Here is a 141814-nt window from a genome sequence, read left to right as displayed (position 1 = left end):
ACTCATCCACAAATATGTACATGTGTACCTGTAAAAGCCTATACTACTCCAGTTAAGGAATCACCAAGCCACATTCACACACGCATGAGCACACACACAGTGCACACACGGACACTGTATATGTCATTAAACTAGGCTCTGTCTTTCTTGGAGGTTACTGAGAAGAACCTATAACCCACCCTCAAGGGTGCAAGGCTAGAGCCCAGCAAGAGGGGCTAAGGAAGCAGGGATGAGATGTCTTGGAGAAACACTTCCCTGTACTTGGCTGACGGGGTACCCCAACATGCCTTGGTCTGGGCCCCAAAAGGAGAAGGCCAGGAACAGAGGAAACAGTTCTCAACAGGACAATGCTGGTGCCTCAGGGCAATCAGATAGCTGCAGGCTGTCCTGCCGAGGCCGAGCTAGAGATCTAGGGAGACTGCAGCCTCAGTAGAAAGTCTAGGTAATAGAGAAAATCAAGGGAGGGGCAGGCAGATCTCTATGAGTTCGAGGCCAGCCTGGTCTCCAAAGCCAGTTCCGGGACAATTAGGGCTGTAACACAGAGAAACCCTGTCTCAAAACAAAACAAACAAAAAAGTTGGGAGCCAATGAAGTTAGAAGCAAGCCCAGGAGTCTCTGGATCAGGGAGGGGACTGGAGGACAAGGACACAGACAGGACCCCATCCTCCAGAAGGCAAGAGGATTCTTCTGACCTCCAGGGAAGAAACATCCATCAGAAACAAGCCTATGGGAAAATTGCTATGAATCCATGTAGGAACATGTTCTGAAGCATAGGCTGGGGCTGAGAGTCGGGTTCCCACTCTTCCAGTCTTTCAGAATCTAATGTGAGAGCATGCCCATCCCCTAGTCCCGAACAAGGACACCAGAGCTGTGGAATGTTGTGATTTATCACCATGCTGTCCCTCAAGTGTTGCATGTCTTCTCCATCCTCATCTAAATTAATAAACCCATCCGGTACAAATCCTAGGAAATGTCACAGCTCCACTGAGTACCTGATTTAGAAGTCAACTATGGCCGACAGACAGGCTTCCTTGGCCATTCCTCCAAAGCCGCATGATCCCACCCCCAGTGTAAGTGCCTTGGGAGACCCTTGAGGAGAGAGAGGGCTTTTGGTTTGCAGCAGGAAACAGGAAACATCTGGGGAACCACACAGGACCCACCTCCCTCCAATCCTGATTCATCCCTGTCTGTTAAAAAATAATAATAAAATAAATCAACCACACACAGTTATCTGGACACTTTTTGGTTTTATTGTTTTGTTTTTTAAAAAAAAGAGAGAGAAAAAAAAATGAATGAAAAGACATCACAGCCAACAAGCAGGTCTCTAAATCTATCCAGGCAAGCCAGAAAATGCCCAGGAGGGTAGAGTGGGTGGGACAGGAGGTGTGAGGGGAGGGGAATATGGGGAGGGAGGCAGAGTCACAGGCAGTGGGCAGCTGGAAAGATAGGGTCATCCTGGTGACATCATGACCAGCAACCACAATTAGGAGCCAGAACAGGACCTCATTAGGTCCTCCTCTCCATCAGACACACACAACCCAATCCTGCATCCTTTCTTCTTGCCTGACTCCCTACCCCCATTCTTCAGGTCTTCTGACACCGTTCCTCTCCCACAGCAGAGCTCCATCTGCAAGGTGACCCCATACCCACCCCAAAGATGGGCCCCATCCCTCAATCTCTTCCTCCCCCAAGGATTTAAGGAATGAGAATAGGGGACCCCGACAAAGCTTAGCTTGAGAGCGGGGTAGGTCTCATGAGCCTTAAGCTCTCTTCTACTCCACACGGACCCACACTGACTAGGTGGAGGAGAGGGAGAATGGTCCATGTTCACAACTTTCTTTCTCTCTGACTCCGAGAATGAGGTTTCTCTGCTACAAGCCTCTGGTGACCTTACAGGAATACCTTGCATGCCACAATCAGAGGAAATGAGAATGAGGCCTCCCAGGGCTGAAAACTAAAGCTGGCATGTAGTATGTTGTCAATACATGTTTTCAGATGGCTGAATGAATGAGTGAACGAATTCAAGACTGATTTGAAAACATACTGGGGCTTCCTGTTGCTACACTCAGACCTCTTGGGCTTGCTTATCTAAGCCCACAGTGGGTACTCAGGCTTACCCCATGGGCCACACTTGTGCCCATAAACACACACACACACACACACACACACACACACACACTCCCACACACATACATCAAGGGAAACTTTGGGCAGGGCCAGAGGCAGAGAGCCAGGACTCAAACCAAAACTCCATGCCAAGTCAACTCTACAGCCCCCAGAGCACAGGGGCCTAGTAGGGAGCACTGAGGGCCCCACCTGCTGGCAGGCCTCACTCTTGGAAGCTGTCAGCCAGTTGGTGGCAGTCCAGCTCCCCCTTGGGTTCCAAGCCCCCTGGAAGCTTCACCCCCGTCTTCCGATCCACACACCAGCACTTGCCACGCTGTCCATCCAGGGCGGGGTGACACTACCAAGACCAGGATATGAGAGGTCAGCTCCCAGGACGGCCAAAGAGCCCAGACCACCTCCAGACCAGCCCCCAGATCACAGTTACTCTTCCAAAATGAGTAACTCTTCGAGGCCCAGTCCCCAGAGCTTACTACAGTAGGGAGACTTGTCCAAGGACAGTTCTAGACAGCTTCTAGCCAGGGACCTAAGAAGACCCTTAGACTTAAAGGTATTGATGAATTGTAAAGGCTGGGTTCATTGAAGATGTTTCAGGTGTGTCGTGACTGGGCTGGGACTTGAAGCGTGGGATTATAGCTGGGAACGGGATCCAAATCAGGGTGAAGGTAGTAGCTGAGGTGAAGGATCACAGCTGAGTTAGAGATTATGGTTAAAACGCTAAAACCCAAGTCGGGTAAAGTGGGGAGCCCAAGTCAGAAGCAGATGGGCTGGATGTGGTGGTACAGTGCCTGTGTCCCCAGCACTTAGGAAGCAGAGGCAGGAGGACTGTTGCAAGAAACTTACATCAGAGTAAGTCAAGGTCAGAAGATCTGAGGTCAGGCTAAATTTCAGGTCAGAATTAGACCGGGGTGGGGATGGAGACATACAAGTATATTTCAAAGCCAAACTCAAAGTTGGAATGAAGATTGGCTCAAGATTCGGAATTGGTATGGAGATAAAAGGTCACAGCTTCTTGTCGCAATAAAACTTAGATGTGAAAGTATGTGTGGCATTGTATAACATGAAAAACAAGTCCCAGTGTAACTCTGGTATGTTGGACTTCAGTTAATACTTTATCAATTCCATCAAACACACCCCACTACTATTCGGTATGAGTGATAGAATCAGGTATGAGGAAGGCATAGCGTGAAATAATTCTGTAACTGGACGGTGGCGGGGCACCTCTTTAATCCCAGCACTCTGGAGGCAGAGGCAGGCTGATCTCTGTAAGTTCGAGGCCAGCCTGGTCTTCCAGGACAGCCAGGCTATTATACAGAGAAACCCTGTCTCAAAGAGAAAAAGATAATCCTATACTTTCTTCTTGTTTTTCCACAAACCCCCAAAACTGTTTTTTTTTTTCTTTTTTTTTCAAAACTGGTTTTTAAAAAGTCAAATGTTTTTCTTTGTTTAATGAAGGGGGGGGTGCTACTAAGAATTGGGACAGGAATTTGTGTTGGGATGAAGGCTGAAGAAAGGCCAGGCACTGGCTCTGAGGAAACTTCTCTGGCCTGTCACTCGTTACACACAACGCCGTGTTGGGTACAGACCCAGGACAGTAGTGTTATCCTCCTAGTGAGGTCTCTCCTGGTTGAGTAGCAGCCCGTACTGGGGGTTCTTCCTTAGTGGGAGGGTAACATGTGCACCTATATTCACACAGCCTGGAGGAAAACCAAGCCAAGGCTCCCTAGACCACACTCAGCACCAGGCATTCCGGTTTCCTACCCAGATATGCCACCCTCCTGATGCACCAGGGATGTGATGGAGCGGGCTGCTTGTGCTGTACATGCGTGCTAGCATGCCAGCCTTCTGAAGGAGTGAGTGAATGTGACGCTACCACCTTCTGCCTTCTCTCCTGACCTCTTTCTTCGGCTCCCACTTCGGCCACCAGACCTGGCTCTACCTCCATGTTTACTGCACTCGGGAATCTGAGCTCAGCTTCACAAGTGTGAGTGCTTTCCTCCATGACTTCTCATAAACTTGGGATCTATGCCTAAGCCCGGATGAAGCTTCAGACATTAGAGACAAGGAGCACTACTTGGAGGGAAGGAGGAGGAGTTCTGGGAACAGGGTTTACATCACAGATGGGGAATTCTGAGGAGCTGCAAACAGCCCTGGAAGGGAGGCGAGTTCTGCTGTGAACTCGGTCCATGCTGTGGGCTGGCTGGCCAGGGTCTGTCTCCTCCTTTCTGAGTGTGTCTCTCCTCTTCAAATGAACGAGGTGGACAATATGTTGAAGGTCTTAGGCTATAGTAGGGCTCAGGGAGACCCAAATAGTTGGGTTGGATTTGGGGAGCTTCCCTAAGATCTCCCGTTGTGAGCCCCCTGCAGAGAGCCAGGAGTTCCTCAAGATGAGGCCAGGACCTCAGAGCAGGAAGGGAGACCCACCTGTTTGGGGTGGAAGTTGCCATTGCGGTCACAGTTGGGAATGGGAATGATGAAGAGGTCTTCGTGGGTACGGCTCTGAGAGGCAGCCAGCCGCTCCAGGGCCCGGTGCAACTCGCTCTGGCAGGAACCCTGGGGCTGGGGAATGAAGAACAAAACTGCTTAGCAGAAAAGAAAAGCGGGAAAACCAAACTGGGGTTGTGAGCGTAAAGGGGCTAATTGCTAGGCTACTGCCTGGGTACTAAGCAGGGGGACAGGAAGTGAAATCAGAGTCTCAGACTCAGCTACCAATGGTGGACACTAAAGCATGCCTAGCAAAGCAACCGTGGTGGCCCACGCATGCAATCTCAGTACCCTGGAAGCAGAGGCAGGAGGATTATTGCAAATTCAAGACTAGCCTGGTACACATAGAAGTTCTAGGCCAGCCTGGGCTACAAAGTGAGACACTGTCTCACAAGAAATAATCGGTGGGAGGTGGGGTGGGGCTTTAAAAGGGAGTGGTAAGGAAAGAACCCTTACAGAACGTATAGGCCTAAGTAAAAGGAATAAACAAAGTGACACTCAGGCTTGAGTCCACCGGAACAATGAGCCAGACCCTAGAGTAGGATTCCAAATCCTCTTCCCGTGGCCAGTTTATTTTCAACCCTGTTGTTTCTAAGACTTGGACAAAGAATCCAAGAAAAGGGACCAAGAGCTAGGCTGGCGGTAGTGGCGCATGCCTTTAATCTCAGTACTCGGAGGCAGAGGCAGGCAGATCTCCAGGTTCAAGGCCAACCTGGTCTACACAGTGAGTGCCAGGACAGCCAGAGTAACACAGAGAAACTGTCTCGGAAAACCAGAAGAAAAAAGAAGAAGAAAGGATCAAGAGACACTAGGGAGCCTGGACCAGGCCCGCTTTCACCAATCACCTCAGCTATGCCATGTTTAGAAAAGGAATCACAAAGAAAGTAAGGGTTCTCCCTGGGCTCTCATCAGAGACACCTTGCACACACAGGAGGCTTTGGTGCTTACTGGGCAGACACAGCCCGGATCTACTAATGGAATTTCTACAAGCACACACATCAGAGGTCAGAGGTGCTCACCACAGGACGGGGTTCCTCCCGAGGTGTCCCCACGACCTTCATCTTGCTCCGATCTCGCATTTTGGCCATGTGCTTCTGCAGGCACCTATGATCATGAGCACTGCAGGGGTTGAAGCTGTTGTTGGGATGGTCGCTCTCATCTTTGTCTGAAAGGCAGAGGTCAGCATCAGAAAGAACAGAGGTTTACACTCCTCCAACCTCCCACCTGCTTCCACCCCCACTGGGAGATACACAGCGCCAGCGAGTCTGTTGGATGGAAATATGAGCAGCCCCCATCTCCACCCCACTCCTCTGGATGTCTTTGGAAGAATATTCCTCTTGAAGTCCTTGATTTGCTCCTCACCCCACCCAGTTCAGGATTCAGATAAGTCACCAGCTGCAGCCACCCAGATGGCAGAGGACATCCCTTGGGCCCTGCAGGGAGGTCTGAGGCAGGCAGAGGGAGGGGGGACTACTGGATCATCTACCCACTCTGTTCAGCTCCTCCCACCATCCCCCTCTCCATCTGCTCACTCTTCCTGTCTCCTTTCCTGCTCTTTCAGCATCTGGCTGAGCCTGCCAGGGATCCCCAGGGCCAAAAATCATATTTTCCATGAGCGGGGAGTCTGGCCCCAAAGGTTTTCCCACTGTCTGGGTCTGTTAGTGTGTGTGTGTGTGTGTGTGTGTGTGTGCGCGCGCGCACGCGCGTGCATGCATAATGGGGGGAGAGGGGGAGAAAGAGAGAGAGAGAGAGACTGTGCCCCAGAACAAAGAAAACAGTCACACACATTTCTCCAACCTCTACCATTAGGTTCCACATCTTTAAACTTGAGACCCATTCAGTGCCCATGAGAGTCACCCAGAAACAGGCAAAGGGCTGCCTGGAGATGCGAATCATGAGGCTGGACCTGTGTCCACAGTCCCTCCTGAAGGCTCTATGTGAACTGCCCCATCCAGAAGGCCCTGCATTGTGACCAGGCTGCTTCCTCCTGGCAGCCAGGGCCGGAATGCAAGGCTGAGCAGGGGAAGGAGGTTGGAAAGACTTCTCAGCACATCAGAGCCACCTCTGAAATGCTCAGACTTGGCAGCTCAATGCAGGCCCAAGTGCAGAGCTCCTGCCAGCATTCCAGATGTTGGCAGGCCGACAGGAGGTTACATCTGGTTTGCGTCAGGACTTTTTTTTTTTCCCGAGAGTTAGCAGGTTCCTCCATACATGGCAACAGGCCCAGAGCTGCCTCTGGGTCAAATGGTATTTTTCTGCCTAGCCAAAGCTGGGGAGTTGGTCTTTGTTTTAGTCTTCTGGTTTGGGGGACAAGGGAAGGGAAGCATATTGATGAAGGGACACCAGGCAAGGAGGGATCTATACCATCAAAAACAAAACAAAACAAAAACCAAAAAACTAACAGTTAAGATTCCATACCAAAATAAAAGTGACTCCCCAGGGGTAGGAGAGTTTTGTCTTGAGGGAAGTGCTAGTGTGGACTTAAAGGACAGAAGTGGGGGGAGCAGACAGATAGAGCCATCCTTCTGCCTATGTGGCAAAAGGATGAGGGAGTCAGCTGAAGAGGATGGAGGGTATCCCTGGGACTCACAGGGCACAACCCCAGCCTGTCTATTCTCCCTGATTCCCTGTCTTTACACAGTCAGAGTGGCTTTGCACAGTCTCTGCTTCTTTTTGCTAAACACAAAATGTTTTTAGGCTCAGAGTTCAGAATACAGAAGAATTTGAGGCGTGTGTGTGTGTGTGTGTGTGTGTGTGTGTGTGTGTGTGTGTTGTAGAGGGGGACAGGCAAGCTAAGTTACAATGCTGTGGGATGTCTTTCTGTATGCTGTGAATGTCTTATTGCCACCCCCCAGCCCTATCTCTTTTCTCTTCTTTTTCTTTTGTTTAGAGACAGGATCTCATGTAGACCAGACAGGCCTCAAACTTGCTATGTAGCTGAGGCTGGCCTTGAATTCCCCCTCCTCCTAGCTTTACTGCCCAAGTATTGGATTATAGGCAGGTGCCACTATAACCTGGCTCCAGGCCTCATATTACTTTACAGTTGCCTCAGGAGATGGAGAGTATGCCCACTTTCCAGTCCTAGAGCTTTGAATGATGAGTCCCCAAGAGTCAGAAAAAGGCCAAGAGACCTGATGACAATTCTGCTTCCCAATGTGGTGTGTCTGGGAGTAGAAGCCAGCAATGAGGGGTCCTTGGGGGTTTCCGAGGGTATTTGAGATGTTCACCATTAACAACTGAATAGCTTGTTGAAACCTACAGCCACATATGCCTAGAAGCATAGCTTATGCTGATGTCAAAGTTGAATGGCCCCCTATCACAGAGGGCCTTAAGGGTGCACAGCTGGCAGGACACTGAATGTGGTTGTCTCTGTGGCCTATCCCAGGGACCCCTGGTTCGAATCTACACTTAGAGTAAAACCCACCACTTTAGGGCAATAGTTTCTAATTGGTCTTGGGGCACAACACAGATTAAGTCCACATCCCCCCACGGATACAGAACCACGGATGTTTACATGTCCAAACACATGTTCGTCCAGGTGCGCACATCTACACCCACTCAAGTACTCTGACCCTACCCTGGTCAAAAACACAGACCAAGTCAGGACAACATCCCAGTCTCTCTGGTCATGCTTTGTTGACTCTCCATTTAATCTGTAACTTTTCCTTGTCCATCCAGGCTTACCTGGAGAATCCACCTCTAGATACTGAGCTGGGGGGTGGGGTGTAGTGTTGAGCCTCTCAAAAACATTAACTTCCTAGTGCTATCAGCTTCTAATGTCCTCTACGGAAGTCCCGATGCTCCAGAGCAGGAGCTGGAGGCAGACCCCTCCTCTTGTTAGATCTCCAAGAAGCTTGTCTAGAAAGTGGAGCAGGTCTTCCCCTTTAGCTCCTATGGAGCTGGGCAGACTGCCATTGGGCCATGACAGAAGTCTTGCTCTTTTGGCCACAGCAGAGCAGGGCAAGGAGCCAGCCCCCAGGGAGAAGCAGTATACACCCCTGGCCCCAGTAGAGGCAAAAGTTCCCACTGCCTGGTTTCACCCATGATTTCTCCTCAGGACCAGCCCCTGGCCCCTCCAAGACACCCAAGGCTAAGAACTGAGTGGATCCTGCTACCCAGACTCAGACATTTCAGCCATGTTCTGGAGAGTCACCCACCTGCCCACCAAAAATGCCTTCCTCTTCCTTCATCCCCAAACCCTTGGCTGGAGAATCCAAGACCACCCATGACAGACACCAGGTTGTTTCTCTGAGATTTTGGTAGGGAGAAGCCCCTTAACTGTTGCTCCCCAATGCTGGCCTCTAAGGAGACAAGAGACCCTGCAAAACCTACCAACCCCTCTCTGTCCCGTGACTCTCCCTTACCCTATGGTCTGCCAATTCCCTTAGCTTCTTCATCTCCACCCTCCCTTAGCTTCATCACTCCAATCTATTGACCTTATACTCTGTGCCAAAAACTTCAAAACAGTGAGGCATTCCAGCTAGGAGGAAACTGAGGTAGAGATGAGGAAGGGAGATTTGTCTTTGGCCACTTGAAGCATCAATAATTTAAGCTTCATCGGTATTAAAGGAAACACTAGGCAGCCATGTTCTTCCTCCCCTCTCCCCTAAAGCACAGAAACTGGCAAGGCCCAGTTTCCATGACATGACTAGATTCCCAGTACCGAAGTAGGGACAATATTTGCTGTGTTGACTAAAAATTAACCCAGGCTGCCTGTTCCCTAGCCCTGTCCCAGAGGGACCTAGAGCCTGGTTTAGGAACTCCCTGTCCCAAGTTTGACCTCCCCACTGAACATTTAGATTTCAAGAGTCGAGGGTCAGTACCACAATGTGAAATTGTAGACTTATGACACATGCACCTGTTCCCTACTCTGGTGGCCTTGGTAGTGCCAATCTCCAATCTGTCAGAAAGGAGAGCAGGGCAGGCTAGAAATGGAAGGGACAACCTGCCCCTAGAAAAATAAAGAGAGCATGTGTCAAAGAACCACTTACTTAAATGATGAACTGAAGCTCAGCCCCAAGAGCAAAGAGCAGAAAGAATAGACTAACGCCCTTCACCAAAGTATTTCCAGGGCATGGGTCCCAAAAAGGGGCAATGGCCTACTGATAGTGTAAGGTGTGAGACAGGGGCTGAGCCTTGATCAGTATTTCATCAGACACCCTGCAAAGCTGGTGTACAGTTCTGTGGGTACTCCTCCCATGATGCAAAGGTGCCAGGCCATGACAAGGAAGTCCTGTGATGACTAGAAAGCACTGGCCATAGCTTGCCAATCGAGTGTCTAATATTAGCCAGGTGTGCATGCCTTTAATCCCAGCACTGAGGAGGTAGATGCAGGTGGATCTCTGTGAGTTTGATGCCAGCCTGGTTGACACAGAGAGAGAGTTTTAGGACAGAGCTATAGAGAGAAACTTTGTCTTGGAAAAAAAAAGTCTATCTCCAGGGTCCTTCTGGTTTCTGGTCCATGGTGTGGGTAGAAGACAAGGTCAGGAAGCGGGAGGAGAATTAGTGACTTGATCTCTGAATTCCAAAAGATACCTGCAGGCACTCCATTCCTGGACTCCTCTAGAAATTGATTTGCCTCACACCCACAGAACAATCAGAAACTGGGCCAGGTCCTCCTAACCCACCGGGGGTTGGATTTTTCCTCCACAATGTAGGGATGCTTCTATTCAACCAAAGAGCAGGCTCTTGCAGACCTCTTCTGGCTCGTGCTCAAGTTGGGAAGAGAGGAGACTACCAGCCATCCTCACCTGCTGCTAGATGCCCACTAGCTGACAGAGACCAAAGACTCAACGTGAGCATCCTAAAAATGCAGCCTTTTCTCCTGGTTCCACTGCCCCAAGATCAAGGAATCGCTCTTCTCCCAGGACCCTCCTCCCCACTCAGCAATGCTGGGTGCCAGTCTGGCATTTCTCCCAGAATATTTCTGCTGAGCCATCTCTCCTTGCCCAGGCAGGGGCAGGAAGGGCAGAGAGGCACCCCCTGGGGTCCACCTCCTTCCTGTTTTCCCTGCATCCTGCTTTCCTCACACTAATAAACTGCTGAGGATTGAGGAAGTGGATGGGTCTGGGACCCAGAGCAGGAAGCTCGGGCCTGAAGTCCCAGCATCCGGACTGCAACAATGGAAGGGTCAAGCACCACGAAAAGAGAGAAGCACAGACTGGGGCTCAGAGAGAGTAAGGCTGTCCAAGAAGGGACAATAACCAGAGTCGGGGATACGGAGAGGCAGAGCTCCCAAAAAGCAGCAGATACGCAGAAGGAATCATCAGAAGAGCAACAGAGTCTGAGATTAAAGTGAGAGGACAGCAGAAAAACAAACTAAGGCAGAACAAGGGAAGGGAACTAATAAAGCTCGGGAGAGCGAGAAAAAAAAAAAAAAGAGAGAACTCGGACTGGTCAAACTAGAAGCTGAGAGACACAGCGGGAAATAACAAAAGGACAAGAGCAAGACTCTAAGAAACTGAAAAAGAAAATACAAGATCAGAGCAAGGGACATTCTGAAAATCTATCTACTTGTCCATCTGTCCCTCCTCTCCTCTCAGTCCCATACACCCAAGGTTTCTGAAACCCTGGGCTGACAGCCGGAACTTCCCTCCAGGGCCCCTCAGATGGCACCTGCCAGGAGGAAGGAACAAGAAACCTGGATGTACCAGCCTGGCAGAGAAAGCCCTGCCTTCCACTGCTTTTTGGCTCTTCGGGGAAGCACAGATCTCGTTCATGACTATTGAAATCCTTCTGATTTGTATTTCCCACTTCACCATGCGGTGATGATGACTCAAACGTCCAGGCCCTGGTTCCTCACACCTTTGAGTTTCATCTGAAACTGGGTTTGGATCAAGCCCTGAATCAGGAACAGAAAGGGACTGTCCCAACACACACACACACACACACACCACCCTTATCAGTTTTCTGGCTTTCTTTTACAGCTGAATCAGGTCATTTAACTTACCACTGTCGCCTCTTACCACTGAGGCCGAGGCCCCTCTTCCCAAAGAAACACCTGGGAGGTTTGAGATGAAGGGATGGGACCAGCTTCCCCTTGACCAGTGGCAACTGGCACTGGGATTCAGTGCCAGTTATCTTGGCTGTGACTGTCAGGCTCTGCCACGTACCTCCCTTCGTCTTCAGCTCCCTGAGGGCTTTTCTGGACCTTCCAGGACAACCCGAATGGGAGCCAAGTTGCAAGGAGGAGGGCTATTGGGAAAGGTGGCAAAGGAAAGGTAGGTATGTCTTACCAGAGGACTGCAGGCTTTCCTGGATGGCCTCGATCTCCGACAGCTCCGTGCACACGCCCTGCCCGTGCATCAGCGTGCGTAGAGGCTTTTCCACTCCCCGGGGAGGGTAGCAGCGCATGCCAGAGCCACAGCGTGGGGTGTACACCCCGCAGGGCATCCCCAAGCCCAGGGCACAAGTGGCGCAACAACCGCAGCCAGGCTCCCGCACCAGCTCCTCGCAACCCACAGGGGGGCGGCAGCGCGCCAGCTTCTCCTCGGAGCAGGGGGGGCAGTGGATAGCTTCGTCGCCCAGGCTCGGCCGAGGCCCTGCGGCCAGCAGCAGGACGGCCACGAGGCCGAAGGGCAGCATGGTGAGAACGAAGATGGGGCACAGAAGGGGAGCGCGAGCTCGCGAGAGGGCTACAAGGGACCCGGAGGCAGCGCCCAGTGCGCTTCGAGGACCAGACCCGGAGGGCGCGGGGACACGGGGCGGTCCCGGCAGGCAGGGAAGGAGCTGGGGAAGTTAGCAAGCACGCTGGAGCGGAGCGAGCCTGGCCACCGAGGCGCTGCGCTGCATCCTCGGCCCAGCCCAGCAGGCGGCGGGGGCAGGGGGCTGAGCGGCTGCCCGGGACCGGCTCCAGGGACTTTATACCGGTCCCCTGGCCACACCCCCAGCGCCGTCCCCCGAGGTGGGAGAGCAGGGGCGGGCGAGGGGGAATTGGAGTGGGAGAGGAGGCCGTTAGGGGGAGGGGACGCTAGCCTGAGTCGCAGCCACCGCTACAATATCTCAAAGTCCTTTGCTCCGTGGGGGGGGGGGGGGGGGCGCAGTTTGGAAGCGGTGGCCGACTTGCAGAGTGCCTCTGAACCTCTGAACCAGAGCCCTCGGGGCGGGGAGTGGAGGGGGGCAGGACGAGGGGCAGGGAAGGGGATGCTGCTTGGACCCCTTCCCTCGACCTCGAAGAATTCTGCCCCAGACACCTAGGCGACCCTCGTTCTGCCACTGAGAACCTGACTTCTTAGAGGACTCAAGGTCCTCGCGTTCAGTCCCCTCGGCACCCTACCCCACTCCTGGTACGTCCAGTCTCGAGCTCTGGAGACCGCACTGTGTGAAGTGCATTCTACAAGGAGTTTAAGAGGGCCCCGGGCTTGAGGCACTGGTAGGCAGTCTTCATACTTGCCCCCCTGAACGCCCGCAGCTTGATCCCTCGCCCCAGGTTCCATTTGAGCCTTGCTGCACTCTGCTTCCAGAACTCCAAGACAAAGTGCCGGGCCTCTTCCTCCTTCTTAGATGTTCCCCCTTCTACTGTCTCGCCTAGATTCTGGAAAGAGACTGGCCTGGGAGACTGACATTCGCCATGTACAAGATGTGCGTTGAACAACTCCAGGGGGCTCCACTCTTTGTACTCATTGTGTATTTGTATAGTTATTGTGACCGTTTTCCAGTAGGTGGCAGTCAAAGATTTCCAGAAAAGAAAGCCTCTTCTTAATTTTCCCGACGCCACTTCGCCCTGGGTGACAACCTATTGATAAGCGTATTTATCCCTTAGTCTCGCAGCAGTCCTGTTGGAAGTGGGAGTAGCTCTAGAATCCCACCTCCTACCTTCCTTCTCATTTCTCCCTACGCCTCTCTTCATGTCCCCAACCAAAGAATTTCTGTCTGTCTGGGCACAGTCGGAGGCCCGATGGATTTTGGGGGTAGATGGGGTCTGGAGGGTCTGACCTAAACATACACGGAGAAATCAAGCTAAAGTGCAGCTCCTAGATCTCTACCAGTTCTTTGTCCTGGGCAGGGGGTCTTTCAACCCGGGGATTAAGCCACCTCCCACTTCCAGCAAAAGCAGAATGTTGGCGCGGTTGGAGGAAGAAAGGCGCCAAGAGCCGGACCCAGAGGATAGACCAAAAAGTTGCGAACTGACGGCACCTACTGGCAGCCCTTAAGACTGCAGGAGAGCTGACGTGTTAGGGCCAGAGAGGAGTACTTTCAGTCCCATCTCAAGGATAAAGTTGGGTACCTCCCGTCCCATCTACTTTGGAGAAAGGTAAACAGAACAGGTTCTTCAAGTTCCTGGGAGGAAGCCAGCGTTTTTCTGATTCAAATGCCAGTCACTGCCCCCATTCTCTTCCTTAAATTCAGTCGGCTTTCTACTTAATGGATGTACTGATTATCATCCCCTATCCCACCTCTTGGAGCTCCTGTGGGCAGTTTTGAACCCAGTGCCACCAGGCAGCAGACCCCAGATGGGTGGAAACCCTGGGATGACGCCAGCCTGGGATGCAGTATGAGTGCTGGTGAAGGCAGCCTTTCTGTCCAGGTTTCTAGATGAGACAGATGCCTCCACTGCTAGACCCCAGCACCTCCTGTGCCCCCCCCCCAGCCCGGCCTCTGGTGTCCTCACCATCACTGACTAGACTCAGAGACCAAGCACCTGATATGTCCACTAATTACCTGTTGCTTCAGGACTTCATCCTGAGAATATAAAGAGGTGGTCAAAACCACTCTACCTCAAGGAAAGAGAAGATAAGTGCGTAGTGAAAATAAGTTTTCTAAGACATGTACAGGTGCCCTGGGAGATATTTATATGGGACAAAAGGGGGCCTAGAGACTCAAGCTCTCATGTCCTGGGGCATGAGAAATGTTCACTGAAGAGGTGACCTGAGACCAAGTCTTCTGTGTTTAAGAATAAAATAAAGCCAGTATCAGCATGGTCAGACTACATTATCAGTACAGCATTGCCACTTGGTCCCTGAAAGCTCAGAGCTTGTCTAGCAAAGGGGACTCTGCAATAAGACACAAGCCCCTGTGGGAAGTGCCTGGAATGAAACAGATACCACACATTTTGAATATTGTCCTTCTTAGACCTCCCCTGCTAGAAACCATTCCAGAATCTCTCCTGATGGCAGGACTTGAGTCTTCCCCCACTGAACTGGAGACTTTCAGGGTTTAGTGTGCCCCCTCAGCCAGTGGAATTTGCTCAGGGAATAGGGGAGGAGCCAGGGCACCTCAGTGTAAGATGTAGCAGTTAACATTATGTGATCTTGGATTTGCCACTTAATGTCTTTCTAGAAAGGCCAGAAAGGAAAGAAGGAAGGTGGTGGCACATGCCTCCCAGCCCTCAGGAGGCATAGGCAAGTGGATCTCTGTGAGTTCCAGGCCAGCCTGGTCTACACAATGAGTTCCAGAACAGCCACGGCTACACAAAGAAACCCTGTCTCTAAAAAACCAAAACTAGAAAAAGATTCATTGGTATTTACCTATTTATTTTGAGACGGGAGTCTCATTATGTAGCCTTTGCTGGCTTGAAAGTTACTGCATTGACCAGGCTAGCTTCAAACTCATAGAACCTGAGTGCCAGCTAGCATTGGAGGCATGTGCCCCCAAGTCCAGCTACTTTTTATTTTTAATTGTGGTGTGTGTGTGTGTGTGTGCAGATACCCACAAAGGCAGAGGCCAGAGGTGACAGATATCTTAGAGCTGGAGTTGTAGGTGTCGTAAGCCACCTGAGAATTGGTTCTGGGACCTGAACTGTAGTTCCCTGGAAGCTGAGCCATTCTTTCCAGGTCCCCACTTAACATTTAAATGGGTAATTTTCATCACTGAAGAAATGAAGAGAGAGAGAGTTAGGAAGGAAGAGAGAGAGAGAGAGAGACAGAGACAAGGGGGAGGGCAAAATACTTGGGCTCAGCCACAGAGAATGGTTAGAAAACCTGTAGTTTAGTGATTGGGAGTGTCCCAGTATGCATGAGGTTCAGGGTTCAGCCAGGTAGGATTGCTCATGCTGGTTATTCCCAGCACCTAGGATAGGCCAGCCCGGGCTACACAGTAAGACTCCGACCATCTGACCATCACCACCCTCGAGAAGAAAAAGAGGAGCCTGAAATGCAGGCAGAGTTAGGCTCAGGCCCTTATTGCTAGTCCGTCCACCTGACTGCTGCCTGCTGGCACTGGATGCTCCGTGATGAGCCTGCAGCCTCTGGGAAGCAAAACTCAAGCCTCTCTTCCTGCTGCCTCTCTGAACACAGAGCTTGCATAGCCTTATCAGTCCCTGCTTCCTGAGAGCTGGGAACGAACTCCACCAGGCACACAGGTGAGGAGACTCCTCCTCCACCTTTAAGCCCCTCCCACCCCGTTCTCTCACTGGCTTGTCGATCAGAGGCCTAATTAGCTGCCTTACTGGGACAATCCCAGACTTCTCTGCCGACCCAGAATACACTTCTTAAAGAACAGATGGGATTGGGGGTGGATCTCAACTCCAATAAAGACAGAATTCTGACTGGCAATAGTGGCGCACGCCTTTGGTCCCGGCATGCAGGAGGCAGAGCCAGGAGATTCTCTGTGAGTTTGAGTGAATGCCAGGGCAATATAGTGAGACCCTGTCTCAAAAATAAAAACAAAACAAAACAAAAAAATTCTGTTCTCTGGGAACACCTAATTTGATAAGCTTGCCCTAGGGGCCATCTTGTCTGATGGAGTGGACAAGATATATAATTATGAGAATTTGCCTTTAACTATCACTGACCATAAAAACTTAACGGAGGAGGCATTATTAGTGTCGTCTTTTTGTTTTGTTGAGATAGGGTCTCTCTGTGTAGCTCCTTTTGTCCTGGAACTCGCTCTGTAGACCAGGCTGGCCTTGAACTCATGAAGATACACCTGCCTCTGCCTCCTGAGCGCTGGGACCAAAGGCATGTGCCACCACCGCCCCGCTCAGTGTTGTCTTTTTTAAGACAGGAAAATCGAGGCATACATGGATTATGTAATTTACTCAAAGTCACATAGCAAGGAGAGGGACAAAGATGTGAACCTGAGCTGTTGTGCTCCAGTCTGCACAATTAACTCCTATAGTTCACTGCTGCCTCAATCAGCTGTCAGAAATATTCTACATGAGCATCAAGGGCAGAAAACGATGACACAGAGTTCAACCTGAGCATGGGGCTCAGGTAGAGGTGGCACTGGTGTGGCATTATGCTCTAGGCCTCCTTATAACTTTGCTTTCAAGCCCTCTCCTGACTTCCCTGGAGTTTACAGCATCTACACTACTCCCTTCATACCCACTGACATCTAAGTACTGACGTGGCAGCTCCATAGTTACCCCATATGTGGACCAAGCCTTAGTATATCAGGACAGCCTTCTTCCTGCCCACCAGGGCTCCATACTTGCAGAGTTAATCAGGAGAGCCAGGCTCTTCAGAGAGGCCTCACAATACAAAGAGAACTCTTGTCCAGCCATTCTCCAGAACCTAGGCTCTTCCCTCGGGATCCAGGCAGGGAAGGACGGGGGAAGAGGGCAGTTCATATGCACTTTGGATGGCTAGCATCCAGTTTCCTAATTCCAGACCAGCCAGCCAGCCGGCTTCGTGACCCCTTCCCTTTCCTCACTGAAGTTTTACCGTTTGTGCAGTGGGTTGGAAGAACACATTGCATTGTAAAGCCCTGTCCACCTCTGACAACCTCAGAATACTAAAATTCTGGAGTATGTGTTTGGTTTGGTTTTTTGAGACAGGATTTTTCTGTGTAGTCCTGGCTGTACTCTATACCAGGCTGCCCTAGAACTCAGATATTCACCCACTTTTACCACCACCTGGCCAAAGCACCCTTCTGACATGGCTCCCAACCCTCCAGAGTCTGCATTGTCTCCAGGCTAATAAGCACCGATGAAACCTTCCTCTCATTGGCTGAAGCCTATACACAACAGTGTTGGACTCTGTGAGAACTCTGTCACCACCCACAGAAATGACAAGGCTCATCATCCAAGGGCCTACAGGTAGCAGATGACCCAGCAAGGTCTGTGCATAATATATCAACTTCCTGTGCACACTCCTGCCTCTGTGCCAGCCCCGTCACCACAGGTTCAAGTCTCAGGTGAGGTGAGAGGGTGAGAAGAAACTGCAACCTAGAAGATTCTACACAGAGACTCTAGGCAGACAGAGAGGGTGGTAGTGTAGAGAAAGCACTTGCCTTGTCTTCCCTGATACCTGTTGTGTCAGGAGAAAGGTATCCACTTGCCAGAAATGTCAGAAGCCCAGAATCAGATTAGAAATCCTGCTCTTTCTCCTCCACACAACTAAAGGGCTTCCAGGCCCTGCCTCCTAACCTCCTAACTCTAGGGAACAAAGTGCTACCTACCCACCAAAGAATCCTACCAAGGAAACTTTGAGCCAAGAGAGAACCACAAAGGGGCTCCAAGCTTAGAGAGACTCCATGAGGACCTTTGGACTCAGCAAACCCCAGAAAGTAGGGTTGAGATGCAGAGAGACCCAACAACACCTGCCTATCCACACCCATAATTCTTTTCCCACAGCTGTGTACTTCTCTTTCCCACCAGCATCAGGAGTTTGTGCATGACCTTCTGCTTACTTCCAGACCTCTTCAATGGAGCCATCAGTCTGTGTCAAGAGCTACACATCCACCAAAGTGGTAAAAACTGTAAATACTGGCAGTACCAGGTTGTAGAGTAAAGGGTTTCTCATATTGCCAATAAAAGGACAAATGTGTACAACTACCTGGAATCAACCTATAATTCCACCCATATATGTCCATTCCCAAAACAAATGTGTGTGTTCTAAAAATGTAGTGTTCAAGTGTGTTCTTAAGGCACTGTTTCACATAATCCCTATTGGTACTAGAGGGGTGATTCAGGTTAAGAACACTGGCTGCTCTTCCCGAGGTCCTGGTCTCAGTTTCTAGGTCCCATATGGTAGCTCAAAACTGTTAGTAACTCCACTAGGAGATCCAACATCCTCTTCTGGTTTCCAGGGAGCCAGGCACACATGTGGCTCACAGACATGCATGTAGGCAAAATGCTCATACATTTAAAGCTTTAAAAATCACTAGTGAGTTGATGAGATACCTCAGCAGGTAGGGGCACATGCCATGCAATCTTGGCAACCTGAACTTGAACCCTAGAACCCACAGTGGAAGGAGAAAATGAACTCCCAAAATGTATCCTCGGACACCACAAACCTATGTACAGGCAAAACACTCATACATGTGAAATTAAATGTAAAAAAAAAATATTTATTTTCAGAGACAGGGTTTCTGCGTAGCTTTGTGGCCCAGGGCTGGTCTTGAACTCACAGAGATCCACCTGTCTCTGCCGTAAAATTTTTTTTACACTTTTAATGTTGATAAGAAAAAAATTACCTTCAAGAAGAATAATGAAGACAAACCTATGGAATGTGAGTAATAATTATTACTTATTTATCTGGTATATACACCCATCATGTGAGTATTTGCTGAGCTAAACATTTTTCATTTCTTCACTTCTCTGTATATATGCTATGTTGGATTGTGGTCAAAAGAATGACACATGGTGAACAATGCTTTGGGGAACTATGAGAGAGGCTCCGGTAAAAAAGGCAGAGGGCCTTTCACCTCAAGTGTGTTATGTTCTCTGGATTGTTCTTGGATGTGATTTCATGCCTCCTGGGACAAACATTTGCACTAAATTTACGAGACATGTTTGTTCTTGTTGAATGTCACAACATAACTATAGAACCCAGTCTGGTGAAAGGGTATACTGAGTGCTGTCCTCAGTACACCCTGAATCTGGACATGGCTCTCTGCCTTGCTTTCATGCTTTCCCAGATACAATCTATAGTACATGCCAGCCAATTATGCTAAGCTGGTCTGTCCTGAGAAAGTATTGGGAAAGGACTGCTCTGCTAACATTTAGTATGTGTTTATTGGCATTTATTTACATGTTTTTCTCATCATGTTTTTCTGAACTCAGCCTCCTTTGGATCGCTGCTGTCTTTGTTGCAGTCATGTGTAAATATACACGGAAACTAAAGACAAATTGTCTACAGAATTAGACTGTTATCTGCCCACTCTTTAAGGTCCTCAAATCCCAGGTCCCACAGACATAGATCTGCATAAATCAACAATGCTGTACTTTAATGTTTTGGTGTATATAGGGTATAGTATATATGTGTTTGTTTGTTTTATTTTTGCATATTTGTGTTTGTGATTCCAATTGTGTGCATCACACACACAGACACACACACAGACACAGACACTTGTGCACTTAACATTCGGCTAGGAAGGTGTGTGCTGCATGTGAGAGCAGAGGCGGACATCAGACGTCTTCTGCCATCACTCCCCATCCTATCTTTTAAGACAGGGTCTTTCAATGAACCCAGTGTTCACTGATGGCTAAACTGGCTGACCAGTGTAGTCTGGGGATCAGTTTGCCTGCCCCACCATCCACCCCACCTAAGGTTAGAGAAGCAGGTGACCACACCCAACTTTTACGTGGGTGCTGGAGTATCCTAACTTGCATCCTCATGCCTGTGCTTCAGATACTTCCCTCACTGAGCCATCTGCCCAAACCCTAAACTTCATTTTTAAAAAGGATGGGGGAGGCTAATGAGACAGCTCAACTGGTAAAAGGGGTTTGCTGCCAATCGTGAGGACCTGAGTTCGATACCTAAAACCCAAACCACCTGGGAAAATGAAGAAAACAGACTCCTGAAAGTTGTTCTCTGACATCCAACACACACACACACACACACACACACACACACACACACACGCACACACGCACACACACGCACACACACGCACACACACGCACACACACACACGCACACACCTAAATAAAGTGTTTTGGAAAATTAAATCTTCAAGGCAGGCTATCTCTGTGTAGTTCTGGAATTCAGTCTGTAGATCAGGCTAGCCTCAAACTCACAGAGATCTGTCTGCCTTTGCCTCCCAAGTGCAGAAATTAAAGGCGTGTGCCACCACCCAGCAGTAGTGCTGACTTTTAAGTCAGCCTGCCTGGGGTGTATTCCTGTCAACAAAGTCCAGATGTTAGCCTGTTCCTCAGCATCCTCATCCTTCATAGGAAGTGAATGTTGCAAAGGATGGCTATGATGATTAAGTTAAAATAATATAAAATGCTCAGAATGGTACCCAACACATAGTATTTGTCCAGTGAGGAGTATTAACCATGACTGGCAAGTGAGTTGAAAGCCAAATTACCTAAAGTGATTCCTGGATTTGCTATTAACTAGCTCTGAGATTTGGCAAAGTGTTATCTTCTCTCTGTCCTTAAATGCCCTTAGTGGTAACTGAGGGGTAACGTCAGCCCTGCCTGAGAGGACTGGACAAAGCTGCAGGGATTATGCTCACTTTACTCTATGGCAGGGTTAATGTCAGTACATTAGCCATTGTGATCACTAGTTACCATGGTAACCCTATAAACCCATGATATAGATAGAGTTCCAGGCAATTAAAAGATTGACCTAAGGTCATATTTAACTAAATGTGATTTAAAACTACTTGTGATACAACTTGGCCTTCAACACACACTGGCATATGTACACACATACACACACACACACACACACACACAGAGACATGTACACACATACATACACATGTGCACAGAGATTCTACAGCTTTAGGTTTTCCTCAAACCTAGCACCATCTCTTCCCATCACTGGGCAATACCACTAGTGCTAAGCCTCTGCCCCTCTAGCTGCAGTGGCCAACGTTCCTGTGTTCAAGGCTGATGTGTCTTTCCCAAGAGCCAGATGTAGAGCCAACCTGACAGTCTGGCATTCTCAGTCAGGGTGCTGGAGCTACAGCCCTGGAACTAAGATCTAACCCCAGCCGTGGGAAGACCCAGGGGCTTCCCCACTTCCCACTCCAGGAATCTCTTCTACTATGATCTTGTCCTTGGCCTAACAGAAGGAGGAATACTCTGAAAGATGACTTCCTGGTAGGGACTGGAGAGTTAAGGACTATGCGGTCCCAGAGACAAGGCTATAGGACCTTAACTCCTAATCACATAGCTCCCATCTTCACTCCTGAAGCCTGGCCTCACACCCTCAGCCTATCATGTTTCCAGAGGCTTGATACTTGGGGATAGCAAACCTTTAGGTAGTTTCAGTCAGATTCTTATCCTAGTCATGGTGGTGTAGGAGCATCAAAAGACAAAACAAAACAAAAAAACAGCCAAACAAACAAAAAAAATGGACCCTAGGCTATGGGAATCCAGTAGGTCAACAATGGAGATCTCTGTTCCCAGATTTGTAGGCACCAACTGAGAGATTTACTCAAAGATTTGATGATGGTATTGAGTAAAAGGACAGAAGAAGGGAAGAGAATATTAGCAAGGGAGAGGCTGAGGGGCACAGAGTTTAAATGGGCTGCAGAGATGACTCAGTAGGTAGGCATTATTGCTCTGAAGCGTGAGGACCTGAGTTCAAATCAACACCCAGTAAAAAGCAGAACATAACTGCTTATGCCTATAATCCCAATACTGAAGGGCAGAGAGAGCTCAATGGCAAGCCACCATAACCAAAATGATAAGCTTCCCATTCAGTGAGAGACTTCTGTCAAGTCAGAGAGTAATAAGGAAGACACCGCATGCCCTGTTCACCCTTCCATGTATGAACACACAGGTACATGTATATCATCTGCACACTCACGTGAATATACCACAAATGCAACACATGAAAAAAAAACAAAAAACAAACAAACAAAACCCACAGAATATCACAGAGAGATAAGAAGGCACAGAAAAATGGAGAGACATCTCAAAGGAAAAACTTGAAAAGATGGAAGACAGGATATGAAGACAAAGATCCCAATCAAAGCTCCTCCATTCATTCATTCATCAGAGGATGGAACGAGGTAATAACTATAGAACTGAGGCAGCTCTCAAAACCATACCTAGGGCTCCTCCCAACCATACCTTCTGAGGGCAACCAACCACGGGATAGGACTGTTGTACAATTGCCTTTAGCCTTATCTTAACTTTATATTTAACTTTATGTTATATTATTGACTGATGTTAATCTTGATACAAAAGTTTTCCTCATGTAACATTGTCTTGTGATGTCCTCCACAAAGTTGTGCAGTGATTACCTCCTGACTTGCACTCTGGATTTTAACCAAGTGTTAGGTTTTACCTTGGTCCCTTGAATGGACCCTGTTCTGAGGCACTCTTAATTGCTGCTTCCCTCATTGCCCTTTTGTCAGCTTTGAAGAAGTCACTGAGAAACTGATGCCCCCAAATCCCTGGAATATTCCTTTATGCTGTGTGCCCACGTCATACCATCACCAAGAGTCCTAGTACCTGTGCCAAAGCAAAGAGCCTTTACTGCAAGCTCCATCTTGTGCTCTCCATCCATCCTGACACAGCGGTTGAATCAGGGACAGCACTGAGCTCGGCTGTGCCAGGGTTTTTAAGGAGTAAAGGATGGGGGGGGGGGTGTTCCAGAGTCACACGGGGGTTGAACTCCTGACTGGGCAGGAGTGGGGCAACAGGAGTCTTGCCAAACAGGGATTGGTACTGGCGTTGCTGCAAGGAAATTGGCAACCTCTGTTCAAGTTAGGTAAGCTATCCTTAGTGTTCTGGAGCATCTAGTATTTGTCTCAATTCTGATTGGTCCCCCGATGGGTAGAGTTTGTTGTTTTTCCTGGTTATTGTAAAGGCGAGGCCTAGTCCCAGTATTGTTAGTCTGTAGCTTGTTGTGGCTGCACTGATGTTAAGTTAGACCTCCTCAGTGTCACTGTAATTGGTTTAATAAAAAGCTAAGTGGCCAATAGCTAGGCAGGAGGTATAGGAGGGATTACTGGACAGAGAAAGCTCTGGGAAGAGTGGCTAGCCAGAGAGGAAGCAGGGAGGGGTAAATGTAGATGAGGGAACAATTGTGTGGAAGACTGGATTTTTCAAAGATCTATTTGTTTATTGTACGCATATATGAGTGCTCCATCTGCATGTACACCAGCAGAGGGCATCAGATCTCATTACACATGGTTGTGAGCCACCATGTAGTGGCTGGGAATTGAACTCGACTTCTGGAAGAGGAAGGAGCCAGTGTTCTTAACCTCTGAGCCATCTCTCCAGCCCTGGAAGAATGTAGATTTAAAAATATGGCTTAATATAAGTTATAAGAGCTACTTAGAAACAAGCCTAAGCTGAGGCCAAGATTTCATAATTAATAACTCTGTGTCTTTTTCTTTTCTTTTCTTTTCTTTTTTTTTTTTTTTTGTGAGCTGGCAGCCCAAAAAGAAATATCTGTCTACAGAAAGCAATTCAAGTGACCTCCAAAAGGGAGGCTAATGAGCTAGGTACTATCAACTCATCCCAGCCTCCTCTTGCCACTCTGGACATTGTTTTCTGGAGACTCAGAACTAAAACAGCTGGGCAGAAGCCTTCTTTGCATCAATTCACTGAAGGTGGATTTTTCCTGTCCCTGCTTCCTGTTCCCAAATAACCAGCAGCCGCTTCCCAAATAACTGACTATGAGACTTAATATAAATTATAAATCCTCAGCCAATATCTCAGGCTTGTTACTAGCTACCTCTTACCCTTTAATTAACCCTGTGAGGGAAGATTAATAACTAAAAAATACGGGACTCATGGCAAGAAGGGAAAACCAGAAAGAAACAGGTGCTTCTGCCAATAGATATAGATAACTCTCTGACTGGAGAGTACATTCTCCCTGCCCCCCCCCCCATTATCTTAAGGACAAGGCCACTGAGCCCGCCAGTCCTAGAGAAAGAAAACCCCCTAACCTTGCAGGTTCGCCAAACAATCCCTCCTTGTAAAAACTTTGTACTCTGTGAAATCTCTGTAACCTTGGAAACCTTATGGGCTGAGACTAGCAGTCTCTTTCCCTTTAAAAACGCTTCTCAATTGTAAGCGGGCACCTTACTCTTCTGATAGAGTGAGGTCCCAGCCGGTTAGGTTCTTAGCAATAAAACCCTTTTGCTTTTGCAGTCACTTCCTTGGAGGGTGAGGAAACCCGGTAGGCACAACAACCCAAATTTCTTATCTACTCTGACACATGGTGGTACTGCCTTCCACTTCTCTACAACCATTTTACTAATCTAACACAAACAAAAAACTGTGCACCTCAGCACCACTGTGGCATTTCATTCATAATTCCTAGGCATTTAATTGTTGAGTGTAGATACTGCCAAAGGGAACTTCTCAGTGGAGTTGAGGGTGAATGGTCCTGAGTCACTTCCCTGGAATGTCCTTTACTCTCCTCCCAGGTATGTGGTCCTCCATCTCCCTTTGCCGAAGGCCACTCAAGGGCTGAGCGCAGTGGGAGACCTGGGGATTTCCAGGTCTACTCCAACAGAATACTTGGCTGGTATTCTCAGTAAAGGGGAAAAGGGCGGATACTCAGAGAAAGACAAAGAGAAAGTGACATCCAAATCTCCCACTCAATTAGCCCGCTACAGGGAAGAAATGCAGCTCTCTCTCCAGGAGGCTTCAGGACTCCTAACCTCATGAAGTCTAGGAGAAAACAGCCAGATGCTTTATTAGAGAAGTGCACATGCATATGCAAATACACTCTAAGACAATTTAGCTTGCATTTTAGAAGGCCAGCAGAGAGGACTCCTTAGAGACAGGAATGTTATAGTTTTTTAGGAGAAGGGTCTTGTAAACTCTATAGGGAAACCAGTCCTGAAAAGGAGGAGAAGGGAGCCCTGTGAGCAATTGGTCTTTTCTAGGTCATGCAGGGAACATTTTAACTGTGATTTTTCACTTAAAAAAAAAAAGAAAGAAAGAAAGAAAGAAAGAAAGAAAGAAAGAAAGAAGGAAGGAAAAAAACAAAAAACAGGGTTTCTCTATGTAACAGCCCTGGCTGTTCTGGAACTCGCTTTGTAGACCAGGCTGACCTTGAACTCATAGAGATCCACCTTTCTCTGCCTCCTTAGTGCTGAAATTAAAGGTGTGCACCATCACACATGGCTGGAGGAGCTCTCATTAGCACTGTTTTAGATAAGCAAGGTCCAGTGACTCAGTCGCATCTCTATAGGTGAGGTAGGTCTGGGCCTAAAGAATGGAACCCAGTTTGGGCCCCTGCAGAGTCAGGAGGCAAGGATAAGGATGGATGCCTCCGCTCCCCCATCACACTGTGCCTTGCATCTGAGTCCCAACTCTTGGCCTCCAAGAATTAACATCTAGCAGATACCTGGAATTCTCTTTGTGTGCAATGCCTTCAGTTCTGTCATTCACAGATGCTCTCTCGCCCTGAATAAACAGGTTCCAACCAAGGTCATACCAAGCCTCTCTTTCTTCCAGCTTTCTGTCTCTCTATAGCTGCCTTAAAAAAAAAAAAAAAAAAAAAAAAAACTAACACTAAAGGCAGCACACACCTTTTAGTCCCAGCACTAGGGAAGCAGAGATAGGCAGATCTCTGTGAGTTAGAGGCCAGCCTGGTTTGCAGATCAAGTTCCAGGACAGTCAGGGCTACTCTTCCAGGGGACCCTGGTTCAATTCCCAGCACGCAAGTGGCAGTTCACAACTGTCTGTAGTTCCAGTTCCAAGGGATCCAATATCCTCACAACATAACAACAAAACCCACTAATGCACATAAAATACGAATAAATAAGTCATTAAAGGAGGCCCAAAACACTGAGAGAGTCAGAGATAGGCCCAAGCCCAAGGGAGCTTCAGAGAGAGGCACAGGCTGCCAGGAGCAGGAAGTGACACCCCACCCCACCCCCTCACCCTCCCCAACCCCTAACCCCCTCACCCCACCCTCACCTCTGGGAGCAGAAATGGTTTCTAGCAGTTGGGCTTCTAGCAGTTACTTCAAGGGCTACCAATAAGAAGTTCCTCTGGGAGAGAACACCTGTGTCCCAGCCAGCATCCACTGACATTTCTTGGTAAGAGATACCCTGCTGCTGCCGCGACCACCAGAATCTCAGCCCCACATCTACCTAGAGGAACGATTGATTACCAGAAGCCCTGAGCCTGCCTCCACCAGGAGGAGCAATTTGTAAGATGGAAATTTTTCAGTTGCCCTAGGTCCCAGAATAGCTTGAGAGCATGCACTCCTGACCAGGAAGAACCCCCCGGGGATGGGCTTCCAAACATTTTCTAGAAACACAGATGCAGGTGCCAGATAAGAAGCATGAGCCCGGCCAATAATTGGCCACCTGGGCCCAACCAATCAGGAGCTTTCTAGTCCCTAACCCCAGACCCCCTCCCTTGCTTACGGTTTTTGTCTTTATAAGCTCATGTAAAATTGGGCTCTGGGCTCCCTCTCTCTCTCTTTGCGTGGTACGAGTTGAGCCCCAGCCCTCTGGAATAAAATGTCGGCTGTTTTACATCAAGTGCCAATTTCCGTGGTTTGTGGAACAGTCTTTGCATCCTGGGATTCAAGTGGGTGTCTCCCCAGTGCGGGAATCGAACATAGTCAGCAGAGCTGTGGTCCCACCTGCACTTCCAGGTGCAAACATCTGAGCCTGGGACCTGCTTCCACCTTGAGGAGCAATCACAGGAGCCACAGCCCCCAACTACATCAATTGGAGGAAAAGGGACACCCTGCAGCACAGGCTTCACATATACTGATTGAAGGAAGAGATGGTTAGACAACAAGGTAAAAGTACACTCAACAACATAAAGATCAACAAAGCACTACCCAGAAACTAGTGGTGCTACAACAGCAAGCCCTGAACGTCTCAATGCAAATGAAGCAGAAGGAAACCAGCTTAAAAATGACTTTATGAAGATGTTTGAGACCCTTAAAGAAGAAATGAAAAATTCTCTTAAAGAACTGGAGGAAAAGACAAAGAATTGGAAGAAATCAATAAATCCAAGAAAACCAAAGGAAGAAAAAAAAAAAAAAAAAAAAAGAAAGAAAACCAAAAAAAAAAAAAAAAAAAAACAAGTCCAAGACTTGAAAATTGAAATAGAGGCAATAAAGAAAACACAAAATGAGGGAATTCTGGAAATGGGAAAATTGAGCAAACAATCAAGAAACACAAATGCAAGCATAAACAAAAAAATACAAGAGATGGAAGAGAGAACCTCAGGTGTTGAAGATATGATAGAGGAAAACATTAAACACAACAAATGCTTAACACAAAATATCCAGGAAATCTGGGACACCATGAAAAGATCTAACCTGAGAATAATAGGGATAGAAGAAGGAGAAGTCCAACTCAAAGACACATAAAATATATTTGACAATCAAATGGTCCTAAGAAACAAGTGGGTGTAGCTATCCTAACATCTGACAAAACAAACTTCAAGCCAAAATCAACCAAAAGAGATAAAGAAGGTCATTTCACATTCATCACAGGAAAAATCCAGAAATAGGAAATCTCACTTCTGAACATCTATGCTCCAAATACAGAGGCTCCCACATTTGTAAACAAAATAATACTAAAGCTTAAATCATACATCAAGCTCCACACACTAATTATGGGAGACTTCAACACCTGACTCTTCACCATTGGACAGGTCTGCCAGAAGGAAACTTAATAGAGAAATAAGGGAACTAACAGATGGTTTGACTCAAATGGACGTAACAAACATTTATAGAACATTCCACACAAACACAAAACAATATACCTTCTTCTCAGCACCTCATGGAACCTTCTCAAAAACTGACCACATATTTGGTAATGAAGCAAACCTGAACAGATAAAAAAAATTGGAATAACCCCATAACCCCATGTATCTTATCAGATCACCATGGCTTAAAGTTAGAATTCAACAACAACATTAATTTTAGAAAACCTACAAACACATGAAAATTGAACAATACTCACCACTGGGTCAAGGAAGAAATAAAGAAAATAAAGACTTCCTAAAATTCAACGAAAATGACTGTACAACCTATCCAAGCTTATGGGACACAATGAATGCAGTGCTAAGAGGAAAGTTCATAGCACTAAAATGCCCACATAAAGAAGCTGAAAAAAATCCCACACTAATAAATTAACAGAACAACTGAAAGCTCTAGAAGAAAAAGAAGCAAAGTCACCCAGGAGGAATAGACAGCTAGAAATAATCAATTTGAGGGCTGAACTCAATAGAAATAGTAAGAAAGAAAACAATACCAAAAAAAAAAAAAAAAAAAATCAATGAGACAAAGAGTTGGTTCTTCAGCAAAATCAGCAAGATAGACAACATTTATACAAACTAACCAAAGGCAGAGAGAGAATATCTGAATTAACAAAATCAGAAATGAAAAGGGAGGCATAACAACAGACACATAGGAAAACCAGAGAATCATCAGGACATATTTCAAAAACCTATTCTCTGAAAAATTGGAAAATTTAAAGGAAATGGACAACTTTCTGGATAAGCACCACATACGAAATTAAATCAAGACCAGATAAAAAAATTAAATACATAACCCCTCAACAATCATCAAAAGGCTCCCCCCCCCAAAAAAAAAAAGCCCAGGACCAGATGGTTTCAGCACAGAATTCTACCAGAATTTCAAAGAAGAGCTAATACCAATACTTCTCAAATCGTTCCACACAATACAAACAGAAGGAATATTGCCAAACTTTTTATGAGGCTACAGTTACCCCTAATACCCAAACCACACAGACATAACTAAAAAAGAGAATTACAGACCAATCTTCCTCATGAACATTATATGCAAAAATAGTCAATAAAATACTGGCAAACCAAATCCAAGTACACATCAGAAGCATCACCCACCATGATCAAGTAGGCTTCATCCCAGAGATGCAGGGATGGTTCAACATATGAAAATCTGTCAATGTAATCTAATCTGTCATATAAACAAACTGAAAGAAAAGAAGAAAAACCACATAGTCATCTCATTAAATGCTGAAAAAGCCTTCAACAAAATCCAACATCCCTTCATGATAAAGGTTTTGGAGAGATCAAGGATACCATTCTAAGGTTAAGGACCATCCTTAAAACATAATAAAGGCAATATACAGCAAGCCAGCAGCCAACATCAAACTAAATGGAGAAAAACTCAAAACAATTCCACTAAAATGAGGAACAAGACAAGGCTATCCACTCTCTCCATATCTAGTCAATATAGTACTTGTAGTCCTAGCTAGAGCAATAAGACAACAAAAGGAGATCAAGGGAATACAAATTGGAAAGGAAGAAGGTAAAATTTCACTATTTGTGTGTGATATGATAGTATATATAAGTTACCTCAAAAATTCTACCAGGGAACTCCTACAGCTGATAAATACTTTCAGTAATGTAGTAGGATACAAGATTAATGCAAAAAATTAGTAGCTCGCCTATACACAAGTGACAAACAGTCAAGAAATCAGAGAAACATTACTCTTCACAATAGCCACAAACAACATACAACATCCTGGGGTAACTCTAACCAAACAAATGAAAGACTTGCATAACAAGAACTTTAAGTCTTTGAAGAATGAAATTGAAGAGGATATCAGAAAATGGAACGATCTCCCATGCTTATTGATGGGTAGGATTAACATAGTAAAAAATGGCAATCCTACCAAAAGTAATCTACATATTCAATGCATTACCCATCAAAATCTCAGCACAATTCATCACAAACCTCAAAAGAACAATACTAAATTTCATATGGATGAACAAAAAACCCAGGATAGCGAAATAACCCTGTATAATAAAGGAACATTCAGGGACATCACCATCCCTGACTTCAAGCTCTATTATTGAGACACAGTAGTAAAAACAGCTTGGTATTGGCATAAAAACAGATAAGTGGACCAATGGAATAGAATTGAAGACCCTGCTATTAACCCACATATTTACAAACACCTGATTTTTTACAAAGAAGCTAAAAATATAAAATGGAAAAAGAAAGCATCTTTAACAAATGGTGCTAATATAACTGGATGTTGCATGTAGAAGACTACAGATAGATCCATATCTATTACTATGCACAAAACTCAAGTCCAAATAGATCAAAGACCTCAACATAAATCCATCTACACTGAACCATATAGTAGAGAAAGTGGGAAGTACATTTGAATGCATAGGCACAGGAGACCACTTCCTAAATAGAACGTCAGTAGCACAGACTCTGAAAGCAACAATGAATAAATGGGACCTCCTGAAACTGAGAAGCTTCTTAAAGCAAACGACATGGTCAACAAGACAAAATGGCAGCCTACAAAATAGGAAAAAGTCTTCATCAACCCCCACATCTGACAGAGGGCTGATCTTCAAAATATACAAAGAACTCAAGAAATTAGATACCAAACTACCAAATAGTCCAATTTAAAAAATGGGATACAGACCAGAGAATTCTTAACAGAAGAATCTCAAATGGCCAAAAAACACTTAAGGAAATGCTCAACATCCTCAGTCATCAGGGAAATGCAAATCAAAACCACTCTGAGATACCATTTTATACTGCTCAGAATGGCTGAAATAGAAAATATTAATGACAGCTTATTCTGGAGAAGATGTTGAGTAAGAAGAAAAATCCTCCATTGCTGGTGGGAGTGCAAACTTGTATAGCCACTGTGGAAATCAGTATGGTAATTTCTCAGAAAACTAGGAGTCAATCTACCTCAAGACACTGCAATACCACTTTTGGGCATACCCAAAGGAGGCACACTCACGTCACAAGAACATTTGCTCAACTATGTTCATAGCAGCATTATTTGTAATAGCCAGAAATTGGAAACAACCTAGATGCCTCTCAACTGAAGAATAGATAAAAGAAAATATGGTACATGTACACAATGGAGTACTACTCAGCAGAAACAAACAATGGCGTCTTTAAATTTGCAAGCAAATGGACAGAACTAGAAAAAAAAAATCCTGAATGTGGTAACCCAGATCTAGAAAGACAAACACAGTATGTACTCAGAAAGAAAACAAAGTATAACTAGCCTACAGTTCACAATCCCAGAGAAGCTAGATTTCTTTTCCAGAAACAGATGGAAGCAGATGCAGAGATCTATAACTAACCACTGGACTGACCTCCCAGAGTACAACTGAAGTCAGGGAGGAACGACAAAATGGACAAAAGATTCAAGACCATGATGAGAAAACCCAGAGAATCAGCTGACCAGAGCTAGTAAGAAACCACTGACTCCACACTGTCAACTGGGGGACTGGACTGGCATAGGACTGAACTAGGACCCTGAATATAGGTGCCAGTGGTGGGGTTTGAGTAGTATATGAAACCACTGGCAGTGGGACTAAGATCTAACTATAATGCATAGACTGACTTTGTGGAGCCCATTCACTCTTGCTTGACCTAGACATGGGGTGGGGGGTTGCCTTGGTCCTGCCTCAATTAGGTGATAGGACAGACTTAGTTGACATCCTAGGGGAGGTTTTACCCTCTCTGAGGAGTGGATGGGAGGGATTGGGGGAAGGAGGAGAGAACAGGAGGGGAGGAGGGAGGGGGAACAGGGATTGGAATGTAAAACATAAATTAAATAAAATAAATGGAAAAAATATAAGTCACTACAAATGTTTAAAAAGAGCTAGGTGGTAGCAGCACACACCTTTAATCCCAGCACTCAGGAAGCTGGGGCAGGCAGATCTCTGTGAATTTGAGGCCAGCCTGGTCTACATAGCAAGTTTCAGGATAGCCAGGGCTGCTACACAAAAGAAACCCTGCCTCAAAAAAAAAAAAAAAAAAAAAAAAAAAAAAGATGTTTAAGAAGTAGACAAGACAGAGTCATGAACAAACTGAACTTCAGAGAAGACTCTAGAGCTGAGTTCCAGAAATCAGGGCTGGAGCTGATTGGTTAACTCCTGCTACAGTGTGTATCTCCAGGTGAAGCTTTATAGACTCCAAGCTGATCAACTCAAGGATGGAGGACAGATGTGGAAAAGGCTGAAATCCCATCCTTGGGAAGCATACCCAGCCAGTTTCTGTGCTGGGGAGAAGGCAGCAAGGCTGGCTTCTCACCGTCAAGGAAAAACGCAGACAGTGACCCCCTCACTCTGGAGCCCACAGCCTAATCAGTCTTTGGACTGGGTAGAAGTCATAACTACTACATCCCTAAGTGGCCCTAAGTGGTGAAGTCACCCTTCTTCATCAATGCACAGTGACCAGTGGCCAGAATTAGATTGAAGACACTGAGAACAATGGCTTTCCCATTGCCCTAGCCTCTGCTCTTTCTGTCACATCACATTTCTTCATTGTCCCTCTCTTTCCCTTTGCCAGCGGGGTAGTCATTGGGCATGTAGGGTTATTTAACAGTCTCAAGCTTCTTTTGGAGGGGAAAAATACTTAAGTATCAATTCCTTGATGATGATAGCCTACTATTTTTAAATTTATTTTTACTTTCATTTATTTATTATTTTGTTTTGTTTTTCTTTTTTTGGGTTTGTTTAATTTTGTTTTGTTTTTTGAGACAGGGTTTGTCTGTGTAGCTTTGGAGCCTGTCCTGGACCTTGTTTTGTCAACCAGGATGGCCTCAAACTCACAGAGATCTACCTGCCTCTGATGTGATAAAAGGCATGCTCCATCACTGCCCAACTATTGTTTTGTTTCTTCAGGCAGGGTTTCTCTTTGTGGCCCTGGCTATCCTGGAACTTGCTCTGTAGACCAGGCTGGCCTCAAATTCAGAGATCCAACTGCCTCTGCCTACCGAGTGCTGGGATTACACACACAACCAGCTTGTTATTATTTCTGGGTCTTTTGTTTTTTTGCACAGGAAAATGAAGACACTTTCTCCATCAAGGTGACACAACCAACAAGCTGTGTTTAAAATGGAAACAAACAAGCAGCAAATGGAAGGAACTGTTTCAGACAGAATTAGTCGTTATCCAAATTACTCTGCTATGTTTGTCTAGCATCTTGTAACATGTGAATGGAATGGAAAATACATATGCAGTCAAAATTTATTCGCCAAGGTGGTGGTGCATTCCTGAGGTCCTTGTACTTGGCAGAGGCAGGAGGATTGCCAGAATTTCAAGGCCAGCCTGGTCTACGCAGCAAGTTTCAGACTAGCCAGGAGTACCCAGAAAGATCTCAATTAAAAAACAAAATAGTATTAATTTATACATGACTGTAATAAAAAATTCGACCTAGTACTTTCATGTCTTTTTTTTTTTTTTTTTTTTTTATTTAATTAACGGTGGTGGCAGTTAGGGTTTCAACTATGGAACTCATGGTAATCTGTCTGCCTCAGCCTCCTAAGTGGTGAGGTTACAAGCATGAGCCACCAAGTCCAACCTCCCACGTCAAATGCTCCGGACTGCACAGGACTTGGAGGGGGGGCAGAAAGAATGGCACTTGTGGGTTCTATCACTGGCTGACTGAGAGGTTCGGGTCTCATGACGGCCCCTCACCCCCCTGAAGAAGGAATCTTCTATCAGTCATGATCCTACCGTCTTCCACAAGGGGATGTTAACGCTCCTGGAGATTATTATGCATGGCATCTCTACCCTCACAGCGGAAGGACTTTCTTTTCATTGAAAATAAATTGGGCCGGCAGGTGGGGCACACGCTGTGAGTTCGAGGCCAGCCTAGTCTAGAGCGAGTTCCAGGACAGCCAGGGCTGTGAACACTGAGTAACCCTGTCTCGAACAGCACCCTCCCCTCCCCAAAAATAAATAGGAGAGGGGAGGTGGACTGCTACTAGAACCTTAACCCAGTAGTCCCCAGCCTAATGCTGCGACCCTTTAATATAGCTTCTTATGTGTGGTGATCTCCCAACCATAAAACTATTGCGTTGCTACTTCGTAATTGTAATTTTGGTACTGTTATGAATCGTAACGTAAATATCTGATATGCTACCCACAGATTGAGAACTGCAGCCTTAACCAAACTGACCCAGAGCTCGTGCTGTTTTCTCGAGGGAAAAAAAAAAAAAATCCCATTCCTCTCGCTGCCTACATAAGGATTAAGGGAGAATTTCTGTAATTTTAACGAATCTGAGATAAAGAATGAACATCCGTTTCTACATCATTTTATTCAGGCGGAGAGCTGAGGAAAGCTTTGCGCTTGCAAAACGCCTTTTCTCTTCAGAGTTTCCGGAGCACATGGGCCTTTTTTATTGGTCAGATTTCCTGTACGTCTCTGCTACAGGAATAGACTATTGGTCTATCGTGAAGATTCTCCCGCCTCCCTTACCTAATTGGTTCATTCGAACAGGCCGCTGGTATGAATAAAAGACCGTCTCCGATTGGTTGCTCTAAACAGAGCTAATAAGAGCGACTCGGTGATTGGTTCCTCTGGTTTGGGCGGGCTCGGAGAAGGTTCAAATGAAACTAGGGAAGCCATCCTAACCGACGTGCGTCTGTGGAGGAGCGCTCTGGTCGCGGGTCGCCTCGCGTTTGCCACTGATTTAGTCGCTTTCGGGATTCACGAGCCCCTTCAGGACCGTCACCATGGAGTTGTCGCCGCTGCAGGTACAGCTCGCGGATGGGCCCGGGCGGTAGAGCCTTTACGTGGCCTCTGCACCCCTGGCAGGCGGTGAGGGTTGAGGCTCCTGGCCTGAGGGCTGGCTGGCATCGCGTCAGCCCCATCTCCTAGGCCCTGGGGGGGGGGCGTGGACAGGGTGAAGTTCCTTACCAAATGATATCGTCCAAACCGACTTCTTGAGTATCGTTGGTTTTTATTGTTTGTAGGGGCAGGGGCCACTCGTACTGCGATGGCTCCGTATTCTAATGGCTCTGGTTTCTTGTCTGCCCTCGTGTTGATTTGAATGACTCTCGTCGCGAAAGGTGCAGAGTATGACAGTTATCCTTGAGGAGCTGACCGATCTAGTGGCCCCAAAACCGTCCTGCTGCAGGGTGTGAATGTGGCTAAGGGTTTGCATTGCCAGCATCCCAACAGCTTCAGCAAAATAACACCTTGTGTTACCTATCTGCCCGAGACTTACGTGGGCACTCATTAAGTATTTGCCCATTTGATGAAAGAAATTGAGGGTAGCTTATTTATGACATGAAAATAGTGTTTAAAGGCAGATATTTCAATATATCTGGTATATCAAGTATACCAGACCTAGTGGGACATACCAGCTGCTCCGCAGACTGAAGCAGAAGGATGGCTTAAGCTAGTTAGCTGGGACCCTGTGTTAAAGACAACAACAGGGAAAAACAAATGGAAAAGGTCTGGGAATTTTCCTCAGCAGTCAGAACATTTGCCTGGCATGTACAGGGCCATGGGTTCCATCCCCAGTACCACACACATACCCCTTAGAACCTAGTTACAAATATTTTAATGGAATTGTTTGTTCAAAGCTATGTAAACTCTACCAGTACCTACAAACAGATGACAAATTGTCATTGAGTTTATCATTATTGTAGATATTTAGTTATTGTTTTTGATCACGTTATAGTTAAAAATCAGTTTTCTTTTTCTCCCCCTAATGACTAACTAGCCTGTAAATGAAAATATGCAAATTAACAAAAAGAAAAATGAAGATGCCAAGAAAAGACTATCTGTTGAAAGAATCTATCAGAAGAAAACACAATTGGAACATATATTGCTCCGCCCAGATACCTACATTGGCTCTGTGGAATTGGTTACCCAGGTAAAACCAAGCTGTTGTTAAGTGACATGTTCTTTTCAGGCTAATGTTTTGTACTTCACTTACTGAGTGTCACTGGAACTGACCTATTATTCGTGCATGTACAGAAACACACACATAGATTTCAACCTTTATTGAAGACTTTACTCTTGGGTGTGTTGCTACATGCCTTTAATCTCAGCACTCAGGAAGCAGCAGCAGGTGGATCTCTTGAGTTTGAGGCCAGCCTGGTCTGTGTAGCCAGTTTTTGGCTATCCAGTGCTACATAGTAAGATACCTATCTTAAAAAGAAAAAGAAAAGAAAGACTAGACTATTAATGACAAAACAATAAATACATAAATAAAAATAACTCTTTGCTTTTTTTTTTTTTTTAAAGCAAATGTGGGTTTACGATGAAGATGTTGGCATTAACTATAGAGAAGTAACTTTTGTTCCTGGTTTGTATAAAATCTTTGATGAGATTCTAGGTAAGTAAATATTTGTATATAAAGATCTACTAGTCAAGTTCTTAAGTATCATTCATACTAAACCCTCTGTACACATAGCTCCTCTTATTTTAATTAGTTGTCAAAAGTGACATGTATGCCTGCTGGATGTGGCAGCTCATGGCTTTAAAGTAGAGGTGAGCAGATCTCTGAGTTTGAGATGAACTGGTCTATATAATGTGTTCTATGACAACTAGACCCTGCCTCAAAAAAAAAAAAAGAAGCAGTCTTACAAAGTCCAGAAAAAATTGCTATAATAGGGCTGAAGAGATAGCTTAATGCTTAAGAGCACTGACTGCTCTTCCAGAGGACCCAGGTTCAGTTCCCAGCACCCACATTGCAGCTCGCAACTGCCTGTAACTATAAAGATCTGATACCCTCACACAGACATACATGCAGTCAAAACAACAATGCAGGTTAAATAACAATGAATAATTTTTTTAAATCGCTATAGTAAAAGAGCAGGGTGGTAATTCTAGCACTGGGGAGGTAGATGCAGTAAAATCAAAAGTTCAAGGCTATTAACTACATAGCAAGTTCAAAGTCAGCATGAAATACCTGTGGTTCTGTCTCAAGAAAAATTGCTGTAAACTAACACCTTGTTAATGTTAATCCTTTGTTACTTGTGAATTTATTTTTCTATATTGTAGAGCTGATGTGTTTTAAAGTACTTTAATGTCTTCTAAGAGTGTATTTCATTTTCTTACAGTTAATGCTGCAGACAACAAACAAAGGGACCCAAAAATGTCTTGTATTAGAGTCACAATTGATCCGTAAGTGTTAGCCTTTTGTTTGCTAAGGCTCATATTATTTGTTGTATTTGCTTTAAGATAGCCTTTTTTTTTTTTTTATTAAGGTTCCTGCTAGGAATAGTGGCTTATTATACCCTAGTCCTAGTACTTTGGGTATTCAGAGGTAGAGTTTAAGAGTAACCTGGCCTACAAAGTGAGTTCCAGGTGCTACACAGAGAAATACTGTCTCGAGAAAATAAAATAAGGTTTGCAAAAGTACAGAAAGACAGGTTTCTAAAATGAACAGCCTATGGGTACCCAACATTAAAACTAACAATTATCAGTAGTTTTGTTTTGTGTTGGTTTTTGTTTGTAGACAGGGTCTCACTGTGTAGCTCTGGCTAAGATGGAACTTGCTATATAACTTCAGTGTGCTGGCCAAACTCAAAGATCTATCTGCTTCTGCCTCCCAAGTGCTGGGATTAAAGGTGAGCAGCACTATACTGATAGTCCAACAGTTTTCCAGCTGGGCCTTGTGGTATAGGCCTGTAATTCTAGCTCTTTTGGAGGCTGAGGCATATACTGAGACCATGTCCCAAAATAAAAGTTTTAAATTAAAAAAAGAGCTGAGAACAGCTTGGTGGTAGCACATGTACAGTCTATGGTTTGAGCCCCAGTATACAGAAAAACAAAACAAAAAACTTGCCAGATGATAGCATACACCCTTCATCCTAGCATCCAGAGGAAGAGTCAGATAGATCTGTAAGTTCTGAGCCAATTAGAATTTCATGGTGACTCACTGTCTCAAAACAAAAACAATGTCTGTATTTACTCTGAACCATTACGGAATAATTTATAAACGTGATGCTTAATCCCTAAATAGTATAGTAGTTCAGCTAGCATTTGCAATAATTGGTCATTTTGTTTCTTTGATGATGCTATTGTAACAGCAAACCAGCAGGTGGTAGTAGAGAATAATTTGGGTTTACATTTCTGTTTTTAAATGCTCATGTTTCCTTGTTTGGTGGCCAGGATGCTGGTTTCACATTTTTATTAGCCTGATCAGTGGTGACATGAACTGCTCTTAAAGCTCTTGTGGGTTGTATGTAAATGATGACTACATACTTGATTGTACTTAAATACTTGATAACAATCTTTTAAAGATGTTGAGCTAGTTTTAACTGATCTTTTTTTTTTAACAGGTAATATTAAACAAGTATTATTTTTATCATTTGTGTCCCATTTTAGCTCTCATGTATGTATGTATGTATGTATGTATTTCTGAGAATTAACCCAAAATAACTAAGATAAAAGTCCTAGTAACTGAGCTGGAGAGATGAATTAGCAGTTTAGAGAACTTGACACTCTTGCACAGGACCTGATTTTGGTTGCCAGTATGTGGACACTTGCACTCATGTGCAAATAAGCATACATGCACATATACATAATTTAAAATAAGAATCTTTTTTGACTTGTTTGAGTGACTTTAACATTTTGTAAACAGGCAGGGCAGCTTGTTTATTGTCAGTAATGTTTTTCCTTTCTAATGTTTTTCAGTGTGTTTTATTGGGTGGGAAAACTAAAATATACTGATGATCCTCTTGGAAGTGGTATCATTATTTCCTGATTTTTGTCCTTTTAATTGAGTACAATTCATTTTCTTTTGTTTATCCTATGTAACGAGTATGGGTTTTCTGCCTGCGGCCTGGTCTTGTCCTGCCGCTGCGCCAGCCCCAATTAACACACAGACTCTGTATTTGATATTATACTGTTGGCCAGTTACTACTTTCTTATCGGCTAGCTCTGTCTTAAGTGTTAACCCATTTGTGTTAATCTATGTATTTCCATGTGGTCTTCTTACCCGGAGCCAGCTGCTGCATACTGCTCTCTCCAGACTCTCCATCTTGGCTCCTCCTTCCTACTTCCTATTTCCTCCTTGTCTCATAGTCCCTCCTATCTTCCTTTCCTATTGGCCAACAGTGCTTTATTCATTAACCAGTATGAAAAACATATACAGAATGACATCTCCCATCAATCCTAATATTTTTAAATTTCATATTTTTTTCAGCATTATCAGTGTCTACCCAGGTGTTGGAAAAGGTTTCTGTTTCCTACCCCTGGATGCTATTTCAGGAACATTAGGAACTATATACATGGTGGAAAAGGGTATACATGTAGAAAGTCAGAATGAAATTGAAACTTGTAGATGTATGTATTTTATTTTCAGATGTTAAGCACAGTTTAAAGTTTGTTGTATAATAAAATTTTCTATCTTTTCTTAGAGAAAATAATTTAATTAGTATATGGAATAATGGAAAAGGAATTCCTGTTGTTGAACACAAAGTTGAGAAAATGTATGTCCCAGCTCTCATATTTGGACAGCTCTTAACCTCTAGTAACTATGATGATGATGAAAAGAAAGTAACAGGTAGAGTATCAATAGAAAATAATGTTTGTTGCTGAAAAAAAAAACATTTCTTTTAAATATCTGTCTGTGGTGTGAGGATTAAAAATATGGCATCAGGGGACTGAAGAGATGGTACAGTGATTAAGAGAATTGGCTACTCTTGCATAAGACCCAGGTTCAGTTGTGAGCATGTACATCTTGTAACTACAGTTCCAGGGGATCTGATGCTCTCTTCTAACATCTGTGGTTCCAAGCATGCATATGGTGCAATGGCAGGCATACATGTAGGGAAAGCAGTCAAACACATGAAATGTAATAAAAGTTTTAGAGTTCGAGGCCAGCCTGGTCTACTGGATGAGTTCCAGGACAGCAAGGGCTACATAGAAAAACCCTGTCTCAAAACCAAAGGGAGAGAGAGATGGGAGGAAATTGATTAGTAGATAAAATAAGCCATATTTAATAGTTTTGCAGCAATTAGGAAAGCTGGGGCACTTGGAATAATGGCTTTACGGTTAAGAGTTTACTGGTCTTCAAAGGACCTGGGATCAATTCCCACACCCAGATGGTAGTTCACAACTATGTGTGATTCCAGTGCTAGGCAATCAGACACCCTTTTCTGGGCTCTGTTGGTATTTCATGCACATGCAGGCAAAACCCCCATATAAGAAGAAATAAAAGCTCAAAGCTAAAGAAAGCAGAGTTACAGATTGCCTGGCATGGCCAAGGCTGGGTTCTATTCTAGTACTCATAAAGTAAATAAAACATAAGAAAAGAATCTTAATTGGATAATTAAGTAGTGTTATATATTTGCTTGATCAGGTGGTCGAAATGGCTATGGAGCCAAGCTGTGTAACATATTCAGTACCAAATTTACTGTGGAAACAGCCAGTAGAGAATACAAGAAAATGTTCAAACAGGTAAGTAAATCTGTATCTTGTAACATGTCTTTAAACTGTAATACAGTTATTTATAATGACATTAATGTTTTGGCTAAATTTAACAATTTTAAGCTACATAAAATTATTTTCCAGAACTTATACACTTAAATTATTTGCTTCTAGTTTGTGAAATTAATTGACTTTTTCATCTTTCCTGTTCTTTACTGCCATAGACATGGATGGATAACATGGGGAGAGCTGGTGACATGGAACTCAAGCCCTTTAATGGAGAAGATTATACGTGTATTACCTTCCAGCCTGATTTATCTAAGTTTAAGATGCAGAGCCTGGACAAAGATATTGTTGCACTGATGGTTAGAAGGGCATATGATATTGCTGGTTCCACTAAAGATGTCAAAGTTTTCCTTAATGGAAATAAGCTGCCAGTGAGTATTTTTCTGTAATAAGGTGGCAAAGGAATTTGTGATCATTGTCAAGTGCACAGTTTGTTTTCCACCCACTATTTTTTACAACTTTTCAGATAAGTTCCTGATAAAAGACTTGACTAGCATGATTTTATTTATTACTTAACATTTATTTTTTGTTTTTTGAGACCAGATTTCTCTGTGTAGCCCTGGTATTTCAGAACTAGCTCTATAAGCCAGGCTGGCCTTGAATTCACAGAAATCCACTTGCCTCTGCCTCCCAAGCATTGGGAGTAAAGGAAGTGCTGCCACACTCATCCATCCCTGGCAAATCATCCCATTTTAAACTCAGTAAAGGAAACTTTTTGTTTTTGAGACAAGATCTCATTGTATAGACTTGGCTGGCCTAAAATTTTACTATATAGACCAGGCTGGCCTTGTACTCACAGAGATGTTCCTGCCTCTGCCTCCTAAGTGCTAAAATTAAAGGCATGTGCCACCACACTTTTTTTTTGTTTTTTGAGACAGGTTTTCTCTGTCTAGCCCTGGCCGTCCTGGAACTCACTCTGTAACCAGGCTGGCCTCAAACTCACAGAGATCTCCCTGCCTCTGCTGCCCAAGTACTAGGATTAAAGACAAGAGCCACCATACCTGGTTTGAATTTTTTTTTTAAACCCCAAAAGGTGGCCCAAGAGGTAAAGGTATTATTGGCCAGGCAAGCCTGACAACCTGCTTTCCATTCTCTGGAACCCATATTGATAGGAGTTAACTGACTCCTGAAAGTTCTTCATACCAAAGTCCTACATACCATGGCATGTCCATACCCTATTCTTTCCCTACTTTGCCCCTTTCTCATATACACATAAGCTAAAGTTTTAAAATAAAGTTTCAGTCCTCACAGTCTAACATTAAATGTATTTATTTATGTGTGAATATTTAGCTTGCACACATGTATGTACCTCCTATGTATGCCTAGTGCCCAAGGTCAGAGGAGGTCATCAGATCCCTTGGAACTGGAGTTAAAGATTAGTTGTGAGCCTCTGTATGGATGCTGAGCTCTGAATGCTGATCCTCTGCAAGAGCAGCAAGTACTATTAATCGCTGAACCATCTCTCTCCAGTAGTCTCATAGTCTGTTATTGGTTCCATTTTTCCATTGTTGTTTGTTTGCTGGGATTTCCCATCGTTTTAATGCTAGTCTCTTTAATCCCTATACAGGTAAAAGGGTTCCGCAGCTATGTGGATATGTATTTGAAGGATAAGTTAGATGAAACTGGGAATGCACTGAAAGTAGTACATGAACAAGTAAACCCAAGGTGGGAAGTGTGCTTAACAATGAGTGAAAAAGGCTTTCAACAAATCAGCTTTGTCAACAGCATTGCTACTTCTAAGGTGATTCTTCAGGATTCTTAATTTTTTTAACTATATAATGTAAAATGGATTTAAATGTCTAAATTATGTTTACAATTAATGTTTTAATTCTGAGGCCTTTTAAAATGCTATTTTCTCATTAGGGTGGCAGACATGTTGATTATGTAACTGATCAGATCGTGAGTAAACTTGTCGATGTGGTGAAGAAGAAGAACAAGGGTGGTGTTGCCGTGAAAGCACACCAGGTACGGACGGCATTCTGTGTGCTTCCTTCTCCTGAAGTGAAGAAAGACAGGGTTGGGTGTGGCGGGGGGGGGGGGGTTTAAAACACTGGCTTTACTTGCACTAAGATGGGGTGGAGCATAAAGACATTTTGGTGATTTTTATCAACTTTGATTACAGGTGAAAAACCACATGTGGATTTTCGTAAATTCCTTGATTGAAAACCCAACCTTTGACTCTCAGACAAAAGAAAACATGACTTTACAGGCCAAGAGCTTTGGATCGACATGTCAATTAAGTGAAAAATTCATCAAAGCTGTGAGTGCTTACATGGAAATGAAAATAGAAATGTCTTACATATTTCTCATTGTCCTCAGCTCTGCATAAACTGTCTGCTGCAGATCATCCTGCTTGTACCCTGTTAGTGTTAGTGCTAGAATTAAACAGTACATCACCATGCCTGGCCCTGATCTGACAGGGTCATCAGTCTTAACTAGGTGCTATTTTATCAGTTTGCCTGTATTTACCAAAACCATACAAATTAAACTAGTTACCGATACTCTCCCAATATGAGAAACTCTACCTTGCATCACACAAAACTGTTGGTTAAAAAACACCAACCAACCAGAGTGAATAAAAAATAAAAGTAGGAGCTGCCTCTTTATTTCCTCTCTTCTAACCAGTAAGGAACATTTGTTAGATAATTCATTAGCCTCCCACTATTATCTCTTCAGACTACTATAACAGATTCTTAACCTTCCTGTTGCTTCCTGTCTTCTCCTCCATAGTGCTCTTGAATGACATTTCTGGTTTCACTTGAAATCCTTTATTATCAAATACAAGTTCTCTTGCCTGTTGAAAGCTTTTTTTGTTGTTGAAACAGAGTAGCTTTTTAAAGCCTGTCCTGGAACTCACACTGCAGATCAGGCCAGTCTCCATAGAGATCCTTTGCCTCTGCCTCCCAAGTGCTGGGATTAAAGGTGTGTGCTGCTGCCACCCAGCCACTCTTGTAATTTTTTTTTTCTTTTTGTGCATTGTTGTTTTGCCTGCATGTATGTCTGTCTGTATGAGGGTGTTGGATCCCCTAGTTACAGACAGTTGTGAGCTGCCATGTGAGTGTTGGGAATTGAACCTGGATCCTCTGGAAGAACAGCCAGTACTTTTAACCATTGAACAATCTCTGCAGCCCCCACTTGTAATTTTTTTATTTCTAGCTAATATGTTATACCTTCCACTACATGAGGGCACAGATATGCCTTGTTCAGTTTCTTTTTCTTTTCTATTGTGTGTGTGGTATGCATATTTTGTTTGTACAGGCATGTGTGTGAGGGATATGCATGGATGTGGAGCCTGAGGTTGATCTCAGGAGTCATCCTGGATCCCTCTTCCACTTTAATGGATGAGGCAGGGTCTTTCAATCAAACTTACAGCTGGGCGATATGGCTAGTCCCACTAGCCAGTTTGCTCTAGAGATCCCCTGTCTCCTCCCCCAAGGCTGGAATTAGAAGTAGGCTGCCATAACTATCTAGCATTTACTTGGGTAATGCATAGCAATCGTCTGTAATCACTGAGCCATCTCCCTAGTCCTAACTTATTTTAACAACTGTATCTCCAACGAGTAACTCAGTGCCTGGCACAGTGTAAGTCCATGAATGAGCCCAGAGGCCCCTTCTTCCTCATGGGTGATAACCTAACATGCAAAGATCCAGGGGTTACTATGTTACACACACACAGCCCAGTCTAGAAATGTTGCAGTGTTTTGAGTTTTGTTTTGCTTTGTGTTTTTGGTTGATTTTTGAGATAGGATCTCACTAGGTAGTGTGGCTGTTCTTAAACTCCTAGAAGTCCACCTGCCTCTGCCTCCCAAGTGCTAGGATCAAAGGTTTATGCCACCACACCCAGCTTTTTTGAGTTATTTTATTTATGTACAATATAATATATTCCTATATTCTGTATTTGACCGAATCTTTCTTAATGTGAATTTTTTTTTTTGTTTTGAAGGCAATTAGCTGTGGTATTGTCGAAAGCATACTAAACTGGGTGAAGTTTAAGGCCCAAATCCAGTTAAACAAGAAGTGTTCAGCTGTGAAACATAACAGAATCAAGGGAATCCCCAAACTTGATGATGCCAACGATGCAGGTACACATTTAATGTTTACATCAATAATAGCGGCATACTGTGGATATGTTTCTCTTAACACTTAATGTTCAGCAAAAATGCTTTCTTTAAAAAATAAAGTTTCATGCCAGGCAATAGTGGCCCAAGCCTTTAATCCCAGTACTTGGGAGGCAAAGGCAAGCCTATCTGTGATTTCAAGTCCAGTCTGGTGTACAAAATGAGTTCCAGGATAGCCAAAACTGTTAAAAGAAAAATCGTGTCTTGGAAAACAAAAACCAACCAATTTCTTATTGGATATATAGGTTATTTCAAATATGGGACATTTTAAATAGAACTGAGATGATTTTAAAAAGGATACAGTGATCTACTTAACAAGCATTTGCAATATAATATCAAAAGACTATCCAACAGCCTCATAACATTTATGAGGCATTAAGAGATTAAGATATTAGGCCCAGCATTAGTGTCACATGCCTTTAATCCCCCACACTCAGAAGACAGAGACGGGTGGATATCTGTGAGTTTGAGGCTAGTCTGGTCTACAGAGGGTGAGTTCTAGTACAGCCAGGGCTACACAATAAAACTGTTATCTTCAGGGGATATATTCCTAGACCCTTGGTGAGTGCTAAAAACCATGGCTAATACCAAACCCTATTATGCTATGTTTCTTTTATACTTATATACCTAGGATAAAAACACATTGAGATTAGCTAGTAGAGCAGTTAAAGTGATGTGTACTATAATAACTGTCTTATTGTACCAAACTCACCCTATGAAGGTTCTGGGGAATGTTATGTTATAAAAGATATTAATAAATTCAGACATGCTTTTATCTCTAGCACAGGCAGGCAAATATGTGCATGGCCTATATAGTGAGTTCTAGACCAGCCATAGCTGTATAATGAGAGAAGTGAGTAATATAAGCATTATGTTACATTTGTTTACTACATAATGAGTATTTAAATTTTCATTCAAGACAAATGATCTGATAACAGAGAAAGCTACTAAATGACTAACATAAAATTATGTATGAGCACTTTGAACAAGTAGGATTGCATGGAGTTTAGAAACATGAGACAAAACTAATTGATTTGTTTATTTTTTGAACCTTAAAAGAAAGTTATATATTTATTTATTTTAATTTGTGTGTGTGTGCTACATGTGTGGAGGTCAGAAGATAACTTACAAAAACTGTTTCTCTTTCTACCATGTGGGTCCCAAATTAGAGACTTAATTGTGTTTGTTATATAACCCAGGCTGGTCTTGAACTCATAATTGTCTTATCTCATTCTCTAAAGTGCTGGGATTGTAAACATGTGCTTTCATAATTGGGCTTGAATTTTCTACTTAGTGTTTGAAAGTGTGGAAAGTAAAATCATGGAGAGTTGGTTCAGCAGTAAAAGCCCCTGTATTGCTCTTGTAAAGAACCCAGATTAGGTTCCTAGTGCTCATGTTGGATGGCTCACAACTGCCTGTAACTCCAGCTCCAGGGCAATCCAATGCCTCTGGCTTCTAGAAGTACCTGTACTCATATACACATAAACCCCTATAGACAACATAATTCAAAATAAAAAACTTTTTTTTTCAAGTGAAACCATAGATAAGATAGACTGACTACTTATTGGATTAATAAATTATGACCCTTAACTGGAAAAAAAAATGTGTATGGGGGGGCGGTGTTGGAGAGTTTGTTCATTAATTAAGAAGAACGCTTGTTACTCTTGCAGAAGACGTAGGTTCAGGTTCCTAGAACCCATCAGGTGGCTCGTAGTTGTCCAAACTCCAGTTCCAGGACTCCAACACCCTCTTTGTGTTGCACATACATATGTACAGGCATAACATTCATACATATATACACATATATAACTCTTGGGTCCACTTTACTCTTAAGATAATTTGTTATAGATTATTTTGCTTTATTGCAGGCTGTTGATAATATGTCTTAAGTATATATGAGATTGAGTTAAATGTACTAAAAGTAATTTGTATATTTTTATTTTAGGGAGTCGAAACTCCACTGAATGTACACTTATCCTGACTGAGGGAGACTCAGCCAAAACTCTGGCAGTTTCAGGCCTTGGTGTAGTTGGAAGAGATAAATATGGGGTATTTCCTCTTAGAGGAAAAATACTCAATGTGCGAGAAGCTTCTCATAAACAGGTAAGCTGTAATACTATTTTTGGAATGTGACTCTAGGGCCGATAGAGTGTAACTCAGTAGTGGAGTACTTGTCTGGTATGTATAAGGCCCTGTATTTAATCCCCAGCACTGTAAAAGTGCTGTGGGGGAGGGAATGGAATATAAATCCATGCTTATATTTCATACTCTTACTCACTAGTCATCTTAAAATATATCTTAGACTGTTATTCAAATAAATTGAGTATGTTTGGCTTGTACATAGCCCTGATCTCAGTCTCTAGTGACAGACACACATACTCACAGAGAGAATGAGAAATGAGAGCTTGTATACATTGAAATTTTGTCTTAACACACCTGATTAATCAAAGTGTAAGTAATAATTCAAAGTACTGAGGCTCAAAAACACTTAAGAAACATAGATGATTATATCTTTGTTCTTTTTCAATGTGTTTCAGATCATGGAAAATGCTGAAATTAACAATATCATCAAGATTGTGGGTCTTCAGTATAAGAAAAACTATGAAGATGAAGATTCATTGAAAACTCTTCGTTATGGGAAGATAATGATTATGACAGATCAGGTCATATTTTTTAGATTTTTAAACTGATAGCAAATGTATGGACTCAGCTATCCACGTTCCGTAACCCATTGAGTGGTTGGAACTACAAGTACATAAGCAGGTCTTACTGTTACATTACTTCCCTGCCATAAAAAGATCTTTTCTTGGGGGCTGGGGGAAAAAATCTTTGCTCGTTATCTCTAACAAACATCCAATCAGATATGCTGACATCATAATAAATCATGTGTACAAAATAAGTTAATTTACTTTTGAATGGGCTGCTTTTTATTTGCATAGAATTTTTGAGAACTTGCTAAAAACAGTTATAATTTTATTTCTAAACAGTCCTTTGTGCTTTGGCTTTTCAAATATTTATAGGATCAAGACGGTTCCCATATCAAAGGCTTGCTGATCAATTTTATCCATCACAATTGGCCCTCTCTTCTGCGACATCGTTTTCTAGAGGAATTTATTACTCCCATTGTAAAGGTATACACAATCAGGGATGCAAAAAGACTCTAAGGCCCATGCTCAATACTGGGTGTACCTGTAACTCTGGCTATGTAATGTTACATAGGGAGTCTACAGTGTGCAAAGCTGTAAAGATGTGTTCTTTACCGTAGGTGTCTAAAAATAAAGAAGAAATAGCATTCTATAGTCTTCCTGAGTTTGAAGAATGGAAGAGTTCTACTCCAAATCATAAAAAATGGAAAGTCAAATATTACAAAGGTTTGTGATAAAATGCACATGGAAATTTTCAGTTTTCTCTTGTGTTATATATAAGGCTATATGGTGTAACTTACCTGTTTTGTTCACCTCTATAGGTTTGGGCACCAGCACATCAAAGGAAGCTAAGGAATATTTTGCAGATATGAAAAGACATCGTATTCAGTTCAAATACTCTGGACCTGAAGATGATGCTGCAATCAGCCTGGTGAGTTTGACTCATACTGTACATGTACATTCTGCTTTTAGAAGTCACTACTAAGCTGGTCAGTTACAGCTGTTAAATTTCCATAGAAGGGTGTTTTATGAAACGAAGTATTTCTGATTAGCATATAACTAGGTATTTTAACAACTAGGACTTTTTGGCTGGAGAGATGTCTAGGAGGTTGAGAGCACTGCTGCTCTTCCAGAGGTCCTGAGTTCAATTCCCGGCAACCTCATGATGGCTCACAATCATCTATAATGATATTTGGTGCCCTCCTTGGCATGCAGGCAGAACACAGTATACATAATAAATTTTAAAACCTTTAGAAAAAGTAACAAGTCTCTTGATGTTTCTTTGTATAGAAAAGATATTTGGAAGTAGTAAGTACCAGTAACATCTTTCCCACCTTCTAATCCTGTAGGCCTTTAGTAAGAAACAGGTTGATGATCGAAAGGAATGGTTGACTCATTTCATGGAAGATAGACGGCAGCGGAAGTTACTTGGCCTTCCTGAGGTAAGAATTTTAAATCTAATCCACAAAATATGCTATTTAACTGACTTTAGAATTGATGTTTACCAAATTAAGTTACTAAAGAGTACTTTCAGTAAAAAGTTTTATGTTATAACTATAGTATACAACAGTGGTCTTATAAGATTATGAAGGCACTGAAAAAAATTCTTAACCTTGTAATACGGTCTTTTGGGGGGGTGGATTTTGAGACAGGGTTTCTCCTAGTATTCCTGGCTGTCCTGGAACTTACTCTGTAGACCAGGCTGACCTTGAACTCATAACTTCTTCTTAGTGCTGGGATTAAAGGCTTGCACCACTAGCACCCAGCAATATAGTTAAAGTTATGTGGCAAGGCATTTTTTACGTTTATGCTAATGCTGCCGTAAACAGTTACTATGCAATCAGTCATCTACAAGTATGTGCCATTGTGTATAGTATGAAGTAAAGGACAAGTGGCCAGGCTGGGCTAGACAATGAGTTTCAAACACACACATACTCACACACACACACACACACACACACACACACACACACACTTTAAGAGCTGGAACAACAGCTGAAATCCTGTGTTTGTCGAAAGTTTAATTGTCAGTACTACTCCCCCCCCCAACAAAAGGTTAATATTTTATATACTGCAATGTTGTTCAAGCAACAACCTCATACACCTCTTGTTTTTCTTTTTTGATTTTTTATTTTTCAAGAGATGTGGTTTCTCTGAATGACCCTACCTGTCCTGCAACTTGATCTGTAGACCAGGCTTAATCTCACACAGAGATCTGCCTGCCTCTGCCTCCAAAGTGCTGGGTGGGTTTAAAGGCGAGTGCCACCACTTCCTGGCTCAATTATCGTTATTTCAAGGACCGAAAAATTACTAGAGAAGTGATAGCTCTGTTTTTATTTTTGTATTAAGTATCGTGAAGATCAGTACTTTGTTTTCAACCATATCATCTAATACTGTTTTGATTCTTTAGGATTATTTGTATGGACAAACCACTTCTTACCTGACCTATAATGACTTCATAAACAAGGAACTTATCCTGTTCTCAAATTCTGATAATGAAAGATCTATCCCATCTATGGTTGATGGTAAGCACCAATGTTTTAGTCTTTAGTTTTTATCATAAAATGATGACTTGTGCTCGGAAATTGCTAAATTGAAAATGCTAATGATTGTCCTTTCATTTTAAAGGTTTGAAACCAGGTCAGAGAAAGGTTTTGTTTACTTGTTTCAAACGGAATGACAAGCGAGAAGTGAAGGTTGCCCAGTTAGCTGGTTCAGTGGCAGAAATGTCCTCTTACCACCATGGTGAGGTAAACCCACAATCTTTAACATGTCCACACAATGTTTTTTTTTTTGTTTGTTTGTTTGTTTGTTTGTTTGGTTTTTTTTTTTGGTTTTTTGAGACAGGGTTTCTCTGTATTGCTTTGGAGCTAGTCCTGGAACTAGCTCTGTAGACCAGGCTGGCCTTGAACTCACAGAGATCCACCTGCCTCTGCCTCCCGAGTGCTGGGACTAAAGGCATGCGCCACCAACGCCCAGCTCAGAATATCTTAAAGTAGAAATAATTGAAAGTTATTCTCTAAACACATTTTGTGCAAGTGTGAGCTGTTATATTCATAGTAGAGACCAACTTGTTAAATATTTCAGAACTATAAAATATGATTATCCTTTTGACTAATAGATCTATTTCTAGATATAATATTCCTATTAGGATACTTGACTGTAAAGTTATGTTTATAGATTTTTAAGTAAGATTTATTATTACTGTATGATATCAAAATTTAGAAACTTAGAAAGCTAAATCTTTTATTTGGTACTGCTTCTGCCATCTATTTATTTTGAAAACATCACTGTGAACATAGAAACCTCAAAATTTACAAGATTATTGTGTGACTTAGTTGTAATAGTGAAAACACACAAGCATACATTTATTTTCACCTTTGGATCAGATTAATGATTTTTCTTTTCCCTCTGCAGATGTCACTGATGATGACCATTATCAATTTGGCTCAGAATTTTGTGGGTAGTAATAATTTGAACCTTTTACAACCCATTGGTCAGTTTGGTACCAGGCTGCATGGTGGCAAGGATTCAGCTAGTCCTCGATACATCTTTACTATGCTCAGGTGAGTTTGCTTTTAGTGACTTGACATTGCCAGTTTTGAAGCAATATGAAACCAAAGAATTACATGTTCAATGTTATGAATGCTCATTTTTCCAGCCTCAGCTTCACCTTTGCAACAGCACTCAACAGTTATTAACCATTGCCTTGGAAATGCCTAGGAGATGCCTAGGACATCTATGCTGATTCTCTCCTTGTTCACCTTCTTTGTTCTTGTCCTCTTTCCCACCCTAAAACACTGTCCTACCCAAAGAAAGGCTCCTTCAGCAGACACTCTGCTACCTACACTCATTTCTCAAATAATCAAACAAACTCTGATCTTTTATGTCTGACTATTCTCTTACTAGTGTCCTAATCAATTCCAGCTGGGCATAGTGCTACAAGCCTTTAGTCCCTGCACTCAGGAGGAGAGAGGAGCTTCATGAGTTTACTGCCAGTCTTATTTTACAGAATGAACCTCTCTCAGAAGAGACACTTAAAACCAAATCGTGGACTGAGTGCTTGCTGGACAAACATGTAGATCTGAGTTCAATCCCAGAACCCTAACCCTAACCTGTACATATAAAATTATTATTTTTTATTAAAAGGGGAGATGTAATGGCACATATTTATTATTCCAGCACTGGAAGAGTGAAGACAAGCAGGTTCCTGGGGGTTTACTAGCCAATCAGCCTAGCCTAATTATGGAGCTTCAAATTAGCTGTTTCAAAACCAGAAACTTGTGGGTGACTCCTGAGGAATGGCACCCAAAGTTGACCTGACCTTTACATGCATACATACACATACATATATATCTATGTACAAAAGACAATAAAAAAGCAATAGTTTGTTTTTTTATTTATTCATATTTTTTGAGACCAAATCTCACTATGTAGCTCTAGCTATCCTGCAACTCACTCTGTAGGCCAGGCTAACCTCAAACTCAGAGCTCCACCAGCCTCTACCTCCTGAGTGCCCACCAATTAATTTTTAACAATAGGTCACTGGTTCAGAGCCTTCTACTTGCCCTGAGTAAATTTAGCTAACTAGACCTTGTGAGATCTCTGCCCTGGGTCTCCCTATATCTTTTGGTCCTTTTTTTTATACCATCTCTATAAATAAAATGCTTGCTACATATATATGAGGTCCTGAGTTTGAATCCCAAAACCCATTTAAAGTTGGGTGCAGCAGCACCTGTATGTCTATAATCCTGGTTCTCTAATGGTGTTGGAAGGGGAGGCAGGAGAATCCTTGAAAGCTGGGGATATGGGGATAACATCAAAAAGCTAACTTGGCATACACACTAACACACAACAAAAGAGATCCTTCCTCAAAAAGGTGGAAGGCAAAGATTGTCCTCATACCTCCACATATGTCCATATTAACACTCACCACACATATACATATTACACACAGACACAAAGGAGAGAAAACAGATAGCTAAATCCTGGCCTGAAGTAATCTCATATCAGCTTTCCACGGGCACATGTCTCATTCCTCACATCTTAACACTCTTTCTGTTGCTATTTTGTAACACCCTACCCACTTTAGTGTTCTTTTGTGTGTGTGTGTGTTTGTGTGTGTGTGTGTGTGTGTGTGTGCGCATATGTAGAGAAACTCAGGTCCTTGGGCTAACATATGAATTGAGCTGTCTGCCCAGCCCAGCACTCTTATTTTCTTTGGTGTAGTTTTGACTTGGGTTTTTTGAACCAGTCTTAACATATATAAGGTAAGCCTCAAACTCAAAATCCTCTCACTGCATCTTCAGGTACCAGGTTTATAGATGTGTTACTATAGCACACATTTCTTTGTGCCCAAAGTATTCACTGTATTAATTTTCCTTTTTAGCATTCTGCCCTAAGAATACATACTCATTATTTGTCTACCTGTACTAAATCATGAATTTGACAGGTTTTTGTTTGGTTTTAGATTTGGAGCAATATCTCACTATGTTCCTTGGTGGGCCTGGTGCTCATACACCTACCCAATTGTCTCTGCCCTCTGTCCCCCATCCCCCATCATCCCCCCCACCTCATGCAGGCTTGTGCCATCATGCCCAACTAAATGTAAGAAGTATCAAGGCCATTTTGCTAAATGATATATTCTTTGCTTTCTTTAGCCCTTTGACTCGGTTGTTATTTCCACCAAAAGATGATCACACATTAAAGTTTTTATATGATGACAACCAGCGTGTTGAGCCTGAATGGTACATTCCTATTATTCCCATGGTACTGATAAATGGCGCTGAGGGAATTGGTACTGGGTGGTCCTGCAAAATCCCCAACTTTGATGTCCGTGAAGTCGTAAATAATATCCGACGACTATTGGATGGAGAAGAACCTCTGCCCATGGTAAGCATTCTAGGTTAGGAACTTTGTTTTTCCTCAGGCAAGTTGAGTGAATTCTACAGTAAAGAGTGTACAAATAAGAGATTTATTTCATACTTTAGATTTGTTTGTTGAACATATTTGTGATTTAACATTTAGAAAATTTTTTTGTTGTTAATTTAGCTCCCAAGTTACAAGAATTTCAAAGGTACTATTGAAGAACTGGCTTCAAATCAGTATGTGATTAATGGAGAAGTAGCTATTCTGAATTCCACGACCATTGAAATCTCAGAGCTTCCCATCAGAATGTGGACCCAGGTAAGAACTTGATTTCTTGGTTTTTCAAGTGGAAGATGTTATTGTTGCTGTTGACTATTGAAGAGACTCCTTACAAAAGGATTACTGTGTTTTGTTTTTGTTTTCTAGACTTACAAAGAACAGGTTCTAGAACCCATGTTGAATGGCACTGAGAAGACACCCCCTCTTATAACAGACTATAAGGAATACCACACAGACACCACTGTCAAGTTTGTCATAAAGATGACTGAAGAAAAATTAGCAGAGGCAGAGAGAGTGGGACTACACAAAGTCTTCAAACTGCAGACTAGTCTCACTTGCAACTCTATGGTATGTCTTATTTTGTAAGAGATACATCTTTAAAAACTGATATTGTTGTGCATGTTGGACCCCCTCTAGTAATCCTAGCAATCTGAAGACAGAGACAAGAGGATCACCATCACTATGAATCCCAAAACTCCTGTGCTATATAGTCAGACCCTGTCTCAAAAGGAAAAGCTGGAGAGATGGCTCAGCAGTTAAGAGCACTTAGTGCCTGCTTGTTTACTGCATCTGGGTTCAGTTCTCAGCACCCACATGGCAGACAGTTCACAACTGTGTAACTCAGTTCTAAATGATTCAAGGACCTCTTCTGGCCTCCATGGGATAGTGCTCTAAGCACATGTTGCAAAACAAAGATGCAGACAAACATCCATTGATGTAAAATCTTTTTTTTAATTAATAATTGATATGTAAAAGGCCTATCTGATAACTTTTATAAAGGTTACACAATTTACTGATTTATAGCTTAAGTCTTCTCTTTTCCAGGTGCTTTTTGACCATGTAGGTTGCTTAAAGAAATATGACACCGTGTTGGATATTCTGAAAGACTTCTTTGAGCTCAGGCTTAAATATTATGGATTAAGAAAAGAATGGCTTCTAGGAATGCTTGGTGCAGAATCTGCTAAACTGAATAATCAAGCTCGTTTTATATTAGAGAAAATAGATGGCAAAATAATCATTGGTATGTAAAGTGTGGGATAACTTTTCCTAGATTATTTATTGCTGTTTTAGTGTTTCAGTGGTACTAAGGCTCAAATCCAGGGCCTTGTACTTGCTAAGCATGTACTCTGTATTAGCCTCACCCCTCTAGACTGAGCATCTAAAGAAATCAAGACTGAATGTTTAGATAGGAAGAGAGTAGAGAACTAAAAGACCTTGTGTGGGGATAGGGGTCTAGCTCAGAGTGGTAAAATGCCTCCAACATCCACAGGGTCCTAGGTTCAACCCCAACAACTGTATCAACTTCCTGTGGTGGTGCACATCTGTTATCCCAGCGCTGGAGACGGGAAGTAGGAGGATCAAGGCTGTCCTTGGCTACATAGTGGATTTTAGACCAGCCCCAAGTACATGGGATCTTATGATAAAAAGACCTTGTATAACTAATAGATCACAAGAAGAGATAGTGGTCTGATCTTAAAGAAGACTAAAATACAGGCAAATCTTAGGGATGTTTGTTTTGTTGGAAATTCCATAAGCAATTAGTAGGGTTAAAAGAAAGAAAAGAATCTTGACTAAAGCTGGGCATAAGAAAGCCAGGATTTTATTTATTATTATTATTATTATTATTATTATTATTTTTGGTTTGTTTTTTTCCAAGACAGGGTTTCTCTGTGTAGCAGCATGTACTATCACCACTTGGTGAAAGTCAACAATACTAATAAGTTATAGGAAGCCCCCAAATATAATAGCACCAGTTACTGGTGATAAGATAATTTTCTCATAGTATATGAAAATATTTACCATAATAGTCAATGTTTATTTTCATACCCACTAAAAAGCACTAGCATATCAGCCATGCATTTCATGGATGCTATTGTTTAAGGCAAGGCTAAAATGAATGATACCAGACATGACTTGAATTAAAAAAAAAGGGAGGGTTGTATTTGGATGACTGGAATTTGGAAATACTAGATTGACCCAATCTTCTTTCAGAATAAATATCAAAAGCTGAAGGTGTAATCTAAGGAGTTGGAAAGATGACTAAGTTGTTACAGCATTTGTTGCTTTTACAAAGAACATAGGTTCAGTTCCCAGCACCCACATGATAATTCACTACCATCCATAACTCCAGGCACATACATGATACACATACTATAAGGCTGGAGATGTGGCTCAGAGGTTAAGAGTACTAGCTGCTCTTCCAGAGGTCCTGAGGTCAATTCCCAGCAACCACATGGTGGCTCACAACCATCTATGATGAGATCTGGTGCTCTCCTCTGGTGAGCAGACATGCACATAAAACAGAACACTATATACATAATAAATAAGTAAATCATTAAAATAGATAAATAAAGCATACGCAAGACAGTGGTGTCACACACCTTTAATCCCAGCACTGGGAAACAGAGGCAGGAGTTTGAGCCCAGCCTGATTTACAAAGCTAGTTCTAGGACAGCCAGGGCTACATGGAGAAGCCCTGACTTTTAAAAAAGAAAGAAAGAAAAATATGTAGTTCACATCAAGTTCAATGATAATGAATGGTACTCTGAAGCTAATGACTTTGACAGTCCCTCAAACCAGACACCGAGAGTTATGTCGTATGATGCTGTGATTAAGAACATCAAGCTTTGACAGACTTCTAGAACCATTGAAACATTGAAATAAAGTCAGAAAACATAATTGGGTCAGTCACAGGCTCTTCAGAAATGGAGGCTTTGACTCCTCTATTCTTTTGAGAGTTAATACATTTCAGCCTCACCAATGGTCTAAATGTCCCCTGGTAATTCAATTGTCCTGGTTTACAGAAATTTGTGTGTGATCCAGACAGAAATAGAGGCAAAACAGACAGTTGAATTTTCAGTTCTGTGGGTTTATGTTTGTTTGGGGATTTTGGTTTTTCAAGACAGGGTTTCTCTGTGTAACCCTGGCTATACTGGAATTCATTCTTGTAGACCAGATCTAGAACTCAGCTCCACTTACCTTTGCCTCCTGAGTGTGGGGTTAAAGGTGTGCACTACCGCCTGGCTGCAACTTTCCAGTTTAATCCTTTCAAGGTAATGTGGAAACACCTAATACTTTTTCAAAAATCTTGCTCAAAGTTTCTCTCTCTCTCTTTCTTTTTTAATAGAAAATAAACCTAAAAAAGAGCTAATTAAAGTTCTAATTCAGAGAGGATATGATTCCGATCCTGTGAAAGCCTGGAAAGAAGCTCAGCAAAAGGTAATTTCTTTGTTAGCTACTTGCTAAGCTCTGAATATGTTCATCCATATACATAGAATAAAAATGGGGGAAAATTTTTTTTAATTAAAAAAAATGTTAAATCTGTTTTCTTGCATTTCTAGAGGTCACGAGTTAAAATAAAAAACAAGAGCCCTGTATATTTATATTTCATATTCTACATTTTAATTCATCCTTTAGGCTCCAGATGAAGAAAATGAAGAAAGTGACAATGAAAGCAGTGACCCCGTAGCAGAGTCTGGACCAACTTTTAATTACCTTCTTGATATGCCCCTTTGGTACCTAACCAAGGAAAAGAAAGATGAACTGTGCAAACAGAGAAATGAAAAGGTAACTTGTACATAGCCTGGGATGGCCAATGTTTAATATTGTTCTCATGGGAAGATGGGGGAAAAAAATAAACTGTTCTGTTTAAAAATACTGTTTGTACATGTTTACACTCTCAATTTTTTGTTAAAGGAACAAGAGCTCAACACATTAAAGAAGAAGAGTCCATCAGATTTGTGGAAGGAAGATCTAGCTGTTTTTATTGAAGAACTGGAGGTATTTATAAAGCCTATATTAATCCTTATAGACTAGCAACATGCCCTTTCTTATATATATGTGTGTTTGTTGGGGAGGGTATGAGTAAGTGCGGGTGCTCACAAAGGCTAAATTTGCCAATCCGCTGGAGTAGTAGTTAGTTACAGGCAGTTGTGAGTTACCTAGTGTAGGTGCTGAGAACTGAAGTCAACCTTGGCAAGAGCAATAAGGTCTCTTAACCACTGAGCCACCTGTCCAGTTCAAGCAGTATACCTTTTTATCACGAAATTTCATATTTGATAAAAGAAGAAATATAAAAGGAAAAAAGGTGGGATATGGTAAGTAGCCATTTAAACAGTACACCTGTAATCTCAGACTGAGGCAGGAACACCGTTTGAGGCCAGCCTGGGCTACCCAATGAGTTCCAGGCCAGCCTGAATTATATGTGTAATAAGACCCTATAAAGATCCAAGTACTACAAATATAATTGTAGAGCACTTGCCCTACAGGTGTAAACTTTTGCTCTCTATGCTTAACACTTTAAAAAAAGTAACATAAAAGAACACATTAAGCAGAGTGTGGCGCACATGCCTGTAATATATTTTAAAGAGGGAAAGGAACAGATTATTAAATACTAGTTAGCATAAAGTGATGGCAAGAATTATACTAAATTAATATTTTACAGATTAAAGAAAGTTAAGCCACTTTTAGAGGTGGCCCCCTCAGTTTCAGAATGTCCTTTGTTACTTAAATTTCCTTAGCAATACTTAGTTTCATGATATTACAGATATGTGTGTGTGTTTATACATATATACATACAGTTTATTCTATAGAACAGTTTCCTCTTTGTCTTCAGAAAGTTATGACATTAGACATCAGTTAGACATAGGCATCCAGTTCTCCTGTCTCTGCCTTCCCTAAGTCAGCCACATCGTACCTTTACTATCCTGCATTATACCTTCACTAGTCATGGCTGATCACAGATTTATCTTAAGTTGTAAAAATGTTAACTATGCTTTTTTAGGTATGATGCTTTCTTTACCTATAATTATTCTCATAATTCCCTTTCATAGGTTGTTGAAGCCAAGGAAAAACAAGACGAACAAGTAGGACTTCCTGGAAAAGGAGGGAAAGCAAAAGGGAAGAAAGCACAAATGTCTGAAGTCTTGCCTTCTCCTCTGGGAAAAAGAGTTATTCCCCAAGTGACCATGGAGATGAAAGCAGAAGCAGAGAAGAAAATTAGGAAAAAAGTTAAGGTAATACTTAAAGCAAAGTTCTCCTTAGAAATTGAACAAATGAGGACCAGTAAGTTGGCTCAGGTAAGTGTTTGCCCCCAACCCTGAACAACCCAAATTTAGTCTACATGATGGAGCAAGAGAACTGACTTCTACAAGGTATCCTCTGACTGTACGTAAATAAGTGTAATACATTTTGTTCAATGGAGCAATTTATTTTCAGAATTTCTAAACCTAGAATTTGGAATTTATCCTGTATCTAGTAAGTTTTCCTTTCTCGACATCCAGTGCTTTTAAATACTTAGGTATTAAAGATCATAACTATACCTTTATTTGGATCTCCTTTAATACTTTATGTCAGTGGGTGTTTTGCCTGTGTGCATGTCTGTGCCACATGCATGCAATACCCACAGAAACCAGAAGGGGGTACTGGTTCCCCTGGAACTGGAGTACAGACATTTGTGACTCTATGTGGGTACTGTGCTTGGAATTGAACCCTGGTCCTCTGGAAGAGCAGCCTGTGCTCTTAACAAGTGTGCCATCTTTCTACCTCTTTGTCTTGTTTTGGTTTTTGTCTAGGTAAAGCCTTACTATGTAGCTCTGGCTGTCTTGACGCTCACTATGTAGACTAGGCTGGCCTAGGTGTATACCACCACTGCCTTGCTTATTTTAGATCTCTTGATCAAAACCCAAAGAAAATATATTCTTTCACTGTATTTGTGTCTGTCTATATATGTGAATTTTTGGCTTTATTATTCCAAATAATTAGACAGGTGTTGAGTGTTTTTGTCTTGCTGGGATTTGTCTTTCAGAGTGAAAACGTTGAGGGCACGCCTGCTGAGGATGGTCTGGAACCAGGAAGCCTAAAACAAAGAATAGAGAAGAAGCAGAAGAGAGAGCAAGGTATTACAGCATGTTGGGCAAGATGTTGTAAACTCTAAATTTCTTTTTTATTTTTCTTTCCCCCCGTATCCCCCCCACCCACCCACCACTCCCCGAGACAGGGTTTCTCTGTATTACTTTGGAGCCTGTCCTGGAACTAGCTCTGTAGACCATGCTGACCTCGAACTCACAGAGATCCTCCTGCCTCTGCCTCCCGAGTGCTAGGATTAAAGGTGTGTGCCACCAATGCCATGCTAAACTCTAAATTTTTGCTAATCTGTTCTCCATAGATACTTAATATTTTTGCAGAGCTGAATTAAGTATTGTAAAGGAAGGATGTATGTCACTTATAGTTGAACCTTATATTGTGTCTAATGTTTAATTTATTTTCTAAAATAGAAGAGAATCTGGTAATATAGTTAGTGACTTGAATTCCTTAGCTCCCTTTCTTCAGGAAGACCTACTTTTTTGTCTTGTTTTTCCTTTGCTTCAACAGCCTATGAAAGGGATATATGAGAGTAAATTCATATGCATTAAAGGCATTATAATACCTAAGACTGCCTTTACAGTCTGTGTGAACAAACATGGGTGACATAAAGAACAGGAGGTGACTATATAAGAATTAACTCCACCAAGCAGTAGTGGTGCACAACTTTAATCCCAGCACTCAGGAGGCAGAGGCAGCCAGATCACTGTGAGTTTGAGTACAACCTGATTGATCTATAGAGTGAGTTCCAGGACAGTCTCCAAAGCTACACAGAGAAACCCTTTCTCAAAAAAAAAAAAAAAAAAAAAAAAAAAAAAATTAATTAATAATTAACTCCTAGTGACCCTCCAGATCTGAAATTTCAGCTCAGGCATCTATTGCTTAAGGAATTTTGATGTTTAGACATTTGTATCACATTATTTACTATAAAAACAGCACTTACTTATAGTATTAAATGACCACTCTGTACTCTATGAGAACAGAAACTGCATCTATTTCTACTCATGATTATACCCTCAGCACCACTATACTGTGTAGGTTATGATGAAGAAACCAGAATATTATCCATATAGTTAATTTCTGGGCCAGTGTGATGGCTTAGCATGTGCAGGAGCTTGCCACCATGGGTGACAACCTGAGTTTGATCCCAGGGACCCATATGGAAGAAGAGAACCAACTCCCATTAAGTTGTCGTCTGACTGTCAGTCAAGTGCACTTCAGACACATATACATAACACAAAGAAATGTAATTTAAAAAGAAAAAAAAAAACTTAAGTATAAATTCTCCATCTCCTTTGTAGGTACCATGGCAAAGAAGCAGACTACATTGCCTTTTAAGCCCGTCAAAAAGGGGAAAAAGAGAAACCCCTGGTCTGATTCTGAATCGGATATGAGTAGTAACGAAAATAATTTTGATGTCCCTCCACGAGAAAAGGATCCGCGAAGAGCTGCAAGTAAGAAAAAATACAGAGCATGATATCTGTGCTATAAGATTTGAATGGCCAGTTAACTTCAGGGTACTTAATTCTAAAAATTGCCACCTGTTAGAACAGTAAATCAAATTTTGAAAAATTGAAGCATCTTTTAGGATATTAAACAGAAGCTTAGGTGAGTGGTAGTGTTGATGCATGACTTTAGTCCCAGCAGTCTGGAGGCAGGGGCAGGTGGATCTCCTTGAGTTTGAGGCCAGCCTGGACTAAAGATTTGAGTTCCTGGACAGTCAGGGCTACACAGAAGCCCTGCCTCAAAAAAAAAAAAAAAAAAAAAAAAAAAAAAAAAGAAAGAAAGAAAGAAAAGAAAAAGAAAAAAGAAAAGCTGGATGGTGGTGGCATATGCCTTTAGTCCCAGCACTCGGGAGGCAGAGGCAGGCTATCTCTGAGTTTGAGAGTAGTCTGATCTGTAAAGCTAGTTCCAGGACAGGCTCCAAAGCAATACAGGGAAACCATGTCTCAAAAAAAAAAAAAAAAGAAAAGAAAAAAAAAGAAAAAAAAAATTGTAGTTAAACTGTAGCACATATATATTCATAAAATGTTAAGTTGGGGGCTGGAGAGATGTCACAGTGGTTAGAGCACTAGTTTCTCTTCCAGAGCACCTGGTTTGGATTCCCATCACCCCATAAATGGCAGCTCACAGCTGTCTGTAATTCTTGTTCCAGGGGATCTAGCTCCCTCTTCTGGCCTCCATGGGAATCAGGCATGCACACAGTATAGAAACATAAATGCAGGCAAAACACTTGTGCACATAAAATGAGTGCTATGTGAGTGCTGTGACACAGGAGTACACACAAAAGCCACAAATTAAAAAAAATGAAATGTTAAGTCAGCCTGTGTTTAAATCTGTATTGTCCTTGCTTCCTAACAGCAAAAGCCAAATTCACGATGGATTTGGATTCAGATGAAGATTTCTCAGGTTCTGATGGAAAGGACGAAGATGAAGATTTTTTCCCATTAGATACTACTCCACCTAAGACCAAAGTTCCCCAAAAGTAAGAATTCTATCAACACAGAATTTAGCTGTGACTATTTTAATAGTCATTGGTGTATTTATGATCTTTGTTTGACACATGCAGAATTGGTTGTCAGGATGCCTTCTCTATGTGTGTTTCTTTGGTTTTTTTTAGAAATACTAAAAAAGCACTGAAGCCACAGAAGAGTATCATGTCTGGTATGTATCTGAGGAAAATGATTGGGTGCTTGGGAGATGTCTCAGTCAGTAAATTGTACTAAGCAAGTGTGAGGATCTGAGTTCAGTCAACAGCACCCACGTAAACCAGCACACGCCGGTAATCCTAGCACTCAACTTAGAGGCAGAAGGATAGCAAGTTCAAGGCCACCCTGTGCTATATAGCAAAGCTCTTTTCCCCATAAACTAAGAATTTAAAATTCAGCTAAATTCTAAGGTTATTTGAAATATTCCAAGAAAGTTAGTTAAAATGGGAATACATGTATGTCGGACAGAGCAGCAGGTAGAATGTTTTAAATGTTGTGATAATTTCCCTTCCTGTTTGGAATAGCTGACCTTGAAAGTGATGTGAAGGACAGTGTGCCAGCTTCTCCAGGCCCTCCTGCTGCTGACTTGCCAGCTGAAACTGGACAGTTAAAACCATCTTCCAAACAGACTGCAGCAATGAAGAAGACAGCAGCCAAAAGTAAGCCTGGGTCCATTTAGAAGGTTAATCACTGGGATTAACTGACTTTTCCAAGTTAGTTTTAAGTTTTTATTTTGAAAATGTCTACTGATGATGAAATTAAACAGTATCCTAATGGAAGTGGTGTCATTTACATCTTCATTATCATATGAAAAATAAAAGGTTGTGGGGACTAGAGAGATGGCTCAGTGGTTAAGAGTACTGGCTATTTTTTCAAACAATCTGGGTTCAGTTCCCAGCACCCACATGGCAGCTCACAACTGTCTATAACTCTAGTTGCAGGGGATCCAACACCCTCATGTATGCAAAATACTAATAAATAAATAAAAATAATAAATATCCAGGCAGTGGTAACACATACCTTTAATCCCAGCACTTGGGAGACAGAGGCAGGTGGATCTCTGTGAGTTTGAGGCCAGCCTGGTCTACAAAGCAAATTCCAGGACAGCCTGAGCTACACAGAGAAACCCTGTCTCAAAAAGAACAAACAATAAATAAAAGTAAAAAGCATTACTCTGATCCCAGACATTAGCTAGCTCATTTCTATTACATAAAGAAAGACTTTATTAACAGTTGGAAGTAATTCAATATAAGTTAACTTAGAAATCAAGGCTGGGGATGCGGCTCAGTTGGTATATTGCTGGCCTAGAATATATAGAGCCTTGGAATCAATCTCCAGCACAGCATAAACCAGGTATAGTGGTAAATGTCCCTGGGGCATTCGAGCTTAATTAGGAACTCCAGGCCATTGTGTGACCTTGTTTCAAAGGTGATGTTAAGATAGTTCACAATGAAAAAACTCAGCAAAGAGTGATTATGACCAGTACTCATGTTGACTTATAGGCCAGTCTTCAACATCCACTGCTGGTACCAAAAAGAGAGCTGTACCAAAGGGAACCAAATCAGATTTAGCCTTGAGTGCTTATGGCCCTGAAAAGCGTGAGCCTACCAAAGCCAAGAACAGCCGCAAAAGGAAGCAGTCCTCTTCTGATGATTCCGACTCTGATTTTGAGAAAGAAATTTCCAAAGCTGCTGTGAGCAAGGTATTTATTGCTGCTTAATCTTTTTGCTCTAGAGACTTTGAAACATCCAACTTAGGTTTTGTTCTTAATTTTGCATATTTTTTAAGGAATTAAATTTAAACCTCAGAATCCACTCCTTTGTACCATGTGTAATTTAGCTGTAGGAAAGTTAAATCTGTCAGTCAGTTGAACAGTTGCTTTGAACCTTTTCCTTACTACTTAGTAGGAGGTGATCGTAAAGTCTAGAGCAGTTGAATGTATTAATAATATGCAAATTGCTTGTGTTTCTTTCTCTTTTTAGAAACCCAAGGGAGAGAATCAGGATTTCCAAGTGGACTTAGATGAAACTATGGCTCCTCGAGCAAAATCTGGACGAGCAAGGAAGCCTATTAAATACCTGGAGGAGTCAGATGAGGATGATCTCTACTGACAGGGAGAGGAGTGTTTTAGCAGTGGTTTTATTGAGCCCGGTTCATTTTAAAGTTACTTGAAGTTCTTCCCTAATCACCTCTGAATTTAGTTTGGGGAAGACTTTTATAAGACCCTCCTAGTGAGAAGGCCCATGTAGCCATCAGCTTTCTATTCTATATACTGTCTCTGTGACGACCATCTTATGACATTGTTTTCTTCTCTGATTTATCCATGGTTTGTGTCTTGTTTCTTTGGTCTCTAAAATCTTTCTTGAGATTCTTTTGGATTCCACATAATTATATGCTAACTTTGGCATAACAGAATTTATTGATCATATGTTAAGCTAAAACGGGTATGTTTTCGAAAGTGTGCCTCTGCCTCCTTTCCTATCTACTAGATATAAGGTAGCATGGTGTTTCTTTATTCAGTTGTGTAGGTAGAATTCCATCACATAGAACTAGACAGTTCTAGTATTGATATGGTGTTCAATCTATGATTTGATGCATTTTTGTTTCAGCCATGAGAAATTACTCGTACTCTTAAGCATCATCAGAGGCTAGAGAAAGTCAACTTGACTGTCCCCATGATCTCAGCATAAGTAGCAGGGAGAAGAGAGTTACTTGGCATCCTGACTTTCCTTATGATGCCTTTGGAACATGAGATCACAGGGGAGGCAGAGCTGCTCAGACTTACACTGCATGCTCAGTTGTGAAGTGTCCAGAGTTCCAACTTGTGAATGCCAAAAGTGTTCTGTGCTGTCATGTGTTACTTCGGTGCTGTTATCAATGTTTTTTGTAAATATTTAATATGTTTTTCTATTCAGCTTAATTCCAACAATTTTGTACATTAATAAATATTCTAAACATTGTAAGCCATTCATTCCTCTTATCTTAACCCACATTACATCCTCTCCACAGCCCAAAATGTAGCCTCTGCAATTCTCTTTCAGGACTCTTACAACCATATTGTAAGCAAATGTTTCCTGTTTTGACTGCCTGGTCCCAAATAACCAACTCAGAGACTGAAGATGAATTAATGTTCAACCAATAGCTCAGGCTTATTACTAACTAGCTCTAAGTTAACCCATATTCCTTATTTATGCTCTGCAACAAAGTGGTACCTTTATTAACCACCTGAGTTGGATCTTTACAAAAAGATATTTGGTAAAGTTTCAATGATATAGTGGAAAGTTACTGGGCAATGGTGGTGCGATGCACACATTTAATCCCAGCACTTGGAAGGAAGAGACAAGCAGATCTCAGAGTTTGAGGCCAGCCTGATGACAGAGAAACCCTGTCTTGAAAAACCAAAAATAAAGTGGAAAGATAAGTAAATGTCCAACAATCAAGGACATATTATTAAATAGGATAAAACATGGTAAATACTAAGAGCAATTCTACCTGTTGACATTGTCTGTGATGTTGCTGAGTGGAAAGAAGCAGTTTCAAGGCAAAGGTGAAACCCAATTTGTGGGAGAAACCCACAAATCCTTAAAGAAAAATCAGAAATGTTTACAGACTGGTTATGTGCTACTGACTAGAGAAGTTAGTGACTTGACCACTCAGTATTCTTCAAGGTACTAACATTCAAGGGAATGCCTTTAAATCTACCACTCAAATTTTGGTAGTTAACAGACATTTAGAGAAATTGCTTCCTGTATATATGAAGCATTACACAAATATTTTTGTACACAAATATTTGTTATTGAGAGAAGAGATTGAAAACCTCACCACATACGGGAGAGACGTGACTACCCAGGGGACTCACCGGCCAGCCAGTCTAGCTGCAACTGCATTCCAGATTTAGTGAATTGACCCTGTCTCCAAAACTAGGCCAGAAAATGATGAAACTTCTGGCCTCTATACAGGTGAATGCACCTACCCAAATACATGAATGGCATGCATATAATGTTCACACCAAAAACAAAAACAGTGATAGATGAGCTATTCAGACCTATCCAATATCTGAAACTTCCTTAGTAATTCTACTTTTGTAAACTAAATAAGAGCTAGGTGGTGTGGTGCATGCCTGTGATCCTAGTCACTAGTACCAAGAGGCTCTATATGAATCTAGCACATCTGAAATATAGATGAACACAAACCTGTTCTGGCGCTAGAGAGATGGTGCAGCGGTTAAAAGGGCTTTTACAGAGAACCTGTTCAATTCCCACACAAGTTCACAAGCACCTTAACTCCACCTCCAGAAGATCACCACCTCTACCTGGGATACCTGCACTCATTCATACTCCCCTCAAAATACACAAAAGTAATAAAAATAAATCCTTAAGTGAGTCCCAGCCAGGTGTTGGTGATGTACCCCCTTAGTCCCAGCACTCGGGAGGCAAAGACAGGTGGATTCTGGGAGTTCGAGGCCAGCCTGGTCTACAGAAGGAGTTCCAGGACAGGCTCCAAAGCTACACAGAGAAACCCTGTCTCAAAGAAATGAGTCTCAAACCATTCACTGAGTTGGGCATCTAACTCAAATTCAAGGACAAACTGAGCAATTAGTGAAGCCCCCATCTCATAATCAAAAGTTATCCATTAAAGTATTATTAACACAGATGGGAAATTGGGAACAGCCTTGATGTCCAGCAACAGAATTAGATAAATTAAGCCTTATGTGGCTCACACCTGCAATCCTAGCACTGCTGAGACAGAAGGATCTCTGCAGGTTTTGAGTCCAGCCTGAGCTACAGAGTAAGAGCATGTCTCAAGAAAATAAATAGTATATCCTTATTGCTCATTTGCAATGTATTATATAAAGCCGCCACTAAACATATTTTCCCCTGAATATTTAATAACACAAGAACATCCTCATACTGGTGTTTACTCTATTGCTAAAATAAACACCAATGACCAAACGCAGCTTGGAGAAGAAAGAGTTTGTCTGGCTTCTAGGTCCTGATCATAGTCCATCACTGAAGGAAATCAGGACAAGCACCTGGAGGCAGGGACTGAAGCAGACAATGGAGGAGTGCTTCCCACTGCCTTGCTTTTAGGCTCACATTCAGCGACCTTTTCCATACAACAGAACCCCTTCTCAGGAATGACACCACCCATAGTTGGCTGGACCCTCCTGTATCAGTCATTAGTCAAATAAATAAATAAATGCCCACAGACTTGCCTCTTCCTAGCTTTGTGTTAAATTGACAAACTAACTAGCACAGTATTCAAAGATGAACTTGAACTTCTGACACTCTTCCCTCTACCTCCCAAATGCTGGGGTAACCAGCATGCAACCCCACACCCAACACAATGTATTTAACTTCAGGACACCTTCCTCTTGGTGAGTGGCCCTTGAACCAGAGTCACAACATCATCTAGAAGCCTCTTAGAAGTAAAGAGAGTTGGGGCTGGAGAGATGGCTCAGTGTTCGCTTCCACAGGACCCAGGTTTGCCAGGCAGTAGTGGTGCATGCCTTTAATCCCAGCATTGAGGAGACAGGAGGCTGGCTGATCTCATAGAGTTTAAGACCAGCCTGGTATACAGATCAAGTTCCATGACAGCTGGGACTATTACTCAAAGAAACCCTGTCTTGAAAAAACAAAAAAAAAAAAAAAAAAAAAAAAAAAAAAAAAAAAAAAAAGAAAACATGGGACCCAGGTTCAATCTGATGTCTTCTGATCTCCATCAGTCCTGATTAAACATGGTGCACAAACATGCAGGCAAAACACCCATACACACTTTTATTTTGTTTTGTTTTTTTAAAGAAAGAAAGAAAATACAGAATGTGGAGCGCACCCCAGAAGCACTTTTGGAGGCAGGGAGGGGCGGTGTTTGTTTTTTTGAGACAGGTTTCTCTGTGTTATGTAGTCCTGGTTGTCTTGGAACACTCTATAGACCAGGCTGTCCTGGAACTCACAGAGATTCACTTCCCTCTGCCTGGGATTAAAGGCATGTGCCATCACCGCCACCCCAGGCTCAGACATACTTCTTTTAACTGTACTCAGCTGGAGAAGCGACTTGGGAACTAACTGATCATGTTCTTAGAAACTGAAAATAAGGTGATTTTCTTGTTTGTTGAGATGGGTTCCTGCTTTTTAGCCCGACTGGCCTTGATCTACCTACCTCAGATCTTCCTGCCACATCCGGCTGTTTCAAAGCCTTTGTGTCACCTCTGCATTTCTAACATGCCTCTTTAAACAGTTGTAGATCTGCTTTCCACAGCTACAGGTCACTCTTTCCTGCCCCACAACCTCCCAGGAATGGAATTACAGTGTCATTGTTTTTGTGATTAGCCTCTTTTATTTAGTATGTTTTACATTTTATTCATATTGTTAGGGGCTGGGGGATGGTTCGGTGGGGAAAAGAGCTTGCCCCCCATACCGACTCCATAAAATTGTCCCCTGACTTCAACATGTTTGCCATGACACATGTACTCTCACCCACAATCATGATTTTTTTAAAAATATAAATATTAGGGCCTAGAGAGATGGTTTAGTGGTTAGGAACATTTGTTGCTCTTGCAAAGAAATTTCCAGCACCTACATGGTGGTTCAAATCCATCTATAATTTCACTTTCCGGGGACCTAATACCTTCTCTGACTCCCTCAGGCACCAAGCACTCTCGTGGTACACAGACAAACATGCACATAAAACACTCATATACATAAAATTAAAACTATAAAACAACCTGGGCAGTGGCGGCACAAGTATGTGAGTTTGAGGACAATTTGGTCTACAGAGTTAGCTCTAGGCCAGCCAGGGCTACGTAGTAAAACTTAGTCTCAAAATAACAAAATATATGTAGTTTTGTTTGATACACACACACATACACACACACACCCCAAAATATAGTATGGTAGCGAATGCCAAGCCTTCAAAATAAAATGCAATAAAAATTTTAAATAAAATGTAAAATGTACCCACATTGCAGTAGTTCCTTTTTCAAAACAGACAAAAAAATAGTTTCCTTTTATTATTGCTGAGTATTATTCCATTGTATGGATTTGTTGATCCATTCACCTGTTGATAGACAATTGGATTATTTCCAGCTTGGGTCTATTATGAGTAAAGCTGCTGTGAGTTGTGTAACATTTACCCATTTCATGTCCCCCACCCTCCCCACCCTGCAGTGGCTGGAATTCCTGGCAGTGGGCTCACCGGGTCCAGCGTTTAACTCTACAAACTGAAGAGCTGTCTTTCCAAACACAGGTTTCATTTATACTTACATTTTCCCTCCAGAATCAGATGTATTTCTTTGGTGTAAAATGCTATACTCACTCACCTCAGGTTGCCCCAGTCCAAAATAAAAGATATACCAGTGAATGTCATTTTAGCTGGAGGAAAGGAAGAAGCTCCGTCTGCAGGTGGCCTTGCCTTCTGCTCCAGTGACTATCAATAACTTTGCAGGATGAGTTTCAAGCTCGGTCCTTTGGATGGAAAACAGCTTCCAGGTAAGGCATGGCTGTTGTTGCTTTGGGGCTGATAAGATTACAGTTCTGTCTACATCCTCCTGGCCAGATGTTGGAGAAGACCTCAGAGTGCTCTCAAGATCATAAAGTAAGCCTGGGGTAATGATGGCCAGGACCAGGCAGCATACAGCAACCATGACTGCTTATATAGAGAGATACATAAAGATGCAGATTTGTTTTGTTTTGAGACAGGCTTGTTCTATAATCCAGGATGGCCTACCACTTGCAATCCTCCTGTCTCAACATCCAGAATACAGGAATTACCCCTATGTACTACCACCTGCCACTCAGACCAGCTTTGGGGGTTGGGTGGGGGGGTTGAAAGATGCTTTTCTTTAAGTTTTATGTGTATGAGTGTTTTGTGAGCATGTATGTCTGTGCATCACATATATGCCTGAAGCCTAAGGAAGACAGGGGAAGGCACTGGATCCCTTCAACTGCGGTTACAGCTGGTACAGAGTTGACATGCAGGTGCTGGAAACCAAACCCAGGTCCTCTGCAAATTCTCTTAATCCCTGAACCAGTTCTCCAGCCCCAGGCTGGGCACAGTCCTTGGCAGAGTGCTTCCTTAGTCTGCACGAGGCCCTAGATCCAATTCATAATAAAAACTCTCTCTCACACACACACTCAAGCATGTGTGTGCACACACGTAAGTATAAAAACAAAAATTTTAAAGTGGTCAGGCAGCAAGACAGCTCAGTGGCTGAAAACACTTACTACACAAGCCAGCCTGACCACCTGAGTTTGGACCCTGGAACCCATGAAGGAAGAAAAGAACTAATTCCCAAAAGTTGTCCTCTGACTTCCACATGTATGTGATGATGACACATATGTAGGGGGACACACATGATAATAATAAATGATGTTTTTAAAAATCCAACGGGCTGGAGAGATGGCTCAGTGGTTAAGCCCTATTATATATTGTTCTTCCAGAGGTCCCAAGTTCTGCTCCTAGCACAAACCAGCCCTCCCCAGGGCACCTCATAACCACTGTAACTCGAGTCCCAGGGGAGATCTGGATTCTGCGGGTGTTTGTATACATGTGCACGCATGCACCCACCCACACTTGCACACATGTGTGCACACAGCCACATATACCTGTGTTGTTTTTGTGACAGGGTTTCTCTGTAGCTTGGCTGTCCTGGAACTTGCTCTGTAGACCAGGCTGGACTCGAACTCCACAGAGATCCACCTGCCTCTGCCTCCCGAGTGCTGGGATTAAAGGTGTGCACCACTACGTGGCTTTAGAACATTTTTTTTTTAATCTTAGGAGACATTCAAGGCCTCCTGCACCCCAGTCTCAGAACTGCCTCCAATCCCCAAGTTCTCTGCTCACTCGATGAGCCCATGAGGGGTCCAGGCTCTAGTCACTGCAGAAAGGCCGCATTCCCAAAGTGGGGTGAAAGGCTGTGACAGGTGGAGCCTTCACGTGAAGGCGCTGAGAGAGAAGGGTTGGGGTTGTCAGCTGCCCATAGAGGAAGTCTCAGAAGCGCTGTGTTTTGGAAGGGTCTAGAACAGACAGACCAGGAAAGCTTCTCTTTCTTAGCTGGTGAGGGCACAGACTAGGGATACTAAGTGACCCCAGTGCCCACTCCAGTGTGGAAAGCCAATAGCAGAAGCAGACCCATGACCCTGAGGGCTATATTCTCCCCTCCTGAGTGTACAGCCCCCTAACACAGACTACACTTCCCAGGCTGCATGTGTCCATGACAATAGACACAGGAGCCCATTCTGCCTACAGGTTAGTCCTGAACTCTCCTGAGACATAGTGGGGCTGTGAAGTCCTCTACCCTTCCAAGCAAGGAAGACACTGTGTGAGTTCCAGGACAGCCAGGGCTACACAGAGAAGCCCTGTTTTGAAAAACTATTTAAGAAAAAAAAATGCTGCCTTGAATCAGTTACAATTCTGCTATGAACTTACTAGATACAGATACAGGCCCCTGCATATGACCGACCTTGTGTGACTGATGCAGGACACTGGCTCCACAGTCCGATAGCCAGATTGAGGTGTCTGGGACACAGAGCTTCCCAGTCCAGTCCTTTTTCAGCAGGGCTAAGAAGGGCCAGTACCACCAGCTCTGGGTACTGTCAGCAACACCTCCCAGGCTGCCCAGTACTATCTGGGCAGGGGACTGGGTCCTGGAGATTGTAGAGGCTCCTCTGGCATCAGGAGTTAGTGGGGGACAGGGCAGGGTGGCCATGGGCTCCCTACCTCTTTTCCTGCCCTAGCCACCACTCTGATACTTTCCCACCCCCTGCAGGCACAGAGTCGGGTGGGGTGGGGTGGGGTGGGGTCTGGTGGGCTTTTTCCAGGCTGATGAAATAGGGTTGCGCTGGGACCATTCTGGGACAGTTAGGAGAGACGAGAAGGGATCCTGAGCCTCCACGGCTGAGGACAGAAGCAAGTGACAGAGGTCAACGGTGCCCCTCCTCACATCCTGTTTCCAGAAGGTGGGGTCCCAGCACGTGCTGTTTTCTTGGATTTCATCCAGGGTAGCACCCCCACACCCAGGCTGTTTCTAAGGGACCCTGCAGGAGGGTGGAAATGTCCAAGGCCACACCCATGCTGGAGTTCACCAAAAGTTTTTCCAGGCTGGGCTAGACCACTGACTGAGCAATGGGAGAGAACATATTTCCCATTGGGGACCCCCTGTTAACAGACAGAAACCCATGCAGGCCTTTGTGAGGGATATCCCAGAGAACATGGGGACTAGCAAATGTCCCCTTTGCAGGCATAAGCATAGCCCACCTCCAATGCTGGTACCCTCAGCCCCACACAAGACCCTGGGGAAGCCCAACCCAGCTGAAGTTCCCTGGCATGCTGAGCTGCTATCCAGGCTGAGTTCGCTGACAAGACCACCCTTCCCTTGCCTACTCAGGCCGCCCTCCCCTCGTGGATCTTCCTGATTCTCCTCCTGCTGGAAAGCCTGCACATAGATGTGTGAAGACCTTCAACGGAGAACCCTTGGCGGAAGCCCTGACAGCTGACGAAGCGCCACACTCCTCACAGGAAATCTAGAAATTTCGGGCCAGGAGAGACCAGAGCCTTTGTTTAACCACGGAAGCCAGCCATCTCCACATGCTGTCCACATGGAGTTCTTCTAGGCACAGAATTGTAGGTTTCCATAACATAGTTGAGACCTGAATGTTAAGATGGGCTGATAAGCTGGGCATGGTGGTACATACCTAACGTCCTGGCACTTAGGAAGCTGAGGCAGGAGGATCTTCCAGGGCAGCCTGGCCTATACAGTAGGGTCCAGGCCAGCTTGAACTGCACAGTGAGACTCTGTCTCAGAATAAACAGTAAGATGGATCTTGGAATTTAGCTGGCTCAGATGGCAGACCAAGAGACCCTGACCCAAACGACCTAAATGGCTCATCCAAGGTCGAGTGTGGTAGAGCCAGAGCCAAACTCTATCTCTGCCTCACACGACCACCTCCCGTCAGTTGTGTGTACCTAGTCTTCAGCTTGGGGAGTCTGTGGGAGGGTCCCCACGATCCCCCTGCCCCCCTCAATAAAAGATGTGACTCTGGTTACCTCAGTCCATCACTAGACGGACTGTCCCATGGCTATGGGACAAGCATGAGGGGGGGTGAAGGACAGAAAGGGAAGACCGGCAAGGGGTGTGGCCCTGGGTCTGTTTCCAGGGTGGAACCAAACCGCAGGTCACCCTGTCCCTTTAAGAGAAGGGGGAGAGCTAGCCCCTCTCAGCCATCCTGTCCTGTCATCCATCCCAGCCAAATCCAAAAAGGAAAATGAAAGAGGGACCGACAGGAACAGGTCCCAGCTGTCTCCCAAGCGCCCGCGCTCAGCTCTAAGCACAAGGCCCAGGGTAAGTGTGGTCGGAGGACCTTAGAGGGTCTACGGGGACATGTGTTCTGTATGCCAGGGGAGGCTTAGAAGGAGATGCTTGACAACGGGTTCGAGGGAGCTGTTCCCGTTCCCCTTGGCCCGAGGTAGGAGAGGAAAGGGGGGTCAACGGCAGAGATTCCTAAGATAACAGGCTTCTGTGTCAGCCCCCAAAGGAGTTCTCCACGGTGAGGAAGGAAAGAAAGGACAGTGGGGGCTGGCCCGGCTGGAACCAGGTCTCCAGCAGCCGCTCTTGCTCCTAGAAATCATCCTTGCGCAAAGAGGCAGGCAAGGGCTCGCCCTGCAGAAGAGCCTAGAATCTGAGAGATCATAGGGTCTAGACAAGCGGGCCCGGGCGGGGGTGGGGAGGAACCCCTCCTCAACACCTCTCTAAGCCTAGATGAAGGGATCCCATAGCTGAGGATGGACTCACCTACATCACACTCAGACATTAACGCATTGAACCCCACAAAATCTCTGACCCCTGGTTCCCTCCAAGGTTAGAGATTGTGGCGGGCGTGGAGGGGCGAGGGGCCAGTCCTTCCCAGCCTCTGACTACCCCTCTCCCTCGTCCCCAGCGCCATGGGGGAGTGGGCGTTCCTAGGCTCCCTGCTGGACGCGGTGCAGCTCCAGTCGCCGCTCGTGGGTCGCCTCTGGCTGGTGATCATGCTGATCTTCCGCATCCTGGTGCTGGCCACGGTGGGAGGTGCCGTGTTCGAGGACGAGCAGGAGGAGTTCGTGTGTAACACGCTGCAGCCCGGCTGTCGCCAGACCTGCTACGACCGCGCCTTCCCGGTGTCCCACTACCGCTTCTGGCTCTTCCACATCCTGCTGCTGTCGGCGCCGCCGGTGCTGTTCGTCATCTACTCCATGCACCAGGCCAGCAAGGAGGCGGGTGGCGCGCAGCCGGCCACGCCGTGCACGCGCGGGCGTCCCGAGGCCCCGTGCGCCCCGTGTTCCCTGCGTGCCCGCCGCGCGCGTCGCTGCTACCTGCTGAGCGTGGCTCTGCGCCTGCTCGCCGAGCTGGCCTTCCTGGGTGGCCAGGCGCTGCTCTACGGCTTCCGCGTGGCCCCGCACTACGCGTGCGCCGGCCCGCCTTGCCCGCACACCGTCGACTGCTTCGTGAGCCGGCCCACCGAGAAGACGGTCTTCGTGGTCTTCTACTTCGCCGTCGGGCTGCTCTCGGCGCTGCTCAGCGTGGCCGAGCTGGGTCACCTGCTCTGGAAGGGTCGCCAGCGCGCGAAGCTGCTCCCGCCGCCGCCGCCGCCCGATCTGCCTTCGCAGCGAGCGGACCCCGATCCCTTCGGCCCGCCCGCCTACGCGCACCGCGCACCGGCCGGCGACAGCGAGGGCGAGGGCGGCAGCGGCCACAGCAAGGCGTCGCTGGCCACCGTGCGTCAGGACCTGGCCATCTAGCGGCGAGGTCCGAGGCCCATCCTTCAGCACCGGGGGTCCAGGGAGGCAGCAGCGTGAAGTGGCTTCCGAAAGACTGCGTAGGACCCTCCCTGAGCTGACGATGAACAGAGGGGACCCCACCACCACCACCAGAAGATGGGGGACCGCCGGGTTCGGGCCGGGGTGGCGTCGCACTTCCCAGTGCCGGTTGCAGCGGAATGCCGGGGCTGCTTTGAGTCAGGGAGGCTCTTTCGTTCTGTGATCCCAGCGGAAAGGGAGGATGTGAGAGGAAGCAGGCAGGCCAAGGGCAATGGGTGACCTGATTGTTTTAGCGGGGGCGAAATCAGCAGTGATGGCAGCATTCCCAGGTCCCCTGCTTGGTCAGAGAAGTGTACTTCTCTGTGGGCTCTCCGTGCACACATACATGCACATCTGGATACACTGCGATGGGTTGGCCGCTCGTGCACATTAAACCTCTGTGGACTGTGTGTGCGTGCATATATGTACACCCGCTGAGGGTGCACACTAGTATACACCTCCCAAGTAACAGGAGGTACAGACCTGTATTCATGCATGTGTCTACACCATGTACATGGGTGTCCTTGTGAACTCTGTGCAAGCATGTATGCATGCACCCTGTGTAAGCTTTGTGTACACACCTATACACACACTATCTGTGTGTGCATCAGCTAACACTCATTCGCTACCAGAACCCCCGCCCCCCCCCCAGAATGGAGGGGAAGGAGGGTCCTGTACAACGGTCACCCTGTAGGTTTGGGAGACCATTCATGCTCTGCACCCAGTGGCCTGGCAGGATAGCCAAGCCCCACAGCAGAGGCAAACTGGGTGTGGGCTGGAAGATGAAACAGGTAGTGAGTGAGGCAGGGCGGTGGTGCATGCCCTTAATCCCAGCACTCGGGAGGCAGAGGCAGCCAGATCTCCGAGTCTGGTCTACAGACTGATTTCCAGGACAGGCTCCAAAAGCTACAGAGAACCCCTGTCTCAAAGAACCAAAAAAATAAACACACACACACACACACACACACACACAGGCTGTGGCGGCGGTGGTCTTTTGGCTTACATCTTCATGCTCCCACCCACCATGGCTGCTGTAGTCTGTAAACATGGTTGAGGCCTTTCCATCCTTAGGGAAAGCTGCCCTGAGACAGAGATGTGCCCGGGCCTGCATTCCCTTGCTTCCAGCCCTTCTTCTAGCACAGACTGAGTTGCCGCCACATGGCTACTTCACCCCTTTCTGTCTAGTTGTCCCCTCACTCACCTTCCTCCTTCATTGCCTGTGTGGCCACTCGGAATGCACTGTCCTTCATGTATCCATCTTCCCCCGAGGGCTCTCTACCTATCCCTGTCCTTTCCCCCAGGCTTCCTGAACACTGGGCCCCTTGGTTAGGCCTCCATCGACATCCTGCCATCTGCCACACCAGGCTGGTCTCTGTCCCTAACAAGCACCACGCCCACTTCTGGTGCCAGTTTTAGACAAGCTCACTTTCTGAAGCCCCGCCCCCACCACTCCAGTTTTTTTGCCTTTTGCTCTCACTTGAAGAAGACAAGTGCCTCCAGGAGGGGCTTTCCCTGCCTCCAGCTGGAGTCAGGCACCCCGAGTCCCAGCCCTTCTGCTGGATGGTCGCACCGCCTCCTGGGCATGGCATATAGTAGGAATTATGGGAGAGGAAATACATTCTCAGGACCCATACCATTGCTATGCTCACGGCTACAATCCCGATGGACATGTCTGGCTACAGCCTGGACCCCTCCGCACAAGCATAGATAGGGATGTCCAGCTGTTTTCCAAAGATAACATCACTCAAATAGTGGTTCAAGATCAGCACCATTCAATACAATTGTATGTGAGACGCAATGTAATTTTTTTGTTTGGTTTTGGTTTTTGAAACAGGGTCTCTCTACATAACCTGTAGCTCACTATGTAGACCAGGCTGCCTCTAAGTCACTGAGATCTGGCTGCCTCTGTCTCCTGAGTGCTGGCACTGAAGGCCTGTTCTACTACATTAATTTACAATGCGATTTCAAGTTTTCCTTTGGCCACATTAAAAAAGCAAAAGAAAACAGCCCGATTGATTTAAATGGTGTTTTCTTTAACCCGCTTTATCCACAAAAGTTTCTTTCAGTGCATCATTAAACTTCACAAGTATTACAGAGAAAGTTCCCATTCTTTTGCTCACTCAAATTCTTTTTTGAGGACAGGGTTTCTCTGTATTGCTTTGGAGCCTGTCCTGGGACTAGCTCTGTAGACCAGGCTGGCCTTGAACTCACAGAGGTCCGCCTGACTCTGCCTCCCAAGTGCTGGGATTAAAGGCATGCGCCACCAATGCCCGGCTGCTCGCTCAGATCTTGTGCGTACTTTTCCACATAAAGTACATGCCAGTTCAAACCAGCCCGTTGAGCACACATGGCTGAGTGGCTGCCACATGCAGCACAGATCCAGATGTTGGGCCGCAGGTTGACACCTCTGTGTTCTCAGAACTTGCATTGTGGTGGGGGAGACATCAAAACGAAAAGAAAAAGATAAAGGGAGAGTGATGTCCCTGAGCAGGTGACACCAGTCATGAAGCTGCTTCCAAGAAAAGCATGCAGGTGTGCCAAAGCCACCAAGAGACCAGTGTGGCTGGAGTTCAGTGAGCAATGGCTGTGTTTGGGGGGGGGGGCGACAGGTTAACCAAAACCTAGAAACAGTTCTGCCTTTCTCCATTACTGGCTTCACCATCCTGTGGGCTGACCTGTACCAGCTGCTGCCCCACCCATCTTCAGCTGTCCTACAGGTCATCAGTCACCTACACATCTCATTTTACTAGGACATCAACTTCACTGCCATCTCCTGTGGCTCCTTTCTCCCCCTTGCAGAAGCTGTGCAGGGTCAGCTATGGCTAGGCTCCCCACAGCCTCTTCCGGTCCTGCTGGCTCTCCATCTGAACACTTCTTGCCAGCTTAAATTCCCCTTCACGGTGGAATCCTGCTCCTGCTATCCGTCTTGGCCTCTGCACAACCTCCTCTCACAACCAGACAGGAGCTGCTGATAAATTCTGATCATGAAGCACCCAACTACCCCCATCCTCCACCCATGGGGGACACACCTCTGACGGGTTCATCGTCATCCTGAGTCCCTCTGCTTATGGAATAAAAGGCTGTGGCACATCATGGAGCCTCTCAGTAGGGAACATTTGGTGAAGTGCTTGGGAAGCAAACAGAAAACCATAGGCTTAGCTGGGTGTTGGTGGCACAGGCCTTTAATCCCAGCACTCTGGAGGCAAAGACAGGCAGATCTCTGTGAGTTTGAGGCCAGCCTGGTCTACAGTGTGAATTCCAGGACAGGCTCCAAAGCAATACAGAGAAACCCTGTCTCAGACCAAAAAAAAAAAAAAAAAAAAAAAAAAAAAAAAAAAAAAAAAAAAAAAAAGTCAATTATGCCACAGCTTAAGAAACTGGGTCACGGTGATGAACTTCAGTAGAGACCGTGTCTAACAATCACCACGAGGAAGATACTGTCAAAACTTCCTCAGGAGGCCATAGTGATGACACCCCGTTAGCATTTTGTGGAAAGGGACCATGAACCTCAAGATAACTTCCCACAGTTTAAAACAATAAGTTATGGTCTGAGAGATGGCATAGTGTGGTAAAGTATTTGGCACATGGGCACCGGAACCTGAATTCAGACCCTCGGCATCCACCTAAAAAATAGGCTGGGCCCATTGGTGTGAGGCAGGGGGCTTCCTGTGGCTTGCTGGCCAGCCCGTCTAGCCACATAGGTAAGTTTACGACTCAGTGAGAGACCCAGCCTAAAAGATAAGACAGACTCAAGTTAAGCCAGACAAAATCTCCTCATGGGTTGGGGAGGGGGTCACCAAGTCGACAGCTCCTTGGAGGGGGTGTGTTTTCTTCGGGGATGCTCCAGCAGGTGGCCCAACACCCATGCACATACAGAAGCACCAAGTAGACTCTGTGAGCAGTGAGGTTTTACCAAGAGTACTTGCAGCTGGAGCGTGGAGTGGGGGGATAAGGGAAGGTACTTAAGGAGTAGAAATGGGGTGCATTTGACCAGAATTCATTATATACAGGTAGGCTGGGGATAGACAGAGCCGGACAAGTACTCCCAAGTCCTCCGCCACTGTTAACACAGCCCCCTTTCTGGGCTTCTTCCCTTAAGGTACTTATTAATGTACTGAACTTGCCCTTCTCTATGATGCCAAGTGACAGCATCCTCTTGTTTTTTAGGGCAAAGTTTTGCTATGTAGCTCAGGCTAGCCTGGAACTAGCTGTGTTGTTGGCCAGCCTGTCCTTGAACTTGTAGTAATTCTCCTACCTCTCGCTCCCAAGAGCATATTGGTTCTTGGAAGCCTGTATACAAGTATGTTAAAATGCTAAGGTAGAAAACTACTAGGGAAGCGGAACCATCCAAGGCCCCTCTGAGACAGTGAGGTAAATGAGCAGCTGCTGCCACCTAGTGGCTGATCCAGAAACGGCTAGGGCCTCCAGGGACAGAATCTTTTGTTCTCCCTTGCTAAAAAGGGGGTGAGGGGGGGCACAGGGGAGCGCCATTGGAACCCACCTCCAAGCACCATCATCTTGGGGTGTCTGATGCCTCTGGAGCCTCAGGAACTCAATAAAGAACCTCGGGTTGAGCAGGAACTCTGAGTGCAGGACCCTCCTCCCCACCTGCCACCCTGTGACCCTGGGCAAGGACACTGGCCTCTCAGCTGAGATATGCAGCAGAAAGAATGGAAAGCTCACATTCCAAGCTCTGCACTGCTACTGCCTATCAGGGCCTCAAAGTGGGCAGGGCAGTCCTTACTGGCTCACACAGACTTCCCTGTTGTCAGGACACCAGGAACCCAGCTCCAGGACATCAAGTTCGTAACAACTGGTCTGTCATTGGGTAGCATCCCTGTCTAGGGGATCTGAAGCCAAGGGCCGGCTTCCTTTCTCAGACTGTGAGAAGAGCCATTTCTCCTCCTGCTCCCCCTTCCCAGTCTGATTCTGTTGTCGACGAGATCCTCCCCGGGGCCCAGTTTGAGGTCACTGCCAGATTGGGGTTCTGAGACCTGGATCCTGACACAGGGCAACTTAAGGCACCAGCCAAGCCCTTGGCACTTAGCGCTTGTGCTTAGCCATTGAGGCCCAGAGCCTGCAGAAAGCCCCCCATCTCGAGTCCCCTGCCCAGATAGGGAGAGGAGAGGGTAGAGGCAGAGAGGCAGAGGCATTGTAGAATAAATAGAACTTTATTCTTTCTCCAGTAGATCTCAGTGGAAACCCAGCAGTAACAGGTACACCAGTGGGCTCCAGGGTTAGACCCCACCCAGGCAGGAGGGCAGGGTTAGGCCTGCTCCCCCAGCCCAGGGGTATAGGGGAAAGAGGGGACCCCCTGGAGTCCCGTCCTGCGGGGCAAGGAGGGGGCACAGGTGAGAGGCAGAAAGGAGTTGGGGATAGGCCAGGGAAATGAAGGAACTCAGGCCAAGTACGTGTGTGTGTGTGTGTGTGTGTGTGTGTGTGTTGTTGTGTGTTGGAGGGCCCCATGGGGTGCTGGTGGCTATGAGGCTGGGGGCAGGGGTAACTTGGACCCCTTAGCCAGCCCCTTCACAGTGGGGCTGGGGCTTGGATGAAGTGAGCTCTGATGGGGAGTGATGAGTAACACTAGACCCATCCAAGGGGCCCGAGCTTTACCCTTCCCCTACTTCTTGGTAGGCAGAGTCAGGAGCCAAAAGCCAGGATCCCTCCTCCCAGGGTAGCTGCCCAAGACGCCCACGCTCAGTGGCTGGGCAGAGAGGAAAAGGGAAGCTGCTTCCTGCACAAGGGAGGAGAAGGCGGTGGCCTTGAAAAGTTAGTATTTCACAGTATTAGAGAAAACTGAGGAGGACAGGCTGGGGGGGGTGGGGAGCATCCATTGGGACAAAGAGGGGAACCCTTCAGCGCCCTCTGCCCATCCCCAGGACCCATCCCTTCAGCTCCAGATCCAGCTCCCCCAATACACAGCACAAATTCCTTCAGTACAAATGTGCTTAAAATGAAAATTCTTATTAAAAAAAATCAAAACGAAAAAAATTAAAATAAAAACAAAACCAGCGAGAATTAATATCTGGGGGTTGGTATGCAGGATATGTACAGGGGGTCTCCCCCACCCTGGACACCCCCCCCTGTCACCATCTGAAGCAGAGGGGAGGTTCCCCAACTGGGGAGCGATGGCTTGAGTTCGGAGGACAGGGAGCCAGGTCCCGGCATTTGCTGGTGATGAAGACGAGGCAAGGTGCGTAGGGGCTCAGGCCCAGGTCCTCACATGGCTCAAGGCTTGGCCTGATGCCAGCCCAGGCTGCCTGAAGAAGGCAGTCCATCTTGGGTCCAGAGTCACCGCCTCCTCCCTCCTGTCCCCGCAGAAGGCTCCCAGTTCTGTCTGGGAGGATGAGGCGGGGCAGGGCCGATGGGTCACATGGCCAGCAGGAAGGCAGAGCAAGCCAGGCCAGGGGTGAAGGCTGTCCATGTGGGTCATGGGGACTGGGTGGCAGGGCTGCTTCTGTGGGAACTGGGGCTGAGGCTGGGACTACAGCTACCGGGAGGGGGCGCCAGGCCACCCCCATCTCTTGTTCCACCCCCCGACTGTCCGCTTAGAGTGTCCAAGCCCTCAGAGTTCTCCAGCATTTCCTGGATAAGTGGTGGCATGGAGCCAGGAATCTCCATCTTCAGGGTGATCACTCGCTCGGCTCCTGTGGGGAAGGAGGAGGCGGTGAGAGACTCGCCCAGAAAGGAGGGTCACAAGGGTGAGGGGCCAGTGCCGCACGCATAAGGGCGTCCGCCACATACTGCACTCAGGGCTCCCTTACTTGACACAAGCCAGCTCTCTTGAGCCTACAGTGTGGCAGTTGGGTAAAGCACTCGGAAAGCTTGTCAGGTTTGGCCCTGAGTGTCCCCTGCGCATCAAGTCATGGATTATCCAGCAGACGCTGCCAAACCCCACCACCGTCCCCGCTTCCTCCCAGGAAACAGGTTCAAAGCTAGCAGAGCCGCCAAGCGGTCGCTGAAAGTCTACACCCACATGATCTGTTACAGAGGAATGCCTTGAACTACCACGGAAAAGTGACAGCAAGAGCCACAGACAGCCTCGACGCAGATGGGGACAAGCCGGGATCACATGAGGAAGACACATGTAGATACCAAGACCTGAGATGCCAGCTTGGCTGTGGGTAGCAGGTCCCAAACCAGTCCTGAGTGGCTCTCCCTCTCTCACTCCGCTCGAAGGAGACTCACCCTTGGCGCTGATGCTCCGAAGATCCGTGATCTTCATCAGCATCTTGGGGAACATGTGGGGACGACTGGGCCTCCGTTTCCGGACGTAGACCTTCAGTGCCTCCAGCAGCGGCTCCTGCAGCATGTCCACCTTGTCTGGCTGCTCCAGGTCCTGGCGGTCTGAGCACAAAACTGCCCCTGAGCAGGAGCCCCCTCCATCCTCACACCCAGCCAAGTCCACCAACCAGGCATACAGCTGCATCCCCATATTTGGCCACAAGGGGGCAGGTCTGCCCAAGCCACAGAGGGCATAAGGCTATTCCCACACACCAGGCCACAAGGTAGCCTCTCAGCACTAAGGCTTTAAACTCTTAGAAATTAGCGGGGTGTGGGTTGCTCGAAGCTCTCCACAGCAGCTGTGTTGGTGGAACACCGACAGCTCTCCTCATACAAGGCAGGGAATTCCCAGCAGCTCTCCACTCCCAGCCATCACTACTGTAACATGACTATAGCAGTAACATGGCAAAAGTACCACAATGAAATAACAACCAACATTATCTGGATCTCATTCTTGACCCTACAGAAGAGTGTTTGCTGCCTTGTGTGCCCAGAGGACACACCTGCCCCTCCAGGTCCCAGAACACCTCCTGAGAGCCGCCTGCACCTCACACACCTCCACAGATGAGGCAGATGGCACTGAGCAATCCTGTCTCTGCATCGTCCATCTCCAGGGGCAGCAGCTGGTTGGCGAAGGCAAAGACTAAGTCAGTGAGGGGGCCAAAGCCAGCGTTGTGCATCTGCGTCCGGTTGAGGGTCAGCCCGTCTGAGAAGGTCATTGTGTCTTGTTCAGGCGTGTACCGCGTGCAGATTCGCAGAATCTGGGTGCAGAGGATGTACAGGTTCAGAGACTGTAGCGACCCCCCACCTCCTGGCACACCAGCTCCAGCATCCCCAGAGGCCTCCCTGGCAAACAGCCAGAGCATGGCTGGCTGGCTGACAATTTCTTCCAATGATGGAAAGGCTCTGTCTGCACCATCCAGCGCAGTAGCCACTGGCCCCATGTGGCTACTGAGCACTTGAGATGTGGCTAATGCAACTAAGGGACTGAACTGAGTCTAACTGTAATTAAATTTAAACAGATACATGTGTCCATTGCCATGGCGCTGGGCACAAGATCTAGGCCATGTAGCCGCCTCCTAATAGAGAAATCTGGAAGGAAAGGAGTTTCCAGCCAGCAAGAAACAAGGCTGATATGTCCTCAGGACCATCTCAATCGGCCTGAACAGTCTGCTCCCAAAGGTGCCTCCCACATCTATCTGTGCACTGGGGACAGGCACATGGCACCTCCCCAGCCCTTCACCCAGGATGTGTCTGAAGGAAGGGATGGACTGAGCCCTTGGCAGGGGTAACCGGGCAGCCTCCTCCTAGCCTTGGCTTGGGCAGTTCTCACTACTTCTGGCATTGCACTCACAAGTCAGGCCACCAAGCGCTATGGCACTCCCAACTCGACCGTGTGTCCCAGAAGCAATCCTTTCTGCTTCTCGCTCCTGGCAAACAGCATCTGCTCACGATGCCCTCTACCAAGTGTTAGAGCTGAGCCTCTCCAAGGCCCCAGTAGTCACATGCTCTTACAGGGAGGGGGCAGGACAGCTTTCACCCCACACCCCACTTCCAGCCAGCAGTAACCACCCTTGGCCTCCTCCGCTGGGAGAGAGGAAGGCGTGTGACCACCTCCAGGCTCTTGACACCCAGCTCAGAGGGGCCTAGGTAAATCTTTCCATGAGCTAAATAGACAGGCAGGGTATGAGCTGAGAGGATGCATGGTGAGCAAGTGAACCAGAAGACACCTGAGCGCTAGGAGGCGGTGGACAGGTAGACGCCGGAGAGGAGGAGTGTGGCCATGCAAGCGGTGGGCATTTGGATTCTGGGAAAGCTTTAGCAAAGTGGCTGTTTGGCCTAGACTAGATCCTACAAGGACAGGAACATGGCCTAAGGTCAGGGGCAGACTCTCACCAGGATATCCAAGCAGGCAGCCTTGAGGAGGGTGATCTGGTCGGCAATGGTGAGGGTGGTGAAGCCGGGAAGCTGTTTGGCGAACTCCACGGTCTTAATGATGCACTTGGTGGAGAGTTCACTGAACTTGTCCCAGAGGTCAATGTCCAGAGAGACGCGCTGTTCTGAGCTGTTGTTCTGGGAGAGGCCAGAAGAGTAAGGACCTCAGCTACGGACAGCACCTGTCCCTTCCTCATTCAGCCTGTCCACTGCCCACCCTCCACCCAGCCTTTGCTTCCGGACAGCTGCTAGGAGAAAGGTGAAGGGTGGCAGCGGGGGCCTCACTGGCCAGCATACCGTAGTGTACTTGCCCAGCTGGCAGAGGGCCGGGAAGGTCTCCTGGTGCGCTTTGCGCACCTTCTCGATAAGCTCCCCAACCTCCGGCGTCAACGTGTAACTCTCTGAGCACTCGGGCTTGGGTGCTTCTTTCTTCTTTTTGTTTCGATCGTTTCGGACCGCTGTGGGGGACACGGGTGGGTTAGACAGTGACTACTGCAGCTCAGGGCCAGGCCCAGCTCATGCTGTCCACCAACCAAGACAGACACAAACATACACACACAGACAAGACACTCACACACGCACACACTCACACTCACTCACACACACACACACACACACACACACACACACACGCACGCGCCACACTCGCCCTCCATGTCTACCTGACTCATCTTAAATCCCATTCCAGGCCCATGACTGCAGCTGTGGCCACGAGTGCACACAATGCCCTTGGCCAGAATGTAGCACTCTGTCACACATCTACTCCAGCCCACACTCTAAGAACATACGCCCAGACTGGCAGCCATAAAAACTGAGCCCCTGCTCTGTGCCTGCCAGGAATCCTTAGTGTCCCAGCTCTCTTGGCAGCAATCTCCCCGGGGATCCCTGAGACTGCCTCAAAGCGGCTCCCTGGGCAAGCAGGGAATAGGGCTCCCCGAGCATAGAATGGGGGCCCCTGTGGAAGAATCTCTTGGCCCATTAGCTGGGGAGCTGACAAATCACCAGGGGCGCTGAGCCGCACACACCACTCGGTTTTAAAGAAGCGATGGGGTCGTTACCAGCCGATTACCCCAGACACACAATCACTCACAGGCCTCAGTGGCGGCTGCTGACGCGGGAGGAAGGAAGGGTGGGGGTGGGGGTCCAGGGAGGGGATGGGGGTTGGGGGGGGAGCTGGCATAATTTGGAGATCACTCATGTCGATTCTGCAAATTCAATAAAGTGCAGGGGAGAGAAGGGAGAGGGAGAGGCAGAGTGGGGGGATAATTTGGGAAGAGAAAATTGCAGCTGTGACAAGACGTTTATCATTCGGAAGCTTTAATTCTATTGAAATGGCAGCTGCTCAGCTCCGGGGCACAGAGCAGCCAGCGAGAGGGGAAGGAGGGAGAGAAAGGGGGGTTGTTGGTGGGAAGAGAAGGGGTCCCCACCCTCGTCCTGTCCTTCTGCAGTGAAAAGAAGGAAGGTGGACCAAAGGGAGAAGGAAGTGACAGCCTTTTAGCAAAAGGTCTCAGTCTTGCTTGTCCCAAGTTGTCACAGACTCTGCAGAGGACAGTCACCACTTCCTGAGCACAGGACCAGCACTCCCAGTCTTTGATGACAGGAGGCAGCAGGAAATCCAGCCCCCTAGTCCTGGCAGGGGCTCTTGGTGTATTAGTCAGAACCATCTTTCCCTGCACCCCTCCCCACAAAGGACTGGAGGGGGTCCTGTGGCCCCCTCCCCCACCTCATCCCCCAAGGCTCAGGCTCCATGGCAACGGCCACGCAGACAAGGAGGCGTCTGTCAGCGTCATTTATCTCTGACATCATCAATCACTGGTCACCACGGCAACACCCATGATTCAACACAAGAGGGTCTCTCCCCGTCCAGCCCTCCCTCTGTCCCTTCCTCCATCGGGGCGTCAGCTGGGCCCAAACTGGAAACCCCTGTTCCTCCTGGATCTGAGAAGCCCGATTCTCTTCCAACTCTGAGTTCCAGGCCTATCCAGACAATGGCTTCAGGGGTCCTAGGGCAGCCTCCCTCCCATCACATACATACAAACTTCACACCCTCTGGAGTTGAGGCCCCTCCCCTAAGGTAGATACACAAGGGACTGGGGTATGCTACTGAGCCACACCCCAAAGTCAAGCAAAGCCTAGGAGAAAGCTGTCCTGGGGGTAGGGACCCATGCAAGCACAGAACACAGCCAGACCTGCCAGCGGGGTTCCGTGCTCAAACACTAAACAACGCACGGACCGAGGCCTCCTGTCTCACAGACAGGTTCGTGTAGTTATCTACAAAGCATCCTTAACTGTGCCTGCCTGCCACAGCACACATGTTCCCACATGTGCATGCAGGCATACAGCACCCCCACCCCCGGCCTTCAGAAGCACTACAGGCCCCACCTTGGGCGGGGCTTGGCCCCTGGCCCTGTGACACTCACACTCTTTGGACATGCCCACTTCGAAGCATTTCTGAAGGCGGCAGTACTGGCAGCGGTTCCGGGTCACCTTGTTGATGACGCAGTTCTTGTCCCGGTGACACGTATAGACCATGTTCTTTTGGATGCTGCGTCGGAAGAAGCCCTGGGTACAGAGGGAAAGGAGATAGGTTATCCACACCCACTGTGGGAGCAGCCCAGCTTCTGCTACCCCAAGCCTTTGCCATGGCCTACCTAAGAAGGCAGAAACTGAGGAAGGTGACTCTCCTGAAAGGACCCAGCTCTGTCTATCCCACAGGCTGGCCCGGAATCTTCCCCAACCTCCATCTCAACACTTGACTCTTCTCTTTGAAAGAAAAGGACTCAGGGCTGAGTCTGGAGGACTCACAAGGCTGGAGATGGAGAAGAGGTGTCTGGGACTCACAGCCTGGACTCAGGACACAGCAAGAAAAAGAAAGCAAGAGGAGCGGGCATGGCGCACACCTTCAACCCTAGCATTGGGAGCCCGAAGCAGGTGATCTTGGAGAGTTTGGGGCCAGCTTGGCCTACATGGAGAGTTCCAGGACAGCCGGAGCTACATAATAGACAGACCCTGTCTCAAAATACCAATTCTGAAGACAGCCAGAAGAGAAGGGACTGTGCAGCCATTCACACTCATGAGGCCGAGAAAGGACAGTGTGTACTCAAGTCACAAGCCATTCACCAACTAGACATGCACAGGGGACAGTCACAGAAAAACCAGGCTGTCCAGGGTTCTGCAACACAAGCTAAGTTAGCACAGAAACAGTGACCAGGCAGCAATAAGGCGGGACAAACCAGATAGGATCAGCACATCCATATGGTCCTACACTGCCCCTGACCTTGATCTCCCTGGGGGTGGCTGCTCTAAGCTGAAGTTCCAGGGCCAAAAGCCCCAAGTACTGAAGGCACAGAGATCCTAGGCTCTTATTTTTGAAAGAAGAAGCTGGAGCAGAGGTCCTGCTATTAGGCAGCGAAGATGCACGGATCAGAGCGGCCAGGAAGGTCCGGCCACTGGTGTGCCTAGAGACTAGCATGACTAAGGTGGCAGGGTACCCACTGGCCACTAGGGAGCCCACAGCCTGGACACCTGAAGGGGAGCCAAGGCAGGGTGCCTGCTACTAGCTGTCCCCTGCAAGGATGCCATGGAAAGCTTCCGGCAAGGCCACTGGGGGCAGACCTCCTGGGTCCCCAGCCAAGAGCCAAGCAGCAGCCAGCTCACCATGGCAACCTGGGCAACAGTGGCAGGGCCAGTGTATACCGTCAGCCAGGGGATAGAGACAAGGAGAGCATGGCAGGACTTGAGGGGACACTGCTCATTTATGGAGGAGGCCCTGCTGTAGATGCCCTCCCTCCACAGTTACTGAAGAACTTTGGCAATACCCTTTGAATCTGCACACCGAGGACACCATAGTGTGGGGGCTGTTTATCTACACAAGACAATCCTCCACAACGTCCTCCACTCACCTTGCAGCCCTCACAGGCGCTGACCCCATAGTGGTAGCCCGATGACTTGTCCTGACACACAAAGCAAGGCTTGTAGATGCGGGGCAGAGGCGGGGGCGAGGGGGGGCTGGGCACTATCTCTTCCGAACTGCTGCTCTGGGTCTCAATAGCTAGAAGAAAAGAAGGAGAGAACCCAGGTTACCACCCTCAGCACCGCTCTGCACAAAGTAATCCTGGCCTCGACACTGAGGGCAAGATTCAAAGCCTGGACAGTGATGGTCTCTGAAAACTTGGTTCTTGCCAGCCAGCCAGGGGAAGGAGGCTGATAGCTAAATATCCAGACGCCAGGGCTCCGGTACCCCATCTTCAATTCCAGATTTGTGTGTGATCGCGTGCGCGCGCGCACGCGCACACACACACACACACACACACACAATTGGAGTGAGCTTGATTTCAAAGCCCTAATAAAAACAGCACCCTAGCCCAGGCTCCCCCAAGTTCAGGAGTTAAGGCTTAATGAAAAGGGAGGGAAGGATATAGGCTGGAAGCAGAGGAAACTGGGGTCAACAGGATATTCAAAGGCGGCCACTCCCTGGCCCCTTCTGCTTCCGCTCCCTCCTCCACCCCCTCTGACAGCAGCCGGAGCCCCTCCCCCACCCAAACAATCTCCTGGCTAAGGTGGGATCCAAGGCAGCACACACACAGGAAGAATTAGATGCAGAGGCAAAGCAGGTGGAATACACACACACACACACACACACACACACACACACACACACACACACACGCTGAGACAGACAGGGGAGCTCCCAGAGACAGTGAGGAGAAGAATCCCCCATGGCCCCTGGAAGTCCATCACTTTGGATGCCCCATGTCTGTAGGGAGGCAGTATGACAAAAGGGGTCTGTTCCCATCAATGCTCTGTCTGTCTGGCCTAATACTATGTCCGGGTTACTACCCCCTCCGCTGTTATTCAGCTCCAAGAGGGCAGCCAGGAAGGGTGACCTAGCCCACAGGGGCAGTCCACCCAAGCAAAAGCTCTGTACCTGGCTCTATGCCCACGGCCCCAGACAGAACATGGCTACTTGGATGAGGGTTGGCTATGCGCAGAGCCTGGGTCACTGGGGATACACCATGACAGATAACTATAGCAGAGACTATCCCAGATTCCCAGAGGGTCCTCCAGCACCCTCCTTTGTCATACCCATTTCTGCAATCAAGGATGGATGAGAATCCACTTCCACGAGTCTCGCCCAGCCCCAGCCCCACCCCCTACCCTGCACGGCGATGTACACAGTTGCTGTGCCCAAGCATCTAACAGCTTATGTCATGTTGTGGATGACTCCTGTGGCTGGAAAGCCCAGGCAGGTTAGGACACTTGGGGACGGTGGAGCCTGGCTGCATACTATGGCTCTCCCTCATTACCTGCAAACACACCAGGGGACTATGCCAATGGCCTTGGCAGCTCTTCCTGGCTCCTATTTGGATCTGGCCATCAGCCTGGCCAATCAGCACCACTGAAACTCGCGCCCCCTTCCCTAACCAGAGACCATCCTGTAGGAAAAGGACTTCCACCCACACCCCATGAGGTGCACACTCACCTGTGCAATCTGCTCCTCCTGCTTAAACAGAACTGCCCTGCCCTAGCTTTTCACCCCACTTCCTTCTCGGGAGGCCCGACAAGCAAATCAAACAGTCAGGGAGGCCTGAGGACAGCTGCTGGGGGGTGGGGATGGGGGGCCTGGGTGAGGCCAAGAGGCAAGGGGCTAGCGACAAAGGAACCCTTTGTCGTGCTAACTTTTTCCAAGACGTAAAAGCAGTAACAATAGACAATCCAGACTTGGGGGGGTGTCAAGGGGGGCTGGCCTCCCAATCCTGTGAGCATTCCAAGCAGCACAGGAAGAAGGCACTGACCTCCCCTCCCTCCAACCCACCCTTTGCCCTGGACGCCCCTCCAAATTGGAGGGGAAGGAGGACAGGAGATTTGGGGTTCAGGGCCGGGGAGGGGGGAAGCATGGCACAGGAGAGAGATGAAGAGCTAAAGGCCAAGGACAGAGCAGAGTGGCAAAGGCTCAGACAATCTGGAGTTAAGGCAAAGTCCAGAGAGTTGTTCACGGAGATTAAAGATTTGTGCTTTTTAAAACTGTTTTTTTGGCAAGATGGCAGACATGACCCTAGGAGGGGGTGGGGGCTGGGTAAGGCCTCTTCTCAAACCACCCCCAGCAGCTGGCTGTTGGGTTACCTGTCACCCAAGTAATTCAACCTCTGAGGTTTCCCGCTCTACGAAGTTCAAATCCCAAGGTCCGGGTCCCCCACCTCCCCAGGCCTCCAGCCAGAAGCCTAGGGAGGCCAGTGTCAAGACCAAGCCAGAAGTGTGGGTCTCCTCAAGCTCTGCTGAGTTAGGACAGTTCCAGTGCAGCATAAGCAGGTGTGGGGGGAGGGACTACCCTGGCCTCCCCCCTCCCAGCCTCTCTCCCTCGAGGCCCCAGCCCACAAATCTCTCCACTTCCTGCAGAAAGGCTGGGGCTGGAGAAGGACCAGACCTCAGCTCAAAGTTCCAGGGAGCAGGCAAGTGCTGGAAGCGGCCCAGGAAGCCCGGCGTCCCTTCTCGCGCCGCCGCTGCCAGGGTGCCCCTCCCCCCTCCCCTCCTGGGCAGGCGCACACGGCGCGGGTCCCCACGCCCCAGAGCGGTTCGCAGGCTCGCGCAAGGGGCCAGTTTCCTGAAGGAGATCAGCAGGAAATCAGCTGGGCCCCTGGCCAGCGGCTCCCCTCCCAATCCAGCTGGCGCCCTCTCTGCAGCTCCTTTCGCAGCCCCTAGGGAGAGATGGGGAGGGGGCGTGGAGCCCTCTGCATTGCCTTTTCTCCCCATGGGGAAAGGGTGAGTGAGGGTGGCTCTGGGTGCAGCAGAGTCAGAAAGCTCAAAGCAAAGCTCGAACTTAAGCGGTCAGTGGACGATAAGCATCTCTCCCACCCACCCCCAACACTATGGGCATCCACGTGCTTAACATTCTTGGACGTCTGGAAGCGGGTGGAGGCGTGAGCTGCGGAGACTGGTGGGGGACAGATGGGAGCCACATCCTGTGTGCCCCCTTGTCCTCTAGTGTATGAAATGGGGGCTGTGGGAGGGAAGCAAAGCCCAGGGAAGGTCTCCACCCACAGTCAACTTGCTCTCCTCCCTCCCCTCCGTTGGTGCGGGCCAGGGGGGAGTATTCTCCAAGACATCTAGAGGCACCAGTCTCTACACACCAAAAGGCTCTTTCCAAGGTGGTGGCACAGGCTCCAGTGGTCACCCTCACTCCAGGTCCTTACCAAGTACCCCAAGCAACTCAACATGAGGAGTGAAAGCTGGCGAGCACACAACAAAGCTCGAGGCAGGCCACAACTGTCCTCCCACAGCAGGTTGTGTGTGCAGACAGGTCCCCGCTTCCCCATGGCCAGTGGTTGGCGAAAGGAGGGGACATCGAGGTCCCCCGAATGGGCCGTCTCCTCAGTTCTCTACTAGCTTCGTCCCTTAAATTCTGGGCCAAGAAGAGCTCAGCTGTCTTAGAGGGCTTGGGGAAAGAGGCCCCAGGGGCTGAGATCCTACCTTCCCCAAGTGCAATGGAGAAGAGCGAGGGGAGCCTGGAGCTCAGTCCAATTATTGCCCCCAGGGGTGGCTCCTTCTCAGGGCTGGGATAATGGGAAGAGTCAAGAAGCTAGTTCACCTCACCTCTTTTCTCCAAAGCCAAGGATCGATCACCCACCCCTCCTAGTCTAAAACCTAACAGCTGATTCTGCCTTGGAGGCAAAGGTCAGGGGCAGGACAATAGGAAAGGCTCAAGGAAGAGGTGTCTGAAGGGCAGGGGTGGGCTGTCACTAACTCTGGTCTCTCTTCTGATGCAAGAAGGGTTGTGGGTGGGCAAACCCTTTTCTACTCCAGCATTTCTGATGTTGAGGCCAGTGGTTCTCAACCTTCCCAATTCCCAACCTCTGATACAGTTCCTCGTGTTGTGGTGACCCCAACCATAAAATTATTTTCTTTGCTACTTCATAATTGTAATTTTGCTACTGGTATGAATCATAAGTGATATCTGTGACCCCTGTGAAAGGGCCATTTAACCCTCCTCCGTGGGGTCACGACCCACAGGCTGAGAAAACCTGTGGCAGGCCTTAAGAGACCCAGTGATCTTTGATCCCTGGCACGCAGAAGGGCGGCAGCAGGTATGGGAAGGTAGGAGAACCCCCCCCTGGGAAGAACCCATCCCACAGCAGAGTGGGAGATGAAACCTGAGCCACCTAACAACACCCGAGCACTAGTCCCCTACCATCTAATGACACTACCTCACAGCTGGGCATAAGCATGCCCAGGTGTGCACCCTGGGGCATGCGCACAGGTCCTGGGTGTGAACACAACCCTCCCTCACAACAGAGCCAGATCCCAAATGAACCGGAGTGGAGAGGGCAGCCAGGACATCAGGGTTCACATCACAAAGCCTGGCCCTATTTCCCCAGACAGGGTTAACAAAAGGCCCCATGAGTGGAGATGTATTCTCATTGCTAGAGACCCCCCCACTCCCGCTCGCACCTTAAAAACCAAACATCCCCTAGAAAGCAACCAGGATGAAAATTAGGATGATTCTTCACACCAGCTTCCCCGTTGCCAGCATGAAAGTGCACCAGGCCAGCCAGTTATCTGGGGCCAGACCTGCCCCCAAGATGGACTAGTTGCCTCTCACAGTGTAAAGGGTGGCCAGGGACAGCAACTGTCTGGTGAACTCTTTCTGCCACACCCACATCCCACGATCAACACCAAAGACTGGGAGCAGTCCCCTACCACCCACAACAGTGAGTCAAGAGCAGAGGCTGGGGCAGCAGTAGCTGCGCGCACGCGGGAGAGAGGTCTCCCTAGGCTTTGGCAGGGGTGAGGGGTGGGGTCTGGGGAGGTGGCCCCTCCTCTTCGGAACGGACAAGCCCACAGCCAGGACCTTTACCCCACCCTCCAGCAGGCTGTGGATCCTAACCAAGATGTAAATGGGGGACCAGAGGCTGGAATTTCATGTCTCTGGGAGGAGGAACGCTCAAAGTTACTGAGCCCTACCATGGTAGCGCGCCAGGGTCACTGGGTGGAGGGCAACTGTCCAGCTAGGACAACCGAGTTACAGCAAGACAACGGAAAGTAAGGGATAGAGAGGTCTCCACCGCCACCCCCACCCCAGCTCCTACGGTAGGTAGCACAGTGGAGGCCGGTACGTACAGTGGTTTGAGCCATTCCAAAGCGGAGTCCGGAGCGGGGTGGAGTAGGGACCCGGAGCAGGGAGCCCCTTCTCTGGGAGCAAACAGGCCCGGTTCTGGTTATAAAAGTCCACCACTAGGAAGGGGTTAGGGGCGGGGGCGAGTCCCCCGACTTCCACACTCTCGTACATCTTGCCCCACGAAGGCCAGAGGTCCAGGAGGTAAAGTCCTGCACGCGACTCGCGTCACTCAGCCGGAGGCGCCATCCACGCAAAGCGGCTGGGGGGCAAAGGGACAAGTCCCTTCGCCCCGACGGGCGGCCCCTCGGCGGGGCGCCCTGCCCAGAATTGCCCGCGCCTAAGTCTGTAGGTCGCTCCGCCGGTCCCAGGTGAAAAGCGGGAAGTTGCGCGGGTTGGGAGGAGGTCCCTCGGCGCTCTCTCGAAGGGAACGCCCGGCGACTCGAGAACTGGAGGCTCCGGTGTCCCAGGCAGAGTCCAGCGGTTCCCCAAGTCCGCTGGCCTGGGGCGGGATCGGGGCGGAGACGGGGGTCACCGAGCACTTCCTTCTGCTGGCCAGAGCTCCCTGGCTTCTCCGCCGCTTAGATTCCGGGTACGGGTGGGGGAACCCCGTGCGGCCCCGCCTCCGCCGGCCCGGCGGCGGGCCACTTGCTCGGTCGCCGGTGTGCGCGCCGCCCCCCGCCCCAAGCCCGCGCGCCCCCTCTCGGGGATCCCAGCCCCTCGCCTCCGCCCCGCCCTGGCCAGGCGCCGCCCCTGGCTTAACCCTTTCCCTGCGGGTCCGGCTGCATAGAACGAGATGCAAGGAAGCGAAGTCTAGAAGGTAGCATGTGGACCGCAAGTGGGGGAGCTTCGGAGTGGGAGCAGAGGCGGGAAATGCGCCGAGGACAGAGCCAGGCTTGGGTATGGAGAGCGGTGTGCACCAGGAGGCAAGAGGGAAGAGTGGAGAGAATCCTCCCCATCCCAGCTCCGGCCCCCAGCCTCCCTAGTACTTTTGGTCAATTCTTGGCCCGGCGACGCTGCAGCGGGAGGTAGGGTGGTCCCGGTGTCCTCCCCCTAAAAACACACCCCCCACCCAGCCCTGGCTTCATTTGCCTAATGCAATGCGGCTGAACTCTCGCTGAACTCGCCTAGCGGCGCCTCACCTCCTGGTGACCCACCCACCGCTGCCCATAACATCACCCGCTCGCCAACCCGCTTTCGGGGCTCGCCCACCGGCCCCCTTCTCGGCCCGGCCCGACCCCAAACTCCGAACACGCGGGTAATGGGCACAGAGCCCAGATGGAGGTGGACCAGCGTTAGAGCCATCAATGCAGCATGCTGGATGTCCCGGGTATGACATTGTGCAGCTTGGGCGCTGTGTCGGAATGAGACACCCAGCTTGTGTCACTGTCTGTGACATCATGTGAGACTCCGGCTGCCGGCTCTCCCGCCGGAATCCGACGCCGCAGAACTGAGCTGTTAGCACAAACACAAGTGGGGAGCTCTCCTCCCACACGCTGCGTGCTTCCGGTGAGCAAAGCTCCGCCCAGGGTGTCTCCCAGCCCGGGAACTGGGATGGGCCAGCCCAGGACAGATAAAAGGAGACGCTGGTACCTTTCAGCCGACCACTTCCTCTCTAGGATGTGTTTCCCTGGAAGGAAAAGCCTAGGTTAGGTAGGTCCCTAGAAAGAAGGGACACCCAGGGAAGACTAGGGTATCCTTATTACCTTGCTCTCTTAAAAGAAGGGTTAAGAATACACACAGGTTAACCTAGAAATCAGGTTTTGTCCATTGGTAATGTCCAGAGGTGCTCATGCATGCACAGCAAACACTTTAACAAATGAGCTATTTCCCTGCCTACAGCCAGGTTCTTCAAGTATGCTGCCATTTAATGCTTACAACTCCAAGAACCTATACAAGCAGATCTGGAGGTGCAAGCCAATTATCCCAGTTACAGAGAGAGGAAAGAGGGTCACAAATTCAAGGCCAGCCTGGGCTACAAAGTGAATCAACATCCTGTGAAACAATAGAGTGCAACGGTGTCTCAAGTTTTAAAGAGTTAAAAATTAAAAGAGCTGCTGGGCAGCGGTGGTGGTGCACACCTTTGATCCCAGCACTCGGGGAGGCAGAGGCAGGCGGATCTCTGTGAGTTCAAGGCCAGCCTGGTCTACACAGCTAGTTCCAGGACAGCCTCCAAGGGTGGGGGGTGGGGGAACAGATATTGCCAAAGTTGAGCATACATGCTCTAATCCCAGCGCTGGGCAGGTGGGAGAGAATCATAAGTTCTAGGGTCACCATAACCCTAACCTAGCCCCTAGTCCCCTAACCCTAACCATAATCCCAGCACCTGGGAGGCAGAGGCGGGTAGATTTCTGAGTTCCAGGCCAGCCTGGCCTACAGAGGGAATTCCACGACAGCCAGAGAGCTAAGCAGTGAGACCCTGTCTCAAAAACAAACAAAAAGACGTACTAGGGTCATCTTTGGCTACTTTTAGCAAGCTTGAGGCCAGGCTTAGATAAATGAGGTCCTGTCAGAAATAAAGAGAACATTGGAGCTCAGTGGCAGAATGTTTGCTTGGCACACCCAAAACCCTAGCTCAATCACCAGTCCTGCTGTGGGAAGCTGGAAGGCTTTGCAGATGAACAGAGGCCTCCAACACAAAAGGAAAGAGGGGAAGCTCATGCCCCCTCCAAACCAGGCCAACTCAAGATGAATTGTGTTTTCTGAGTGCCTTCTATATGGCTGGCCTGGTGAGCATGCCTAAAAGACTTATGAAGTGACAGAAAATAGGCAAGTGATTATATCATCACAGATGTTTATATATACACACTGCAGTGATATTATGACACAAACATAGTGTGCTCTTAGGGACAATTAAGGCAGAGACCTAAAGGAAGCTCAAGTTCAGAGCTGAGCTAAGAGGAGCAACAGTGGGGGGTGGTGGCTGTGCAAAGGCCACGGATGTTGGTGGTGAGTTCACACTGCCATCTGAAAAAAAGACCAGAGAGGATGGATAATAAAATGCCAGAGGAGAGGGTACCCTGAACCAGGCTGGAGAGGAGGCTAAGGCCGACCCAGACCAGATGGGCTTGAACAACAGGAAGGCTCAAAGTAAAAGAGAGGCAAAATTCCATTGTGGTGTAAAATGACCTGGACAGGCGATGAAGAATGAGTTACAAGAAGGCAAGAATGTCCCATCAACCATGGCCTTTAGTCCCAGCACTTGGGAGGCAGAGGCCAGTGGAGCTCTGTGAGTTTGAGGCCAGCCTGGTCTACAGAGTGGATTCCAGGACAGGCTCCAAAGCTACAGAAAAACCCTGTCTCAAACAAACAAGCAAATAAAAACAAATGGTAATCCAAACAGCCAAAAAGGTTGGTTTAGTCTAAGTACCAGTGGTAACAGACAGAGGATGGTAGACTCACAAGGTATTTTCAAGTAAGATCTTGTTTATTGTGTGTGTATGTATACCACACCATGTGTATGAATGTCAGAGGACACCTTTCAAGAGGTATGGTGGTGCACACTTTTAGTCCCAGCATTGAAGAGGCAGGTGCAAATGGATCTCTGTAAATTCCGGGCCAGTCAGGGATATATATAGTGTGACCCCAAAACGGGTATGTGGGGAGGATGCTGGAGAGATGGCTAGGCAGTAAAAACTAGTGACTGTTCTTCTAGAGGACCAGGTTTGATCCCCGGCACCCACGTGGTGGCTCAGGATGATTCCAGCTCTAAGTGACCTAAAACCCTCTTTTGTCCTCGGTATGTACCAGGGACATACATGGTAGCGTGTATACAAAATACCCATACACATAAAACAAAGTTCTATTTTTTTTAAGAGAGAGAAAAAGAGAACTTTTAGGAATTGGCTCTCTTTCATCATGAGGGTCCCTAGAACCAATCTCTAATTGTCAAGCTTGATGATAAGTTTCTTTACCTACTCAACTGTCTCCCTGGCCCTCACAGGAAATGTGAAAAGTAGAGTCTATGTGGGGAGCTGGAAGGAGAGGAGGTAATATCTGGTATACAGCTTTTGGGGTTTTGATGGGGGATGCAAGGCCTCCCTATGGAATGGAATGGCCTTTACCTCCATTCCACCCTCCGTTTTAGCCTTCTAAATGCTGGGATTGCAATCCCTCTGCCATACCCAGCTGTGATGTGGACCAGCACAGACAACAAGGTTCTAGAGATGGAGAGGCTACTTGCTGCAGGGCATAAGGCTGTGGACTCCCAGGAGAGATCAGGAGCTCACAAATGCAATGCTGGTATGCCATCCATATCCTTCTGCTCACTGATGTAGCTCCTGGCACCAGTGCTGTGGCAGACTCTCCTCACAGCTTCAAGGTGCGAAGGGACCTGACACAGTCCCTCACAATCAGGCAACGACCTCCCAATTAACTGGCATCCAATATAGAAACCAGGGAGGAGGAACTTCATGGTAGAGAGATGAATGGTGTAAGACAGGGTGTGAGCCACAGGCACTCAAAGGAAGGAGGAGAATGCGATGAGGAAGGGGGCATCTGAGAAGCCACATTCAAGATCCCCAGCTTTAAAAAAAAAAAAAAAAAAGTCCCTTGAAGGATGAATAGGGTTTCCGAAGCCAGACAGAAAAGCTGGGGTGAGATGTCTGCTCTGGCAGCCACGAGGTCGAGAAGCAGGTCAAGGAGGAACGAAGTGTCCCAGGGCAGTGAGAGGAGGGAGGGAGGGAAGGCTCTGGCCGACAGCAGGGGCTGGGGTACTGGGTGGCAGCTGCCTGCAGGATGTGGCCTCACTGCTACTCAGTCTCATCTCCCATCCCCAGCTCCCCCCCCCCCGGCTTTGTGCTGAGCAAGCCCTCAGCACAGGTGTGGGCTGAATCCTCACTACCACCACCTCCAGACCCAGCCTGTGCTGAGCAGGGCTCCCTCCTCTGCCCACCCTCATCTGGAAGGGACAACAAACAGGAGAACATGAGGCCTGGTGCCAGACTAGACATCAGGTCCTAATAGCGGCAGCCATCCCCGAGACAATACCCAGCTCCACCCTCCCCTTGTCCTCGCTGCTCTTCAAGGTACTTGAAGCTATTGGAGGCCATACCCAGCCAGCAGGTCACTGTGGCCTCACAGCAAGCAGCCTGCCAGAGCAGATCAGAAGGGCAAAAAGATTCAGAGAAAGGTGGAATGACCTGCCCAAGGTTGCACAGGAAGAGCCCAATAGAACAGACTTCTGTGTGTGAGCAAGTAAGGGAACGGTATTAGCTTTCGGACCAGCTGACATTTTCAGCAATTTGGGGTCCAGCTGGGCAGGGGAGGAGCTGGATTACTAATGCTACCAGGGCAAAGGGACTGCCCCCAGTCTATTCTGACTGTGGAAGAAGGCACTGTCCCAACATTATTTGGAACACACACACACACATACACACACACAGAGAGAGAGAGAGAGACTACAATCCCAAACACACATTCATATGGATGCTACAGTCCCAAACACACACACACACACACACACACACACACACACACACACACACGCACAGAGAGAGAGACTACAATCCCAAACACACATTCATATGGATGCTACAGTCCCAAACACACACACGCACACATGCACACACGCGCACACACACGTTACAGTCCCAAACACACACACCCAAAGGCAGCTCTGGGCTGAACTGGCATAGCCCCATGACACACACTCCTTGGGTAAGAGGTTAACAAGAAGTGGATACAATGCCTGGAGGCCCTGACTGGCCTAAGAGGAAGACATGTTTCCTTCCCTATGTCCCCTCTCCAAATCCATGCTGGGATCCTATCCTGAGGGACTGTGCATTTATTCCTCCTGGGAAATGGATAAACAGTGAGGTATCCCATTTTCAATGAAAACCCCATCTGAAGGTCTTTGGGCTAATTGCATTTTGGACCCCCAAAAAGGCATAGCTATGCAGCACCCCATCCCCAAGGCTGTCATTATTATTGCCCTGGAAAGAATGAAATAAGCTAGGGAAACGATGGAGCAGGGCATGAGGAGAAAAGCACACACACTCCTCCTTCCTAGGCTTGGGCTCTGGGAAGATGGAGGAGGGACCACGTCCCCCTATCTAGACAAGTACCCAGCCAACATGTGGAAGGAAAATCTGTAGCCACCCTCTCAAGTTTCTGACCCAACTTTTCTATTGATTGCTTCTAACTTCCCCGCCTGCCCCCCTCGCAAGTTGCAACAAAATATGTATAAGAACTACAGCTTTTACACTCTGTTCCTTCAGAGTCTGCCTGGGGATGGGAGGAGGCGGCTGCTGCTGAGTTCTGCAAGCTCATGTTCTTGCTGGGCTGCAAGAGGGCAGAATGGGGTTGGGCGGGGGTGTGAACAGATTGTATCCACAGCTTCCAGGGCAGGATGGAGATTTTTCCCTGGGCTCCTTATCTTTCTCTCCAGTCCTCCAAAACACAGAAGGAGGCAAGTGTGGGGGGGGGGGGTAGTGTCCTTCCCTGCGCCCCCTACTGGGAGAAGTCAGAGGCAGGGTCTCCAGCAAACAGGACAAGATTCAACAATGGTGCTGAGGCCTCAAAACTCTTCCCACACCCCAGAATGTCCCCCACAATCTCCTTAAACTGCCTGTTTGGATAGTGAGAAACAAGTCTGCTTTACAGCTCAGGATAGTTCTACTGCACTGTAACTTCTCATCTTCTATTTCCTTTGTCAGTGAGAGCAAGGTGCCTCCACTGGACCAGTCAGTCCAGACCAAGATTTTTAAGACACAAAGTCATGACCCGCAGAAGGTGCCCAGCAGCTCCCCATTCTACTGGGTCATGTGCCAGGCACACACCTGGATGTACTAGCCTAGCTTGGCCTTCAGGTATCTAGTAATGTCCTTGTGTTACAGGAGACATAAGAGACCAACATATAAGTGACATGATGTCCAAGTTTTTAACCTTGAAGCTCCAAGGAATTCCAAGGGTGCATAAGACAACATAGTCCACCACTTGTCCTCAGGCTGGGAAACCCAAGAACGTTGGACACATTGCTTTTTTTTTTTTTTTTTTTTTCCCAAACACAAGTGAAGGAAGTCACACCCAACTCACCCTTAAACCAGGACACCTCTGCCCTAAACCATGCCCCGCCCCACACACAGACCCAGCATACAGGCTAACATTCCCCTCCCCAGCTCTGGATTTGATTCTCTTCAAACACTGAATTCTAGAACCCTCTCATCCTATATACACAAGCTATTAATCCCCCTTCTCAACATACTCAGCCTTGACCCCCCTCCCCCAAAAAACACACAACCCTGACCCTCCTCACATGCACACAAGTCTACCCCCCCCCACAGTAAACACACCAGGCCTGGGGGGGGGCAGCAAACACCAAAGGGACAGGAGTCTAGTGCTATCTTTGGGGCCTCCACCCTGCTTCCCTAGGAGACTAGCAGGAGTCAGAACAATACCTAACCTCCCCACAGCGACCTGAAGAGTCCTTGGGCCACCCACAGGTCACCTGCTCTCTGAAGAGCTCATGCAAGACACCTAAGGTGCAACCCAGCAAAAGGACCAGGAAGGGAGGTCATCTCTAACAGCTGTGTGATGTGGGGCTGGAGCAGGCAGCCTAGGAGGTCACCAGAGGATGTCACTGCACCATGCTTCCCACCTTCAGGGACTGCCTGACCCCTGTCCTAGTCCCAAGGAGAGGCTAAAGGTGTAAAATTTTAGCTGCTTCCCTTGTCCTAGAAGATGCTCAGAGGCGGAGGGGAGGGAGTAGGGAGGAAGAGATGTTGTTGTTTACTAGGAGAGGGGGAGGGGTGGGAAACCCACAAGCCCATAGAGGAGGGGGCAGGAAGAGGGCATTGCCTAACCTGGGTGGAGAAAGCCAAAGAAGGCTGCCATTTGCCCGAAATATGGGCACCCCACCCTGGGAGTAGGCTACCAGGGTGGGGGCTGTCCCCACCCACCTCTAAGAAAGAGGAAGGAGTTTGCAACACTGGGGGAGGGGGGAAGGCATGAAATTTACTTTCTCACAGGGGTCAGGTCCCAAATCCCCTTGTAGCCCTCCAGTAAATCTGTCTGCTCAGCCCCTTGTTGCTAGCAATCACATGGAAAAAGGCAAGTGGCACTCAGGTATCAGCTTGCAGGCCGCCTAACTGCAGCCTGGAGGAAAGTCTAATTCTTCCAGCTCCTGGGATGGGTGACAATGTGAACTCTATCTAGCCCCCTTCAAATTCAGGGAGCATTTTTGTTTGTTTGTTTTGTTTTTCCAGACAGGGTTTCGCTGTGTAGTCCTAGCTAGCCTGGAACTCGCTCTGTAGACCAGGCTGGCCTTGCACTCAGAGATCCACTTGCCTCTGTCTCCAGAGGGCTGGGGCTACAGACGTGGCCCCCCACCACCAGGCACCAGGGAATATTTTTGCATAGGTACACTGGCCTGATCCCCAGCAACTCTGGTCTCCCCATTAGCAGACACTAGAAAACCAGAACAGGGTTCTCCAACACTTCTGTGTAAGGTGGAGAGAAGAAAAGGTAGAAATAAAAGGAAGAGGCTCCAGGAGTTGCTAGCAGGGGGAAACTGAGGCAGCACATCTGCTCCCTAGCCCCACAGCATAAGGGATTGGAGACTTAAAGGAGCATGGGCATAGAAATGTCTGCTCCTGAAGATTGGTGGGGCCCGGAAGGGAGGGGCTTCAACAAAGCCAGAAGCCGCGATCCAGGAAGCAGTGGTGGCTGTGGGCACTGGGCCAGTTGTGGGCAGCGAGGCGTCCAGCCAGAGCCTGCCCCAGGGACAAAGAGACTCCCTGGCTCTGGGGACAGAGTGCTGCCCCCACACCAAGAAGGGGGCACTGACCCAGCCCAGCCGGGCACACAGGGCAGTGGTGCCAGGCAGGGTGCTTAGTCCCTGCCAACCAGGAGAGACGGAACACATTTCCCAGGTCAGCAGCTGACCAGCCAGCCAGCCATGGCCTACTCTGCTGCTTCCACGCCTTCCTGCTCCAGGCCAGGCCCAGCTCCCTCCTCCAAGCCCTGGCCTGGAGCCCAGCTGGGCCCTGGGGGCCAGAGTTACTGTAAGCGGCCTGGCAGGCCCCAAGCCTGGACTTTGCCAGCTGGCCATAGCCACCGCCACCTCCCACTACCTGGCTTGGCCAGCTAGGGAAGGGTACTGAGACCCCGGCCCAGCCAACTTGTGACCCTCATGGCAGAGGGTAGGGGCAGAAAGCACAGGCCCTGCCAAACCTGCGCCCAAGGCCAGAGTCCAGGCAGAGAGCCCCCATGGAGCCCCCCCTCCCTGTCGGGGGGGGGATGGGGACAGGGGGCGGGGGAGTTGGCAGGAGGAGGAGGGCAAGAGCCCCAGCTGTGCTGAGCTGCCCTGGGCTGTCTCTGGAAGCCCTTGCCCTCAGAGTGCTGCAAGGGGGTGGGGTGGAGGTGGGGGTTCACGCTCACTGTGTGGAGCTGTCATTCCCCGACGAACCAACTAACGCTGAGAGGTTTGTTTATCCACCTCAGCCTCTACATCCATTCCTCCTCAGAGCTATTTATAAGGCCCTCAATAGCATGGCACAAGGGACAAAGGAGGACAACGACGCAGGACGGAACAAAATGGTTCCACCGCTCCTCCACCACCCCAATGTCAAACCACCACTGACTGGCTAACAGCAGTGGGACCGGCTTCAAGCACGCCCCCCAACCACCCTCCCACCCCCGCGCCCATACACACAATGACCCCCCTAGTCTAGAAAAGACCTTACCACTCGCTGTGCCTCCAGCAGAACAGATGTGTCCAGGACCCCAAGTCCCAAGGCCTGCGGCCCTCCATACACCCTCCCCACAAGCCTCCCACCTAGACTTACTGGCTGGGGATGGCGTGCTGTATCCACTAACTGGACGCTGGTGCTGCAGACTGGTGAGAGCTCCTGGCGGGGAGAGCCCACCCAACATAGGGGGGAAGAAGAAGGCGTAGGGGGGCACTGGGTACCCACTGAGGTGCCCACCCCCAGGTGTTGGGCAGGAACTGCTATTGCTGGCCATGCCAAGAGATCACAGCCGCAAGGACAGGCAAACAGTCTGGCCAGCAGCTGAGGTGGGCTTCACGAAGTCTCTCCTCCTCCAGGCATGGGGCCTGGGCCCAGAGGGGGTTTGGGTGGTCAGCCCACCCCCACCCCCTTCTGTCCCTGGAGCTGCAGTCCAAAGTTAGTTACTCTCAGCCTTCTGGAGCCCCCTCCCTAGCCAGCGGCCAGGTGGACTAGGGGATGTCCCAAGAGTCGGTCCTTTGCTTAAGCAGTTTTGCGAGCAGCCGCTTTTGTAGGATGGTCCAGAGCTGGTCTTCAGGGTGTCAAAAAGGATGGCCCTCTCAGAAGGGCCCCAGCTAGGCAGCTGGGGGGTGGCATGGCCCGGGGTGCTGCAGAAAGAGGAAAGACAGGTAAGTGGGCACTGAGCAGGCGCATGGGATTCCCCACGGCGCTCCCCAACCTGGGCAGCCAGAGATTTTCCTGTGGCACCCAGCTGAGCAGACACCTGGCACCATGCCTGGCTGGCAGGGCCAGCCTAGGACCAGGGCCCAGACGCTGCTGGGGGTAGCAGGACAGGGAATATAGGGACAGGGCCACAGTCCAGGAGGGCCTCTCACCCAGAATGCTTGGGAAAGGGTCCACAGTGCCACCCAATGATCGGTGCAGCTGAGGCAGGCAGCTGGTTCTCCTTCCCCCAGTGTGGGTTACCTGAGGTCAAGATACAGAGAACGTGTGCTAGCAGGGAGGGGAGAGGCCGCTTCCCTAAAGCATTGGCACTTCTCAGAAAAATGACTCCTGGGGGGGAGGGGGGCTCTCACACCACTTCCCCCCAAACCTAAGACCCAGCAGCCCAGATCAGTACACCCTTCCCTTAAGGAGGAGGCCCAATTCCACATATACACTCAGGAAAATGGACCTCACGGTCTCCTAGGCAACATCTCCAATACCAAACAGTACAGGTGGCCCTGGGAAGCCCTAAGTCAGGAAGGCAAGGCTTGCCCAGGATGCAAGTCCCTGTCCCCAGCATCAAGGGAGACTAAGTTCAGACTTCATCCCTCCATCTGCAAAAGCAACACGCAGGAGATGAGGTGGTAAGGACAGGCCATGCAAGGCCAGATGCTTCCCGATCACCAGTGTGTACACAGACCCACACCCTATTTGAACAGCTGAGGCCAGAGGGTATTCACGGATCACACCTTGGGGTACAGACGCAGCTGTGACCTACAGATTCTGTGACACAGCCAGATGGGCAGCAGCAGAACAGAAAGAAAGAAAGAAAGAATGAAAGAATGAATGAATGAAAGAATGAATGAAAGAAAGAAAGAAGGCGAAACAGAGCTAAGGATTCTTCAGATCCGTTTGAGTGTAGATTATACACAAGTACAAACACATGTATAGAGGCATGTGTTGAAAATAAATATGTATTATACATGATATATACATATATCTCACATATCATACGTACATATAATAGAAGAGACAAAAATTGCAGCCAATCAAAGCCAGGTCTTTCCTCCCCCTGTCTGTCTGCCAGGTGCCTACTCCCAAGAACACTCCTAAATGTCAACTGTCAACACACTAGGGTGGCTGTGACCAGAAAACAGGGCCTAGGGATTTGGCTCTGTTAGTAAACAGCTTGCTATACAAGCATGAGGACCTGACTTTGGATACCCGTGACCCTGTAAAAACCCAGGCACAGTGTCATACACCTGTAATCTCAGTGCTGGAGAGGCAGAGCCAGGAGGGCCGCTGATGCTTGCTGGCAGCCAGCCTAACCGCAGCTGTGAGCTCCAGGTTAGCTCAGAGACCTATCTCAAAAACTAAGATGGGGAGCTACTGAGAAAAGCAGGCAGGGTGGCATGCGCCTTTAATCCCAGCGCTGGGGAGTTCGAGGACAGCCAGGGCTGTTACACAGAAAAACCCTGACTTAAAAAATCCAAAGAGAGGGAGAGAAAAAAAAAAAAAAAAACACTCAACACTGGCCTCTGGCCTCCACACACACACACATACGTACATACATACGTACATGTTCTTGTGCTCACATACAAGCCAGATAAGAAGTACTGGTTCAGAATATGCAGAAATGAATCCACACCCTGTTGCTGGAAGTGTCAAACACTGTATCTGCTCTGTAGAACAGTTGAACAGTTCCTCAAAAACTTGAAACATGGCACTAGCACACATAGCCAGTCCACTCCTAGGTATATCTACCCAAGAGACAAGACAATGGAAGTCATGCCCAAAAAGGTTTGTGTGAACATGTTCAGAGCAGGGTCACGGCTCACAGCCGAGCAGTGAAACTAACCCAAAGGTCTAAAATGGTTACACTAGGGAACTGAGAGCTGATGCACAAACCTGGCCAAACCTTGAGAACAATGCAGTTGCCAAAGATCGTGTGTTGTATGATTCGACTTCTAAGAATGGCCAGGAGGAGCAGATCTGCATGCATAGATTTGTGGTTACCAGGAACTAGGGTGTGAGTGTGAGGAAAACAAGAAGTAACTGCTAATGGGTATGGGAACTTTTGGGGGTGGTGAAAATGCTTTAAAATCGGTGTGGTGGCAGCTGCATGACTGTAAGCAAGAAAAGCGTGCAACTGTGTGCGCTCCCTGTCTTTCTTTTAAAGTCTCACTAACCCACTCAGGCTGGCACTGACTAAGGTTATAGGTGTACACCACCCATGCTGGGTTTAAACTGTATACTTTAATGGGTGCATTTTATGCTAAGTGAGTTAATATCTCAGTAAAGCTCTTTAAAAGGAAAAAAAAAAAAAAAAAGAGCTACAGAGGCCTAAAGTAAGAATTGTCCCCTTCCAACATTCTCCCTTCATCCCTACGCCCCAAACTTAGGACATTCCAAGCCCTAAGCTCCAGGCTCCAGGCTTAAACCTATGTAACTAGCATCTGGCTGGGGACCAGGATGAGAATGCGGGATTCTTGCCAAGGCCACTGTGGAAGAGCGGCCTGTCGACTGCCCCAGTCTGTGTCTTCCGTTAACTGAGAAAGACAGGGAGAAAGGAGGCAGGTAGCGGCCACAGAAGCAACAGCCACCAGGGATGTGGGGTCTGCACTGTGCGAATGACCACGGTCTCCACCATAATTCGTCCCAACATCCACTGGACCTCACTTCTGGATGAGGTGTCCTCGTCCCTTCACAGACTGATGACAGAGAAAAACGGGCTCTGATGCTCTGTCCCCCATCTCCTGTGGGATCCTGTACAACAGGAATATGAGCTATAAGGGCCAGGCAGAAGGAGAGCTGGTTGACCTATCAACAAACATCCACACGTGGACCCTCATACAGATACCCCGCCTTGCAAAAACTCACACACGCGAGCCTACAGAGAAGAGCTGGGTGCACAGGGGCAGCCCTGCTGCCCCTGCCTGTGTGTAGGCAGGCATGTGCATAGAGGCAGCCTGGAGATAGCATCTCTCCACACCTGGCCCCAGCCACACGCTGAGTACAGTTCAGGACTTGTGTTCGCTCCCAGAAGACACACACTGCCGCCTAACAGTCTCCCAAGGTGCACAGTTCATTCCCAGCCTAGCTTACCCGTGGGCACACTTCTCATGCTCTCCCTGAAACTGTGGCCCCCAACATCAACATGTACCAGGATTCCCCAACCCTCAAGTGGATTCATGTTTACACAGCAGTTTACCTCCCTATAGGTGGAGCCTAGAGAGAGGCAGCTGACCAAAGAGAGAACACCAGAGCCATGGCTGAAGCCCGAAAGCTACTGCCTGACCTTGCTTTCGTAGGTGGGTGACACCTGGCTTGGACTTCTCCATGGCCCAGACTTTCACATTCTAGAATCCAGCTTTACCCATACAGAAGACTAGTGGTATCTACCTTAGAGCTAATGCCTCAAGTCTTTCCCTGAAGAGGTTAAAACTGCATCAGGCTTCAAACCACCAGCCTAACCTGAAAACACACACCTTGGGGAGAGTCTAGAAGGCCCAAGAGCCTCTAGTATCCCAACCCAGCTGGGCCTACACACTTCAGCGCAAAGTTGTTCAGCTCCCTGAGGGAAGAGGGAGGGCTCTCTGATGAGGGCGGGGACAAAGGTCACAGAAATGGGCCAAGGGCCAAGCTGACCAGGGAACAGGGATAGGCGAGGGCAAAGATGATGAGGTGGAGCTTCCGAGGTCCTTTGGGAGTCATGACCCTCACAGAGATGGCTACGCCCTGGCCCTTTGTGCTCAGGCCAGAGAATTTACACCAGTACCAAAGAGGGGAAACAAGCTACCCACACCTAACCCCCACCCCCTGCCAGCAATCTCCACTGTTCATAGACACCTGAGCTAGACAACCACAGACCTGTACCTCCAATCCATTGAGACCAGCAGAAAAAGGGGTGAGAGGCAAATGCTACCGCCAGCCATATACCCTCCTCCTTCCTGGGCTCTTTAATCCCCAAAAGGTACTGATCAGATGTCACCCTCAGACACACAACACACCCCACGCACATCACTCCAGAGCTACACACTTTAGGGGAAAAAAAAAAAAAGGTGAGAACTTCGTGTGAAGATGGGAGAAAAACCTAGAGGTCTGAGGAGTCCAATCTCAGCTTTGCCACTCTGGGTGACCTTAGGCAAGTGGCTTAACCTCTCTAAGCATGTTTGCTTGCCTGTGAACTGTCTCCCTTGATAAACGAGGTCCTGGAAAGCACCTAGCACCGCCTGGTGCGGGGAAGGCACTTACGTCTTGTGTGTGTGTGTGTGTGTGTGTGTGTGTGTGTGTGTGTGTGTGTTTTCTGGTCTCCTTCCATCACCTGGGGTTCCTGGGCTCATTGCCTTCTTTCCCTTGCCTTGTCCCAACCAGGGCTGGTATCTGTGAACAGGGCTAGCAGGAAACATTACCCCTTTTTCTGGATCTGCTTCCTCCCAGACAGAGGGTAGGGTTGTGGGGAGAGGGCTATCTAGGGTGTGGGCAGAGGCCTGACCACAACCCTTTCCCAAATTCCCTTCTTGCATTTCACAAACCAAAAAAGGGAAATCTTTGGATGTGGGGAGGGAAGAGAAATAGACCATTTCCTCTCATGTCCCGAGGAGAGAGAACTCAGAGGCCCCCAGACCTGGCTGAGCCACCCCCAGCCCTCCCCCCTTCTTCATTCATCCTCTCCACTTGTGCCTTCAAAGGGAGGGTTCCCTGGAGACTGAAGGCAAGCAGTTCCCTCTGTTTTATTTGCAGGGTCTGCCGCCCAACCTGGCCTCAGACCAGCTAATGACCTTGAGTTTCTGATTCTCCAGTCTCCACTCCCGGAACCCTGGTGCGTTCCGACAGCCATGCACCACCACGACAGGTCTGCCTGGCGCTGGGGACAGAACCCAGGGCTCCCTGCATGCCAGGCAAGCACTTTACCAACCAAGTTACAAACCCGGCCCCAAGCAGTTCCCTTGGAAGGGGCTGAGTGAAGGGGCAAAGACTGGGGAACTTAAAAGAAGGGGAGATGGGGGTTTCCTAAGCATTCTAGACAGTTAATGAATCATATGCAAATGAGACACACAGCTCAAACTCAACTTGGGTGGGAGGGCCTCCAGCCCTGGCAAGACAGGGGAGCCATACCTCCTCTGAACCCCCTACCCTGCCTGGAGTTAGCTGAGCTGGCTAGGCAGGGGTGGGGCGGGACAGGACCAATTTCAAACCAGAACAGTGGGCTAGAACTATTTATAAGCTTTCCAGGAAAAATACTTGTACACACAAAGCCACAACCTCGCCCCTCCCCCCATAGCTTCATCTGCAGACCGGGTTGGGAAGTAGCTGTACCACCCTCTTTTCTGCAAGGGTCCTCCCAATCATAGCTCTCACGCTCCTCACAGGCACACTGGGCCTCACCCCTCAGCCTCACTGAGGGAAAGACGACCAAAGGCAGGACCAGGCAGAAGGCACATACTTTCCCACCAGCCCTATACACTGCCAGCATGTGTCTCTACAGCTAGGCCTGGCTGGCCAACCTGCCCCAGAGGGTGGAGGCAGGCCCTGGGCATGTCCTTGCTAGGGTCAGAGAGGTAAGAATAGTCTCGCTGCTGGATCCCAATACTGCCCACATTAAGACACGGAGCCCCATCCCCACAAGAATGGTCCTCACACATCTACAATTCTGTCCTAACTCCCAGGTGCCACATGTCACCTGTGAACGACTAGCAAGCACGGGGAGATTATAAGGACAAGCTGGGTCCCAGGAGAAAGGAGTAGGGACTCTTCCCTATACCTCCAGGGACAATACGTCAGAATTCCTGAGAGACAAATTCATTCAGGACTTCCCACGCCCAGGGTAGCTGAGGGGCCCATCCAGAACCAGGGCTGTAACTGGGTCTTCCATGGAAGCACAGAGTAGGTGAAAGGGCAGGGGGCAGTCCAGGCCTACAGGAAGAGGAGGCCAGCCCATGGGGAAGGAAGAAAACAGGAAGAGGAAGAAATGAGCCTGCCTTGGCCACAGCCAGACCACAGGAGTGTGTGGACCGTACAACAGCAACTCTGTCTACGGGGGACCAAACAGGCACAAAGGGGACCCCCCAGCTTGGAAATCACCGGTGTGCATACCCAGCCTGGCATGGGGCTTTCCCCGCCCTCACCTTGGCAGCTGCCCCCACGGCCACCTCCTCTCCACCATGCAGGGAACACAAGTCACTCATAATTAGGGGAAGGTGTGTATGTTGGGGGACGGGGATCAGAGACACAAACAGGGCAGCAACAAGCAGAGGTGGGCGACATCAATCACCACTCATCGCCTCAGCTCAGTCCCAACCCCAGTCTGCTGCATTCTGGATCCTAGGGCACACTGCCAATAGAACTAGATGCTACCAGTCCCCTCCCATTATCCCTCCCCAGGGACCCAAGCTGCAGGGAAGCCAGGAACACCCCCTCCTAGCTCAGGATATCCTTTTGGCTCTGACCCCAGACCAAGCCTGAGTCAGACTGGGCCCTGCCCCACAAGCCCACACCCTAGAACCCCCCAGGAACTTCCTACTCTACAGGGAGCCCCTAAGTCCATCCACAATCAGGGGGAATCTCTTCCCTTCTCCATGCCTAGCCAAGCAGAGAAGCCCCAGTCGGGTGGAAGAGTCTGGCCACTGGGAGATTGCTGAAGCAGAGCGAAGATGGGGGCGCTGTGTGCAGGGAGCCAGTTGACTGCAGAGTCACTTGCTGTCCCCCACCCATCAGGGACCCAGTGACCCAGAGTCCTGTACTGTCCACCCTGGAGCCCAAGAGGCCACAAAGTCTCCTGGAGGAAGGAAGGCTAGAGAGGAAGGTAGGGTCTATGAAGTGATGTCTGGCGAGGCAAAAGAACCCAGACGGAGGGGATGCGGCCACATCCCCACTAAATCAGTCTCACACAGCCACCGCCACAAGTCAGTCTTCCCAACACAGTCTGAGGGCCCCAAGGGACCAGAGTCGTCAGAGACCACACACACACAGGCTCAGTTTGAAAGGGCCCCCTAGTCAGGCCTCCCAAGCACCCCCCTCCCAACTGTGGGCCTTGAGGGGAGGGGAAGATCCCTCCCCACAAAAACCAGGGGTAGTGCCTACGGCTGCCATCACCATGGCAACCAACAACAAACATCCCAGGAACCACAGTGGGACAGGAAGTGATGAGCACGTGACAGGAAGAGTTTTCCCCCCCCTCACTGTAAGGGGGTTGCTGACAGGAGAGTTTGCAACCCTTGGGGAATCGGCCGTCGTCCCCCAACACTCCCCCATCTGGAGCTGGAGAGAAGATGGGGCCGAGAGATGGGTGTACACAATGTGCACGGTCAGTTCATGCAGGGCTCCAAGTGCCCTCCTCCACCTGCCACTCAAGGTTACCCCCCTCACCCCCCCTCCTCTCCACTTCCTGCCGTGACTGGAGATCAGAGAACTCCATGCCACAGCTTCCCCTTCTCAAGTCTCGATTCCTGGGCTGAAGGTTTCACTGTGGGGCAAGGGACAGAAGGGCTGGGGACCTGCAGTAGAGCCCCAGGGACAGATGCTCCGAGGGAGGGGCTGAGAGGGGCCACCCCATAGGTGTGTACTCAAAGCACACAGCGAGCAGGTCACCGTGACACACTGAGGCTGCCTGACCTTAGGCAACTTTGGGGAACAGGGAGCCAGGGCCAGAGGACCTAACCAGTACCCCATGTACCCCACATGGGTCCTAGCCTGAGCCTCCAGGTTCATTTTGGTTTTCCGGTGACCTCCAAGCAGGCAAATTCAAAATTGCCCAGCCCCTACCACCACTCCCCTGCCTTTTGTGCTGAGGAATCCCCGCTCCCTCTTCCAAGGTGCCCGCCCAGACGAGGGCACCTTGGCTGAGGTGAGGGGAATGGAACCTCCCTCCACTCCCCTCCCCTTCTCTGCAGATGTCCCAGGCTATATTTAGCGCAAACCGGGCGGCCAGCCAGCCCCAGACTCCCCACCGGCCTAGAGCTGAGCTCCCAGTTTTATGCAATTAAAACATTAAGAGAACCACCCCCACCTGCCCCCCAACACACACACACACACACACACACACACACACACACACACACACACCCTGCCCTGTCAGGGCAGGAGAGCTCGAAGAACTTGAAGGACTGCCTAACTTTGCAGCAACCAATGATGGGGTAGAAGGGTCTTCAGGCAGGGTAGGAGCATCAAGGCTCAGGTTAGGTTGCCACTTGCTGAGGTGGGGGATGGGCTTTCCCAGTTCCAACCAGAAGGGAAAGGCTTATCTAGAAGAGGCTGGGGGCTGGCTGGAGAAATCCCACCTGTCATTTTGCAGCCCCTCACTGGCCAGCTCCAGTTACAAGGCAGGAGTTGGCAACAGGTGCTGGCCAGGCTGGCAGCAGCTTAATCCCCTACCAGCTACTGGGACTGTGCGTGGAGCCTGGAGGTCCAGCAGGGGGCTTTCAGGGCAAGATGCTAAAGGAAAGGAGGTCCTCAGAGCAAACGAGGGGCCTTTGCAGGAGGCAGCCCCTATGGGATGGAGGGACCAATGTAGCCAGGCAAAAGCTACCACAGTACCTATTTCATCTTTCCCGTGATGCCAGGCTAGCGGGCAGACTAGAGCGTGGGAGGTCCCTGTCTGCCTGCCTGCCTCTTCCTCCTCCTTACCAAATTCCTGGAACAGGCAAGGGAGGTTCCAGTTGCAGTGAGGAGAGCAGGCAGGCGGTCCCGGCTTTGGGGGGGGCGCATGTGTGTGGAGGGGTGTGAGGACCAGAGAGGGAGGCAAGCTCCAGACAAGATCCAGACGAGGCAACAGACACCCACACCCAAAGCTGACTAGGGACACACACACCAGCGCTGACACATTCTCACACTCTGGGCCAGGTCCTCGCATGACGCCCACCCTGCAGGGACACCCAGACACCCTCAACTAATCCTGCCAATTCCCAGAACACCTCCCGGACACCCAAGAAGAGCCAGAGCCTGCCCTGCCCCCACACCCCACAGAAACCCTGTGGGCTCCAGACAGCAGCGGGAGGGCGGAGAGGGAAACACAGGAGCAAAGAACAGGCGGCAGCTAAGATGTGTAGCCAAAGCCTTGCGAGCTGGGGGTATCACTGGCTACACTTCTTTCTCAAGACTCAGTAAGTCATGACAACCTTGGTCATCTCGCCAGAGGCTCTGCCAGCTTCCCACACTCCTAAAACCACCACCACCAGACAGGGGCGTGGGGTGCTGGGAGGGGATTACTGTGCTTATTTGTCAAGGGATAGGATTACCTTCCTCAGACATCGATCATCCTAAATCCTAGGCAGGGCTCCCCAGATCCTAGGCAGTGCCCCCCAGAAGACCCCACTGAGGGCGCAACTCATCTCCCCTCCAACTGAGAAGAGGTCCTTCCCTGTTCAGGCATCGCAGGGGACAGGGATCTGGGCATTACAAGTTTATAGCATGGTATGTCCACCCCTTGTATCACACAGTTCTGAGGACCATCCAGCTAAAACCTCAGAACCTGGGCAGAGTGACCTAGCCAGCTTCACAGACCAGATGGCTAATGGAAGGGCAGCCTGTCAGGGTCCGCAGGTGTCCCCCAAACAGACCTGAAGGCCACTCAGTGTTCTCACCCCCACAATAGACAGGCTGGCAGGAACAACGTCATGGCATGTGTGGGTGACTATGCCCATCGGGGGAGGCACAGGGGTGATCAGGCTTCCTACAGCTAGCTTCCTGCCAGGCTGCCACATGGTTAGGAGTAGGAGGTGAACTAGAGAGGTATCCCAGGGTGGCAGCAGGTGCATTTAGGGTCAGACTAAAGAGCTATTTAGGGTTATGGCAGGACAAGGCTAATTCCCAGCCCAGCATCTTCTCAGAACTGACTGCCACTAGATCTGAGAAACCCCTGCACACACCACAGGCTCACACCCTCCAAGTGCCTGCAAATCCACCATTGTAGGCTCCCAAGGGCCTACTTGAGTATGACCCCATTGACCTCCCTTCATGGCCCAGACTCCCAGGCAATACTGATGTGCCAGCTCCTCTGTGTACATCTTTCACAGCCACAAACTCTGTGACTCCAAATCCCTCTTCCTCACTAGGAAGAACCACACATCTAACGCCCAAAACTCTTCCTGTTCCCTCCCCCAGACTCATTTCCATCCCTCCCAGGGGAAGCCCCAAGGCTCCAGGCTACCCACACTCTAACCTGGGGCCTTCCCCAGCTGTCTCCACACTATGTCCCGGAGAAGTTGGAGGAGTTTGGAGGCCTGAACCCTAATTTCCTAGCAGAACTTAGGAGTCTTTACTAAGTCCTTCCCCCAAAATGTTTGCCTTAGGGAGCCTTCAGCTAGACAAAGGGGATGGCACTCCTGAGTCCCCATGCTAGCAGAACCGAGATTTGGTATAAAAAGCAAAGGGCAGAGGAAACAATTCTGTTGGAGCGCATACACATGTGCACGCAGGCAGAAGTTAGCAATCTGACTGCAAAATGGCAAGCTGGCACCAGGTAGGAGCAGGGGGTACCCTTCCTTCCATGCCAACATGTTGGACAGCCTATCCAACACAGGATGGGCAATGAACAAAACAAAACAACAAACAAAAACCCAAGAAACTTCTCAAGACTGAGTTGTTGTTGCTTTTTAAATTATTTCCATATGAGTTGGCCCCCACCCCCAGCCTAGCACACTGGGGGATCTGTCCCCCTTTCCCACACGAACAGTCTGACAGCAGGGCAGTGCCCAGAGAGGAAAAGGGGACAGAGTTAAACTAATTTGCCAACCACCCCTCAACATACACACATCTGGCCAGCAGCTTCCAAGCCTCGTGGGTGGCACTAGATCCCAGACATCCTCAGTAAAGCAAGGTCGGCCGGTCTATTCTGTCCTTCCCTCACCCCAAAAGGCTTCCACAATGTCCAAGTAACACAAGACACAGGCACATCTCACCCAACTGCACTGTCTCCCGCACACAATTCTGACGGCTCCCCCACACTCCAACCGAGACACCAGCTGAGCGGGCCCCGCCCCCCCAGCCAGTTCCCTCTGGTGGGGGTGGGCCCCCTGGCTGATTCTCCCCAAACCACAGGGCGGCTCAGGTAACAGGAGAAGAGTAGGAGGGGGCTAGTCCGTTGGGCATCTGATCTCTCCCCAAACAGGTTTCAAGAAATCTTTTTGTTTGGTTTGGTTTTGAAGAGAAAAGGAGAGTTCCCAGCGGTGGATCCTCCACGGCTGGAGTGCCGGGGGACACAAGCGGCAGACGGCCGCAGAAGCCTCAAGGCTGCGCGCGCGAAGATGCGGCGCAGACGGGGCTCCCCAACCCCGGACACGCCAGCGGCAGGCTGGGAAGCCCAGGAAACCCCGGGTCCCCGCCGAAACCGCCCGGCACCCAGTCCCCGCCCGCAGCTCGCATCCAGAGCAGGCCACCGGGCCCGATGCGTGAGAGAGCCCAGGGCTCCCCAGGATCCCATGGGAGAGGTTACCTCGAAGCGAGGGGATGCAACCCGTCTGGGTGTCTGTGAGCGCGTCTGCCCCAAGCCGGCGCCTCGACACTGCCGGAGTCAGGGGTGTGAGGTCCTCGGAGAGGAGCCGTCCGGGGGGCCGCGGCTCAGGGGCGCGGGGCGACGGCAGCGGCCATGGCGAGTCACGTGCGGAGGCTGAAACTTTACCCGGAGCCCCAGACTGGGGGGGGGCGGAGGGTATGGAGCTGGGGTGGGAGGGAGGCTCCCCCTCTCGCAGGTCCGCCCTTGCCAGCCACGGGCCAATCACTAGCCGGGGGCGGGTTCTCAGGCTCACACCCGTCCCTCTCTCCTTAATAGACCCAGGGAAGGGCGAGTTTAAGACTCCTTTAAGAGGAGACGCTTCCAGCCGACGGCTGGACCGTGGGAATCTCCGAGAATCCCTCCCTCAAAACGCCAGAAAGAGATTCAGAGCGAGAAGGGGGTTGTGTGTGAAGCTCAGAGAAAAGAATAAAAATAAGATTCGGCGGAGAAAGAACCTCCGTGTGCGGTATCCTACACACTCCCTTCCCCCAACTACACGCCCACACTCACAGGGACACACACATCACACACACCTACTGAACCTGGGAAGAGAGGAGGTGGTGTATAATATGGAAGAGAACGCACTGACTCCTGCCCCAGCGGTCAGGTTTTTGTCTCTCCTAATCACAATCCTCCGGGGCCAGCTGAAACTGAAAGCTATCTGACCTTGAGCAAGCCACTTCCCTTCTCTGGACCTTTGTATTTCTCGTCGGCAAAACCGAAGTACAGAGAGAGAGTGGACCGTCTTCCCCATACGACTTTCTTTCCCCAACACCTCTCCAGCTCGAGTGGGTTAAAGGAAACTTTCTAACTCAACGCTACGAGCAGCTAGCTTTACGTATCATCATACTAAAAGATTGTTCTTGGGTCAGACAGGAGGCCCCCCTCCATTCTAGAATACTCCACTCCAGTGGCCAGGCAGTTCATACACGTTCCAGGAGGACAGGGTCTGCTGACCTCAGACCCCAGTCCCCAACTGTCACAAGCCCCTTCCCAGCCATTTGGGAGACTAAAGTCCCTACCGCTATAGCAGTCCACAGAAGGAGGGTGGGTCCACTAAGGAGCGCCTCCCTCAACGTGTTCCTGGGCAGAGAAGTAGCGGTGCCCCCCACAGGACCTGAGAAGGGAAGTGCCACACGCCCAGGCCTCCACCCTAGAGAAGAGATGCTCAGTCTGACCAGGTGGCTCGATATGCAGACTAGGAACAGGAAATCCGAAGCCCACATTGGATTTTGTCCACGGTTGCATCGTTTGCTGAACCCAGCCTAGGATTGTGGTGTCTGCTTGGCTCTCTCTGGCTCTGTTCCGCGGGCCGAGGAAGGTAGTAGCACAGGTCAGGTCGGTGGGATGCTCTGCCCAGAGGTCGGACGATGCAAGGGAAAACTAGGCAAAGCGGAGCTGTGCTTCCCGGGGCCCTTCCCGCCCGCTGGGCCAGAGCAGACTCCTGCTCCTGTCTGGATTTCCGCCGGTGCTAACCACCCGCCCAGCCCCTCCCTCCTGCTGCGTCCCGTCCCGTCCCGTTCTGTCCCACACAGATCTATCCACAAACATGCGCTCAGCAGGCAAGAATGCATCAATGGCTCCCAGATGTGGAGGCTGCCGCTTAACCCCTTACCCTCCACGCACGCCGCCGCCGCCGTCGGCATCCCCTTTGAGCCCTCCAGCCCAAGTCCCACCATCTTCAAGGGCCTCCACCCAAGTGAGAAACCAGGCTAAGAGGGGTCCTAGGGCCAGTCCACCTCTAGCTCCCACAGGCTCCTCCCAGCCTAGGTCCTTTCAGGCAAAAAGAGAAGGTTCATGCACAGGAAAATTCAAGTGCAGGCATAGAGTTATACTGCCTCCCACACCACGGGCTGCCTTCAGGCATACCTGCCAGCATATGCATTCAGGTACACTCTTCTTGTACACACACCCTGGCACAAATGCATAACCCCACACACACACTCATAGTGTGAATGTGTACACTTCCAAGACAGATATGCACCCAGCACAAAAAAAAAAAAAAAAAAAGCACCTACTGATATGTATACACAAGGGCATGAAGCAGAGAGTAGAGAGTAGACTGTGCTTGTGAACAGATGTAGCCTTAGATCCATGTGGGGATGACGGAGGAAACCCATACCCACACAAACCACTTCCTATAGGGGTCAGACACATACAAGATTGGACACACAGCCTGCACACCTTTGGGAGGCTTCCTGCATGCACAGGGCACTCAGTGCCACAGGTCCAAAGTCCAACCCTACCCTCCTCCTACTGCAGAAGTCAGAAGTCCCTAGGTAGGGGGCCAGGAATTATGAGTCCATGGCAGCAGCTGTGTTGGTTTCAAAACACGTTTCCCACCCACCTCTGCCAGGGATGCTGTTTCAGGAGAGCAGAGTACTTAGAATACAGCAGGAGTCTAGGAAGAGAAGAGCTGGAACTCTTTAGGAACGATTCTTAGGGCCTCTACTATCCCTGCACAAAGGAGACAGGCTGTGTGGGGGTGGGAGAGTCCCTCTTCAGACTAATGGAGGCCAGAGAGGGCTCAGATTGGTAATGAACTGACCAGTGACAGCTCCTGGTCACAGTTCCTAGTCATCAAAGAAATTGCTACTTGTGGGAACTCCTAAAGAGCAGCATTAAGCCAGGCGTGGTAGCACACACCTGTAATCTGTAACACTAGCACTTGGGGCGCTCCAGCAGGAGTACTGCTAGGATTCGAGGCCAATTGGAGCCAGCCATGGCTGGAGTGAGATCTTGTTTCAAAACAGACCGACCAAGGAATAGCATTAAGTTAGGCGTGGTGGTGGTGGTGGTGCATAACCTCAGCATCTCAGCCTAAAGAGGGAGAGGAAGTACACTTGCACATGCATGCAAGCAACAAGCTGAATTTGTAGAGGGCATGGAAACAGATTGTCTCTCCAAGACCACCTGGAGGTGGGTGAGGCCAATAATGTATTGCTAGAACCAGCCTCAACTGGTTCCTCCTCCCCAGCCTCCCAGATTATTTATCCAAAACATATACTCCCCCTGAGGTTGTCTTGGATCCATTTCTTTTCAGTCCAACATGGGTCCTGTTTCCATAGTACAGAATAGGAAACTGAGGCTCAAAGAAATTGCCAATCAACTGGATGTGGTAGTTCATGCTTTTAGTTCCAGCCCTTGGGAAACTGAAACAGGGGATGGCCATGAGCTCTAGGCAAGCCAGGGCTACTAGTAATTTCCAGGCCAGCCTGGGCTACAGAAGAAGAATTTGTCTCAAACAAAAATAAAATAAATAAATAAATGAGTTGCTTTGCCAAGGTTGTGCGGTCTGTCAATGCAGATCAGGGATTCAAACCCATAGCTGTTCCACGTTTCTGCCACCACCACCAAGCTCCCCATTTCCTTCAGAGCAAACACATCCTGCTCTAGTCTAAACCCTGCAAGGTCTTCCTTTACCTTCTCAACAGAGCAAGTAGGGGAAGCGGTCTGCTTGCCTGGCCCTGCAGGTTTATGGGTAGGGCAAGGAGATGAAAGAGACCAGAGACATCACTAGGGGGTACACATACAACCACCACCCTAGTCCTAGCATGATGCCCACCTACCAGGCGGGCATGGCCTGGTGACTCAGCTGCATCCGGGGAAGATGCCAGGGCAGTGACTCACCTACCGAGAAGAGCTGAGTCTGGTACTTTGCCAGCCCTGGGACAGAAGCGACTTAGTCACTACCAGGGCTGTGCTGCCCAGCAGGCATGGCCTAAGGATCAGGGACAGGGGCCAGCTATGTCTTCCCTGGTTACATGCGCCCCCTGGTGCAGGCAGGCCTCACTCAGCATCCAGGACTGAACTGTGGCTCTGCTGGCCCCTACCTCCTCGCTACTGCCCAGCCCCACGATACCAGCTCTGCTCTAGTGCCAACAAGTTTAGTGAGACCCTTGGGCACGGTTGCCAGCTCCCTTGCAGCCTGCCCCCCTGCCCATCACTCACCACCCACTCTCTGACTTACCCCACCCCCTCCTGCCACCCAAGTTGTACCCAGGCTAGGAGTCTCCTTTAAACATGTCCTGGCAGCACCCCTGCCCCCACAGCCCCTCTTACCCTCCCCACCCCCTACACACACACACACACACACACACACACACACACACACACACACACACCCCTGCCAGCAGCTGCTGAAGTTGTTGAGCAGGAGGGAAATCATGAGGGTGGGGCCAGGGATAGAGTTACCAAAGCCAATGGGGTGGGCTGTCACCCAATCCCTTTGCTAGCTCATTCCCCCACCTCCCCATCTCCCTCACCCACCTGCCTCCCTCCCTCCCTCTGGCTGGCAGCCCGCTGCCCTTTGAGCCCCTCCACCCCACTCCACCCAAACTAGGAAATAAATGTTCATGAGTATTTGTCATGCTAAGACCAGCCCAGTATATGTGAGAGGGATGGAGACAGTTCTTGTGCTCAGCATTGGGGTTACAAGCACTAGGTCTGCCTACATGGCTGTGTTGTCAAGTCAGAAGGGGACAGAATAACTTGCAGGGTCCCAGTGGAATTGGAGGGGTCCAAAGGGAGTCGACAGGCTGAACAGCCTCAATCCATTTGCACTATTGATTTCTCACACTGCAGCAGGCTTGATGGGGGGCATGATAAATCAGGACCCCAGAGACAGGGAAACTGAGTGGAGGGGGAGGGGCTCCGGCACCATAATTTGTGACCCACTCAGAGCTGCTCGGTGAGGAGGTGGCCAGCCCGAAAAAAGAAAAGAAAAAAAAAAAAAAAAAAAAAAAAAAAAAAAAAAAAAGGAGAGGCTGGGAGTGGAGTGGGGGAAGGTTAGAAAGTAGGTGTTAGATTCAGACCCCATCTGCAACGACTTCCCTAGGCTGGCAACATTGATAGGTTCTGGAACAACTCTAGGGGGCATCATTCACCTCACAATCTAAAGAATGGCTTTCTCTGTACCTATACAACATGGAGCTCCTCAGTGAGAGGAATGCAGACAGAACACCGAGAGACAGCTATTCCCTACCGAATTGCTTCCCCAAACAGACCTCTGCCTTACAGGACATCTGCTAATTGCTCTGCTCCCCTGCTGTGGTGGAGGTGATGGCATGGGTCCTGGGTTCTCAAAGGTCTGAAGATCTGTATCCTTGTCCTCCATCTGTCCCCAACTCATCTTGCAACAAATCCCTGGCCCTCTCTAGGTCTTTAAATCTAAACAGCCGGACGGGATGTCCCTTCTGAAAGGTGGATCCAAGTCCCACAGCTTGCCAGCCTGGGAATGTGCTGGAAGCTGTCCAGCACCTCCATTCACACCAGTGGCCACAGGCCACCCAAACAAACCCCAACCCCAGCCTCCTTCCAGCCTGCACACAGGCTCTTTCCTCATGGTGGACTTATAAACAAACCAAGCTGGACTTTACTACGGAGACCCCGCAGAAAGAAGCAGGGAGGGGAACAGCCCTCCCGAGGTTCTCCTTGCTGCTGACGGGAAGGAGGCACGAGCTGCATGGTAGAGAGAAGACGAGCCACTTGGAGTACAGCTAGTGACTGCTTGAGAGTCCTAGGGCAAAACACATGCCTCTCTGTGAGGAGGAGGGGCTTGTCAGGGCCTCAAAACTTCCTTTTAGATCTGGGGGAAATTGGACAGAGAAACTTTACGGGTCCCCAGAGCTCCTCTGCTGGTCTGAGCTGGGTCAAGCCCCTCTCTGCAAGGTTGCTACCCTTGCCAACATACTTCCTTGTTCTGTCTGCTGCCCGGGCCCTTCCTCACCCCTCTGCCTTTTAAGCTCACCTTGGCCAGCCCCTCTGCCTGCCCCGTGCTTTCCTGCACGTCCCTCCTGCCAGGGGACAGACCAACTAAAAATAGTCCCCACAGCCTTTCTCGCCCACAGCTGCCCAAAGAGCAGGAAATGAGGGGGGCAGGGAGGCCTGTGCCCTGCCCTCACCCACCAACTCTCAGCTCAGAATCGTGTCCAGCACTCCAGCCTGGGGCTAGTGCCAACTTGGCCATCTCTGGGTCATCCCACACTCCTTTGGGGGTGTGGGGAGGCCGGCTCATAAGTGCCTACAATCCTACAATCACAAAGCTGCCCCAGCCCTGTGCGAGAAGAAGGGATACAATTGATCTAGAGGGAACCCTTCCCAATCTCTGACAAATCAATGCCAAGCACATTGTGGGCACTGAGAGGAGAAGGCCTGGCTCTACCCACTGGTCTTTTGAGGGCGGAGGGAATTAGCATTGGTAAAGTTCCCGTGTTTTCTTTATCCTAGCCCAACTGGAAGAAAAAGAAGCTAGTACCCCCGGCCCAATTATACTAGTCTTTTGCTCCCCAGTGTATGCTTGGTTCAAATACAGGGGTTTCAATAGGCACCCCTCTGATACCATAGCCAAAGAGACAGCAGAAGATCTTGGATGCCCCTACATAGAGCAAGAAGCCTGGAGGCAGGACCAGGCCATGGCCACCAAGCTGGGTACACATTGCCCCCAAGCTGAAGCAGCAGTCCTGAGGGAGAAGCCTGCTACCTATCCTATCTGGGATTTCAGGCACCTCGCAGCTCTAGGGGAAGGCCCTCCCCACACAGGACACTGCAGGGGAAACCAGTTTAGAGACTCTCCAGAGGCCAGCAAGGGAGCCCTGGACTATGAAGCAAGTGGGAAACCCAGGAGTTCTGGCCTCCAGCCCAGAGAGTGAATGAGAAAAATATCTCTGAGGAGAGGGAAAGAAACAGGCTTGATAGGAACACACACACACACACACACACACACACACACACACACACACACACACACACACGGTGTCCTGGCAGCTACCACATATGACCCATAGGAAGGTTCTGGCCTGAAGGGCTGGATTGGTGCAGTGAATACTACTCTGAACAGGAAGGGAGAGAGAAGAGAGTGAAGCCATGGCATTGGGGGAGACAGCCTAGCTCCCACCTACAGTCCCAGGTGCCTGCATTTTAAGGCCAAGTATCAACCATGGCCTTAGGTGTGGGATCCACCCTGACCTCCAGCCCCTAGTCCTTAGCTGTCCATTCCTGGGCTTCCTCTGTCTCCCCTTCTCTGGGACCATGCCAGGAGCCGGCAAGCCCAAGGTGGTGCTCTCTCTCTCTCTCCCTCCCTCTCTCTCTCTCTCTCTCTCTTTCTCTCGCTCTCTCTCTCTCCTCTCTCGGGAGCCAGGGCAATGCCAGGGGCTTCCCTCCCCGCCTGCTTGCTGCTTTCAGTCATCACACATATCTCAGCTGTCCAATCCGATTAGGGCTCCTGCCCAGTGAGCCGGACAAGGAGGCCACTGGGCAGGGAAGAGACAGACAAGGACACAGACAGGATGGGGAAAGGAAGGTGGAGATGAGACTCCTGGACTAAGCTAGCTGTGTGGCCTCGGAGGAAAAAGAGAGCCTGGTACAAAGATCTGTGCTGTCTGGCAAGCACCCTGGTGACAGGGAAAGCCACCGCTTTCAGGGAGTTCTGCATCCTCAGGCAACAGCCCTACAAGGCTCCTCGGTCCCTGGGCAGCAGTGGGAGGAAACAGAAGGCAGAGAGACTGACCCAGATTTAAGGAGGGTTCCTTCTATCCTAGAACTCTGCAGTTGTAACTAGAGTTTACATGGGGCTTCGCTATCCTTCATCTCCTGGGGCCTTTAATGGCAGGGTCACTGTCAGGTAAGCCTAGCCAGCTAAGGACAAGTTTTTACAAATGAAGAAACTGAGGTTTAGCTACAAGAAAGACTATAAATGCGTATGGTTAAGAGTCTCAAATTCAGAGGGAGCTTGAGAAACATGAAGGAATACAGAGCACATAGCTAGTTTCCATATAGGTGCATGTCATAACATCCTGAGAGCCAAAATATGATGCCTCTGGGCCTCTTCTATACAGACCCCCCATTCAGCTACCCCCAGAAGCAAGATACACACATGGCTACTAGTTATTCAGACAAACCACCTGACCTTTATATAAGCCCCACCAAACCATAATAAGATGCCCCCCATCTTCAGCAAGCAGGGCATGTCAGCCCACCACTGGAGGGGAAAGCCAGCCAATGTAAATAGCAGGTACCATCCAGCTCTCTCTCTCTCCAGCAGGAGGGTAGAAGCTTGAGGACCTCCCAGCTCCAGAGTAACACCAGGAGCCTGAGGCTCTGTAAGCCAAGGCGTGCAGGGAGCTGGCATGGCTGATAGGCCCTCCAGATCTGGTCCACACCCCCTTCCCCAGCCATCTGGACTGAGCCTGATCTGTCTTGGGCCTCACTGGGATCTCCTCCCTTGGATGCACACAGGAGCCTTTATCCAAAATATATGGGTCTTACAACCACATGGTCTGCACACAGGCACCGGAGGGAGAGGGAGGGCTTCTGCACTAGGTGTCCAGGCATCAGTAGGAATGAGAGTTAAGCCGAAAAGACTCTCTAGAGAACAAGGTCAGCAAACCTCCACCACCCTTCTACAAAGCCCTCGGGCACCCAAGTGTGTCACGCACCTGGAAGGAGACCTGGGCTCCCTACATAGTAAGAGGGAGTGGAGGCAAAGTCCTGAGCTCTAGGCTGGGAAGCCACGAAGAAGCAAGGGAGGAATCCCACGGGGAGAGCAGGGTCCCCTTCATGCCCCTCTCCACTTTTTCTGCGAGACCACGACTTCCCAATTCTCCAGTCTAGGTGAGGTGGGGGTGGGGGACTGAAGAAATACTGCAAAGGAGGGTACAAGGGCGTGGGGCCTGGGCAGACCTTCCCCCACTTTCCATTCTTAGCTAGAGAATGGAGAATGCCTAGGGGGGCGAATTGCAAGAGAGGCGCTCCGGGGGTCAGGGGCTCGGAGCTTTCCAACGCCCCACGGTTCCCAGGTTCCCACCTCCCTGGACTACTGCGAGCAATGGGGGAGGAGGCATGGGGAAAGCCTGAACTGCCGAAGAGGGAAGCGGCCGGATCAGGACCAGGGAGACTCCCGTGAAAGGAAGCCCAGGGAGAATTGGGAGGGGGTGTGCATGATCCTACCTGCTCAGGTGTGTGCCGGCAGGGGGGCGATGGGGTTCCCAGGAGAACCGGGGAAGCCCTCACAGCTCGATTCAGGATTCCCCCCTGCTTCTGGGTTAGGCTGCTGCAAGAGGCACGGTTCCCGTTGGGTCCTAAAGCCCACTCTCCAGTTGTAGGCTTTCCCTGCCCTCTATTACCAGCCCCCCACTTGGTTAGCGGGTGCAGCACTGAGGACTGATGGAGGAAAACTACCCAATGGAAGAAGGATGGGGGTCTGAGCCATGAGTCGGGGCCAGGAGCAGTATTGGATCTCAACACATCGCAAGACCCGCAGACATTTTCTGCCTCTGCTGAACCCATGGATTTGGCCTTGAACCCTGGAGATGGGGTTGAACATCTTACTCTCTAATGCTCCCATTGGGCTGTTTAGCTCTCAGCTATGGGCATGTGAGGGATGTCTGTCCTTTTAGACAGACATCCACTCTGTCCCCCTGTCAGACTGTATCGGTGTACTCATCCCATTCCATTATCCATCCCTAAGTGCCTAAGAGACCATCCCAGGAGAAAACCTTGGTCTTCAGCAAGAGGGCCAGATGTCTCAAGGGCAGCTGGAGAGGACACTGTCGGTTGCTATTGGGACAACAGTGCCTACTAGGGTGTACTGGGGAGCCTGTGGTGTACATTCATGTATAGGACAGTCTGAGCAGGTGGGACAGGAGAGATCTTTGGATACATCGGTACCAAAGATGGCAATCAGCAGAGGTTGCCTAAGACACAGAACCTAGAAGACAATCAGCGCCCTTGCTCAGCCCTCAACAGGACCTTGAGTCTTTATTACCATAATGAACACGTTAAAGGGCATTTCCCCAGGTATTATTCTGGGGCAGAGTGCATCTCTTAACACAGTAGATCAACTTCAAGGTCACTGGCTGTATAGTATAGGATAAGCAGCTTTCTCAAAGGCTGTTCCTTCTCTGGTCACCCAGACAGAAAAATCCTAGGCCTGGTGGGCCGTGAAGAGGTGGCTGAGGCGTCTACAGAGTAATGGATGGCGAACATTTTGCAAGGAGGGTTGCGTACCATCTCCAGTAGCAGCAGAGGCAGGGAAAATATCATGGGGTGAAGGGCCAGGGGAAGACCAGGGGATAGTGAGGGTAGGGAGAGCACACTGGTCTCTTCCTAGAAGGGCAGAGGACAACAGCAGAGCCTCCAACCTCAGTGTCTTGCAGGAAGGAGCTAGACAGCAAGGATAGAAGCCCCGGGGTGGAGTCTGCGGGGTGAGCTCAGGTCAAGCCGGTCACCCTAATGTGCCTCAGTTCTCTCCCAGCTGTTAAACAGGACTCGGGATTCTTCCCAGGCAGTTAATGAGTGTTTACCAAAGGGCTTGGAGATCCTCAGATCTCAGCTGGGCCACCACTACAGTTATAAAGCTCAGTAAGAACCGAGTGTTATTTGGGGAGGGGAGGAACAGGGCAAGAGGGAAGCCGGCCACTCGCGGATGAAACCAGGCTCCCAGGGAAGCACAGGCCCAGCTGCCACAGGATATCCTTGTACCCAGGAATGGAGGTCACCCTCCCCCTCCACCTAACCACCACCGAAGGCTGAAGGCTAGCCTCCAGCTAGCTGTAGGCAGAACCCAGCCGGGCAGCTGGCCTTCATTAACTCCAGCTTTTTCGCCCCCCACTGTGAACCCACAGCTTCTACAGGCCCAGGCTACAGGGGGCTGCCCTAGCCTGACCTTGCAGCTGACACTGGGGTGGGGGTACCACAGCAAAGGCCAAGTTACCAGCTGAAAAGAAAGTCAAGCGAGACTCCTCTTTTCCCACTGGGAGCAAGCAGAGAGGAAGGGAGTGTGGGGGTGAGAGGGTGGAGGTGGGGGAATTTAGGGCAGACAGCAGGCAGTGAAGTCAGCTGGATCCAGGCCCAGAAACCCCCACACCCCGAAGCCAAGTCTTACTCTAGCCTCGCTTTCAGCTAGAGTCTTGGCGAGGCCCCAAACTAGGGAAGGCCCTGGCTGCCCCTTTCCGCCTCCCTGCCCCCACCCTTATTAAATACACATTTTATCTCTCAGCATCTTCATTATCTTAACCGAAGGAGACAAGCAGTGGATGGCGGCAGCAGAGAGCGTCGGGGAGGGGGGTGTGGGGAGCAGGCGCACCCTTGTTACAAAGTGCTGATGTAGCTCTTTCAGGCAGTGTGGGAAACAGAGGAGGGATCAAAGCGAATGAGGCTGATTCAGAACTCAATTAGAAATTAAAAAAAAAAAAAAAAAAAAAAAAAAAAAACACCAACACGGGAGCCGGCTCTCCTTTTGCCAGCCTTTACCCAGGCTCCGTGCAGCCAATTAGCTTCCAGCGGCAGTGTCTGGACTGGTGGAGTTGGCCTAAGAGGAGACCAGAGAGCAAACTTCTGCTCATACACTTCCTCTGCGGAGGGGAAGACATCAGGAGGAAACTTCCCCCACAAAGGTAGAAAGTAGGACATTAACGGTGGGCTCTTCCCCAGCCTCACCAGAGACAGTTTTCTGGGCAATCTCTAGGGACTTAAGGTAACTTCTGGACCAAACCACCTCTTCTAGCCTGGAGGCAATTCTCCAGGCCAAAGCCTCCCTGAAGCAACAAAGGTTGCCAGAAGCCAATTACTAGGGCATCCAACCGAAGGGCTGAGGTCTGACCAAGGCAAGCTGGACCACTGGGAGGAGGAGGCCTTTTGCAGGGGCCCAGCCCACCAGAGCACCTCAGTTTACCTCCACTGAGAAATGTTCTTAAGAGACGGGAAAGGCAGTATCTTCCTTGTATTGTTCACTGAATAGTAGTTAATGAATAGCTAAGCGCTGGAGAGGGATACAAATGTAAATAAAAATCTCACTCTGGGTTCAATCCCCTACACCATAAACAACAAAAGCCCAAGTTGCCCCCCCCCCCCAGTTAAGATATTGTTGTGCTTGTGTAGGCTAAAGGTCAACTGTAGGTGTCATTCCTCAGGAGCTGCCAGGCTTGTTTTTTCACTACAGTGGCGGCTCTCACCTGAACTGACCAAGTAGGCTAAGCTGGCCAGCCAGCCAGCCCCAGGAATCTGCTGGTATCAGCCTCTGCAGAGCTAGAATTCAAAGTACTGATATGTGAATGCATGGTGGGGTGTCCTGGAGATTGATCTTGGGGTCTCATGCTTGCACAGTAGGTGCGGTGCTGATCAAGCTACCCCACCCCCCCAACCCCGCGACCTACTCAAGGAATTTTTACAAACATAACTTGAGTTATTATTGTGCCTTTCTTCTTCACTCCCAAGCACTGAGGACTGAACCCAAGGCTCTGTGCATACCAAACACTCTTTATCTCCCAGCTAGCGCTTTTTACTTTATCCTGAGATAGTTTCATTAAATTCTCACTCTGTAGTACAGGTAAGCTTTGAACTTGTGATCCTCCTGCGTAACTATGACTACAGGCCTGTACCACTAAATCCATTCATTGTTTATCTTTAGAGGGTACTTAATAAAAACAGGGAGGAGTGGGAAGTAGTTCAATGGTAAAGCTCCTGTACTGGAGGGCGGGGGTGGGGGCAAAGAGCAATGGGAAGGGGGGGGGGAGGAAAAGGGATCTGCCAGGTTTTCTGATTTCTGGCTAACTAGCCTGGACCTCACACACTCTTGCAGTCAGCTAGCCACAGGCAAGTCTTCATTGAGCCAGAAATGTCAGTGGCAGTTTTGGGGTTTAAATTCATACCAACTTTATTGGGTCTATGTTCTTTCCATGGCAATACCCAACACTATGAAAGCTTAATCTGGTTTAAAAAAAAAAAAAAAAAAAAAAAAAGACTAGGATAGAGACACACACCCCACCATCTTCAAAAGGAAAAATGTAGGTCAGCATCTTTGCCACTACTCCATGTGGAGTGGCCTAAGATCCTGGCAAAAACTCGTAACCACAGGCCCATCCCATCCTACTTAAACCCCAGCCACCTTCCCATAGCTCTCAGCTTCAGTGAGAAAAACTGGCCCAGGAAAGGGCCCTCTTCCTTTCGGGGGTGCGGACGGCTGTCTGAATTACACTTAAGACTTTACTGACAAACATACATCAGCCTCTGCCCCCACAAGGGCAGCGGAAGCCAAGCAGGGACTCTCGTCTGCTTCACGCATCATTGACAGAACCAACCCCGTTCCAATTGCTGAAGTCTTAAGAGTGGTAATGACCTAGAAATTGACAGTGGGGGGGAGAGCTGAAGGAAACTAACAAAACAGTACACAGAAAGCCTTATTTCCAAGGGGGCGGTGTGAGAGAAAGAGAAGAGGTAGAGGGGAAGGAACTTGGCCCCTTTGAATCTGCAAATGCGATCTTGGCTGGAAGCCAGGGAGGATACAGGGCAGTCCCACTGAGAGTCAAGCCATGTTCCTGACTCAAGCCCTACAGTTAGAGGAAGGCGCCAAGCCTCAAATACAACGAGGTGGGGAGGCTGCTCCTTTTTGGGCAGGATCCTACTGTGGACACAGAACAGACAGCAGCTGCCCACAGTGTGGAAACAAACTGTAAAGCAGTCACGTCTCTTAAGGCTGCAGCATCCAATAAAATGTAATTTAAATCGAGCCTCACATCTGTTCTCAATCCCATCCAGTCTCTGCTTTCCATCAGTCTTCGGACAATCTCTACAATTATGCTTGTTAACCCTTATAGTCCCAGACATTCTCCAAACTTCTTTGTGGGAACCATCCTCTCCATTTGCACACTGCCCCAGAGGGAATGAACACTCTGGGGAAAGGAGTGTGTGGCACTCAAACTCCTGTCTTGAGATGCTTCTGCTGCTCACACCAGTGGGCAGTATGCATTTCAGGGAGCTCACTGCCCTTCTGTCCCATCCGGCACCACCTGCTGTAGCCAGCTCACTTACAAGCATGCAGTGGGTAGAATGAATGAAACAGTGGCCAACAGATCTTCTGTAGGCATATCAGATTCCCAAACCCACAGCCAGATCAGACAAGGAGGCAGCAGCTTCGCTCGGAGAAAAGCAAAGGCTCAGACCATTCATATCGCGATGCTTGCAGCCAACCATTTGCTCAGGTCGTAAAGGACTAGCAATCTCCCCAACAAGTCAAACTCCAGAATCTTCCTGCCCCCTCCTCCCTCCAAACCACCATTGCCTTATCCCACACACATTCAAAGCAGTGTTGTAATGGTGCCCTCTGGTGTCCCTGTCACAAATTGCCACTTAAAGCCACTGGCAATCAACCCAGCAGTCTCAGTAACCATATGGATAAATTTATCTAAGGAGACTGGGGGAATATGTTCCGATGAAAATTCCAGCCTGACCTGAGGCATATTGAAACAAGGGCTTCATCTGGGAGAAGCTAAGACAGTGGCACAGTGTAAGAAGGTATTTCCGGTTTTTTGTTTGCTTGCTCTTTTTGAGACAGTGTTTCATTATGTAGCCCTGGATGTCTTAGAACTCCCTCTGTAGACTAGACTGTCCTTGAACTCAGAGCTTGGCCTGCCTCTGCTGTGATCAGAGTGTGCCGCTGCCGCCAGGTTAAGAGGGTATTTTCATAATAACCTCTGAAAGCTTACGCTCTCATGGAATGTGGCCGCTTAAAGAGACAACAAATGCAGGCCCATGAAATGGCTCAAAAGGTGCAGATGCTTGCTGCCTGCCAAGCTTGGTGACCTGCCTTCAGTCCCCGGGATCCACCCAGGTAGAAGGTGAGCAATGACTCTTGTAGTTGTCCCCAACACAAACACTGACACCCACCTGCCCACACACAAATGGTTTAAAAAAAAAAAAAAAAAAAGAAGAAGAAAAGAACAAAAGATAACAAATGCAGCCCAACAGATGAAACTTGAAAATAAATATATTCACAATCTGTAGTTACATTCTCCTTATCATTCCCATATTGCGTGGGAGCACTGTGGGAACTCCCTGAGTCCTTAAGTTCAATGCAGTAGCACCTGGCCAACAAATGTAGTAAATTCCAAAGAGTCCTTTGACCAAAATGTCTTTCAAATTTCCATGGAGGCTTGTATATCTTTCTGGATCATTCCACTCCATCTTTAAACTTCAAAGTTCTTTAGAAAATATATGTTTGTGGTTAGAAGTACATACAAATCCTTCAACACAAGTCTATGTATACTTGGTAGGCACGCTGGTTAGGAGCACAAGTGGGAAAAGTACTGAATATTTCTTTAAAAGGGGTCATTGGTTTTGTTCTTTTTTTAAGTGTCTTATGTAGTTCAGGCCAGCCTCAAACTCACTATGTAGCAAAGAATGGCCTTGAACTCCTGGTCCTTCTGCTTCTATTTCCCAAGTGCTGGATCACAGGCATTTGCCATCACACCCAGTTACTCGGTCATTTTTATGGGTAAAAACACGAAGAGCCAAAGATATTAGTCAGTGCTAGCTCTCATGAACTCATACACTAAAATTTACTGGTGCCAAGTTAAAAAAGGTCATAGCTTTCCAAATGACCCTGCTAAATGCCAAATGCCAGCTGGATACTTGCAGGCGAGGTAAGAAAAGGAATCATGGCAGTCCAGCGGCGAGGATGTTACCAAGGAAAGCTTTGCCTTTTAGGACATGCTCTATTTCCTTTTCTTCAATCTTCAGAGACACCTGGAAAGAGAAAAGGGGTTTCTGTGAGGAAGAACACGTGCACACTCCAAACACACACACACGCATGCCCCCACACACCATTACACTCCCTATCATTTTCCACTTTCCTTGTGCAGGCAAGTCAAACCCTGCTGTTTTCAATGGTCTAAATCCCCCCCTCCTTCGAATCTGAAATCCTAGTTCTCACAAAAAAGGACGGTTCACTAGTCATTTCTAATCTTTACTCTGGCAAAGGACACACTCTCCAGAACAGGACAATTACAAGCAGGGACACAATAAGCTGTTACTTGTACCTTGGTCAGACGGCTTTCCTTATTTTTCTTTAATCCTAAAATGCCTCTGGACTCCAGGAGCCCTGAAAGGGACAAACACTCAGACTGGTCCACAGCTGCCACCTGCTGTTTGCGACAGATGCTACTGTAGGCTTCGTATAACTGGGAGGAAATGAGGAAGAACAAGTATCACTTAAAAGCTACATCTCATAACCCTCACAGAGAAAAAAAAACAAAAACAATCCCATAAGTACCATCTTAAGCTGAGTATTCCATTTCCCTCCCCCTTTCAATAAACCCCAGAGCAGGCAATGTCTGCTCCCTCTTCCTATACTATACAGTTAACCTTTGATCTACTTTATTTTCCTGTGTCCTGGTGGCATGTATTTATGTGTGGGCACTGCACTCATGCCTGACACTCACGGAGAGGAGAAAAGTTGTCAGGTCCCCGGGACTAAAGTCACAGACGGTTGTGAGCCACAGCATGAGTGCTGGGAATGGAACCCGGGTCCTCTGCGGGTGCAGCAGCACCAGCTGCAGGTCATCTTACTTTATTGCAGAATGTAGAACTGCTCTTTATGTGACTTGAGAGGGAAACAGAAACAGCCCTGGCTGGCAACCCTCCTTGCTCTGCCTCCTAAGTACTAAGGTAACAGGTATTGCATTGCTGTATCTGGTTAATTGTCTTCGTTTTTTTTTTTTTTTTTTGTGGTGGTGGTAGTGAGGCAGGATCCTCTATATATCCCTTGGCTGTCCTGGGACTCACAATATAGACTAGACTGGCCTCAAAGAGCACCACCTGTTCATCTGCCTCCCAGGGTTTTGGGATTAAAGGTGTGCTCCTACCATTGCCTGGCCTTAACTCGTGTTTTTGAGTTAAGGCTACTATGTAGCCCTGGTTGGCCTACAACTATGTAGATTAGCCTGGCTCAAACTTACAAGATCCGTGCACACACGTCTTTGCAGTGACAGTAACATTTATTCTTACTGATAAAAAAAAAAAAAAAAAAAAAAAACCATTTCTAACTCCCCTTGCCTGGAAACATCAGGTCTTTTAGAAAACACCTGCATTTTAGCCTCAGCACCACCTGCGGAGACCCCCAGCTTACCTTCCCCAGAGTGACCTCTTTCATTTTCAGGCGCCTGGTCAGAAGCAGCAAAGCGCAAACCAGGATCTTCTGCTGGAGAGGGAGGCAATCTTGTGTCTTCTCTTGGCTCAAAGACACCCTGTTCCCATCAACTTCCGAAATGACTTGGGATATGTGGACAAGGCCAACATGCTTGGGGACTGGAGCCTCGGAGGGTGACTGACCTGCAAGGGAAGCAAACCAGGCTTTATCTGCTCTCTAAAACTGTATGTGCGGAGACACATAATGCTGGGGGCGGCTAGAGGAAACCCAAGTGTGGTGACAACTGCAAAGCAGAAGTCCCACCTCTAAGGCAGAAGAGGAGGAAAGGGCAATTCCAGACAATGGGGCGACATGGAGAGCAGGTTGCCCTTTCTCTAAGAAGAATCAGGAACTCTTTTGTTCTTCAGGGTACAGCTTAATGTGAAGAAGACAACTAATCTACCTCCTGAAGGAGCAAGAACCACAGAGGCCACCAAGCAGGGCTAACTGCCTCAGAGGCTGGCTGGGGATGCAGCCTGGTACAAGAGCACGTGCCTAGTGCAGGGCCCCTAGCTTGATCCTCAGCACCAACCCCGCAGCACACATGACCAGCCGGCAGTTAGGAAGGAAAAGAAAGAGTTGGAAAATGTATCCAACGTTTTGAGTCAAACCTACTTTAAGCCCCTGTGCCCTAGATGGCTTCCCCAAATGAACTGGGAAATTTGTTCACTCCTCCAAACTCATCTGCAAGACAGCCACATTTGAAAAAAAATGTAACTAGATAGCCTAGCAGACAGCACCCTCCCCAGAGCTGGAGTCCGGGAACTTTGGGGAATCCACATAGGACCATGGCCCCACTGTTTGGAGAAGCATGACTGTGCAATAGGGGCGGGCGGGCTTTACTCTCTAACAACCTGTGCCTGCAGCCACCACACAACCACCTGCTTCTACTCCTTTACCACAAGCAGGAGGCTGCAAAGGGCTAATAAGAGAAAGCAGAGCCCACATACCAAGTAGCAGAAGTTCCATGATGAAAGGAAGGAACTGGGAAGTCTCTTACTCTCTACACAAGGGCCAAGTACCCTCTAAAACGACCTATTCATTTTGTTGTTGTAGACCAGGCTAGCCTCAAACTCACAGAGCTCTATCTACCTGTGTCTGCCTCCTGAGTGCTTGGATTAAAGGCATACATCACTTTCCAGCTAAGATAAGAGTCTTTCTATGTCACCTGTGTTGGCCTTGAACTTGTGTAGACCCTCCTGCTTAGGCCTATGGAGTGCTGGAATCATAGGTACGGCCCACCATGCTTGACATCTAGCTAATTTTTGTTTGCCTATCTTCAGTGCTGAGGAATCTAGTGATTTCTAAGTATTAGAAAGTTCCTGAAGCCACTTTCTCCATAGTTTTTCTATATAGCTAGGCCGTTGAAACTACAACTTCGGAAAAGACAGGAATTAGGTTAAGCGCAGAGCTTATGCCTGGAACTTGAAGCTCTTTTGGCAGTAAGTGCTAGTGGTGCTCCCAGTGTCACCAAGCCCACGTGCCACTGCTGGAGGAAGGAGCCAGTAAGGAAGGAATGATCTCAAAGATCCAAGTCCACATACCGGTATACACGGTCTACCCACAGCCCAACTACCGATTCGGGTTACTACTGAAATGTTTTAAATCGTTTGTTTTAATAAATACCGACGAGTTCCAGGACAGCCAAAGCAATTACACAGAAAAACCCTGTCTTGAAAAGCCAAAACTAACTAAATAAGAGTAAAATAGATACTGATGAAAATCTGCCAGCGAAGAGAACAGGGTTGAGGAAAAGAGAAATTAGCCCTCGTTTGTGACAGCCTTCTGTTTCCTACAGCCACAGATCTTTGTACCCTGCCTTATGACACCTTGAGATGAATTCACAATCTGCTCATTCCATCATTTTACTTTCTTTCCTTTCCTTGCCAGGTATTACTTTCTCCTACACAAAGGCCCAAAGGGCACTCAAGGTTAAGTACTCAGAGGAAGTCGACTCAACATTGCTACCTCATTTGTGTTCTGAGAGCCTTGAAAGAGACCTTGCTACTTGAGTCCCACCATTTATGAACACTCTGGGGAACTCGTTTCCAGTAACACATATACTGATTCTGGCAGGCAAGACTGAAACAAACTAGATGAAACCACACCCTGCTCCCTCTCGTGTGTGTGTGTGTGTGTGTGTGTGTGTGTGTGTGTGTGTGTGTGTGTGTGTTTTGGGGTGTCGATTTCACTTGTGTAAGTGGATTTAACTGTGTTCATTTATCTTTCCCTTTCCTTCGGGACACTTAACTCTCATCTATAAAGAAAGACAGGAAGCAGGTAAGATGCTTACCTTCAGACAGTGGTTTGAGGACTGTCTGGCTTTTGACATCCGCCTCCACAATTTCAATAGCCCGCCTATAAAAAAAATTTTTTTCCTAAAATTTAGTCTCAGCCAAACCAAACACCACACTAAGCCACCATGCCCCAAAGCAGACACATTAACTAAAAGCTCATTTTTAAAAACTTAAGGTCCCTTCCAAGTTTGGTGCCCAGCACCCACACTAGGCAGTTCTTAACCCCCTGTACCTCCCTTCAGCTCCAGGGGATTTGACACCCTCTAGGGCACACATACATGAAGCTAAAATGCAATCAATCTTAGAAGCCAGTCTGGTCTACACAGTGAGTTCCAGACGAGCCAGTTACCCAGGAAGACCCTGCCTGAAAAATAAAAATTAAGGCCCCTAAACAAACTGGGTTATGTCGCAGCTTAAGGAAGACTCGACTGCTTTTAAAATGAAAAGAGCAGAAACAATACTACTTATCTTCCTCCAACACATGTCAATCACACATTAAGGTAGTAACATTTCAGACAAGGAGAGAAAGTCACGGGCAGAGCGATACGCAGTGTAGACTAAGGGGAACTTACAGCACTCCCACACAGCAGACCTAAGGGGTCCTCAGATAGACACAGGACACACACAGGCTAATCTTGCTGACCTACATGGCTATCACTCATAGCTGTAGCCTTTACTCAAGCAGTTTGCTGACTTGAGGCTTTCACATTCCAGATCAAGCAATCTAGCAACAGGAAGAGCTTCCTCTCCCACTGCTCTGTCTAAAGTGTTTTGCCCACGGGAAGCTATAAGGCAGACCTGGATCTTCTGCATGGCAACAGGAGGAAGTTGGACCAGCGGGCCAGCACAGCAAGGATCATTTTAATGGGCCCAGTGTCCCTACTGGGAGGGAAGAACTTTCATCAGTCAGCACTGAGGCTTTCCCCAGCAGGAGGGGAGGAGGTGGAAGAGAGAAAGAGGTCTAGGGTAGGACTTGGGGGACCACCAACTGGAGGGAGGAAGGGGTACCCACAAAAGGAAAGGAGGAAGAAAGTCTAAAGGCAAAGATGGTTCAGGTCCATAAATAAACCTGCTTGAGCCCAGCGAATGGAAAAGCAAACCGGAGCCTTTTTAATACAAATGTAATTAACCAATCTATAATCACCACAGGGGGCGCCAGCAACATCTCATTTGTTTCCCCTCTGTAGGTAATGGACTGATAATGTTTCAGACATTAACACGGTGGAAACCCAGAGCCCCCGCTGAGAAACAAGTCCTCTTTTCTGAGCATAAAAAGTAACAGAATGGGGCCTCTTAAGCCACATTCATTTGAGTTACATGAGACAATTGACAGCATCCCCCCCCCCCTTAATAAAAACAGTCAGAAGTGCCACAATTCACCTGCAAATATCCAGTGCTTTACGGATGTCCCCTGAAGCAGCGGATACTTTGCGGGCACAGAACTGAACCGCAGCACCATCCAGAACCTGCTCTTTTGACACCTTTAGACAAGACACATCAGACACGTGAGTCAGGCTCAGTAACACAGGCCTGGCCGCAATCCTAGCGACCTGGAAGACTAAACTTCCCGGAGGATCTAAACTCAAGGCAACACCGAGAGGCTGTCCCACATAAATATACAATAAATCTAAGATAAATACAGCTCCGTATGGAGCTCTGACTAGCACGAGGCCTTGTGAATCCCAGTACCACCCATAAATAAATAATAAAATAAAAAAAGACAAATTTGAACTCTTGAGAGTTTCTCTTAGCAATTTAGGTTCTAAATGTAAATATCTTCACAAATTATATCTAACTGGGACTGGGAGTGTAAGCTCAGGGAGCTGAGCTCAACATTCAGAAGGTCTAAACCTGATTGGCCACCTTTTAGGTGTAAGGGACATATTGCATATATTAAGTATTTTATAGGAATGCGCTATAGAATGAAAGAAAAAAAGCAGCTGACACTATAAATGCTTTCCCATAGGCCCTCTTTCTTTCTTTTGGGGGGGGGCAGAGAAGACCTGATCTCTCTATGTAGCACTAGCTGGCTTTGAACAGAGAGAACTGCCTACCTCTGTTTTCCAAGTGCTGGGATTAAACATGTGCACCACTAGGCTGAGCACATAAGCCCTACTTTTAGATTGTTATTCCGTGTTTATTTTTGTTTGGAGTGGGAGTGGGGCAGAGCATGTGTGCCACACCTGTGGCGGTCAGCTGACACCTTCCAGGAGCCAGGTCTCTCTGCCCACCACGTGAGTCTCAGAGATGGAACTCAGGTCATTAGAACTGGCAACCAGTGCCTTTACCTGCTGAGCCACCTCACTGGCCCAGGCCCTACCTTTTAAAGGCCATTAAGGAAGCACGAGTCCTTCAATTCCTACTTCTATTTCAACAGGGAAGCAGCCAATAAACGACACCACGTATAGATACTCACATAAAAATGTTCTCACTCATTACGGTCCACGGGAGCTTGCCACACCATTAATGAAGCAATCAAATCAAAATATATTAAACCAATTGTTAGCCTTCCACCAGAGATTATCCCTGCAACTCACCTGATTGAGTCTATCCTGCAAGATTGTAGCTATCTGATTTCTGGTATAAGGTGGGAAGTTCAACAGCTGGGGCTTACAGTTTTCTCTAGCTTCAAGCCTCGGCAGAATTCTGTCTGTGAGATCTAGGGTATTAGCAATACCTGAGAAGATAAACAACAAACACCATCAGCAGGCAAGTCATCCTACAAGGAAACTATCTCAGCTACTGCTTGCATTTGCCCTCTAGCTAGGCGGGTATAGTGAAGCACACTCATAGCCTTAACATGAGAGAATCAGATAGGAGGATAAAAAAAAAAAAAAAAAAAAAAACTACCGAGCCAGGTGTCATGGCACACTCATCCCCCAAAGAGCTGGGACCACAGGAATGCAATGTGGTGTCTGGCTTGTCATTTTTATTTAGACTTCACAAATCAATCTGTCTTATACTAAAATTACTATCATAGTCATTTTCTTACTTCAAGAAGACAGAAAGCTGGCATAAGTATAAATAACAGGTAGGGGCTGAAGAAATGTCTCAGCTGTTAAGAGCACTGGATGCTCTTCCAGAGGACCCGGGTTCAACTTCCAGTACCCATGTGTCAGCTCACAACTGTCTGTACCTCCAGTTTAGGCAATCAGATGTCCTCTCCTGGCTTCCATTGGTATCTGGCATACAAATAATGCACAGACCTGCATGCAGGCAAAACACCCATACACATTGGCCCGCCTGCAAGCCCAGCACTCGGGAAGCAGAGAAGAGATCCCAGGGTCAAGTTGGCTAGCTAGACTAACTGAATTAGATAGCTTCAGGTTCAGCAAGAGACTGCCTCAGCAAATAAACAATCAACAACACTGGCAACTTTTCCAGAGGTCCTGAGTTCAATTCCCAGCAACCACATGGTGGGTCACAGCCATCTCTAGTGGGATCTGGTGCCCTCTTCTGGTGTGCAGTAGTACATGCAGATAGAACACACATTAAAAAAAAATCAAAAAACAGAACGAAAAACTTGACAATGGAAGAGGAGGATATCTGAAGTCAACCTCTGGCCTCTACACACACCGGTGCACCCACACTATACACACATAAACTGAACAGACTTTAAACCATTCACAAACTTTCAAATTCACCATGTGAGACATTAACACTGGAGTACTAACCAATAAGCACCAATCGGGAATTGCTCAGCCACGGCCATTCAAACAGCGTGTATAACACATCCTGCCCTTTGCTGTCCAGCTGATCCATCTCATCCAACACCAACACGCTACATACAAAGAGAAACAATTAGTACCAATCACATTTCCAGTCTTCCAATGCTTGATCTGAGCTGACCTTAGGTTATATTCATAAAGCTAAGTGAGATCAGCCTGCAGACCATAGATCTTGCCATCAGCCATTGTTAGATCGGCACCGCACCCCCACTTCACTAACAAGCATCACCCAATTATTTTCAAAGAACTAGCTTAAAAACAGTTGAAATCTAAACGAAAAGACAGAAAGCTGTAGGGGCTGTAAGTGTGACTCAGCGATAGAGCACTTATCTAACACACAGGGCCCTGGCTTTGAGCTCAGAACCATCAGTAAATAAATCGGAACAATATTTTCAAAATCAGAAAGTACATTATCTTTCTTCAAGTGCATGCACATGTTCCTCAGAGCAAAGTTCCTCTCAGGGCAAGTTCTTTTCATGGGTAACAGCTTGAGGATTTTTACTGAGCAACATGCTGCAGAGAAATACTTACATCATGGGGCCTTTCTCAGCAGTCATATGCTTTTCCAATTTTCTCATCAAGTCCTTCCCAGCTGGTCTGCATATTTCCTCCTGGCCAATCTCCTGAGCAATAGCTGGGAACACAGCCTGGGCACTCCTCAAAGACATGCAATTCAGCATGATAGTTTTAAAGCCTTTCATTTCCTTCTAGGTATAGAAAGAAAAAGATGCAAACAGGGGAGTTATGTTGGCTTCAGACAAAGATTTACTGAAACCTGATCCGGTCTTAGCTAAGAGAATCTAGGAGCGAAGCTCTACTTCTTTTGGAAAGATTTATATCCTGAAAAATTCTTACTTCTGGGAAACATTCAATCACATAACGGTCTATTCTTTCTTAACCCTTAAGAGTCAGATCATTTCAGTAAGAGTGCCGTCACTCAGCATACCTTGAGGTCTTGCAGAATTCGGCTCAAGCAAGCAGTTTTTCCGGTCCCAGGAGCACCAGAGAGGTAGAGACTTCCAGCTTTTTTCCCACAGATGTGTTCCTTCAGGAAGGTCCTGATGACATCCATCTCCTTTTCTCTGGCAGGCAACCGATCTGGGACAGCTGTGTTCAGGACAAGTTTTGCTTGCTGATAGCAAGTGCCTGTGCCAGACACAAAAGGGCAGTTAAGACCCAACAGAAGGCGACAAAAAGACTCACTGGGTTTCATTCAGAACCATCATCTCTATTCCCGACAGCACACCAACAGCTTCCATGTAAGAACCCACCTTCTGACTAGAGACGGCTCAGAGATTAATAATGAGCACTGGCTGCTCTTCCAGAGGTCCTGAATTCAATTCCCAGAACCCACAGGGTGGTTCACAGGCATCTATAGTGAGAATCTGATGCCCCCCCTCTGGTGTGCAGGCATACATACAGATAGAGCACCTGTATATATATAAAAAGAACAAGAACCCACCTTCTTGCTTGAACAGCCTTACACGCACAGGTTCCTTCTCTGGTGGACATTTCTGCTCGGAATCTGCTTTGCTTTCTTGACTCTCTTGGGCTGAGGAAAGTATCTGGTCTTGTTCTTTTTGGCTCGAAGATTTAACTGTGATTTCATCATCAAATATTAATCTACATCCCTTCCGAGTATGTGAGCGAGGGGGACCATTTTCTTTCTTGCCCAGCTTCGGTGGGGAACAGGGAGATAAATGAGGAGTGTTGCACAGATTGTCATCACCTGAGATGTTAAAACAGAACATGGTCATTCGCTGCATTCACCCAAAACACTAAATGCAGAATGTAGTCCTTTACAGTGAAGGACAATAAAGGAAGTACAAAGAGTTTCCCACACCCAGAAAGGGAATTTCTTTCTTTTCCAGTTCTTCAAGACTGGGTTCTCTATGTAACCCTGGCTGTCCTTGAACTCAAGAGAGATCTGCCTGCTTCTGCCTTCTGGGTGCTGGGATTAAACGGCAAGAGATTTCTACCTTAGAACCACAAAAGACACGGCTCACAAAGGAGAAACATGACCACCAGATGGCACCACTGAGTCTTATCTTTTGGTAGAAACCAAATGAGTTCTAGTGCAGTAAATTCTAAGGTTGTTTTAAACTGTGATTTATCGCCAGCTGGTAGTGGTGTATGCCTTTAATCCCCATACTCAGGAGAGCTGTTACACAGAAAAACCTTGTCTCCAAAACAACAACAACAAAAAACACCCAAACCCGATAAAACAAAAAACCCTTACCAACCCCACCACTGACATCTTGCAATGAATAACTTTCCTGTATAGCCTGGCAGTGGTGGCACACATCTTTAATCCCAGCACTCAGGAGGCAGAGGCAGGTGGATCACTGAGTTTGAGGCCAGCCTGGTGTACAGAGTGAGTTCCAGAACAGCCAGGACTTACACAGAAAAAATCCTGCCTTGAAAAAACAAAACCAACCACACAAAAAGCCAAGTTTGATAGTGGGAGAGAGACCTCAATTTTGAGGCAATCCTGGGCTACAAAGTGAGTTCTAGGCCAACCCAAGTTAAAGAAGTGTTTTTCTTCAAAAAAAAAAAAAAAACAGACAATAAAAAATGTCTAAGTACTACTTTAAAACAAAGGTAAAAAATATTAAGAATGTCATCTACTTGTTTCTCTTATTTTCACGAGTATGAAGGCAAATTTCATAATACCATATGTTACTTTAAAGTAATTTTAAAGGACAGAACTAAGGAAATGAAGATCAAACTCATTAGGTCCATCAGAAAATGATCTCCGTTGGTGAATGGCTTAACTGTGCACTTAGCAGCCATCATGACAACAGACAGAGCTTTGGTTTTAACTGCGAGGCATCTCAGCAGTCACAAAGCTGCGCTTACAGAGTGGAAAGCTCACCCAAACGTTTCCTGGGACTGAGAGGCAGAAGTTTCGTGGCCACACATGGAGCAGGTACAGCCTGGACCTTTTTAAGTTGTACTTTACTGTGGCTGGAACTCGTTTTGTTCGGTGTTTTAGTCAGCTTCTTTTTCGGAAAACTGATGGTTGCTTGTGCCTGGGATCGGGTTTGAGGCATGATGACCACACAACTGGATACAAAAGAGAACCTGGAAGCCCGTAAATTTATGAAAGCAAAAAGAAAAACACACAGCTTATTTGTATTGGTGGCCAACGTTCACTTCATAAATTATGTTAACAGTATTTTTAACACTTGGTTCTGCTTCTTATCCAAATCTATGTAATAACAGGTACCATGTGTCTCCCTAGTATGTGTAACATGCCATTATACACATATTACTTCAGTCTTACCATAACTCAGATGTAGAAAACTATTATCCTGCTCTTAAAGAGACAGTTATAGAAAAACACGACTATTACCCCAGGCATCCTGAAGCCAGAGCCCAAAGTTCTTACACTTGAGCGAGGCCATAAGTTTACCTCCAGCGATTTCTAGCTTCTTCACTCTAAACACGCGAGACAAATTTAGCACTAATTTAATTCCAGACCATAACGTTTAGGCTCTCCCAGATCCAGGCAGTGCAGCTCCGTCCTCCTCTGCCCAGGACTAGCCTTCACTCCATACAGCTCTCAACCCCACCCTGCTCCGTTTCCTCCCAGCACATCTCAGCTCCTTTCCCACCATTCCTGGCTCACACGCCTAGCAGGCACACAACCCCCTCCCTGACCCAGCCTCAGACCTCAGGCGATCTCCGCTCTCCACAGGCCACGCTCGAACCAGCCCCAACTCTCTGGGCCCCGGACCAACTCTCAGACCTCCCGGAGTAATCTGCTCCTTTACACTCTTCAGGGCTGTGTCGCCTCAGCGCACGTTCCTGTGTTTCGATCACAACCGCAAGGACTCTCCCGCCACAAGAAGCACAGCAGCAGTGAAGTGAGCTCGCGCCAAATCCGCACAGCCTCAGCGTTCTCGTCTCGCGCCAAAGTCCAA

General features: G+C 48.0%; 5 protein-coding genes across 8 annotated transcripts; 2 read left to right on the top strand and 3 right to left on the bottom strand.

Annotated features, from left to right (window-relative positions):
• Window positions 1-1227: 1227 nt before the first annotated feature.
• Window positions 1228-12457, bottom strand: Igfbp4 (insulin like growth factor binding protein 4). The gene is made up of 4 exons (XM_051176111.1): window positions 11844-12457; window positions 5628-5773; window positions 4549-4683; window positions 1228-2464 (listed from the first exon to the last, which is right to left on the bottom strand). The coding sequence occupies exons 1-4, from the start codon at window positions 12190-12192 to the stop codon at window positions 2330-2332; spliced, it is 765 nt and encodes a 254-aa protein (XP_051032068.1). The 5' UTR covers window positions 12193-12457; the 3' UTR covers window positions 1228-2329.
• A 22299-nt stretch (window positions 12458-34756) lies between these two features.
• Top2a (DNA topoisomerase II alpha) lies at window positions 34757-64828 on the top strand. Its single transcript, XM_051176098.1, has 35 exons — window positions 34757-34903; window positions 35878-36030; window positions 36405-36495; window positions 37223-37286; window positions 39527-39672; window positions 40471-40568; window positions 40763-40975; window positions 42172-42345; window positions 42468-42569; window positions 42727-42864; window positions 44548-44686; window positions 46668-46825; window positions 47260-47385; window positions 47743-47853; window positions 47988-48093; window positions 48189-48298; window positions 48717-48809; window positions 49778-49892; window positions 49996-50117; window positions 50785-50933; window positions 53028-53259; window positions 53419-53553; window positions 53662-53862; window positions 54340-54535; window positions 56642-56733; window positions 56932-57081; window positions 57211-57294; window positions 58347-58529; window positions 59321-59411; window positions 60678-60830; window positions 61738-61861; window positions 61997-62040; window positions 62390-62524; window positions 63368-63567; window positions 63848-64828. Exons 1-35 carry the CDS (start codon window positions 34883-34885, stop codon window positions 63974-63976), a joined length of 4578 nt encoding a protein of 1525 aa, XP_051032055.1. The 5' UTR covers window positions 34757-34882; the 3' UTR covers window positions 63977-64828.
• Window positions 64829-72971: 8143 nt separating this feature from the next.
• Gjd3 (gap junction protein delta 3) lies at window positions 72972-75101 on the top strand. The gene is made up of 2 exons (XM_051176086.1): window positions 72972-73203; window positions 73799-75101. The coding sequence occupies exon 2, from the start codon at window positions 73803-73805 to the stop codon at window positions 74634-74636; it is 834 nt and encodes a 277-aa protein (XP_051032043.1). The 5' UTR covers window positions 72972-73203; window positions 73799-73802; the 3' UTR covers window positions 74637-75101.
• A 4744-nt stretch (window positions 75102-79845) lies between these two features.
• On the bottom strand, window positions 79846-123986 carry Rara (retinoic acid receptor alpha). 4 transcript variants are annotated; one of them, XM_051176044.1, is made up of 9 exons: window positions 123850-123986; window positions 102807-103354; window positions 87815-87963; window positions 86333-86474; window positions 84210-84370; window positions 83874-84050; window positions 82534-82738; window positions 81882-82040; window positions 79846-81340 (listed from the first exon to the last, which is right to left on the bottom strand). In XM_051176044.1, the coding sequence occupies exons 2-9, from the start codon at window positions 102982-102984 to the stop codon at window positions 81123-81125; spliced, it is 1389 nt and encodes a 462-aa protein (XP_051032001.1). In that variant the 5' UTR covers window positions 102985-103354; window positions 123850-123986; the 3' UTR covers window positions 79846-81122. The 4 variants fall into 4 exon arrangements, with proteins under 4 accessions (XP_051032001.1, XP_051031993.1, XP_051032011.1 ...); XM_051176036.1 differs by lacking the exon at window positions 123850-123986 and adding an exon at window positions 114844-115046; XM_051176054.1 differs by lacking the exon at window positions 123850-123986 and adding an exon at window positions 103583-103673.
• A 5660-nt stretch (window positions 123987-129646) lies between these two features.
• Window positions 129647-141017, bottom strand: Cdc6 (cell division cycle 6). The gene is made up of 11 exons (XM_051176024.1): window positions 140764-141017; window positions 139351-139617; window positions 138835-139034; window positions 138420-138595; window positions 137835-137941; window positions 136698-136837; window positions 135541-135641; window positions 134157-134221; window positions 131804-132006; window positions 130716-130856; window positions 129647-130422 (listed from the first exon to the last, which is right to left on the bottom strand). Exons 1-11 carry the CDS (start codon window positions 140939-140941, stop codon window positions 130333-130335), a joined length of 1668 nt encoding a protein of 555 aa, XP_051031981.1. The 5' UTR covers window positions 140942-141017; the 3' UTR covers window positions 129647-130332.
• Window positions 141018-141814: the final 797 nt, after the last annotated feature.

This window comes from Phodopus roborovskii, unplaced genomic scaffold, assembly GCF_943737965.1.
Source record: "Phodopus roborovskii unplaced genomic scaffold, PHOROB, whole genome shotgun sequence".
NCBI classification, from domain to species: domain Eukaryota; kingdom Metazoa; phylum Chordata; class Mammalia; order Rodentia; family Cricetidae; genus Phodopus; species Phodopus roborovskii.
Note: the sequence above shows the minus strand (reverse complement) of the source record. Positions and strands in the feature narration are given on the sequence as shown.

Excerpts from the sequence above, each read along its gene's own strand:
- Igfbp4 (XM_051176111.1), bottom strand. The coding sequence starts at position 12,192 with ATGCTGCCCTTCGGCCTCGTGGCCGTCCTGCTGCTGGCCGCAGGGCCT. Across the intron at positions 4,684-5,627 it reads GGGAGGAACCCCGTCCTGTG|CCCCAGGGTTCCTGCCAGAG; the intron begins GTGAGCACCTCT and ends TTCATTCCCCAG. Across the intron at positions 2,465-4,548 it reads GCAACTTCCACCCCAAACAG|TGTCACCCCGCCCTGGATGG; the intron begins GTGGGTCTCCCT and ends TGGTCTTGGTAG.
- Top2a (XM_051176098.1), top strand. The coding sequence starts at position 34,883 with ATGGAGTTGTCGCCGCTGCAG. Across the intron at positions 48,094-48,188 it reads GAAAGTCAAATATTACAAAG|GTTTGGGCACCAGCACATCA; the intron begins GTTTGTGATAAA and ends TCACCTCTATAG. Across the intron at positions 53,260-53,418 it reads GAGAAGAACCTCTGCCCATG|CTCCCAAGTTACAAGAATTT; the intron begins GTAAGCATTCTA and ends TTGTTAATTTAG.
- Gjd3 (XM_051176086.1), top strand. The coding sequence starts at position 73,803 with ATGGGGGAGTGGGCGTTCCTAGGCTCCCTGCTGGACGCGGTGCAGCTC.
- Rara (XM_051176044.1), bottom strand. The coding sequence starts at position 102,984 with ATGGCCAGCAATAGCAGTTCCTGCCCAACACCTGGGGGTGGGCACCTC. Across the intron at positions 86,475-87,814 it reads GCGCCTGTGAGGGCTGCAAG|GGCTTCTTCCGACGCAGCAT; the intron begins GTGAGTGGAGGA and ends CTCTGTACCCAG. Across the intron at positions 84,371-86,332 it reads AGTGGGCATGTCCAAAGAGT|CGGTCCGAAACGATCGAAAC; the intron begins GTGAGTGTCACA and ends TGTCCCCCACAG.
- Cdc6 (XM_051176024.1), bottom strand. The coding sequence starts at position 140,941 with ATGCCTCAAACCCGATCCCAGGCACAAGCAACCATCAGTTTTCCGAAA. Across the intron at positions 139,035-139,350 it reads AAGGCTGTTCAAGCAAGAAG|GCACTTGCTATCAGCAAGCA; the intron begins GTGGGTTCTTGT and ends TGTCTGGCACAG. Across the intron at positions 130,423-130,715 it reads AGGAAAGCCGTCTGACCAAG|GTGTCTCTGAAGATTGAAGA; the intron begins GTACAAGTAACA and ends TTCTCTTTCCAG.